This window comes from Cydia splendana, chromosome 19 (assembly GCF_910591565.1).
Source record: "Cydia splendana chromosome 19, ilCydSple1.2, whole genome shotgun sequence".
Taxonomy (NCBI): Eukaryota; Metazoa; Arthropoda; class Insecta; order Lepidoptera; family Tortricidae; genus Cydia; species Cydia splendana.
Window position 1 is genome coordinate 3,595,251 of NC_085978.1, and position 128,894 is coordinate 3,724,144.

At 37.0% G+C, this 128,894-nt stretch overlaps 1 protein-coding gene and 1 long non-coding RNA gene across 4 annotated transcripts; both read left to right on the forward strand.

Moving 5' to 3' along the window:
- The first annotated feature begins 2,479 nt into the window (after positions 1-2,479).
- LOC134799753 (uncharacterized) lies at positions 2,480-5,481 on the forward strand. The gene is made up of 3 exons (XR_010145456.1): positions 2,480-2,743; positions 2,827-2,994; positions 5,037-5,481. It is a non-coding gene; the product is annotated as an uncharacterized LOC134799753 (long non-coding RNA).
- An 8,313-nt stretch (positions 5,482-13,794) lies between these two features.
- On the forward strand, positions 13,795-91,867 carry LOC134799858 (fatty acid synthase-like). 3 transcript variants are annotated; one of them, XM_063772256.1, is made up of 40 exons: positions 13,795-13,858; positions 21,040-21,192; positions 21,784-21,976; positions 37,231-37,351; positions 41,722-41,925; positions 42,414-42,530; positions 43,926-44,089; positions 53,635-53,777; positions 55,865-56,068; positions 56,414-56,603; positions 57,429-57,588; positions 58,179-58,348; positions 58,801-58,952; positions 59,047-59,230; positions 59,731-59,879; positions 62,343-62,527; positions 63,017-63,136; positions 73,263-73,372; positions 75,326-75,516; positions 75,981-76,150; positions 76,618-76,881; positions 77,142-77,553; positions 77,647-78,090; positions 78,476-78,646; positions 79,589-79,719; positions 80,237-80,387; positions 80,524-80,695; positions 81,037-81,149; positions 81,294-81,455; positions 82,046-82,174; positions 82,444-82,523; positions 82,950-83,105; positions 83,622-83,873; positions 83,999-84,152; positions 84,700-84,907; positions 85,620-85,770; positions 86,320-86,491; positions 88,248-88,427; positions 89,201-89,303; positions 90,823-91,867. In XM_063772256.1, the coding sequence occupies exons 2-40, from the start codon at positions 21,040-21,042 to the stop codon at positions 91,413-91,415; spliced, it is 7,278 nt and encodes a 2,425-aa protein (XP_063628326.1). In that variant the 5' UTR covers positions 13,795-13,858; the 3' UTR covers positions 91,416-91,867. The 3 variants fall into 3 exon arrangements, with proteins under 3 accessions (XP_063628326.1, XP_063628327.1, XP_063628328.1); XM_063772257.1 differs by lacking the exons at positions 13,795-13,858; positions 21,040-21,192; positions 21,784-21,976; ... (2 more) ...; positions 42,414-42,530; positions 43,926-44,089 and adding an exon at positions 44,097-44,246; XM_063772258.1 differs by lacking the exons at positions 13,795-13,858; positions 21,040-21,192; positions 21,784-21,976; ... (3 more) ...; positions 43,926-44,089; positions 53,635-53,777 and adding an exon at positions 53,855-53,920.
- The last annotated feature ends 37,027 nt before the right edge of the window (positions 91,868-128,894 follow it).

The window sequence follows — 128,894 nt, forward strand, 5'->3', positions numbered from 1 at the left end:
GATGGTTAAATTAGTTACCTTAGATTCCATTACATAGTTAGTTACATACAGGTCGACCTAATAAAAGCTTGTTAAAAATCTTAAAAGCTTTTAGACATTTAACAAATTTAACACATATCAGTGAAAAAATAAGGATCAAAGTCGAATGGCATTCTAAAAGTATTAATCATTTGTGTCAAAAGATGGCAGTATAGACCGACTAGAAATTGTAGAAATTGTTCAGCGGTGATGAGGTGGATAATGCTGGTTCAGTTGAGGCGAAGACAAGTAAAGCCGTTTTGTATAGTCACAATAATTGTATTCGATATAAAAACACAAGCTACATATTTAGGTACATTGTAGTAACGTGAAGTCTTAATTATCCTCGTTCCCATGGTAATATAATTCAAGTATAGAACGATACCATAAATAAATATAAAAAGGGATTACTCTTCTGTTGGACTTGCCAACAGAAATTAAAAAGTGGCAACATCGTAATGTCACCCCGTTTTCTTAGTTTGATTTGAAAGGGCGACACACTTTTTTGTTTGTTTTTTGTATCTGTATTTTTTACGTAATTCGACATTAAGAGACCATTATACAGTTAGTAGCATAACTGAGTCAATATCAGTACCTCAGTAAAATGTAAATAATATGACGACAATAAAAATTGCCTGAAAAAGCTATACGCAGAATATCTACTTCTTAAGTGCCGCTACAAAACTTTATTGCAAATGATTTTCTTCCGTCTAATAAATTTTTCTTAATTTCATAGGTACTGAAAACTGTAATTTTTCGCATTACTTAATTTTTTTCTTAGGCATTCCCAATTCAGTATTTGATTTAAAGTAAGGAATTCTATGCCCATTGTAATAGTTATTAATCATTTCAATCAGGCTTATTTTTGTATTTAGTTACTGGCGATGTATAGTCTGGTGCAAAACTGAGTCAAGGCAAATAGCCTAACAAATTTGTAATTAGTTCAATTTTGGAGTGAACTTCATTCTGGGATAACTATAAAAATACGTTAGATATAATATTAATTATATACCACATTATAAAGAGCATGCAATGTACTATTTCAACTAATTACCTTAAATGGACGGGTCAAAGAAAAATATAAATTTTAGGCAGATTTAAAAAAAGGAAGTTTAACAGTTTTTCCGTCAAAATATAGGATGAACGAAAAAATCAATATTGTGAATGCAATTAATAGGAATCAGTTTCACATATGGATAGATTGCTGACACCGAGACAAACACATATCACATAAAAGTTTTATATTTTTCTGTAGATTTATCAGACTAATCTCCATTTAACGACATCGGTGCAAAACTGATTCAGTACTAAATAGTATCTAATGGATAAAATTATTATTTTTATCTGCAATAACGTACTGGTTCAGTCAGTTTATCAGGGTTGTTAACCATTAATAATAAAATAGTAACTGAATAACTAGCCTTTTCTGAAATAATGAAAGAAGCATGTCAAAGTGATGCACATTGACTCAGTAATGCTACTAACTGTACATCTGTAATTGTAATAGTAATAATACGTTATTGTAATAGTAATTGTAATAATACGTTAGTTTGAATTGTTAGTTGTATTTTATAAAATTGTTAATGTCTTGTTATTATTTTTGCTTGTATGTAAATTCAATATTGACGTGTAAAAGCTCGGAGTAATTAACAATGGAGCCGCCATGTCTAAAATTTTCGGTACAAAATAGTCTGCCGTTTTTTGCGGGGGAGGGGCACATCAAATGTATAGGTACGTCATGTCAGATAAACGTCAGTCCATACATATGGTTGACATGTGGTTGACCATTGGCCGCCTTTTTTCGACAGAGGGGAACGCCTGTTAATGGCGGCTCCATTGTTAATTACTCCGAGTGTAAAAGTGCCTATTTGCTGAATAAAAATTGATATTTGATATTTGATATTCCTCTAGTCTAAATTCTCTTTGGTCGTATCAAAATAACATCAAAACCGTACGAGTTATTAATCTGAATCAGCCTCTACGTCGCTTTAGTTCAAAATCCCTAATCCGCATTCGGGGTGTCGTGTCACGTTTAGCGATATCAGTTTTAGTTTATAATTTATGAAAACATATAAACTATACAATCCTCCTTGCTTTGTTCTCAGTGCTGAGGGTCGTGACCTACGTGGAGAACATGATTCCGGATCGCAGATTGTGTCCTGGCATAGGTACCTAGCTGTAAACCTTTACTTGTTTAAATAAAGAATAACCCCCTTATTCATAAAACTTTACGGATCTGCGGGCTTAGCAAGGTTATATCATATTGCGCGTGGAATCTACTGTCGTCTTTTAACGATAGTCGTATTTTTATCGTTTTGATGAACATGGTTACGGGCTACGATAAGAATACCACGTCGATATCGTATAAAGTTATCCACTATAATTCGTAAGTGACCACGATTGTCTATGCCTAGAGTTTATGAAAAATCCATTTAATGCCTGGCTTTATTAAAATGTCGGACGTGTGTCGGACGATGTTTGAAAACGAATAGTTAGTTTTATTACTACACTTCCAAATTGAAAAATGTTTAAATGAGTGACAGCTTTATACAAATTGACTTACATTATAACATGCACGGATAATCGTGTTTTCTCAACTGACAATTCACTTGACATTGACAAGCATCGCGTACGCGCATGATTCAGTGAATTTAGTGAAAATACAAACCAAGTCGAAGAAAAATACTGATTTGCTGTGTAAACTAAAGGAAATGCCACCCAAAATGTAAGTTTCTCTAATTTATTTATAGAAAAATTTCGTTTCGTTTGATCATTAACTGGTTTTGTCATGAATATGTTTAATTTCAGTCGATGCTTCGGCGCACAAGAAAATGCTAGCCAAATATATAACTCAGCATCCCCTGTTCGCCTACACCTACAGGGAGATTCATGAGCCTCTCGGAACCCAGAGATACAAAATGCAATGGTGCAGCATGTGCACACAAGTTCTAAGATCTAGAAGAAAGGATTGAAGATGTAAGTACACCTTTCTTAAACTAAAATCATGAAAAGTTTCTGGTGCCTTTTAATATTATTGACACTTAATATCTATTTCTTCTCATTCTATCTATTATGTTCTACTAAGTGACAAAAGTTTGTTAAAAACCTGTTCTATCACTACTATAATTGCAGGAAGTTGATTTGGCAACAATGATGGGTTAAGAGTTACACTACAACACTACCTATGCATACATTTATTCACACTGCATAAAAAGTGCATACTTAAGGGTTCTAACAAATATTAAAATCTTTGAAACCTGTAGACCTCACTTTAAAAACTTATATAATTTTTTACTCTGTTTGTATATTCTAGAAGCTGGTTTTGTAGCAAGAATAAAAGTATATTGAAAAAGATAAAGACACACTTTATGCCATAAATCTAAGACATAAAGATAAAATATTATTAATAAGTATTTAGTTTTTATGCCCGTTCCGGATGTGAACTCACGCTCACTTAAACTGTAAGTCCTTCCTCTTCATAACCGTTTTATGTATGATTGTTTTGCCGTTCAGGCAACCTATCTATGGAATGCACTCCCTCTACCTGTAAGACAAGCCCCAAGAAAATTTGTTTTTTATCTGCTAAATGTCTCGTCTAGTGTCTATCATCCCATATACATATTAGTACATTTATTTTTATAACATATATGTATGTTTATGTTAGTATGTATATCTAAGATATACCTACTGCATTTGCTTTTTGATTGGTTTTTGCACCAACCTTTAGTGTTTATATGTGACGTCCCACGGGTAAAGGTACCTTATGGCGGTTGGCGCTTACGCTATTAACTATTAACGCCGCTCCAATATTATTGCGGCGCTATGCGACGTAAGCGCCAGCCGCCATAAGGTACCTTTTGCCGTGGAACGTCACATATTTGTTTCTATGGTTGACTAGTAGGTGATAGATAATGCCTTTTGGCATTAAGTTCGCCATTTTTACGTAATTCTGTATTTTTGTGCAATAAAGTTTATAAATTAAATAAATAAAGTAGCCATACCCACAAGTAACTTACAAATTCCCTGCAAGAGTTAGGCCGGCGTTTCGTGGGCTTGCCCACGGTTTGTATTAAAACGTGGGCCGTGGATGTAGCGTGCGCAGCAGTGGGGCGCCGGCCTTATTCAATACAAATAAATTGTATTAGTACCTATTCTACTAAGATTATAAAATAATATAATACCTACTCGTACAATATTCTTACTTATAACATGTAGGTAATATAGGAATACTAGGAACAGTTATGTTAGCACTAAAGCTGGCCATATACATTTGACAGCTAAGTTTGACCCACTTCCCGATTTCCGATTGAGCTGAAATTTTGCATACATAACAATATGTAAATCGGATGACAATTGCAATATTATGATGACATGGAGCTGATCTGATGATGGAGACATGAGGTGGCCATGGGAACACTGTGATAAAACAACGCAAACTAATTGTGCTTGGTGTTGTTAGAATGGACTCATGGAGTATTAGTTGCCTGTTGAAAGAAAAGTACAGTCAGCGATAAAAGCTTGTACCAAAAATTATATTTTTGCCAAAAACTTATTTATATTGTTAGGGCTTGGGAGTAGAAGCTGGTTTCTTTACTGCTGGCAGCTGGAATATTTTTTTTGTGTTTGGTAAAGTGGTCTATTGTACCTATACCTGACTATGGGAATGATTTTAGCAGCCTATGTATGTGTGTGGGTATGTTTGTGTCGTATATTACCCTAGCATAGAATATCTGAGATACATTTTGATAAATAAGGTGTTCGTTGGTTTGTTTTATGACGCAAGTGGTACAGAACTACACTTGATACATAATACAACTTTAATAACGGATAAATAATTACTAGAACAAAATTCAATTTATTTTCAATCGATAATTTGGACAACTGTAACAAAAAAATCCCCCTGGCTTAAAAACGAGAGCTTTCTAAAAGTGACATTAATTTCACATAATTTGCCAATGAACCGCTGTAAGTACTAGCCTGCGCCTGACCTCATCTAATATAATTTGTTTCTGTTTCAGTCATAACATATTGGAGGCTTGAAAGTGCACATACCCATAGATTGGACGTTAAGCTCAACGAGACCATGCGATGCATCTCAGGCACTATCCGATCTACAACCGCCACTGGCTGCCGGCATTGAGTCACATTGCCCCTCCTCACATCCGACGACTCAAGGCGTTGAAGAGGGAGGCTGAGAATATCACGAATAACCCCACAATGCCTGTCCACGAGGAATTCTGCCGCCCGACTGCCCGCCGACCCTGTGCTACAGCTGGGAGCCTGAGCAGCTTTAATATTTCGGATAGGTGGATAGCGGAATGGTCAGCTTCGGCAGCTCGGAGTTGCTGTATATCTGACCCAACTAAAAAACCAAAAGGGTTTGACCTTCCTCGGAAAATCTGGTGCCGCCTGAGAACCGGACATGGCCGCTGCAATTCAGCCACACAAATGGAGATAGACGGCTTTCCCACTATGCGAATGCAGAATGCAGACCACTTAGCATATCTTCCAACGCTGCCCACTCCACTCCTCCTCCACTCCTGGGCCTGTTGAGGACCTGAAGACCGTGACACCTGACTTGGTTGCTTGGCTTGGCAACCTCAAGGCTACACTCTGAATGCCCTCATCAGTTTATGATATGAAATGAAATCACTTTATTGGAGCATTCCACGAGCTGTCCCGTACAAACGCATTTTATTTCCTGTGTTGCGACTTTTTTTTTCGCCATTTAAAGCAAGCGATTAATTTTCCGTGCATGTTTGACCATTTGTCATAGAAAAGGAAACTCTTATACCTGCAAATCTCCAGAAAATCTGCATTTCTACGGGACAAACGGTAGACAATTGCATGGAATGCTCCATTGCCAAAACATGATAAGTTGATGGTAGAAAAAATATTAGGAATACAAACCATATACCTACATATAAATTCTATGTTAAGTATGTACTAAGTTATTCTAGGTTAAGTACTAACTTATTGTCTACTCTATACATAGGTAATTACATTTAGCAAGACATGTTGGCCGTGGGTACCAAGCTCAGCATGTGCTAGACTAGCGTCCAGCGCTGGTTTTCAGTTTGGCCCCTTTTTGTTGGAGGTCTGAGAGGAATGTTGATCTTTTCTGCGCCGTTAAGCATTCTATTTATATTGGAAACGAAACTTATAGATGAGCAGTTATGAAATAGCAATAATACAATAATATGGATATCAAATAAAAGCTAGTGAGAAGACCATTCCAAAAATATATATATGTGTCATACCTATCCACAAATAAAACAACAAACAACCTTTTCAGTTCATTAGTATTATCATTAAGCGTTTTACAACGTAAGTTAGGCCGTCGAATCAGACAGAATGGTAAGGGCCCCCGCTCAGTGGCGAAACTGGGGGGGGGGGGGGTTGGAGGGGGCACGTGCCCCGGGCGCCGTCCAAGGGGGGGCGCCAAAATGAGCTAAAGACTACCTCTCCGCCTTGCCAAAGGCAGCAGGGAAACTTTTGTCAGTCGTATTTACCACCACTGTGAAGTGTGAAATGCGGATGGTAATCTGGCCCACAGCGCAAAAGAGAAAGACGATCTTTTAGGAACTCTTTTTGCATCGAACTCGACCTTGAAAGACGACGGTAGCGCCCTACCGCCCACCATCCCGTAGTGTGAATACTCTATGCCAGAAACTTCTATCAAGCAGAGGGATATTCGGCGGGAGTTGCTATGCTTTCGTTTTATAAGGCGAGCGGGCCAAGTGCTTCAGAGTTGTGTCCAGTGTTAGCGCGTCTTACGTTAGGGGTCTCCTGTCGAAGTTACCATCTTATGGACTGTCCAATAGACTACCTATTATGCAAGTGGATCGCTAGCCCTTTGTCCGGCAGGCGCATATGAGCCGTAGTTGACGGAACCTGCTTCAATAGCTGCTGCTGCATATCTGTGACATGTTGTCTATCGACGACATTCATCGATATGTGGACTACTGAGGCTTCCTATACAGGATGGCTAAAAAATAACTACATTCCCGTTGCCAGGGAGGTTTTGGGATTATACTGAGTAACTTTTGCTACGGGACCAACCTCCAAATCGCGAAAAAAATAGTTTACCCTCCCATAGAAATTGGACCAGCCAAAATGTATGAAACAGCCAAATTTTTTTTCGCGACTTAGGGGTTGGTCCCATTTCGTTTCGGAGTGGGGGGGGGGGGAGGCGCAAATTTGGTGCCTGCCCCGGGCGCCATATGACGTTCCTGGTACAAAAGCTGTTCATACTTCATAGTAATCCAGCGATAAAGCTGCTGGCATGATGGGCACTTTCACACCGGGTACGGCAGCCAATGATTTGTTTGTACACCTACATTTAATGTGTAAATAAACTTTGTTTAATTAATTGGCAATAGTTGTTTTATTTACCCATTTATAATATTCTCTCTAGCACAGAGCCGAAATTGTTAACTTATCTATAGAGTTTAGTAAACAAAAAAGACTTGACAACACCACAAGTGACGAGAATTGTCATTCTTGTATCTACCTAAATGGAATTTAACATAGTTTTTAATATTCAACATTAGTTATTGGCGTATTGAGTCTGACCGCAGTTATAGTCACTAAAGTAGACTTATTAGCATAATAGAGCATTTAGGAATATTCTTATTTGACCTTTTCACCGCCAGACTCACTAGACGCGTCGTTAAGACGCGTCTTTTCATACAAACGTAGTCCACATTTTTCTCTCTGGATAATAACATTAAATATTTTGATACAATTTATTGTATATCATATCAACATCAACTACAGCCATGCCCCTACGTTTGTTCTTTTTTTTAATTTTTAATTATTATAAGAGTTAGAAGCATTTAAAAATTTGTATGTAATCTGTCTTCCGCTCCTAATTTTTACAATAATCAAAAATTCGAACGTAGGGGCATAGCTATATGGTTAATATACATTAAATTATGTAAAAATATTTTCCATAATGTCAATATCCAGAGAGGAAAATGAGGACTACGTTTGTATGGAGAAGCGGAAGCGGCCATCTCCCTTTCCTCTTAAGTAAGAACGTGCCTAAAATGTTTTTATTACCTATGCTTTCATTGTACTATACTGCATATGAGTCGGATTTTACATTTAGAAGCTATAATATCACAAATTTTGTACGCATAAGGCTAAAATGAAAAATAAGAATAAGTGACACCTACATTGAAGCATGCCCGGGAATGGTGTTCTGTGTGAAGATTATCCGTCTTGAATGTTTACTAGTCTCTACTTGTATAGAAATATAGGTAAATTAGGTAGGTATTTGTGTGATAGTAAAACATAGTAATAGGCGAAATATGTATTTATTAAGCTTATTAAGAGCCGGTTTTGTGCATGCTTGCATGCTTAGGAAGTTTTTTAGGAGCGTCTTCTCTAATTTTTCCCTTAATCCACGAGAAGTTTTCTGGAAGAAAAAGAAGGAAATAAGTAAAAGTAGGTTCATGTGGCAGCGATGGAGTAAGTATTTTCACATGAGTGCAGTCTAGTTCACTCAAGATATATACTAAACAATCGCCAGGAATAATATCCATTAAACAAGGCAGCACATTAGAACTAGGTGCCTTAGTTAAACCTAATAAGTATTGCATTCCCAGATTATATATCCCAGAGATAACTACTTATCATACATAACTATCAAACAATGGGTAGGTACATATCTCAATGCATAATACAGCCGCACTCATACTTATTCAAAAAAGGAAAAGTTACTAAGACAGTCCATGTGGAAAGTCACAGTTTTTTATGTCTAATACTTAATTCAGTGCTCAAAAGAACTTACCTTCTGTTTACAGCATCTACAAACTGCTCGAGGTTCAGGCTTACAGTAGTGTGGCCAATCCAGTCAGTAGTGCTCCAATGGACAAGCCATGATCTTGACTAGTCCCACGTTGGTAGTTAATTGCCATCAGCTAGCAGGTGTAACTGTTACACACCAGCAGCTGCTGCTGCTGCTGGTGGTGTAGGTGTGCTGCTGGTGTGGTGTATACTGTTAGAACCTAAAACAAATAAGTACCTAATTACAGTACCGGCCAATAATATATCACCTCCATGCTTTTACGGTATAACTTTTTTTTATATTTGTGAGTGACTTCCACAGCTTTAGGTAGTTTAGTAGTATTCCTTGTCCAGTGATGAGAAAAATTGGTCTATGTAATGATTTTTTCATAGAGGTTTTTTGTTTTAATGTATGGTCAACTTCATTATTTTTAAAGAGCTTTTTTAGTAATATGCTGAGTCTCTTATTGTAGTTCACAGTATTTCAGTATTCATAATATCTTATACCTTTAAACGAGCAATTCTTGTATATTTATTTATTTATATGTATATATATTTCGGGGATATCGGAAACGGCTCCAACGATTTCGATGAAATTTGCTATATGGGGGTTTTCGGGGGCGAAAAATCAATCTAGCTAGGTCTCATCTCTGGAAAAACATGCATATTTATATAAAATGACTAGTAAAATATGAAATCTACAAACTAACCTACTACAAGTTCATACAAAAACACACAAAGGTGATATGTTATTGACCGGTACTGTAAATCTAATTTTGTCAAGTAGATTTTCCCCCTGGAGGTTAGGATATGAATGTTGAAGTAAATAGTAGCTTAAGTAACCTCTGTTAGTAGGTTAGTAGCATAAGTAAGACAGTACATATAATAATGAGGCCGGTACCTAGTATTGAAGAGTTTAGTAGCATTGTCATTAAGACGTCTGTTTTACATAGAATCAATGATTTCAAATATAATAGGGTCTATGCATAGAATACATATTAACTTTATAAGAAACACTGCAATTTTATAGCTTTACCTTTGAGATGTTTTGGTAGGTAACCCATCACCGTTTTGAAGCTCGGCGTTAAATTCGGCACATAAGTAAATGCACTGCACACTCCTTACGCACTCTGTAAATATGCCGAAACTCTTCGTCCGTCATATTAAATGGGCTGCAAGTGTTTCTTAAAGCTGTTTACGATATTTTTCTTCAACAGCAGCCGCGAGTAGGAATAATAAAATTTGACTTCCCTGCGAAGAAAATATTGACAATATTATATACAGCGGAACATTGTAACTAATAACTCTCAATATAATCATAGAAAAACTGATATTTACCTGTAATTTATACCTTAAAATATGATTATTCACTACTTTTGCTTTCACGACAAGGCTTATCGTCATCTAAGAAGCACGTAGTTAAAATTAACTAAGTTGAACTGTCAAAATGGGACAATCTGTCAAATTATCCACATCTTATCCAACGACCATGTTATGCAAATTGTCTTCTATCATCTACCGCTGTCAAATGTGGATAACTCCATATATCGTCTGCAACCATAGTATGGATGATAAAACCGACGATAACGGCCGTTTTATCCACACCTATTGCGTGATAACTACCTTGTCGTACAACCTTGCTAAGCCCGCTGATTTAGTTAAATTATGTTTTATCCCTTTCTTACAAATACATCAGTCAAAATGACAGACAAAGACAAACGATTTTTAGCTAATTGAGGCTTGTAGCACACACACACACACACACACACACACACACACACACACACACACACACACACACACACACACACACACACACACACACACACACACACACACACACACACACACACACACACATACACACACACACACATATACACACACCCTAAAAGCATACACCTTATCACCCTCTCTCACACATTATTTCAACTAGGTTTAGTTACTGTTACCTACTCTTTTGTAAGCCCCAAGATACAGGCTCAGCCTAGTTTGGGGCTTACCGGACACCTTTGTGCATGTGTATTTTATTATAAATAAAATATTCTATTATATTCTATATGTAGAGTCTGTGCGGAAAGAGAATAGTCGTGGAATGTATTGGCCCCATACATTCCACGACTGTTCCGTTTCCGCACAGACTTTAACAATAAGTTTTATTTGGATGAGTGTTGTCGAGCGTGAGTGCGAGTCCATCGAACCTATGGGGGCAGTCACCATCAGCCCCGATGACGTCAGTTGTGCCAGCCCAGAACTGGAAAAGTCCTGGGCCGGATGTATTGCACAACTTCTGGCTAAAGTGGTTCCGATGCTCGCACTCCTGCTTGGCAGCACAATTTCAACAAGCCCTCGAGCTTGGTTCTCTTCCACCTTCCTTAACAACTGGTGTCACCTTCCTGCTCTATAAGTCCGGTAGTACCACGGAAGCTAAGAACTACAGACCCATCACATGCTTGCCTACACTCTACAAGCTCCTTACATCCATTTTGAGAGCAAAAATCAACGCGCACATTGTCGCAAACAATATTCTGGCTTCCGCTCAAAATGGATGTAGGGTTGGGTCCCGTGGTACTAAAGAGCTCCTCCTTATAGACATGACCATCTGCCAACAAATCCGGCGGAACAAGGGTGCCCTCTCAGCCGCTTGGATTGACTACAAGAAGGCCTATGATTCGGTGCCCCATTCATGGTTGGGGAGGGTCTTAGAGTTGTATAAAGTTGATGCAGCTTTGAGAGTCTTCGTAAGCGCGTGTATGAGGCAGTGGACCACAGTCCTTCGTCAACCAGGAGGCGGGGATGACCGCCCTGGCCCGCAGGATTTTATAAGGATTGAGCGAAGAATCTTTCAGGGCGACAGTCTGAGTCCCCTGTGGTTCTGCCTAGCTTTGAATCCCCTCAGCACCCTGCTGAAGGATTTGGGACTAGGTTGCCGGCTTCGGAGAGAGGGTGAAGTCATCTCTCACCTTCTGTACATGGATGACCTCAAATTATTTGCACCAAATAGCCAAGACTTGTTGTAACTACTGAAAATCACCGAAGTTTTCAGTAGTGCCATCAACATGGAGTTTGGTGTCGATAAATGTGCGGTTATGTATGTACAGCGGGGGAGGGTTGTACATTCAACAAATTTACAACTCTCTGAGACAATGTCTTTCAGATCTATCTCTGAATCAGAAACCTATGAATACCTTGGTATGTCACAGTCGTTGGGTATTGAGGACGAGGGTATTAGACGGTCGGTGAAGGAGCGCTTTTTCAGTCAGCTCACAAAAGTCCTTAACAGTCTTTTGTCAGGAGGCAATAAAGTGCGCGCCTTCAACGCCTGGGTAATGCCCCTACTCACATACTCCTTTGGCATACTAAGGTGGACTCAGACCGAGCTGGACGCCCTGGATCGGAGGGTCCGGTCACTGCTCACCGCACATCGCATGCTACACCCACGCTCGTCAGTTATGAGATTGTACATCCCACGGAAGTGTGGAGGCCGAGGCTTCCTAAACGCCAAGGATCTCCATAACCGCGAGGTGTACAATCTCAGCAATTATTTCCTTAACAACGAGTGGGGGATGCATCGTGATGTAGTGGCAGTAGACAGGAACCTCACGCCGCTCTCCTTGGCAAACGAGAACTGGCGCAAACCTGTGGTACTAAGTACTGCGGATCGCAAGGCGGCATGGGAGAGTAAGGTGCTACACGGGCGGTTCTACAAGGCCCTCACGGGACCCGATGTGGACCTGCTCGCGTCGGTGAACTGGTTACGATTCGGGGACCTCTTCGGAGAAACCGAGGGTTTTGCCTGTGCAATTGCGGACGAAGTGATTATGACGAACAACTATCGGAAATATATCCTGAAGGACGGTACGGTCGACATTTGTCGGGCATGCCGCCGTCCCGGAGAGTCACTCAGGCAAATCATTTCCGGGTGTTCTCATCTTGCTAACGGCGAGTACTTGCACAGACATAATCTCGCAGCCAGGATTATTCACTAGCAACTTGCTCTTCTATATGGCCTTGTGGACCGCGAAGTACCGTACTACAAGTACTTACCTGCGCCTATTCTCGAGAATGGTCGTTCCACGCTCTATTGGGATCGATCTATCATCACTGACAGGACTATTGTAGCCAATAAGCCTGACATAGTGATAATAGATCGATCGCAACGTCGGGCTGTGCTCGTTGACATCACCATCCCCCATGATGAGAATCTCGTGAAGGCCGAGAAGGACAAGTCCAGTAAGTACCTAGACTTGGCTCACGAGATAACCGCCATGTGGGATGTTGATTTGACGATCATTGTCCCGATAGTCGTTTCAGTGAACGGTCTAATAGCGAAGAGTCTCGACCAACATCTTGAGAGACTCTCGCTAGCTGGTTGGATCAAGGGTCAGATGCAGAAGGCGGTGATCTTGGACACGGCGCGGATAGTCCGCCGGTTCCTCTCTCTGCGGCCCTGACCACCGGTAGCTTGGGCCTTGCCCCGCTTTAGGTTAGGTTCGTTAGGTAGCTTCAGATGCCCGAAGGGCAAACCGCGCAGAAATAGGAGCCCCGCGAAGCGGGGCTCCGTTTAGCTAAGTAGTGAACTAAATTTTTAAAAAAGAAAATGGGGTGGGGTAATCGATTTTTTGATTATAGAATAAACGCCGTAAGAAATATTTGTGAGTGGCTAAATTGTCTAATGGGAAAATATGCGAATGGAAAAATCATGTTAGGAATTAATGCGTCTGGTGTAAATTAAGAATAGGAAAAAATGCGAATAGAAATTATTCTACAGGTAAATTATAATTTTGGGAAAATGATCTAACCAGTCAAAAATAAAAAATCGTCTCAAAAAGCGATCGTTCCCCGACTACCAACAGCCAATGAACTATGTGACTATTCCATCGGCATTGTTTACAAATCACCCTGTATGCAAATCTTTTTTAATTGTCCGTTTTATAAACATCGTCGTGCGGTGCCAACGGTCAGACTAGTAGTGGGTGCCTGCCGGTGTCCACGTCCAAGGTTCAGTTCCTGTTCAGTTCTGTGAAAGTTTTTGTGATTTTATAAGGTTGGTTCTATATTTAGCTTTAAGGAGTGCTGGTCTCTAAAAGCCGGGTAGTCGTTAGAAATTCAATCCCATTTTCATCCCTTAAGGGTTGATTTCAAGATCCTACCGTCAATTGTTTAGATAGACTGTACAATTGATGTACATAGTATAGTATAATACTGACAGTATTATACCCATCATACAAAAAAATGCCAGCTGGCTTTGAAATCAATAGTGTGGGAAATATGGTTGAATTCCTTTTGGTTTTTTTCGTTGATATTCTTTTGAACTAAAAGAAAAACAACTCTGTTCCAATTGAAAATGGTTCAAATTGTAGATATATTACTTCAGTAATTAGTATTACGGGTAGGACAGGGCCCTATGAAGATACAGGGACTTGCCCTGCTAAGCCAATTAGCGGTATCTCAAACAAAAATTGGATGGAAACATATCTGGTAAACGTACTAGTGCTCGACATGCTAATGCCCAATAGATGACATCTTGCTGTCACCTGTATTGACAATGACTTAAGTTTCAAGATGACATGTACTGGGACCGCGTCGAGCACCACTACGTTTACCTTACCTTACATTCTTTATCTGAAAATTCCATTTTCAACATTATTTGTTTTTGAGATACCGCTATTGGGCTTAGGAGGGCAATTTTAGTCAAGAATGGATTAGTCCCTAAGGGAGTGAAAACAGGGTTGAAAGTTGTAACGATTTCTCTTTCGGAGGCCTCTTATGGAGTATTTAAATAATTACTTTTACCCACTAATAGGCCAGACGACCGGTCTGGCCTAGTGGGTAGTGACCCTGCCTATGAAGCCGATGGTCCCGGGTTCGAATCCTGGTAAGGGCATTTATTTGTGTGATGATACAGATATTTGTTCCTGAGTCATGGTTGTTTTCTATGTATTAAAGTATTTATATATTATGTATATCGTTGTCTGAGTACCCACAACACAAGCTTTCTTGAGCTTACCGTGGGGCTTAGTCAATTTGTGTAAATATGTCCTTAATATAAAAAAAATAAAATTGGACCATAGTTTTAATACTGGCAGAGTCTAGTAAATAAATAAAGGGCTGACAGCCCCTATATCATCGCCCACACTGTTAACTGACAGTTCGTAAACCTTATTACAAAAGGCATAAAGTCCACCGATGGACAGTTAACAGTGTTGCTGATTGTACAACGCCACTGACTCGTAAATATCTTCCATGTTTTACATTATTAACTAGAATACAACTACCTACTTACTACAACTAACAACACAAGACATTTTTTTCGCTATGTGGACATATATGGCACTCTAGATATTTCGATTAGTTGAAATTATCCCGCAGTCGAAATTGTCCCCCTGCACCTTAGATTAAATATGTGACGTCCCACGGTCAAAGGTACCTTATGGCGGGTATGGAGTTATGCATACCCCAGTAATCTACAATAAATAAGCTATCGATAACACAAAAGATCAACCTTCTAGGTTGCGTAGTTACAGAGATATGATTTTTTGAAAATAATGTTGTGAAATTAGCAACTTTACGATAGAGAAGTTTTAAGTTTAGCCGCCTAAAAAACTATGTTCCTGAAGTAAGTTACATAGTTGACTACAAATAATAATACCTTATATATGTGAGATTAAAAAAATATTGCGACTTGTTCTGTAATGCAAATAGAAACTTTTGATATCGACTGATTTATGTGTATACTAGCCAATCTCTTGAAAATAAAGTTTTATTTCATTTTCACGATTGATTGCAATGAGCTCTCAAGATTTAAATTCTATCTATTAGAAAACGACACTGACAGACAGTTTAAGCAAAAAACAATACCGATTTAGAGGTGAAAATGTATTTTCTGACTTTTTCATATAAAATCACAAAATTGAATATTTTTACTTTTAATGTGACACACAATCAATTTTTCTGAGCACATATGAAAGAAATTCTGTCATTCAAATGAAATAAATCCTAAAACCCCAACTAAATACTATATTTAACCCCTTATGCCACTTTAAACTTACATAACAATAACAGTATTTGCTCCATACATTTACGAAAAGGTACCTTATGGAAATAAATCTAATAATACATCACTACAAAATATCAATCATATTACAGTTTATCTTTTATGAATAGAAAATATTAATTTACATTAAACTGCCCCAAATTTAATTAGTTCTTCGTCATAATAATCTTAAAAAAGACCAATTATTTGTATGTAATGAAAAGGTACCTTGTGATTAAGTTACATGATGAGGCATGATGATGATGGAACAGTTAGGATAAACTAATAATATTTTGGGGTTAAGATGGTATAAATCGTCTATTTCTTATCAATAATATATTTCGGTTGCTATTGAAGATAAGCGGCATTGAGGTTCAATGACCTCAGATATTCCATAAGGTAATGCGTCGGGTATTGGCATTTTTCAGCAAACCAATGGCTGATTTACTGCATGCGACCAAACCAAATGAAGATTATTCTAGTTAAGAAAGACTTGACGAGAGTAACTTTGGTATAATAGCAGGCTACTTGGATTTGTGATGTCGGTCTATGTACGGTTATAATATTTGCGAGGCGCCCCAACCAGAACTGAAATTATCAAATTAGTTTTGCAGAATGCTAATACAGTTCTCTACCAAACTTCTTTTCCCGTATTGACTAGTTTTTTTGGGAATTTTCAATCTTTTTTCCATAAGGTACCTTTTCTACTAAACTCTGAGACGACATTACTAGGCTTATAACTAACTTATAACAAAAATAAAAACAGGTAAACAAACGTTACGCATTAAGGTTTCAGATCACACAATAAAAAAAAATTGAGCATTTTTTCACCTCTTTACAAAACATTTCATATCTCCGAAACTAGAAACCCTCATAAGGTACCTTTTCCCGTGGAACGTCACATATTATTTTTACATTTTAGTTATTTGCGCATGAAATGAATACAGCTAGAAATAAAAATAAATTTACACCATGACACCATGAAGCATTTAGAGCCCTAAGCAAATGTTAATAATCTTAAAACTAGATGGCGTTATTAAAAACGAATATTTTAATTGTACTTTTATGCAATATGACATCGGCCAGGAACGTTGGATTTTACGTTTAGTGCCGATACAGATGGACTGCAACCCGACTGCAATTTGTATGGGAACTGCACGCCGATTGCACGCCACTACAACCTACAAGTTCCAGTCGGGTTGTAGTCCGTCTGTACCGGCCCGTAAAAATCATAAAATCAGTAGATATGGGACAGATTTATAAGTATAAAGCTAAAATGAAAAACGCTGTGTTGTATACAGGTTTTACACATGCCTATAGATGCTTTTGGGTGAATCAACTTTTAAATGTCCACATGATGAAATTATGGATTTTTATTTTTATTTGTGTTTATGATTATGTATAAAGCAGAGCTGTTTCTTTAAGAATTTAGTGAATATGACGAAGAAAATACACCAGCCCAAATCTGCCCTGTCCCCTGGACCACTATCCAAAAGCATTTTTAAACATACTAGACATCAATTATTGTTTAAACAATTATTTTAATCACATTAATTAAACAATGCTGTATAATTTTTTAACTTTCTATATGGCATATACTCACGAAATTTCACAATATATCCCTAAAAATGGACAACTCTTATTTCACATAATCGGAATTTTTTAATTAAAACGCGAAATAGTTATAGTAATGTAAGAACATTGCTCCTGCTACTCTGTTTTATATTGTGTTATTGTATCGTTAAAAAAATATGAACTGCTCTTTAATATACAAAGAAAAAAAATAAAGATATCTGTTTTTCAATTTAGGGACAACTTAGTTGTCCCATAGACATATCTGGTTGTCCAATGGAAATATTAATAATAAATGTTAAAGAGGGTACTAAATGAAACAAATTTAATAAAATATCAGAAAGCACCAACATATATATGTATGTTAGTGCTTTCTGATACTTTATTGAATTTGTTTCAGACCCTATAAAAAATCTTATCACATCGTTTTTATCCCAGAGACAACCAAAATGTCCTACGGACCACCACTTCCGTTGTCCAAGTGACTAGTTGTCAGAGGGACTTATCTAAAACTTTGAGCCGTATAATAAATACTAAAGATTTTTTGTGTTTATTTCACCCTTACGGTAAAATATATGTGAAATAGTATCTGGTACAATACAATTTATTGTAATATGTTAAGTATTTATGTATTTATGCCAGTGGTCCGATGGACATATAATTAAGCCACCCACACTCTCCAACAGTACTCGACCGACTGACGCCGCGAGTTTCGTGTAATCAAAATGGCGAGTAGGCCTATCTGCTTACCAGAAACTTGAACTTGTCGTCCAGTATCTTGCTACGTTATATATATTTAGATCTCATAACTAATTTATGGTTGTCCAGTTGACATGCATGACGTGGATAATTCAAGGGACAAAATTTAAACGCAAGAAATTGATATACCGTTACATGCAAACATAACAAATCGGTATATTTTATTGATGATACTTATTCATAACAATGATTAAAATATCAATTCCACAACAGTATTTTTTTCATAATACACAGTTTTATGGTGCACTGTTGCAAGGGGACAATCTGTCATACTATGGAAAACCAACTTTAGGACAGCCAATAAAGAACGGGTAAATTGTAAACAAAATGAAATGTTTTGTAATAAAATGTTAGAAAATATTAATAAGAACATAACGGAATACTAAAAAAACTCATACTTTTATATACATTTGTATTATCGATCAGGGACTCTGTACGTGTGACGTTGAACACTTAAAAGTTGATTCACCCTTTTTCATAACACTTACAACGGCGGTATTAAATTAAAAACCACTTTATGAATGAATTCATAATGTGTAATGCAATTTTGCAGGTAGCTGATGGTCTATGAGATCATTAAAATGAATATAGCTGAGGTACTTTCAGGGCACTTTTGTGCACCTTAGTCTGAAAATGCCTTTGTCCCGTGCTCGTAATCTAAAAGTGCCTTCCAGCCTTTGAATACAAACGTTCTTGCCGTTTCTTCTTTTCGTAGGTAGCCTGAAAGCCTTTATTTTCGAGACACTTTGCACCTCTTTGTAAAAAAAAAAGAATGGCATAAAACACATTCGTAGTTTATTCGATTGTATCACTTATGAAAGAGACTTTAGAGTTGATATTTGTTTAAAAATGTTGATATAGTTGTGCTATTTTTCTGCAATAATTCGTTAGGTAAGTAGCTTTTCGCTTATGGAAAGCTTTTGCGTAGATTGTCCATATCAAAAATTAGCTTTCGTTGTTTTCGAAATAATAACTATAAAATCAAGTATTTCAAATACAGTTGTAATGGCAGGCTTTAAAGTACAATATTTAAAGTAACAGTAACTATTTTAAACGGTTGGATGTCACCAACACATCATTTTGCAGATTTATATGAATAATTTACATGAAAATAGAATGGAAGTTTTTATAAAAAGGCACACCGTCATACATCTGAAATAGCATTGGGTAAATAAATTAATAATTTATGGGTCTAGCGATTGTTTTTATACGATTTAAATAAAACCAAGGAATTTAATTATTTAAATGGATTTGACGTCGGAGGTCATTGACGTGTACCTTAATGATTGTTCGTGGTTATCGATCAAAATAAAAACACTTATTATAATGATTGGACGTCGATCAAAACATCAAAGCAAAGTTTACACAAACTCCTGAAAAAACTGAAATTCTGTATTACACACTAGCTTGAGGAAAATAAACATATAAAACAGACTAATAGGGGAAAAAAACAGTCAGTCTTGTCAATATAAAGCTAATCAACCAGGCAACCTTTGATTAGTGTTAACCAGTACAATATAGATAAATTAAACACATAAATACAAATAAGAATATAAGAAAACAGAATAGTCTTAAGGACAATAAAATAGAATAGAAAACCTATAGGTACATATACATATGAGTTGATATTCTTATAAAAATCTTGATATACATATGTATACATATACATATTAATTATATTATGTATAAAAAATACCCCATTACAACCAAATATTAAATCGCTTCCTATAAAATAAATGATTACGCTTACCTAACGTAATAAGTAATTTAATTAATTGATTGTTTTTTGTTATTTAAGTATCCTATACCTACACCTACAGTGAAAAATGCGATCAATAGATGAATACATTTTTAACAATTTCCTGCCAATTATATGCAATGATTATGGTGATCTGTATATTAAATAAATAATTTTATGTGGCCTTAATTAAAGTGGCTTAAAGTACTCGTTTTAATTTTCATAGCACTAAAACACACATTTTCAAAATTATAAAATGTACCGGATTGGGAAAGATTTTATTTATTTTATTTTTTTAAGCAAAACAATATTAACAAACATTAAAATTAAAACTAAACTCTAATAACTGTAATATACTTATTTACAAGTAAATATTTATTGTTATTTGGAGATCCAACAGCTGTAAATATTTCTGTAGGTTTTATACATGTGATTTTGAATGTTACTTGTAAAAGTAAGTTCATAGGTTTTTAAATGAATTCAAATTCTATGTCCGTATTTTACTGCTACAAGCAAATGAATCCAATAAAATTTGTACTTTAATTGATTGCAGTAAGGACTAAAATACAACTTTGTTCCTAGCAATTAAACTTACGCTATATACGACCTCGGGGTTAAAAAACGCAAACATATATTAATTATTCGATTACATCTACATTGATTACTGGTGTGCATATTCCATTGTGTAATTACGTTTTTTATTGATTAAATTTTTGTTGGGAACAACAATATTACAAGCAGAGGGAGTACAGTTTGAGGTATTTTGAGTTGATTTGTGAGGGAAGTAACTCAAGTAACATTGTGCACAGAGGCGTGCACATCTTTTCGGGCCAATTCGAGTTGTATTTCTTCAACCAAAAACGTCATTTTTCACACTGACAGATCAGTATCGTATCGGAATCAGATCGCATAACTAAAACTCGAATGGGCCAGTTTATTTCTTATATTTTATAGCCGCTAGACGGGCATCACAGTCGCGCTTACAGATACTATATTTATATATTTTCAATCATACTTTACACACGATTTTTTCGGCGCATCGTCTAACTACACATTTAATTTAATTTTATTGAGATTATTTCAATAATGTGCTTTACCAATACTTTCTAATTTTACTCCACAGATGGCGCCGACCACCAAAGTCGAAGATCGCCTTGAGTCCGGACATCGGCTGTCGCACCCTCCCCCCGGCGATGAGGTCCTTATTACAGGAGTGTCCGGATATTTTCCGGACTCAGATTCCGTTGTGGAACTTCAGGAGAATTTGTTTAACAAGGTATGTGGCTAACGTCAGCACTCATTATTGGGTTGTCTAGATATTTTCCGGATTCAGACTCCGTTGTGGACCTGCAGAAGAACTTATTCAGGGGTCCACAAAAAGGTCTACTTTGTCCGTGACGTGACGCGTATGGCAGCTACCTTAACAACCTGCAGAAATCTGTATTATACAGTATGTAAATTAACGAAAAACATTTACTCAAGCCCGTTAATGAATCGGTCACATTGAGCAACTTTTCTTCTATGGCACCAACCCCGAAATCGCGAAAAAAAAAATTGACTCTCCCATAGAATATTTCAATGCTAGACCATCAAAATGTATGAAACAGCCAAATTTTTTTCGCGATTTCGGTGTCGATGCCATAGTAAAAGTTGCCCAGTGTGACCTACACATTAACGGGTTTGAGTAAATGTTTTTCGTTAGTTTACATACTGTATACCGTTGAATTTAAAGCTAAGTTATCAAGCCAAATACATATCGGATTCTTAGCTTAATCAGAAGTGTTATAAAAATAGCGTCACTTACCCGACACTTTTCTGGAAAGCTCTCCACAATATACTCATTCCATTGCTTCTTTTTCACCCCCAGGTGGATCTGATCTCAGGCGACCCCCGCCGTTGGAAGCTAGCCCACCCGGAAATCCCGCAGCGCACAGGCAAGATCAACCACGTGAACAAGTTCGATGCCTCGTTCTTCGGGGTCCACTATAAGCAGGCCCACACCATGGACCCCATGTGCAGGATCTTGCTGGAGAAGGCGTATGAAGCTGTTATTGATGCTGGTGAGTTTTTTTTTACTGTTTCAAACTTTATAAAATGACGTATAAGATGGCGCTCCAAGACTCGAATAATAGACGTAGCTCGGAAAGCGGCTAAGTTAAATGGGACTGGGCTGGTCATGTCTGCCGAATGCCGGGCGACTTGTGGGCCAAGTTAACCACAGAGGGGGACCCACGAGTCTAAGCGGGGAGCCGCCAGGCCTTGTCGGCGATGGCGGGATAACTTGGACTCCTTCTTGAGAGGCTGGCCAAATATAGCACTAAACAGTCACGACAGGAAGAAGAGAGGGAGTCCTTTTGGGTGGGACACAGTGGGCTCTGAATAATAATAAGATGGCGACCCGTTTATTCTTAAAGTTTTTTAGGATCAATTATATGTTCTTATTTAAATCATATTTAAATATTTGTCATTTAAACGACGTATTAGTAAAGGTATGTAAGGGTAACAAAGATGAATTAACCTATTTAGACCTTATAAACTATCTTTAGAAAGAAAATATCTGGTTTCAGACCAAAAGGTATTTAACCAAGGCCATAAAACACTTTCAAAAGCTGCCGCTATTCATCTTCTAAATCTAACCACAAAAAAAAACTATAATTATTACACAACTGCTTCTTGCCACAAGTTTGCTCGTGTAATTGGGTTATTTTTTTTCCATAATTATCTGTTTTATTTTTGCAAGGTTGGGTAACAAAAATCCATACATTCCATGTTCACATTTATACTATGTCTAACTTATTTATAATATCTCTGACAGAACAGATACTATTAAATATATTAAGAACGGGTTACTCACGTATTTTAAGTCGAACATGCCACTGAGCGTTTTTCGACTTAAAATAGGTGAGTGACCCGTTCTTTTTTATGTCTATGTCTATTTAATATGTCTGTGTCTCACGGAAGTTTTGTAGTATAGATACTTTTGATGCTGACTGTACAGGCTTCCTGTTTACCAGTAAATGTTCAAGTGTATCCGGATTTGTACGGATCTATTGGATTTCTTGTTAGCTTCCGCTCCAATTTCCTCTGTATTGTCATCTCAATAGGTACTTTGCACTATACCGAAAAAGTTGATATTAGGTTTCAGGACATTTTATTTCCTATATTACTTACATAAGAATATTCGTATAACTAACTAATTTAATTTCTACTTTATTATTTACTAGCGACCCGCCCCGGCTTCGCACGGGTTAACAAGTTATACTGTACACCTAAACCTTCCTCAATAATCGCTCTACTGATAGGTGAAAACCGAATGAAAATCTGTTCAGTAGTTTTTGAGTTTATCGCGAACAAACACACAAACAGACAGAGGCGGCGGGGGACTTAGTTTTATAAGGTGTAGTGATTATCCATACTACTTTTGTAAATGCGAAAGTAACGCTTAAACTGCTGAACCGATTAAGATGAAATTTGGTATGGAGATAGGTTGAGGCCTGAGGAAGGACACGGGATAGTTTTTATCCGTCAATACCATCATCATCATCATCCCGCGCAGACAAAGGCTAGTTCGTAATACTCTGTATTCACTACGAGCACAAATGATATATTTAATTAATTAACTAGTAATCAGCTTTAGTGGTTAAAATACCAGCCACGCTTCATTTCATCTGCACTGCTCAAGCATCACTTAAATTGCAAAAACAATCTTGCATCTACCACATTAGGTTTATATTTCAATACAAAGCTAAGAAGTCCAGAATTTAAATAATTCTGCCCTGTTTATTCAAAATAGCGCATGTTGATATGTAAAAAGGTAGAAATACGTCATTTTTGAATGAAGTGAATATGTTCAACTTACTGTGTGAGCTTAATGGTAACATTCCATTTCTAACCGCAGCTGCACTACCGGTACTGAACGCGTCGCTGTCATTGTCAATTTCCATAGTAAAATTGACAGTAATGCAGCTGTCGTTGGAAATGGACTGTCACCTTAACACTGATTTAAACTTTCACGATTATTAAACATTATCAAACTGCACTCGGGACTAAATCGCGTATTTAAGTTATAAAAAATTTCCCTCCGACGTTTCGAGGACGGCGTTGTCCCGATGGTCTCGGAGAAGACTGGCTCAAGCATGGTATAATAATATACTCCGCCTGGTACTCCATTCCCGTCTTTTCTAGGTCACCTAACTGACACGGGCCTACGTCATCATGCGACAGCGCTATATGATAATATGCGATAGCGCTATATATAGCGGCCATGTTGTTGTGACGTAGGCCCGTGTCACTCTGGGAATGGAAGACCATGTTTTATTAGACTATGGGCTCAAGTTGACATCAACATCTTCTAGCCGCGCGAGTTTTTCGAACTACCCGCACTTGGTCTTGTTTATCAGTTTGAACGTTTTGCGCACTAGGGATGTTACTCCCTACTAGTCATAGAAGGTAGGATCCTATAGAAGTGGTATACGCGTGCCTCCAAGAGGGACAAAACATACGCAAATGCGTCATTATGATTGGTCGAATTTCTTTGTTGCCCACCATTATCCATACTAAAAAAAAGGTGGGGAACAAAAATATGTGAGACTGTGACAAGGACAAACAATAATAGCGCTTTCTCTGCTCCTCCTACTGAAAGATACGTAAGACTATCCCGTTCTGTCAGTTATCCCCACCACTCATGCCCAATCCAGTTTAATACTAGATTCATGAGACCTCCCTCCCCCACCCTACTGGTAGCATAGTCTAAGAAAACATGGTCTTCCATTCCCAGAGTGACACGGGCCTACGTCACAACAACATGGCCGCTATATATAGCGCTATCGCATATTATCATATAGCGCTGTCGCATGATGACGTAGGCGCGTGTCAGTTAGGTGACCTAGAAAAGACGGGAATGGAGTACCAGGCGGAGTATATTATTATACCATGACTGGTAGTAGTAGTTAGGGATGTAGGGGTGTCAGTTTTCTCCGAGACCACGGGGACAACGCCGTCCTCGAAACGTCGGAGGTAAAAATTTTATAACTGAAATACGCGATTAAGTCCCGAGTGCAGTTTGATAATGTGCGAGGTTAATCAGAGTAAGCCCCGAATTAATATGATTGGAAGCCATGTTGAATCAACTTTTATAATTGAATTGTACGAGTGTTTAAAAGTTTGTGATGTGCGGTCAGTTCAGCCGTGCAAGGAATTAAAAGGTACAATTGCTATAATGTTTTTCAAACTCGACGGGTAGGATGATTGCAATACAATTTTGCGAGATTTGTCGTTTTTAGGTTATAAATTATATGGAGATGACAGGTGTCATCCTACCCTTCGACTTTGAAAAATATTGTAGGTAAGCAGTTTTACTAATTTAGTGAATGAATGCATACGCTAAATGGCACTGATTCCGACGATGACGATGTCCTTAATTAAATTAAGCTTTGAGTATTGTAAAAAAAAACATAAAATAAAACTTTATAAATACCTTTCACGAAAATGATTTCAAAAATGATCGGTTGAGCCATTGAGGAGAACAGAATCCTCCATTATGCGTTGTACGAGTACAGCATCGACTGGGGTCGGGGCCGGTTTATTAAAGGCTACAAATATAATGACCACCAAAAAATACTTTGGTACCCTAAATAAAAAAATCATGCTTACCAAAAAAAATTACTGAACACCAAAAAAATAAGGCCTAAAAATACAAAAGTACCACCACTTTAATTACGACTGCACTTCAAATTGTATTCAAATACCAAATATATTGAATGATCACCAAAAATCATTAATGATCACCAAATCTTGAAGACCAAATTAATGCGATATTTTCACCTAAATAAACCACTATGATTACCAAAAAATTTATACATATTACCAAATAAAGTAAACTGATGCCAAAATTACTAGCCCCTCCCGCTCAACCCCCCGTAGCCCGCACCGCATACCTACCTAACCTAATCTACTTTTCTAGTAGCATTTCGTTATGCTACTAGAAAAGTAAGTTAAACTGCTATCAGTTAAGTGGGTTAGGTTAGGTTAGCACTGCGACCCTTACAGAAACGAAATGGTACTAGAAAAGTAGGTTAGGTTAAGTTTCAACTGCTACCCATACAGATACGAAACGCTACTAGAAAAGTGGGTTAGGTTAGGTTTGAACTGCGACCCTTACAGAAAAGAAATGCTACTAGAAAAGTGGGTTAGGTTAGGTTTGAACTGCGACCCATACAGAAACGAAATGCTACTAGAAAAGTGGGTTAGGTTAGGTTTGAACTGCGACCCTTGCATAAAAGAAATGCTACTAGAAAAGTGGGTTAGGTTAGGTTTGAACTGCGACCCTTACAGAAACAAAATGCTACTAGAAAAGTGGGTTAGGTTAGGTTAGAACTGCGACTGTTACAGAAATAAAATGCTACTAGAAAAAAGTGACGAAGTGGATTAATTAATTTAATAGGATAACGATATATTAAATGATTGCACATTTTTAATTAAAATGTGGTTACAATTTTGTGATCATTTACTATTTTTGCGTTTACAATGATTATTTTGGAGCCATTTGCTTTAATAGGATAGCAAGATTTAAAAATTTGGTTATCATTTTACATTAAAATGGAGTTCTAATTTTGGTGGTCATTTACTATTTTTGGGTTTACAATGATTATTTTGGTGTCATTTTCTTTAATAGGATAGCAAGATGTAAAAATTTGGTTATCATTTCACATTAAAATGGGGATTGAAATTTGGTAATCATTGACTATTTTTGGGTTAATAATGATTATTTTGGTGTCATTTCCTTTAAAAGGATAGTAAAATGTAATAAAATTGGTAATCATTTCACATTAAAATGGTGTTATAATTTTGGTGATCATTCATGATTTTAGGGTGGTAAAATAGATTTTTTTGGTATTAAATTTTATTAAATCTGGTGATCAGTTAAATAGCAGCCTTTATTAAATTTGAATGTATACTTGGTCAAGCAGATCTTGTCAGTAAAAAAAGGCGGCAAATTTTAAAAATGTAGGCGCGAAGGGAAATCGTTTCAAAGAGAATTTGAATTTCGCGCCTTTTTCTACTGACAAGATTTGCTTGACCATAATGACCATCTATATTTATTATGACATGTTATTATTCGGTTCACATACAAACAAAAGCTAACTCAGTTATTTCAAATAATATAGCGACCCTCACGTGTCGAGCCCGTTGTAAAATTTCATCGCCCACCCATTACGGTTTTTTATGAAATCCTAAAAAATCCCGACATTTCATCCTTGTATTTTCGTACGCAAATTATTTTACGGGTAACGTGGCCTTTTTGTAGGCTTTCCAAAAATATAGAAAAATGTCAAGTAAAGTCCTGTGAGTTTCCGTTTAAAATATTTACATAGAAGCTGCAAAGTGATACAAAGACAACGAGTGAAATTGTTTTATATATAGTCGGAGTTCTAGGTATGAACTCATTTTTAGCAGTTATTTTTTTTTTTTTTTTTTTGAAATTTAATTCAGGCAACAAGGCCCATATTACAAATACCTTACAGACTAACATACATATGTATTTTATAAACTTAAAACTAAACACTATTTAGTTATAAATTGACGCTTATAAATGTCCTCTAGCCGCTAGCCGCTAGTGTCTAGCGGCTAGCGGCTAGTGTCTAGCGGCCCATACAATAAACATTGGTAGTTAAATAAGTTAAATTTTAATCAATGGTATTAGAAAATATAATTGAATTTATTTTGAACTAAACTTAACAATAAATTAAATTGTAATTGATTTATTAATTTTAAATTTATATCCGATTACTATACAATAATTTAATTGCTTATGTATTCTTTTACATTCGCTATGAACATTGTATTAAGAGATAGTTAAGCTAAACTAGACTGGTTCCTTGAAAGCACTATTAATAGAATTACCTCTATCCGCAAACAGATATAAAGGCAAAAGCAGAAATGCAGGGTTCAGCGTTCCGTAAGAAGGGTTCCGTAACTTATGTACGGAACCCTGAACTGGCCCAATTAAAGTGTCGTTTGCGGTCTAATTTAGTGCTCCCTGAACGAATGGAACGAACGGGTGAATGGATTCGAGAATGGTTTCGTTATTGTCTTGCGAAGCAATTGAAAGTATTTCAATTTACGTCCTTTTGTAAGGTTTTACTTTGATTTAAGTGGGTGTTTTGGGCAGTTTAAAGGTGAAAATGACTGTAACAGGCATAATTAACTTAGGTTTGAGAAAGTAATATATATTTTTATATTTTTCTTGGTCAAAGTTGGACACCAACGATGAAGTTAGGGCTCCCTACGGTGCACTGATTTTCAATGAATTACAAGATTGATAACGGGGTTTGGTGGTGAGTTATACTCTGTATTTTTAGGTATTTAAATAAAAGTAAACAAACAATTTGTACATTTTCGGGTATTTATAACATTTATTGGTTAACCAACCAAATAAAAAAGCGCCTGGATCTGTCACTGACCGACCTGACTTTAACCTACATTATTTGATCATGTAATGTTTTCATCTACCCTCAACTGGCTTAAGGAGCCATTTGAGGGTAGATTTTGTTTACTTTTATTTAAATACCTAAAGATACATAGGTACTACTGGGAGTTAAAGGGTTATTTTGAATATATTTTCGTAACATTTGTTTTCATTATGCCTCGCTGAAATACAATAACAGTAGTGTATATATTTAAAATGAATAAATATTTGTCGTATTTTTGTAACAACACATCTGTGTGACATAAAAAGGCACTGTGAATCCACTTACCGAATGAAAAAGTTTTATAAGTTTCTGAGGTTTTCCAGACAGACTCCATTTGCCACACAAGTCCCCAGGTATCATTATATTCTGAAGTGCATTAAAGTCTCTAGTGTAGGATTTTATATATAAGTTTCACAAAGAAAAACAAAGAAACGCTTTTATCACTTAAACTTCTTACTATCAACCGGCAAACTGCAAAGTATCTACTTGGTATTTATTACTACATGATATGAATATATTAAAACGTTTCACTCACGTATTTAAAGTTGAAGATTGCTCGAATTATTTCGCTCCATATCGAGGAGCTTCAAAGGGCCACGCGTTGGCGGAGCGACACAAACTGCTGATGTCTGAGTCGGTTATTAAAATAAAATCTAAAGAAACAAAATGAAAAATATTTTCATTTTTCATGAAACTAATTGGAAAGAACACGTTCAGTGGAATCGCACCGCGAATCGGTCCGTTTTGCCGTTTCGCCGGCTAGTGCTTATCAAGTACCATTAATATTGGCTTTGCTTCCTTGAAGACCGCATTTTCACTGTAGTGTAATAGATTGGACCACGAGAGTACATTTTATCTACTCATATAAAAATAAAATAATAATTAAGCCTATACACCGTGTTTTTATTGAATTCCGTTAACTTCGGGGTATGGTTAAGTACGTTTAAGAAAACTAAATGGCATAGTTAATTTTGAAAAAAAATATATTTTTTTTGCTTTTTTTTTCAGAAAAATTAATATTAAAAAGTAATTAAATGTAGCATATAGCGTTGTTGTAACACGGGCATTACATTTAACTAAACCAAACAATTGAAATCTGTGACATATCAATGTCAATTCGAACGTCCCACTGCTGCGCACAGGCCTCCTCTCACTCGCTACTCATATAGTAGGTATATAACTCATTCTAATTACCTACCCACAGTTGTACAGTGTACACTACCTACTCTTTTTTCCGGTTTGAGAATTGTTATGTTGTTTCTACTTCGAATCACGAGCTCTACCGATCATATTAGGAAAAAAAAATGTCCTAGAATTTTCACACATCTATCTTTCCATCCATTTTGTTACCATCGTGCAAGTTCCTATGAAAAATGGTAACAGAAAAGAAATAATCCAGACACACTTTATTAGAATCGAAAGAGCTTGTGATTCTGAGTAGAAACAACACAAAAAATTCCAAACTTAACTTGCTTACTTTGGCTACTTTGCTCTAAAATTTACTCCAAATACATATATGTCAATGTTCGGTGTGATAGACGGCTCATTTAGAAGATTACAGAACGAATGATGTACTCGAGGGAAGCGGACTTTTCCAATAATTAAGATCGGACGTGGGGCCACTATTGTCTTGAAATACTGTTATAGTTATTAGTGTTATTACAGCTTGCCTTCTCTAATCATTACTCATTAGCTATACATAGGTACTCACTTAATCATAGTAGGTTTCTTTGCGTATAATTTAATAAATGAATGAATGACTCAATGAATGAATGTTTCCTTATTTAGGCAATAGACCAATTACATAATTTTAAAATATACTTGGTCAAGCAAATCTTGTCAGTAGAAAAAGGAAATTCTTATTTTCTATGGGACGATAACCCTTCGCGCCTAAAATTTTTAAATTTGCCGCCTTTTTCTACTGACAAGATTTGCTTGACCAAGTTTAAAAATACAATAAACTTAAAAATAAAAAGGAAAGAAACGTGAAAATAAATAACCACAAAGAAAAAACTAAAATACTACTTACGGTTCGGTTGCTGATGCGCGGACAACCAATGCAGGAAAAACACATTTTGGTAAATTATGTTATCATTTATGGTCGTAATTAGCCTATTATTAGAAATGCGTACCCTGTTCCAGAATGACGCTATTAGATTTCTAATAATGGCAAAGAAGTCAGGTACCCTGGTTTCAACAAACATCGCTGACGCACTGCAAAACCGTGGTTGTTTGAATTCGCAAAGTGTCATTGTACTGTACTCTAAGCTTGTTGTAGGCTTTTTGTGTAGTTTCATGAGACCAAGAAAAGTCTGCAGAGATTTTGATAGCACACTTAGTGCCAGTGTTATTTATACGTCATAATTTCATAGAAGGTTGTCGTTTAAAATAAGTAATAACACTTGCACTGTGCGTGCTATCAAAATCACTGCAAACTTTTCTTGGTAACTCTAGCTCCACATGACATTAACTTTTCATAAAAGTAGAGGGGTATTTGACGGCTAATCTTGTAGATCTGTGGAACCTGCGTAGAATCTCTCATGCCGTCTACATTTTCGTATGTAACGCCTCACCTGCTCCACACACCGAATCACTTATTGAAACCTCCATCCATAATGAGGGCAATCTGTTTGATCCTTGGATTGAATTCTCGGTCGTTGGGCGGCAATTCCTTTCCAGCCTTAAGTCCTTTCACATTAACCCCCCATTGGGAGTAGCGAGTGGTTTCTGTATTTAGAAATGGCGACGAATACGAATTGACATTTCACAAATGTAATTGGGTAATTTACTGGGTATTTCAATATTTCTCTTTTGGCGTTTCTTTTCTATTCGACGTATTTAGGAGTGTGATTTTTAGGAAATGGCTTACGCGTATTTCTTTTATTTTTAGGGAACCAGTCAGTAACAGGGGGCATAGTCAAGGTGAAAATCGTACATCGACAAACGGGTCAAACACAAAACTGTGTTCGCGTCTTTCCTGTAGACATACACAAAAGTTAAGGGCTATTAAGGTTATATTAAATATATTAAGAACGGGTCACTCACGTATTATAAGTCGAAAAACGCTCGACATGTTTCACTCCGTACCGAGGAGTGTCCAACACATAAAACACATTCGACTTAAAATACAAGAAAACATCATCATGTATTTTAAGTGTTTCGACTTAAAATACATGAGTGACCCGTTCTTAATATATTTAATATGTCTGTGTCTCACGGAAGTTTTGCTATTAAAGTTAATTTTCTTATTTAACCCTTATCCACATGGGTCACATAAGAAAATTAACCTTAATAGCCCTTAACTTTTCTGTATGTCTACAGGAAAGACGAGAACATAGTTTTGTGTTTGTCCCTACGCTAAATGAAAAGAAAAAATTGTAAAGGGATGACAGATGTTACGAAAAGTCACGTGACCGTTTCCATGGATTATTTAAGTTTCAATTGGCGTTTTCTATCATTAATTCATTTATTCACATAAACACTGACATCGGTACATATATACAATAAGTGCGCCAAACTGGAGTAACCAGTTTGTTGGCGCGCCGCACTCAACTCTTACTTAATATCAACGATTGTGGTCTTGGCTAGGCCCCCTGAGAATCACCAAATAACTTTTTAAAACTAAACATAAACCCATCGTAAATACCCATCCAATAGAATCTTTACTGTCAAACCTACAAGCGTCACTAAATGGAGCGCACTCTAAAAATAAAACCTCATCACTGACACAAACTCCAAAGTAAAATTTGCATACCCGATTTTTCCATAAAACCCCAAAGGTATCCGCAGCCCTATCTCCGAATCCATTAGAGATATAACTGGTGATATAACTTTGTATAACTGGTGATTATAACTCAATATTGCCGACCACTCGGCTTACCATTCAAATTTCTTCATTTTATATTCGGCTGGGGTGCGATTTCCTTAAGCTTTGTTTAATAAAGTCCTTTAACCGACTTTGCAGAATGGGACTTGACACAACGAAATTGAAGTAGTTTTAAATATTTTGAATTCTATATAGTATTCCTGCTTACACGCAATATTTCCTAAAAAGTGAATCTATTTTTTCTTTGCAAATGTTAGTTTCAGAAGTTACCCCAATAACGTGTTGTTGCACCTATACAAAAAAAATTGAATTAGTTATTTAATATAATTATACTTAAAAAAGTGTAGGTACGGTTTATTATTTCAAGTAACTGATTCATCAGAATTATTTTCGTTGTCCTATTTCTTACTGTGTCACGCTTGTATTGGTGTCTTCTATCAATTTAAATAAATAACGTCGAGTGCTATTACAATGTCTTTATTGCTGTAGATTGTATATATTATATTACTTGAGGAAAATTAAAAACTAAAAATCATCCCATACAAAAAAAATACACTTCGTCACATTTTTTGGGGACAAATAACAAGACAACGGAAATAATTTTGACCCAACTACTAAATATGTAGGTATATAAAAAGTCACAGACATTTGACGAATTTTGAATACACTATCCAATTACTAATTAATATCACGTGACATATTATTCCTATTTAATACACTGTTGAAACGCGACTGCCTTTATTCACAGCATTGTAATGCCCCTCCGGCACTACGCATAATAATTTCCATTTATTCATTATATTATTAATATTTTACATTGACATTTAATTTTTTTATATTTTGATTGATTTTGCTTTATGACATTGATGAAATTAGGATCTTAAATTGCAATTTGACAACTTTTTACCATTAGCCTATTATTACAACCTACACAATAAGAAACGACATCAATGAATTACAATACTTGCCATTAATAATAAATTGACAAATTATATCAAATAACCATTTATCAATATACAGTGTGTGTCTTTCATAACGACATTGGTTTTAAGTAACGATAGTTTAAAGTGCTGTTAACAGTTTTATCAAAAGAATATAACGATTACCTTTTATTATTAAGAGTAATTAATTTTTAAAAAAAATTCGAGCAGCAATGTAATGCAAACATTTATCATTTATTTGACGTTTCAGAAAGGAAGAGCTAGTTTCGTTTCCATTTAAATTCGATCAAAACATTAAAGTAACTCGGAACTGTTGCCGACGTTAACTTATTTCCTGAATTATTTACTAGAAAACACTGCAATTTAAAACATACGCGATTTTGACCACACTAGCACAACAAATTTACATCAACAAATCTTTCTGTGTCTTAGCCACCACATTTATGAATCGCAATATTCACTGAACTAGACTGATATCAAAAATCACTGCACTTACATTTATTATCACTTCTTAGAAATCACATTACCTAGTTCAAACATGCTTATTAAATTTATTAGGAATGTCTGTGTTGATCAACAAACTCGATGTTATCTTGACACTTCAACCCAATCAATGTGAAGTTGTCAATCGGTACTTAAACGAAACGATTATCTGATTCCGCCTTCTTAGTTAACACAAAGTTACCTACTTACATCAATCTTTGACTGCACTGGCTGGTATGACAGGATGCATTTTTTCATGAAATTGTCATGTCATAATTTTGTCTTTGACCAAGAAACACTTGCGAAGTTTCTCCTCAAGCAACTTTTGTGAGTGAGAAAGAGAGGAGAAACTTCGTAAAGTGTTTCGCGATAGCAGGGCGGTTAAGTCCTTATCTTACGAACAAGGTCACTTGTCATGATTTTTGACGGTCTTGTCAATCAAAAGTGTCACCGACATGTACGATGTAGGTAATTGTAATAGGTGTCAGGATGTCACTAAGAGCGAAATTTCAATGAAATCACATGTCAATTGTTAAGTTTAATAAAATTTATTACTGATACATTGCGTGCCCAATAAATTTGTATGAAAATTTTTATTTTTTAACTAAATATGCTAATTTCAGTTCATTAGGACTTATACTTTCAGCCCTTAAAATTAGTGTCGTTATCAAAGACACACTGTATTGTTGACGTTATATACTTAGACTTAGTTTTAAGCTTTGACGTCATTTATTTTTAATTCAATTTATTACTAATAAGTAAATGTTATTAATGTTATTATGTTGCCTTATAGACTAGCCTAGAATAGAATAGAATAGTAATACTATTGTGTGCCCTAACAGGGTGTCATGATCTGACTACTTATATATAATGTAACATCTAATGTACATGACAATACAATATGAAATAAATGAAATGAAACGCGTTTTTGAGAAATTCAACCCCAAAAAGGGTTAAAAAGGGGATGAAAGTTTGTATGGCGTTCAAGTTTTATTTTAAGCTAGGAATTTGAAACTTCGTAAAAAGATATGTTATTAAAATACAAGTTAACGCTATTATATTTTATGTTATCGAAGCCATAATATCAACCCTACTGTGCAAGACTGCACAACCTTTTTTATAATTTTATCTTTTTTTTTTAATATTTTGTTTATGGTTTTTGCTACTACATATTTTTGTCTACTTATTACCGTCAGATTACATTTTGTTTTCTCCGAAAACCAGTGTTTTTAATTACAGTCGTTTATACCTACTTTATTATGACTATTCTCATTAGCCAACTTATTTGCTTTGGGTGCGACTAGAATCCAAATTTAATTGCCCCAGAATCAAGCATTCCTTCAGCTAGGGACGCGATAAGTCGAGATTCGATTTGGAAGCTGCGAGAACGTCTTCGTAACTTCGTTAAGTTTTTAGCTGTTTTATTCTAATCCTTTATTTGAAACTTTGTAGCTCGTTAATCAATGTTAATTAAGTTTATTACGTTGTACAGTAGGTTTGTAGAGTTTCGTACCGAAATTTGGAAAAATCAATTATTTTCCAGATCATATAAAACTCACAAGAACCTAGCCGTGACAATACCGAGGGTTTTCAGAAAAATGGTACCATTTACTTTTTTTTTTAAAACCACCAACTTTTGGGTTATTTAGACTCGAAATCACGAGTACTATTGAATGAGACAAAGAATAAAAGTGTCCACAGTTTTTCATACTGGGTGGGTGTCAGTTTTGTAACGGTCCATACGAAATGTATGTGAAAATGCGTTACAAAACTGACATTTTTTGGGACACATTTGTTTTCTATATAGATCGATAGTCCTCGTGATTCTGAGTAGAAAGAACCCAAAAGTTGATGGATTAAAAAAAAGTAAATTGTACACTTAAGTGAAAATGCCCAACCATCAAATGTTACGCTCTCATTTTGAAACGACATACTTATTACATGAAACTTGGCATAAACATTTACATAACATATCTAATGTCTATATCTGGTATGTACCTACACGTACAGTCAAGTATAAAAATATGGGTGCATACATCTTACTAAAAAGATGTCCCATAAGTTCTTCGCTGACATAACAGGTATGAGATATATTTTTGAGTATGATGTGTGCACCCATATTTTTACACTTTACTGTACTAGTTTTCATTGCTAAAAGTAGTAATACAAGAAAATAGAGCGAGTAGAAGTTTTGCGTCTAATTTTTACGTCAAAATAGGTCCAGAAATTTTCGACTTAAAAAACGCAAACGATTAATTATATAATATTTAATAAAATGTCCCAACCCTACACAATCATGAAAGCGCTCTAATATTGCTGGCTGTGTTGGCAGATTATCATTTCGCTGGAATAATTTGGGCGCCGCCAGCGAAATGATAATCTGATGTAACGTGTCAGCTAATGGAATACTGAAACGGAAGAAACGAACATCATCTGTCAGAAAGTTAAACGAAATTTCGATATTCTACAGAATTAATATCGCATTCCGGGTAGATTAGAAATTTAATAAAATAATGTTAGCAGGCTTGTTTATTTTCGGAGGGAAATATACGTAATTGATATTTTATATTGTTTTGATAAGGTCGTTTCCTGGGTGAGGTGCAATGGGTAAATTGATTTAAGCGTTCTTTTTTGGATCAAATTTCAATTAAATGTTGATTATTTCTCGTTTAGGTTTAGGTACCGTAAACCCCAGCATATTTGAACTTACCTACATTATTTACCTACATTAAAAAAATGTTTCCATAACAGTAATAAAGTTGTTACCATTTACACAAAAAGTGGGATTTGCGAACTGTGTGCTACCTGTTACAAGATTTGTTCTAAGATATTGAGCAAAATTTATTTCGTTATTATTTTTTGAATTACTATTAAAACATTACACTCATTTTTTTTCAGTGCATCTGAATTGTATTCCTATCTGATTATTGGATAAAAAATACAGACATATTAAATATATTAAGAACGGGTCACTCACGTATTTTAAGTCCAAAAACCCTCCTCCTCCTCGGTACGGAGTGAAACATCTCGGGCGTTTTTCGACTTAAAATATGTGAGTGACCCGTTCTTAATATATTAAATATGCCCGTGTCTCACGGAAGTTTTGTTCTTAAAAAATACAGACAGTTATTTATTTATCGTATGGCAATAAGTAGGTACACACACTTATTAAATTTACACTTGACCACAGAATAAATAATAGTACTCGTACTAGCGTACTAGGTACAGAAGACTCACTCTCTAACAAAACGCGTTTGTTACGATCAGGACAGATATGGCCGCTAGGTGGCGACAGCGCCGCGGCTTATGGCTAGCCACCAAAATTGGTGTGGAACGGATGTACCTGTAGCAAAGCGACGAAATCGCGGAGTGAGCCACGCCTGACTTGACATCAAAATTTACAATTTCGCAGATACAAACTCGCGTTTATTGTCAGGTTTTTAAAGTCCTGAACTGGGCCATTATGCCCATTATATCTAGTAACAGGGCACTGAAATACCATGTGATGTATGGTCTGTTCCGGGTCATTAAAAACCATACATAGTTGACCGTATCGTTCACTCAGTCATTAATGTGTGTTGTTTTGTCCTCAGGTGTGAACCCCAAAGAGCTAAAGAACCAGAAAGTTGGCGTGTTCGTGGGAGCCTGCTTCTCCGAATCGGAAAAAACATGGTTCTACGAGAAGATGCAGGTCAACGGATTCGGTATCACTGGGTAAGTATTCAAATAGTTATGCCTACGACTTTGCCCACAATAAAGTCGAAAAATGAACCCTCAACCTCCAACTTCTATGTAAAGTTTCAACTCCAAGTTACCAACCTATTAAAAACTATTTTTTATCCATTAAAAATGTATACAATAACCTTAAAAACGGTATGTAACTGTAAGTAGGTACATGTAATTTTGGTACATAATAATTACTTAAATAATTTATAGCATTGCCGTAAAATCCCAAACGCATGCAAGTAAAGAAATAAATCATTATTTATTAAAATAAATCTAAATCTATAAACTTACTGACGTAGGTAGAGGTACCCGTGTATGTAAGCCCCGGTGCCCATCACACTCGCTGCTTTGCTGTTTTGAATCGCAATGGGCAGCCAATTACTTATTCTTCATCTTATTCCAGAGTAGGTATAAATTATCTGACTCCAAATTTACTAGGACACCTCCCATTAAACGGATTAACTATGTCTAAGTACGCCGAGTCTCCAGCAATTATATTTTTCCAAGATTGAACTCTGCTCGCCAACTTTTCCGGCCCGCTTGACATTATTGGAAGCTACGGGCGTTCCGGCTTCGATTCAAGTTGAAAACTTTTTTGTGTGATATAAGAGTACTTACCTATATTGAGTTCTTAGCAAAAGGTATTTTGTCAATTGTAAAAATCTGGGAGACCGAGCTTTGCTCGGAAAACACAAAAACTCTTAAATACGAGTTTTCTTAGAGATAAGACCTACTAGATCGATTTATCGCCCCCAAAAACCCCAATATAACAAATTTAATCGATATCGTTAGAACCGTTTCCAAGATCCCCGAAATCTATATATAAATAAACAAGAATTGCTCGTTTAAAGGTATCTATTAGGTAGATAGATAGATAATTTTTTTCAAAAGATTTTCTGATTTTATTAAGTATTAGTTAAATGATGGGTAATACAGCGTGACCATTTTACGAGTAGGCTCGTTGGATATTTTTAGAGACTAAAATAATCAGTCATAATCACACATTGCATTTTTTCAGGGTTCCGTACCGCAAAAGGAATAAAACCGAACACTTATAGGATCACTTTTTTGTCGCCCGTCCGTCTGTCTGTCTGTCAAGTTTAATTGCAGTGTAGCATTGATCTGTAGGTATACCGAATCACGTCAACTCCAGTGATTGTTACTCGAAAATCCTTTCATTCAACCATGGTCTAATAAAACATGGTCTTCCATTCCCAGAGTGACACGCGATTACGTCACAATAACATTGCCACTTTATTTCAACATAACATGTTACATGGGTACATTATACCTATGGTTAATAAGTTAAAATATTTCTTTATAATTTTATAATTTTCATTTATATGTATTTTGGCTTAAATTTTACAATAACACGTCTTTTTTAATTACTCGTTAGCAATATCTTCCGATTCACGAAAGAAATTTCAGACTTTCGGGTAATTCTGTTTATACTACTGGCAACACAGGATAGCTCTGTGGACATTTGACAATTCGGATCTAGATAACTTCATGCCCTGACCGTCATCCTTGTCGAACGCGTGTTAATTGTTATTTCCTTCTCGCTCAGTGTCAGCAGTCGCAGTGTTTTCCAAACTTTTCACGTCGTAAGCTTGGTAATTAATGTGTAACTGTGAATTAGTTTTTTAAACGTTTGTCTTGTATAGATAAATAAAGTTTAATTTAATACATTAGATTTGTTTTATTTTACTATGTTTCTACATGAATAACTTAAAATTAATGCCGTTAAAATAATTTTCACCGTTGGTTAAAATTCTCCCACATTTCAAAGTTTGAGAACCTGTAAACAGCATGATGACGTAGGCGCGTGTCAGTTAGGTCATACGCGAATCTCGGAATGGAGTACCAGGCGGAGTATATTATTATACCATACATTCAACTACGTTTCATCGAAATTGATTTACAATTCCTGCACTGCTTAACTAAAAAATGACCATTGGCCTCATATGGTTGCGCTTCAATCCAACATGAGGCCGCCATTTTGTAACAAGTTGTAATTAGACGATAAAAGTGCGACCATCACATGGGTAGCAATTCTTGTTTATTTATATATTTCGTGGATCTCGGAAACGGCTCTAACGATTTCGATGAAAATTGCTATATGAGGGTTTTCGGCGAAAAATCGATCTAGCTGGGTCTTATCTCTGGGAAAGCGTGCATTTTTGAGTTTTTATATGTTTTCCGAGCAAAGTTCGGCCTCCCATATTTTTTTTATATGCCTAATCATCGTTATTTCTATTCTCGCGATTGCCCTGTATTAAATTAGATTAATTAACTAAACCGACTACACATCACATTTACAATGTAAGTACTAATGCATTTGCACTGAAATCGACCTAACACCTAAAACACACCTTTTTTCCATCACACCCAAATATCAACTTTATCTCATTAAACTAAGATCCATTTTCCAAACACGAAGTATAAGTTAGAAGTTTGAATTGAATTGCCTGAGCCTTTGCCTTCAGAGTTGCAGATTAGTTAAAATGCTTTTATAACTCGATATGAAACGCTACAATAGAACAGAGAAACTATGAATCGAAAAGTTATATGAAAAGCATTTAGCTTTCGCTGTAGTAATATAAAAGTTACTAATGTGTTGTTTGAAGTTAATCGTAATAAGTTAGTTACTAAGGGTTGGTAAATTTAAACGTTCTGAATATTGTAACATTATTTGCCGTTAACATGATGGATAAAAACGTTCTGAATTTTGTAACATTATTTGCCGTTAACATGATGGATTAATTACATAAAGGGATCTACGGGTTTTTACCTTAAATTCCGACGTTTCGTCTAAATTTCACCCGTTGTGATTGTGTTCCAAATTGTTGTTGTTGTGTGTCCAAATTAAATATGTGTACAAAACGCGAGAGTTTAAAGTGTTGTGATGGAATTACGATGGTTTTCGGAATCACCCGACATTCTAAAGTACCGTAAAACGGGGTGAAAAGACACGATTTTCAACTTCAAGGGCGATTTTCGCCAATAATCCAAATGATAAAAGGAAAAATTTTGATATCATTTTTTGAGTCTTGGTTAGTTCTTCAATTTTGCATTTGTGAAATAAATTTTTGTCTACCCAATTCAGAGAAAATCAAAGAAAACTACCTGTTTTCTCCATATCCTCAAAACGGGGTCGATAGACAAAAGAAAGGGGCGAATATAAATATTAAGTTTTATTTGTCATAGGCATCGAATTTGATCATTATTATGCTGATACTGTATTGGCAAATGGTATATATATCTGTTAAACAGCTATTTCACACAAAATTATTTCTTCGTGTCTTTTAACCCCCAAGGCGTGTCTTTACACCCCTTTGTTGTATCTAATCACCCCCTATGGCGTAACTATTTAATCACCCCACATGCGTGTCCACTGACCCCTTTATCACGTAAAATTGCATGTTATTAGTTTTTTGCAAAAAAAATGCTTCTTTATAGAGAAAATTAGTGATATTATTTATTATTTAGGTACTACAGATACTATATTATCAGGTTAGCTAACTTTTACTTAGTTAATGTCAAAACATTTACCGCTAGAACAAAGTTCAGACAGGCTTCATTTCTTACCTCGGCGAGACCTTACTTTAGAATCAAAAAAATCTAAGTTTTAGGCAGTTTGATTAAGTTCTTTTGGTATCAATGTAGAAAATAAATAGTCTATATACTATATGTATACGCATTCCAAAAAATCTTATTTAAGAGATGTACGTTTTTAAATATAACAACTTGAAAGAAAAAGTTCAAAATTTCTCTATTCACCCCGCGATTTCTATTGACCCCGTTTTACGGTAGTCAGAATTACCCGAATACACCTTACTTTTAGATTGAAAGAAAAATAATATTTACAACTTAACATTTTTATTACTTATAAGTTACTTTAATTTAAAGGTACCTAAGTATGAAACTGTATTTAGGTAGGAATTTGTACCTATCTAAAATTTTTGTAAACACAGTTTCTTTGCCGAAAAAAAAGAACGAATGACCAGAAAAGAGCCAGAAAAGTTATAGGTAGTTGGGTCGTAATTCTTTTCGTTGTCCTATTTTTTGTCCCCAAAAAATGTGACGGTGTGGAGCTTTTTGTATGGGTTGCTAGTTTTTAATTTTTCTCAAGAGAATTATAATATACAGCTAGAAAGAAATGCAATAGCGCTCAACTTTTTTTATTTATCTGATAAAATACTAGAATAGAAGCGTGACATATTGGACAGAAACAAGACAGAAAGAGAAAAATACATTGCTGGAGTGCGCATAAAAACTTTTCCACGCTGTCAAAATGAATGGTATGGAAATGGTACTGCTATCTTACCCGTAAAATTAAAAGTCACCTTACTCCACAGTTGCTCCCGCGCTATGCTGGCCAACCGCATATCCTACTGGCTCGGCGTCACCGGTCCATCTTACACTGTGGACTCCGCTTGCTCAAGCTCCCTCTACGCCTTGGAACACGCCTTCAGGGCTATCAGAGATGGCCACTGTGACTCCGCCATCGTCGGTGGCTCCAATCTCTGCCTTCACCCTTACGTCTCACTTCAGTTCTCAAGGTAATTTGTTTTGAAATGTCATAATTAAAAGGTGTTTACCTATATGATTCTACTAGTTTAAATTATTTTTGTTGACTCGTAGCAAAAGTATTGTATGAGTTTGTTCGGAAAGAGAAGAGTCGTGGAATGTATTGGGCCCCATACATTCCACGACTCTTCTATTTCCGCACAGACTCTATAATCAAGCTTTTCAATCTCTTACCTAATAAGGCCACTCAGCAAGTTTCGTGGCCTAACACGGTACTCGACGGAAAAGCTCTCTATTATATCACGATTGTATAAAATGCTATTTATTTTTCATTGAATCCCTTTCACTGCCAAAGATGTATTCAGTACCTACCTATTCAGTATTCATTAAGTGACGCGCGCGACTTCAACAAAATATCAACCTTCGTGCATTCTGACAAGGTTCATGAAGACGCGCCGCTCACGATGGGCGTGGCGTTCAAAGGGTTAAGAGTGTTAAATTCTGTGTTTTTATTTCATAGATTGGGAGTATTATCACCCGACGGCCGTTGCAAGAGTTTCGACAACAGTGCCAACGGTTACGCGCGATCAGAAGCCATTGTCGTCGTCTTCCTACAAAAGGCCAAAGATTCTAGAAGGTAAGACCATTTAGATGTAGCTAAAAATAAAAACCTTTGAGGTAAGAAATTGTTCATGTACCTACCTACCTAGGTACATATGAAATACCCTGGATTGAATTTCATTAACTTTCCTTAGTCTTTGAGAAATGTTAAGATTATAAAACATAAACTTTTATGTACAACCAACGACCGCTTTTAAGGATCTGTCGTTTATATTTTTAACTATAATAATTATGGATCTTTCTTTAAATGTAGGTACATACATACATATTTTGAGGAAGTTCCAATAGGCTTTCGATCGAATGATTTGATAAAATACAATAATTTTATTGATATTATCATCCTTATTTTATTAGCACCGCTCAAAGATTTTTCACTAACTTAGATATAATTGGATGTTTATAAATAATTAGGCATTTCTACTACTGATAAATTCGTTTAACATTATTAAAAGAACGCGGAGATTTGAGCTAAACTAGCACTACAATTGCTAATTCATTTATTGCAATGTATTTAAGCACACAATAACATAACGCTGACAAACGTATAATTTTTAAGTTTCTGTAGGCACACTGCGCTACATTTCTTAACACCAGTTTAAAATGAAAACGTTGCAACTAATTCTTTATGAACTTCAATTTTGATCCTTATTGAAACAATATTAAGGTTGATATTCCTCGTTATTTTACGTATCAATTGTGACGTTTTCTGACTAGATGTGTAACTTCAACACCCGTCCCACCTGTCATCTTGAATTCAACTATTCTCGTGGAAATGTCTCATCTTAAGAATGAGAACAACATTGCTCTAAGGAAAATGTAGGCTATATAAGAAGCTTATCTACTCGTATTGTAGTCGGTATTTTCTTTAGTTTTATTTTCTTTACGTAGGCTTGAACTTTCTTGGGTAGTATACCATAAAACTGAATGCAATATATATTCCCAGAAAATAATGACTGGTTTATTTGATAAGCCTTCAAAATTTGTCTTATGATTTGCCTTTTTAATGTAGGTAGTTAATTTTTATTGTTTCCCTAAGTAAGTAAGTAGGTACTAACTACACTATGAGTTTGATGTTGAGAAATTTACTCGATTTAAATTTCTAAGAGTGTCTGCCCGATTCGAACTTTATTAGATACGTCAATTAATAGACCTAGAAACGATATGGATTAGATGTGTCAGTGTCAAAAGTGACGTTTTTGTTTGAAGAAACATCTCATTTGACACTGACATATCTAATCCATATCATTTCTAGATCTATTAATTGACGTATCTTAAAGTTCAAATCGGGCCGTGTGTCTTTAAAGTATAGGTAAGACTCTTAACAAATAAAAAATGTAGTGCTAGGGCCTAGTGTGTAACTGCCCTTAAAATGTCTGCCCAAGTACCTAATGCACTTTCTATTTTTAAACAGAGTATACGCCCAGCTGCTGCACGCCAAGACAAACTGTGACGGCTACAAAGAGCAGGGTATCACGTACCCCGCCGGGCATATCCAGAAGATGTTGCTGCGAGAGTTCTACGAAGAGTGCTCCGTGCCTCCGCAGAGCATGGAGTTTGTTGAAGCCCATGGAACTGGTAAGACTCTTATATTCTGTGAACTGTGACTGCTACAAGGAACAGGGTATCACGTACCCCGCCGGGCATATCCAGAAGATGTTGCTTCTTAGGGAGTTCTATGAAGAGTGCTCAGTGCCTCCTCAGAGCATAGAGTTTGTTGAGGCCCATGGAACTGGTAATCTAGACTCTTATATTCTGTTAAGTGTAAACTATAATGGCTACAAATAACAGGGCATCACATCTCCGGGCATATACAGAAGATGTATTAAGAGTTTTACAAAGAATGCTCGTTGCTCACTGACCCCTTAAAATAAAGGAAATTCGACAGCCTGTTGATGTTTAGTATGCATACAATTAGAAATAACACGACTTGGTGAACAAATGGTCTCGTTTTTATCACGTTACGAATGTTAGTGCATGAGTGATCCGTGACGAGACATGAAAGTTCTCATGATAGCAAATTTAATTAAAAAAAAATTCAAATAGTTACCTAAGCCTCATCGTATTGTATCTCGCTTTTTACGTCAATAGACTATTTGAAACGTTACCATAAGGAATTCAATAATAAAATAAGTAAGTAAATACTTAAAGAAAAGTAGGTACCTATCATATAAATATACTGCGTAAATTGATATTACCATGAAAGTATTCCTTTGAAATGAAACACAAAATATCACCTAATCGCTTTTGTAAAATCTTCTCGGAGATACTACTTTAGATCCAATGCATTAATATTTATGACCGCAAAAGCAATATCTCAGAACCCCGGATATATCATGAAATGAACATTCGCAAATCCATCTCGAATCTAGGTTACCCATGCAGACGCTCGTATTAATTAAGGTGCAAATATAGCAGATACACAGTTCGAATTCAGACTATGGGCCCGATTCGGATTTTGAAATAGACATTAGACATCACTAAGATACGATAACGATATGATTAAGATCTAACCTATCAAATTTGACATTTGCGCGATTCTGGAGATACTGTTGATCGATTTCCACGGGATATGACTTAGAGATCCAATTCACATTTAATAGATATCTTACTCTATCTAACGTAAAAGTGACATTGGTTGCCCGAATTGCGCTGCAAAAGAGAACTAGTTGATATCTAAACTATAACGTATCTAGAATGGATCTAGTACGTGTCGTCTCTTGTTAATATCTTGAAGTTCGAATACGGCAGTATACCAGACCGACCGCATTACTGCCCCAAATGTCAAAATCGTTGATGCTGGCCGGATTTTTGACGTTTACGGCTGCAATGCACTGGGCAATGAAGTCGCGCTGCAATACAGTAATTCTGTCGTCTATACATTACTGCAGGACACTTCAAATTAAATATAAATCTCTTGGTAAAACTACCTTTTAGGAAACATAGAATTTTTATCTTGCTCAGCGGCGGTATCATATGGTCTTATTTTTATCACTTTTCATGTCATGCGTCACTTTCGCACTTACATATTTGTTAGAACGTGACATGAATGGTGACAAACGATAAAAATGCGACCGTCTACCGCCGCAGCGGCGGTATAATGGTCTTATTTTTATCACTCGTCATGTCATGCGTCACTTTCGCACTTACATACTTGTTAGAACGTGACAGGCATGATGACAGATGATAATAAACTGACCATCTTAGCCCTACAGGTGTACAGATGTAATGCATAATTATTTTCCATCGTATTTTCACGGAAACGTACGAACGTGTCTTGCTATTTCAGTTAGTCTCGGTGCAAAAAGTACTGACGTTGACTGAAGTAGCATGACAAATACGAACGTATCCGAGAAAATACGATCGAAAACAATGACGTACTACTCTATATCAATATTATCACGAAGAGTTAAGCAATAACTTTACCCCCTTCTAAAACAAAAGTGGTCGATACTATGTGTAAAGACTGTAAAGTGATTTCTTTTTAAATTGTTGAAAATTGGGACCCAAAATTGAATTTGCCTCACCCAGTCAACCTAGATAAATAATTAAAAGCAACAAAGCTGCAACGCTAAACCCAGTTTGTCAGCCATTGTTTATTCACGTCGAAAACAGCAATACGCTACTCGAAGTGACAAAAGGCTTTCTTCAATCTACAAATTGGACTTTCTTGACTCTAATGGCTCTTCGACTCGATGGCCCAGCGCTGGACCAGCGAGTTGGTCATGGCCATGCGATGGTTGAGAGCACGCACTATAGAATGGGCCACAGGTAGATGCGTACGCACCATCGGTGGCCCACTACCTTTGATGTGCAGACGAAAAACGGACACCGTGGCCATCCCATCACCCTCCCACCGCGCCATAAGCCATCTGACACCACTACCCTCTCTACACGGCGGCCCATCTTAGTGGGCCAGTATGATGGCCCATCGTGTATAGGAGCCATAAGACCTAACGGTGACGAATAGACGAAGCTCTGCATTTTTGACTTCAAAAAACGGTCCCCATGACTAACACTTAAGTACCTGACACGTATCACTGACAGTTACCCGTTTTCATTCATCAATAACATCCGACGCGCACACGATATATGCGTCTACTTTTTAGAGAACCTTAAGAGAAGCCATTATGAAGGTGTAAGTAATCTCGGGTTTTTCACCTTATTATCTCTCATTCCGAGGTGAAACCCTTAATTTTTCTGCATCATAGTTATTCTAGTTAGTTGCTACCTTAGACCGTAGAAAGGATACGCTGTTTGGTTTTTGTATAGCACAATCTACTTATGCAATAAGACTAAGCACAGATTGCGAATAAATGAAAACCGCAGCACCAAAATTCTAAGATCCGATTCGCAAATACAAGTGAAATAGAACCTTGTGCGTTTTGTGAGAGAGTCGAAAGTCAATTGGCTTTCGGCCGTATTTGTAAGGCTGCTAAATGCCACTGCTATACCACAGTACAAGAACAGTAGGGAATCTTCATAGAAATGTGCCGCTGCCGGCTTGAATGTGTGCGTGCGCGCCGGGCGCCGTGTACGCACGCGCTGCCACGCACACATTAGCATAATATACGGGGGAATACGGTGGCGGCAGTGTGGGCCGTACCGCAACTGTGATCGCGCGCATTCGAGTACGCTGCACGCCCGCTCGCATTTTTTTTATCATAATGAAAATATGTATGTTGATTACCATAAACACTGTGAATTTTGAAAAGTTTACGTCGATGTTAATCAACGTTCTTGCAATTTATAGGTGCAGAAACTAGGTACATTAATTACAGGAATTATGGCACAGATCGAAATTTCCTCAGTATTCATTTATTTCTTGCTTCCATGGTACATTTTTGGGTGGTATATACATTTCTTATGGTATCACATGGACCCTGAATAGGGTGTAGCAAACACACGTACCACCCACCCACCCGATAAAGGATGGATGGAGCAGGTGTATCGCAAAGCGTTTGAAAAGGACCACATCAACATTAAAATCGGAACGTCAATTTACGAAAAATTAAAAGACAGAATTTACGATGCCCTGCCCATGCTTCCCTAAAACCTTTTTACTAAAGTTATACGTAAGGATGAGAATTTACTTTACTTTAACCGCTAACAATAAAGCGTTCCGAACATGCAGAAACCGGAGGATTTTTTTTTCTGTATCAAATTTATATTTTTTTAATAAATGCCATTTCCTAATGTAAATATTTAAAAAGAGTTTTATTTATACCTCATTTAGGGATTGATAGAATATTTCATTATATTATATAAATAGAAACATAGTGCTACTCATAATACGCAAATAATATTTAACTAAAAATAAAAGTGACAACCCTAAGCGCCAACGCAAGAGTAGGCAAATAACTTGCCGAGCGGCCTTAGATTCACTACTGTTCTTAGTGTACTGTGGCTATACCTAGTTCCCTAGCCAGGTTGTTCGGGGTTTTCGGCATTGCAAATTCATTTTCTTTGGTGGCATGGTAGTATACAACAGGGATGTTGCGGATGCAGATTTTTTGACATCCGCAGATGCGGATGCGGATATTTAAAGCCTCACATCCGCGGATGCGGATGTCAAGATTTGGTACTTAAAAAACGTCAAATATTACATTTTTAGTAATTTTTATTTAAAGAAACGAAACATTTAGTATTTGAGCAAGAATATAGGTGCGTTTTATTTAATAAACAGTAACTTGGCCGTCTTTTTGGGATCTAGACAATGTCGTTATATATAATGACGAAATTACCTAGCACTTACGCCGCCGCTAAGACGTTCCTGTTACCGACTCGGTCGACATCCGCATCCGCATGAGCTCCGCATCGATTTAATGTGGATGTGGATGCAGATGCGGATGTTTAAAATAATGCGGATGTTCCGCGGATGCGGTTGCGGATGCGAATATTCGCAACATCCCTGGTATACAACTAGGTAACAAACAGTGTCATGTACAAACAGCAACTCTTAACTATCCATCGATGGACCTTTATGCCTTTTGTAATAAGGTTTACCGATGGACAGGTTAACAGTGTGGGCGATGGTTATGTTACTTTTTGTAAGAATTGGCTACTTTCCTACCAGTCAAATCAGCTTCTTTTTTAGAACTGCCAAAACGATTTGCTAATATGGAATTTATACGAAAACGTGTGTAGTGACGTCACAGTCAACTCCCCCCTACTTTACTTTTTATACTTCCATCCGATTTATTAAATAGAAATTGTGTTTAAAAATAACTGCTATCTATGTTTTTCTAATAATGATCGGGGGCCGATTGCATAACAAACTACAACTAATATTACAAGCGGAACTCCTTTTCTAATTTCACTTATTAAATAAGGAGTTCCGCTTGTAATATTAGTTGTAGTTTGTTATGCAATCGGCCCCTGGTGGAAATTTCGTGCACGGTGTGAAATAATTTATTTTAAGAAGAGGAAAGTACCCAATTGTGAATTGTTAAAGTTTTAAACTGCAACTTCAAGTTTGAGACCGGCAACAGTTTTATTCCCCACCAATAAGTATTAATGAAAAACAATACAGATGTAGTGCATAATTATGTTCCATCGTATTTTCATCACGGAAACATACGAACGTGTCTTGCTACTTCAGTCAGTCTTGGTACAAAAAGTACTGAGGTCGACTGAAGTAGCATGACAAATACGAACGTTTCCGAGAAAATACGATGGAAAACAACTATGTATATCTGTAATACAGTTGATGTCCACTTTGCAAGCGAACTGGAAATCATAAAATATCGTTAGAAATTAAATATTGGTTAGAAAAACTCCATAACGACGTTAAGAATTTCTAAAGAGGAATCGGAAAGTGAAGTCTCTCAACTCTTCCTACGGCGCTAAGTATACCCGCCGTATATACAATTGAAAATCCATTCAATTATGTAACTTAGAGCTGTCCGATAAGTTCTACAATTGAATGACTTTTCAAATGTAGATAAAGCAGTTAATACTTAAAAAGATGAGCTGCACTATCGATACTCGAAGCGTTCAAAATCCAAAGACTTTTAACAACTCTAAAAGGTTTCTAAAGCATTTCTGACCCTTAAAAATGTGAATTTCTACGCGATGACATAGAGAAAAAAATACATAGATAGAGTGTTCACTCCATACATCAGTTATACTCGTAGTACCAAAACGACTATTATTTTCAAAGTCGACATCTAGCATCGAGTAGCGGAATTATCAGTACTGCTACTTGACAATAGATGTTCCGACAACCGAAAAGTCTAATGCTCAACAATTTTCAGCTAATATTATAATTGGATTAAATGTAACTCTATTTTCAACTCCTTCTGCTTTTAATATTAGTTGTAAATTGTTGTTCAATACAATTTTCGTGAGTCGCGATACTAGAGAATTCTAGTATCAAGTAGCGGTACTGATAATTCCGCTACTTGATGCTAGATGTCGACTGCGAAAATAATAGTCGTTTTGGTATCAAAACTGATGTATGGAGTGAGCACTCTATTCTTACTATATTTCTCTATGGCGAGGAGTAGTTCCCGTCATATTTCCCGTTAAAATATGCTTGGAGCCCTATTCTGATTTTACAATTTGGTACATGTTTGATATTATTTTGATACGACAATGACGCTGATTGGCGCATGCGAAATGAAGTGAGAGTCAAGATGCGTGCCAATAACCAAGATGATCATCAAGGTCCTATCACAATCAGATAAAAATCATAACAAATGCTTAAATAAATCATAACAAATGGTTAAACAAATCATAACAAATGGTCAAAAAAAAGCATAACAAAATTAACAAATGGTTAAACAAATCATAACAGATGGTTATACAAATCATAAAATGGTTAAACAAATCATAACAATTGGTTTAACAAATCAAAACAAACGGCTAAACAAATCATAGCAAATGGTCAAAAAAGCATAACAAAATTAACAAATGGTTAAACAAATCATAACAGATGGTTAAACAAATCATAAAATGGTTAAACAAATCATAACAAATGGTTAAACTAGAATTTACCTCCTGACCATTAAAAATGTGAATTTCCATGCGATAGTTTCCAGGAAATTTCCCGTTAAAATGTACGGCTCCATTTAAACAGGGCAGCTAAACATAAACTAATTGTGCGGGCTTTGTGCTAAAGGGAAAATGGGAGGCAAAATGGGAACGCGTAGCTGGGTGTTTTTATTGTCTATGCATAAACGAGAATAGCGAAAATAGAGATATGGCACAATTTCACTCGGGAAAGTGATATGTGATTTAGCCATATGCAGACAGTAATTGCTATTCTTGTTATAACTCTATTGATTTCTGAATATCAGGGTATAAAATAATAACTAGGTAAAACTTAAAACTGTATTTAAAATGTATGTGATTTAAAATGCTAGTATATATTTGTAGTATATAATGTAGTGTATATTTTCCATCATATTTTCACGGAAACGTACGAACGTCTCTTGCTATTTCAGTCAGTCTCGGTACAAGAAATACTGAGGTTGACTGAAGTGGCACGACAAATACGAACGTTTCCGAGAAAATACGATGGAAAACAATTATGCACTACATCTGTATGAGCCAAGGTGACAATGGTACAGTCACCTGCAATAATATGTTACTCTTCGAAGGCCGCAAAAATATGTGACACGCTCTTATGGCTCTATAAATAAGATTGTGTCAGATATTTTTGCAGCCTTCGTTGTGTAACATATTATTGCAGGTGACTGTACATCGACAAACGCCAAATGAAATGAAAATCGAAATAACTATGACTATCGTAGAATAGTAAAGTTGACAGAAAAACTAGGCTACTCTAAACATCGTTAGCGCTAAAAACTCTAAGCATGATGTTAAAAAGCCTTTGTGAAAACTACGCTTAATGCAAGAAGAAAATAACTAGAAGATGCAAACTTTAAAGAGCAAAGTGTGGCCAATTTGGCTCGTTTGTGATGAAACTACAACATTGTTATACAAAGTATAATATATAAACATAGACTACTAAGTGTAGACTCCGTATTTGGAAGGGAAAACGCACGCATGGCCTTGCACTTGTAAAAATTACGTAGCGAGCTGCTTGATTCGTCTTGCATCTTACTAGAGACAGGAGCATCAGCTCAATATTATAGGTACTACAACATTTTTAAGACTAAATTTTGTCTTAAAATTTTTGTTGATATTTGTAACTTACAGGGGTCCATATTTTGAAAACTTCTAACTTGCAATATTAGCGATATTTTTAACTAGTTTAAAAAAAGTTACAATGCGTTGTAAAATGGGCCCAGGTTCTAAACTTGGACTCGAATAAAAAGAGGAGCAGCGTGCAATACTACTAGGCTGACTTTCCACTGAGGCAGATATCTGGAGACGTTGAGCGAATCAACCAATAGCATTGATGGTAATCTAGATCTAGAGGAGCGGAGTAGAGATGTGGACACCACATCTCTTACGTTTTATCTTCAATCATCTCCGCCTCAGTGGAAAGACAGTCTAAATTAGTGTGGAAGCCCCAATGAGTCGTGATCACGAGCCATCTCTAGCTATACGAGTATAATGATTTGATGCTACATCTAGTAAGTTAGTCATCTGTGTGTCGAACGCTAACCTAATAATGCTCACACGGTAAGAAGCGAGGCATGCAGAGTATTTTGTGGTTTTTAGGGTTCCGTACCCAAAGGGTAAAACGGGACCCTATTACTAAGACTTCGCTGTCCGTCCGTCCGTCCGTCTGTCCGTCCGTCCGTCCGTCCGTCTGTCACCAGGCTGTATCTCACGAACCGTGATAGCTAGACAGTTGAAATTTTCACAGATGATGTATTTCTGTTGCCGCTATAACAACAAATACTAAAAACAGAATAAAATAATGATTTAAATGGGGCTCCCATACAACAAACGTAATTTTTGACCAAAGTTAAGTAACGTCGGGAGTGGTCAGTACTTGGATGGGTGACCGTTTTTTTTTTTTGCTTTTTTTTTTTTTTTTGCATTATGGTACGGAACCCTTCGTGCGCGAGTCCGACTCGCACTTGCCCGGTTTTTAAATAGACTGGTGCAGAAAATACAGCTAGTTTAGGCATGACTATAATATGTACTATTCACACAAGATGCGATAGAAATATTAATTTACTTTCAGAGTTTACAAAAGTTTGGGTGCTGGAGACCAAATAATTATTATTTATTTTGTTGATCATTTCATTAAAGAGAAACAGTCAAAATAATATTAACTTTCAATTTACGCAGGATCAAGTTGATAAATTACTTTATAAACTAGCCTCAGTTTCATGAAAAGATGTACCTAATTACCTATGTACCTACTTACTATTTTTTTAGGGTTCCGTACCCAAAGGGTAAAACGGGACCCTATTACTAAGACTTCGCTGTCCGTCCGTCCGTCCGTCCGTCCGTCCGTCCGTCCGTCCGTCCGTCCGTCCGTCTGTCACCAGGCTGTATCTCACGAACCGTGATAGCTAGACAGTTGAAATTTTCACAGATGATGTATTTCTGTTGCCGCTATAACAACAAATACTAAAAACAGAATAAAATAAAGATTTAAATGGGGCTCCCATACAACAAACGTGATTTTTGACCAAAGTTAAGCAACGTCGGGAGTGGTCAGTACTTGGATGGGTGACCGTTTTTTTTTTGCTTTTTTTTTCGTTTTTTTTTTTGCATTATGGTACGGAACCCTTCGTGCGCGAGTCCGACTCGCACTTGCCCGGTTTTTTCTTATACTAAATAGGATGAGCAGCATTTAAATAGCATTAGGAAAGCATTTTGCTGTCGTCATATCGTCGCTGTAGCAAAAGCATTTTTATCGCTTGTCACCATGACTGTCACGTCGTAACAAGTATGTAAGTGCGAAAGTGACGGGCATAGTGTTAGGGGCTAAAAATAGAACCACGCTGCGCCCGCAGGACACTTTAGGGAACCTGTAGGGCTAAGATGGTCGGTTTTTTATCATTTGTCATCACATTCTAACAAGTATGTAAGTGCGAAAGTGACAAGTCATAAAAGTGCGACCATGATAACGCCGCTGGAATCCACTTAGCAATCTCAAGAACTTGCCAGTTCTTACAGACTTTGCAGTGTTCTAACTAGGTATATACTTAAACTAAATTAAACCTTTACTAACCAGATTATTTCCCACACAGGTACCAAAGTCGGTGATCCTGAGGAGCTGGTCGCGATAGACGAGATCTTCTGCACTGGTCGAGACAAGCCACTCCTCATCGGCTCCATCAAGTCCAATCTTGGACACAGCGAGCCGGCTTCCGGTCTCTGCTCCGTAGCCAAGGTAACCACATGAAGAGACAAATAAAATGGTCGCTATAGACGAGAACGGATCACTGGTCCTAACAAGCCACTCTCCTGATCGGCTCCATCAAGTCCAATCTTGGATACAGCGAGCCCGCTTTCGGTGTGTGCTCCGTAGCCAAAGTAAAGTTTAAATTAAAAAGGGGGCATTCCACACAACACAAAGGATTCTTTGTCAAGGAAATCACAAGTAGCTATCTTAATGACCTGCAGAAATCTGTATTGTATACTGTTGAATTGAATCTAAGGCTAAGTTTTCAAATGTTATAATTTCAAATATTGGCTTCTTAGCTTTACCAGAAGTGTTATAAATAAAATAAATAAATAAATAAATATTAGGGGACATCTTACACAGATCAAACCTAGCCCCAAACTAAGCAAAGCTTGTACTATGGGTACTAGGCGACGATATACATACTTGTATAGATAAATACATACTTATATACATAGAAAACAACCATGACTCAGGAACAAATATTAGTGTTCATCACACAAATAAATGCCCTTACTGGGATTCGAACCCAGGACCATCGGCTTAGCAGACAGGGTCACTATCCACTAGACCAGACCGGTCGTCAAGTCAATGTCGTCAATGTCACGAAGTCAACTTTTCCGGATTACCCTGAAGTTAAAAATATTCGCAATTTATGAGGTAGAAATAATGCTCTGGAAGTTTTGTATCCAGTGACATGTAACGAAGCCATACGATAAATAAATGCGCTGGACACGACCGTCTTTGGTCGAATATTATTCAGCTACTATTCCAACCTCGGGTTTACTGACAGAGCTCGTAGCCTCTGCGCTGTTACCAAGGTGATTGGTCGCGATAGACAATTTTTTTTGCACCAGTCGACAAAAACAACTATTTTTTGGGTCAATCTAGTCCAAACTCAGGATGAACGAAGCTGCTTGAAAGCCGCTGCTCTTTTCCGATTTCAAGATAGACGAGATAATATGCACTAGTTGTGGCATGCTGGAGGCTCATTTCTCCATTTTTCTTGGTTTTGTATTGATTTTAAACCTTTCAAATTAGGTATCAATCTTTTTCAATATATATATATTTTTTTTTTACCCACAAAATTTCCTCATTTAAATGGGAAACTGATAATAAATTGACAATACAAATAATTTACATTCAGTCCGAGCAAGTTTTATTAAATAAAATCAGTTGAGTTTTACATTTGGCTCCGCCACTTTTCCATTATTTGCTCCAGCGAATAAAGCTTATAGAGCGCCCCAAACAGAACTGCAGCGAATTTCACAGTAATATATTAAGGACTTAAAGCTTTGTAGAAGCTGGCCATTGTACGTCTTCACAGAATAATTTAATACGTTTTCGGACCAAAACGCTGTATAAAAGTGGTAAAAAAGTGCACTTAGTTTTTTATTTCACGGATGGAGGATACAGTTAGTGAGCCAAAAAGAAATAGATAAATAAAATCTTAATGCATTGCACTAGGATTTGCTGAAAATTGTGCACACTCAAAGAAAATACTTAAGCTCTGACTCTGGCATGCTTTTTAGGGTTTCTTACCCAAAGGGTAAAAATGGGACCCTATTACTAAGACTCCGCTGTCTGTCACCAGGCTGTATCTCATGAACTGTGATAGACAGTTGAAATTTTTACAGATGATGTATTTATGTTGCCGCTATAACAACAAATTCTAAAAAGTACGGAACCCTCGGTGGGAGTCTGACTCGCACTTGTCTGGTTTTTATTCTTGCTATCTTGAATTATATTTTGCACCGCAAAGCTCTGAATCTGCATAAGTGTAGAAAAAAAGAATAATAACTCCAGCATTTTTTAAATCTTTAAGTCTCCTTTTTAACCGACACAATTAGGTAGTAAAGCTTTATTGCGAAAGTAAACTGCAACTCAGCTTTACATTATTTTTCATATTATTTTTGTTTAATGTCTGTAACATAACAGAGCAAATTTTATTACATGGCTACGTTAATAAGCCTTTCCACCTAGAGCAAAATGTTACGGCCCATGATATGGAATATTTACAAAAGTGGCAAATTTATGTTCACATACGTTTCTTCTAACTTATTTCTGTCTCCCAGATGTGCATCGCCTACACCACCGGCTTCATCCCCCCCAACCTAAACTACCACACCCCCCGAGAGGGCGTGGAGGCCCTTGTCAACGGACACCTCCAGGTGGTCACGGATAAGCACCCGTGGAACAAGGGGATGTGCTCCATCAACAGCTTCGGTTTTGGTGGTGCCAACGCTCACGTGCTGCTAAAGAATGTGGCAAGGCCCAAGGTAAGAGTAGACTAGATTAATTTTCCCCTCGATAAAAGAAAATCAAAACTAAAATCTTTCTTTTTTCTATTGCATGGTTTGCAGTGCTTAATCTTTTTTTCATGAGGTATTTAGCTGTTGGTGTTTTGCGAAACAAGAGAATGCCATTTTACTTCACCGACACAACCTACCATGCACAAGTTTAAGCCAAATTATCAGCCCAAAAATATTAGTTATATGTGGGATTCACTAGTATCACCGTAAGACAGCTTTAAATACGAACCAAAACAGCCGCATCATGGCATTTGTCACGAAGTTTCTCTGAACCCTTTATTCAGTCAGAACTTAAGAGTATTCTCCCATCAGATCAACAACGGCATACCAGAAGACGACCTTCCCCGCCTAGTCTGCGTGTCCGGTCGCACTGAGTCCGCTGTAGCCAAGATCCTGGATGACTTGGAGTCCCGGACGGTGGACGCTGAGCAAGTGAGGCTGTGGCACGCCATCCATGATGAGGATATTGGTGGACATGTAGTTAGGGGATACACGTTGCTGCGTAAGTATTTGCTAATGTTTGGAATTACCTAAATATTTATGCAGTATTATTATTTTCACATTCGATAGTGTTCGTACTGCTAATGCCAACAGGTTAGGTACCAAAAATCGATGACAGCGAGTCCACTTTGCTCTCATGCTCTTGCCAGTGGCATGGATACCGTAAAATGGGGTGAGTAGGGTTCGCGGGGAGAGTTGGGTTATGAATGGGGAGAGAAGGGATTTTAAGGCTACTGCTACAAAAATAATGTATTCCAATTTAAAATGAATAATACTCATAATAAAAAAAAAACGATCCAACAATCTTCCAAAACCACCTTTGTATGAAAACCCAACTCACCCCAAATACGAGGGACTACGGGGTGAGGTGGGATTTCCTGTTTATCGTCAAAGTTATATGAAATGGATAGTTCCATCCCAAAATAAAATAAAAACTAAAATACAAACGTCCGGAACACTTATTATATACACCATTCAGTTTGCATATGTAAAAAATAAAATGTTATCGAGGTTTGAATGTCTTGCACCTATTCACCCCATTTTACGGTACCGCTTTTACTAAATCTTAACAGGGTTCATGCCAAAAGACTTTAGATAGTAGCATGAGTATATTGACAAGATGTCCCCAGCTCTGACGACGCTATGGAAACTAATAGTTATCACAGCTAAGATGCGCCCTCTATCATTATGTTTCTTGTAACTCGGTACCTCGAACATTTTCTTCTCTATCATGTTTAGCAATGGTCTGGATACCAACCATCTATACGTTATGTCAGATTTGATAAACCTAACCATATGGTTGCCATTAACAAACGTATGTATGCAGGCTCAACCCCTACAAAGAGCCAGTCCATGACCCGCAGCATGGAATACTTCTCCGGCTTGAAGCGGCCGGTCTGGTTCGTGTACTCTGGCATGGGATCGCAGTGGGCCGGCATGGCCACGCAGCTCATGAGGATCCCCATCTTCGCTGCTGCTATCCACAAGTAAGTAGAAACACCATATTTTACTAATTTCTTATAGATCTACCTCTTTTAAAGCAACAATGTTAACTCTCCTGCGTGATTACAATAGGATATTGCAGTTCTTAATTTTCGTCATCGTTCGATATGGCTGTTGATTTGTGGCAGCGTACAACCAGTTATTTTGGATAATTCTAAAGAAGTCTTTGTCTTACACATAAAGATGGTTTAATATCAGATAAATAAATAAATATTATAGGACATTTTTACACAAATTGACTAAGCCCCACGGTAAGCTCAAGAAGGCTTGTTTTGTGGGTGCTCGGACAACGAAACATATTATAATATATTAATACTTAAATACATAGAAAACAACCATGACGCAGGAACAAATATCTGTATCATCATACAAATAAATGCCCTTACCAGGATTCGAACCCGGGACCATCGGCTTCATAGGCAGTGTCACTACCCACTAGGCCAGACCGGTCGTCAAAGATGATTTATTTTATATACGAAGTTAGAAACTAAAGATATTCGCTACAATGATACTGTTCTCGCGTCGTTTTAATTTAGCCGTCCTTCCCACTAACAATTCTCCTATTTCTTGTCAGATGCCACAAAGCCCTCGAGCCCAAAGGTATCAACCTGACCAGAATCATCACGGAACCCGACCCAAAGATCTACGACAACATTCTCCACTCATTCATCGGCATCGCTGCTGTTCAGATCGGTCTCACTGATGTGCTGAAGGCTCTTGGCATTGAGCCTGATCATATCATTGGTAAGCAAGCAGTTTATGAATGTAGATTCATGTAAACAGTAAACACGTCATTCTGTGATGATAGACATTCTAAAAACCGAACAGATTTAATCATTAATTCGATGACGAGTACTTAAATAATATAAATAAGCAATAATTTAGAAAGTGCCATAAGTTCTGACTACTTTCAAGACTGATTCACAAAATCAGTTTTTAAATAATTTATGCTGATATTATTCACCAATTTTCTAATAATTCTTGTGGCGTATTAGTGTCACACTCTGGTTCCAGATCCAGATAGAAGTTCAAAATTTCAAATCCAGAAGAATGGCTTTATTCGTTTGTTCTGTGTCCTTTTTCCTTTAACATTTTCTGACATCTCCGTGAATAATTTGAGAGTATGTTTTGAGTCCGTGGGGTCCGCACTCTTTGCTCTTTCTTCTACAAGTCTACACCAAGTTATGTCTTCTCAGGTCACAGCGTAGGCGAGCTCGGTTGCGCATACGCAGACGGCTGCTTCACGGCAGAACAGATGATTCTTGCCTCGTACTACCGCGGCAAGGCCTCTGTTGACACTCCCTTCATCAAAGGATCTATGGCTGCTGTCGGTCTTGGATACAAACAGGTTAGATAAAAAAAGTACATCAATTAATTCGATTAATTCCCCTAACGCTCCTCAGTGTAAAGTCATCACAACTAATATCAACTATCCTTACCAGATGAAGACCATGTGCCCCCACGAGATCGAAGTAGCCTGCCGCAACGGCCCCGAGTCCAGCACCATCTCCGGCCCAGCTGATGCCATGAAGGAGTTCATCGGCAAACTGACTGCCAAGGGCATCTTCGCCAAGGAAGTGCCTTGCTCCAACATTGCTTATCACTCCAGATATATTTCTGAAGCTGGTAAGTCATCATCATTCGCTTGCCCTTTTCCCATTCACTTGGGGTTGGCGCAGCATGTCTTTTTCTTCCATAGGTACCTCTCTGTATGGTAGCGAAAGTTGGGTATGGCAAGAGAGACATCAGAGCCAAGTGAATACAGTGGAAATGAGAGCGTTGAGAAGTGTGTGTGGTGTGAGATTGCAAGATAGAATTAGGAACAGTGTGATAAGGGAAAAGTGTGGACTGAATGTAGATGTAGCGACAAAAATTAAGACAGGTATGTTGTGCCTTGTGCCGTGCCTTTTGTGCCTTGTGATGTACGATATAAATAGGTAAAGCTATCTTATGTAGTCTATATATCCTTAAAATCATGCACAATCAACTCTTTCTTCTAAACGGCACTTAGTAATCATAAATCTAGATCGATGGGTATGAGTAAATTTAGATATTGCTCCATTCTCTACTTCTTATTCTTCTCTTCTATTTAGTATATGTTCTTCAATTTTGTAATTTTCAACCAGGTCCTACCCTCCTGAAGTATCTCAAAGAGGTGATCCCTAACCCCAAACCTCGTTCGGAGAAGTGGGTGTCCACGTCAGTGCCCCAACAGTTCTGGAACGACAAGAAGGCAGAGTTCTCCTCTGCTGAGTACCACACCAACAATCTTCTGGTAAGTTAATTATCATCAATATTTTCTGCTGTTATTATAGAATGTCAATAATTAGGAATTTCTTCCATTTAAATATGTAAATTGACGTAACTTAACAAAACGATAGAAATACCTACCTACTTGATTTCTGAATCTGAACCATGGTTAAGTGTGAATTGCTAGCGCACCGGCTGCAGATTGGGTTGCATAATGCATGCGATCCTTTTGCAAATATAAAAATAAAAAATAAATAAATAAATTGATTTTATTTCAGGCAAGCACCCATATAAAACAAATATTACCTATAAATTTTAAAATGACAAAAGTGTAAAAAAGAAGTTAAAAGTTAAAAGTACAAAATCTGTTAAAACCAAAAATTAAAATTTTTTAAATTACAATTTAAAATAAAATAAAACTATTTCCGGTTCGCATCTTGATGCAAAGACAGCCAAAACCTACATATTGGACTGTTCAGATCTTCACTAATTATGGCAAGGATACAGTTCTCAGAGCTGCGCAGCCTACTCCAAAAGGACGCTACTCTGGACCGAATTACGGCAAAGAAATCGGGGACACGAGCCTCCGCAAACATACTCGACGCACTACACCACCTTGGCAACTTCATCAGGATTCTGAAGGCGTCGTTATATTGAACCCTTAAGGTGTTAATTGCTTTCCTGGTGAAGTTGGTCCAAAGTTGCCCCGTGTAAAAGCTTTGACAGTATGCTCTAAAGAGCGTCACTTTGACCTCGTCGGAGCATCTGCCAAACCTGCGCGCGAGCATGTTGCACCTCACTGATAAGGCTCTTCTCTCTCGCTCGATGTCCTTGTCGTCCTTCAGGTTTTCGGTTAGGATATGTCCGAGGTATTTAAACTGCTGCACCCTTCGAACAGGTAATCCGTTTAAAAATACGTCAAGTATCCTCCCCGGACCCTTTCCTGCCTTAAATACAAGGTATTCAGTTTTAATACTGTTATACTTCATTCCGTGAGAAATCGCATATTTCTCACAGTAATGAAGCAACCTCCTGAGGCCCTCAGCCGAGGGGCTGAGGAGCACCATGTCATCCGCATAGCTTAAACTATTAACGCAGACGCCACCTATATGACATCCGACTCTGGTGCTCCTCAGCCCCACAATCAGGTCATTCACGTAAAGGTTGAAAAGGTCCGGAGAGGTTATTCCCCCCTGGCGAACACCGCATTCTAACCTATACTCGTTAGAAGTCGCTTCGCCCCATTTTACGTAGTTCGTTTGGTTTTCGTACCAGTATCTCAACAGATTGGTGACCTCTGTAGGAACTGTAGTGTTCCTAAGCTTACTCCACAGTAAGTTATAATTTACCAAATCAAAAGCCTTACTAAGGTCGAGAAAACATGCGTACACTGATGTTTCTCGTGTAGTGTAGTAGTTGACCGTGTGCTTAAGGCTCATGATGGCTGAATCCGTTGAGAGACCAGGACGAAAACCAAACTGAGCGTCATCTATAATACACCCCTCCTGGATCAAAGGTTGCAGCAGCCGCTCAAGCACTTTACCGACCACAGTACCTAGAGATATTGGACGATAATTGCTGGCAGATCCGAGATTCCCAGTTTTGTTCTTTACAATAGGCACTACAACCGTCCTCATAAGTGCATCCGGTAAGAAATTATACCGAATACACATATTAAACAGGTTGCATAGCCTAGTATTAATCCACGGTCCTGCATGGAGAATGTGCTCAATACTTAGACCGTCGTATCCTGGTGACTTGCCCTTGGTCATCGCTTTTAAGACGCTAATAATATCATTAGTATTGAATTGCTTTACATCAGTCTTTTTAAATGTCTTATCTTTAATACTAAGGCTAAGCACATTCTCCACGGTCAAGGGACTAACCTTGAATCTGCCAGCAAACATGTCCGCTATTTCCTTACCGCCCTGTAAGCCCTCCACTGAAACCGGTGACTTCTTGGTGGTATTCATTTTTTTAACCGATTTCCAGAAATTAACAAAGTTTTTCCCTCTTTGGTGGGTGGCCAGTATACTAAGTTTAATTTTATCTTCGTTATTTTGGCACCATTTTAGTTTATTTTTGAATTTTTTTCTATCTAACCTCATTTTCTCATATACCGGTCCAGTAGAGGGCTTACCGGCCTCCGCCCAACACTGAAAACTGACCCTCGCCCGTTGATGGCTGTCTTGGACATGGTAATTCCAACCGACTACCTTTTTTGCCTGACCTCTGCTACCAAAATGCGACCGTGCACTCAGCTCGGCACCTATCTGTAAAATATTTATTATATTAGTATAATAGTCATTTATAAATGTATAGTGATCTTTCAAATTACACGTTTCATTTATACATCCCTCACATTCATAATGCATCGCGACGCTTACGCCAGATCTGGTCACATCTTAAGAGATTTAACGTTGCTATTTATTTTCTCATAGGGATTATATCTTCTTCAATTCATTATTACTAGACCTAACCTTCACAGAGCCCAGTTCTCTTCGAAGAAGCCTCCCGCCTGATCCATCACAACGCCATCACCATCGAGATCGCGCCCCACGGTCTGCTGCAGGCCATTCTGAGGCGCTCCCTGAAGAAGGACGTTGTCAATGTACCGCTGACGCAGAAGGGACATGAGGACAATGTCCAGGTCTTCCTTACTGCTTTAGGAAAGTGAGTATTTATTCTTTATTGTACCTACCTACGTATTAATTTGATCAATCGAAGTTCGGCTAAAGAAAACTAAATGGATTTATACAAAAAGCTAAAGCAGGTTTTAAGTTTCAACACTCCAACTTGCTCTTTAACGAATGGTTATTCGATTTTATACTTTGACAGTTTCTATTAAAATACGAATAAATGTATACGTATAGGTACAGTCAAGTGTAAAAATATCGGTGCACAAATCATCTCAAACATATGTCCCATAACTCTTATGTCAGTGAATTAAGAACTATGGGACATATTTTTAAATAAGTTGTAGGTATGCACCCATATTTTTACACTTGACTGTACTTAAACATCACTTTGATCAAATTTTGTAGATTATTATGGTCACGAAAGCTAATAAAACGGCATTTATAATTAGTGGTTCTTGTAGCAGAATTTTATAATTAGTGCATAATATTTTGTGCATTATTTTCAAATTAAACATTCTTTCAGATTGTACGAGGCCGGTTTGAACCCGCACCTGGCTGCAATTTACCCGCACATCCAATTCCCAGTGTCTTTGGGAACCCCGATGATTTCTCACTTGGTGGAGTGGGAGCACAGCGAAGACTGGTAAGAAAATTAATTAGGAACTAAACCCAGCGAAGGCCGAAGGCCAAACACCGAAGGGCCTAAGGCCCAGTACGTCCTTTCGCCCAAGAACGCGATGCCGAAGGACGAGCTGCGGGAGTGCAGTGCTAAGCAAAAGTACAACTGCATCCCCCTTTTACTTTGGAGAACAAATATTCTTTATACATTGATTTAGGTAAGATGTGTAAAATCTACTTAAGACAAACAAGCTTCGAATCACGCCGATTACAGGGTCGAGTGGAGAAAACGAGGGAGGCCTTTGCCCCAAAGGGACAGATGATGGCGCTGTACAGCTCCATACATTTTGCGGTCAATAAATGTGGCCACAAATAACCAACGCGATTTCGAAATAACTTGTTATCGAAGTAAAATATTTACTTGCTGTTTTGTTTTTATTTTGCTACGAGTGCCTAAAATAAACTCTCTTATTTATTTAGCTAAAAGCTACAAAGCGTTTGTAGGTTTACTATCAAAGTGCTGTAAATTAATGTTGAAATTGTTGAATGTTGATACAATCAAAAGTAATCCAGGCCAAAGATAACAAATTTTACCACTAAAATAACAAGCCATTTTCACAGCGGCATTAGTTAAAAGCAGGGAGTTATTAATAGTAAGAGGTATAAAATATAGGTAATGCTCGTATATAACGTCAGCTGAAATGGATGTCGCTATGACGCACCTTAAATTTTGATTTTGACTATTTGGTTACCTGCCAAAAAACATACCTAATATGACACCGTCCAGTCAACCCATTTTATTCCTAGGCCACTGTAGTACCGTGTCATAATAAATCAATTTATTTATCTTCTACGACAGTGCTTAATGAGTAATTTAAGTATGTCACATATCTAGTAGTTCTATAGTGGTCTATGAATCAAGCTGGTTGACTGTACCTAAAGCCTTATCAGTTAAACTCGATAGCACAATTTTATAAATACAAATAGAAATCATTTATTGAAAAAAGTACCTATTGTAAAATGGTTTGAATTGTTATTAGAGAAAAGTGCTTTACAAATGCCTGAACTAGACTTTCCTGTGTTTCAGGCAGTTAAGGACAATATTAATTAATTTTTACAAGCGTTTATTTGCTTTCACCTGTCCCGTTGTCTGTCTGTCGGTCTGTAATCAAATCTTGCAAGTTAAATTTGATCCACTTCCCGGTTTCCGATTGAGCTGAAATTTTGCATGCATGCACATAGTAGGTCGAAAATCACGATTTAGGTCGCCAAAAATATTTTATTGCATTTTTGCGCTTTATATACGATTTCGAACTAAGAAAACATATTTTTAGATAATTACAATTATTATTTTTAATTTTGGGCCCTTTTTCCAAAAAAATGTTGATTTTGCTCCTCCTCGCTTGATTATTTTATATATTAATGATATATATTATAGTAAATAAATATGTATTTTCTTCCATTGAATATATAAATAATAAAATACACATATATTTATACATATATATTATATTTAGGTATAGGAGTAACATAAGTATTACAGAAACTAATAGAAATATACAAAGGTTGTTATCTAATATCATTACGACTGATAAATTTACTCAAAAAGATTAACATAAATAAATAAATCACACGCCACATTTAATCATCATCATATCTTAAAGAAAAATCCTCCTCATCGCTTGGGTAGCATTGATCATTCTCCGCTCTCGCCTTATGTGGCTCAGCAGAAATCAATAGCTGCATAGTTGGTGACAAATTATTTAACTCGAGGTTTCGTTATCTTTCTCGTACTGCTGATAAGCGGATCGGAGGTCAGAAGCAACCTATGGTAAATGTCCAGATTGCAGTATTCTCTAGAAAACTTTCGGGCATAGTTTAAACGAGATGACCGAAAGTGTTTGTTTCGGGCTTCTGCAGCTTCCTCCGAAAGTTGTCCAAAGGGAACTATTAAGTTTTCAATAATATGTAATTCTGCCATGGATCAGTATTTTGTGCATTGTCGGTGTCATCGGATGCCACTCATACAAATTTATATAAAGCTTTGCCGTTTCCAGAGCGTATGAGCGGAGCGGCGGAGCTTCCTTCCAACCAAGATTCATTAGATATCAGAAAATTATCCACAATGCGACGTGATCTAATCCATCTCTTTTTAAATTCTGATTTAAAATGTGAAAATTTACGCTTCATGTTCTTTTTTTCTTCATCTCCGTCACCTGAGCGCATAAGGAGATAATTTTCCAAAAAGTCAAATTTTTCAGTTATTGACTGAAAATTTTGTTCATTTAACTTATCAGACAGGTATTTTCGAGTCACAACTTTTAAACCAGAGGCTTTTGGTGAACCTAGAATAACAGAAAAGACATTTTAACGCTAATGAAAAAAAAACGTAATAATTTCCCATTTCCGATTTTTTTTTGTGAAACTCGATATTTTACAAAGTGCCCAAAAGTGCCCCCCAATTTTTTCATAAAATGTAAAGATATAGTTGATTTATAGAATGACATAAAAAATATCACTGGGACGGGCCCGGAAGCATAGTATTTTTACAATTGAATATGAAAAAATAACAAAATTTTCATCAAGAAAAGGGTCATGTTTAGTGGGTTATATCATAAAATAAATATTTCTAATTCAAAATAATGAAAAATAATAGAAACTTACCTGAATTTTCGATATCCATCACTTTCACTGACAAATAAACTCCACAAAAATAAATATTGGCTTAGAAATGTTTGCTTCGGATAACTGTGGTAAGAACCGCGTGTGCAACGTATGTGATGACTGAGTTTTGAGAACCTAGTAGATTACCTACGTAACTGATAAGGGTGGTGGTGGGGTGGGATTAATTCCGTGATAGTGTGGTGTTTTTCGAGAACTAATTAGTTTTGCGATAAGCCGACTTTTAGAAAGTTGACTTTTGGCGGCCTAAATCGCGATTTCCGACCTATGTGGCATGTATAAATCGGATGACAATGCAATATTATTATGACATAGAGCTGATCTGATGATGGAGCTGGAAGGTGGCCATAGGAACTCTGTGATAAAACAACGCAACCTAACTGTGTTTGGGGTTTTTAGAATTGTTTCGATGAGTATTAGTTGCCTGTGGAAATAAAAGTACAGTCAGCGACAAAAGCTTGTACCAAAAATGAAATTTTTGCCAAAAACTTATTAATTATTCACTTATTTTATTTAGACTTAATACGTCTTGTAAAATCAAAGAATCTTTAGTAAAAAGGCTTTCAACGGAAATCTTTCTTTAATCCAATCCTTAATGTACAAAAAATTTGCCTCAAGCGAAGCTGCAACAAGAATCTTTAATTAATCCTTTTGCTAATTTTCTTTTCAATGTTTTAAATATATCTTGGAATACTTATTCATTTTCTCTTTTACCCATTTCGATTAAGAACCTTAATGAGGAATTAGCATTTATGCTGCTGATTATGATTAATTTATACTTTTAAACACGTTGTATTTGTTAATTGTTGTTTTTTGGAAGTCACAAATGTACCCCGAGCTTTGTCTATATACCTATGCTAGCGAACCGCCCCGGCTTCGCACGGGTTACACAAAATCTTAACTAATTATACACTTAAACCTTCCTTAAGCTGAAAACCGCATGAAAATCTATTCAGTAGTTTTCGAGTTTATCGCGAACATACATACAGACGCGGCGGGTGACTTTGTTTTAGTGATTCCGTCGCTGGTCTTAAATAAACGATGTCATTATTAATTCCTCCAACAACGCCAAAAACTGGAATATCAGGGATCCTATTGAAAGGGCCGTCCTTTGTATGACAAGGGCCCTCACGCCCTAGGCACTAGAATTAGAGGGCACAAGAATTAATCAGAATTAAGATGTCAATTCGATAATAAAATGAAAAGCTTTAGGCTGTCAGCGACAAATAAACATAATTAATTTCTGTCTTGGCCAGATGCGATAATAGAGATACCTAAGATTTTAGGTAACTAGTTTCTGCCCGATACTTCGTCTGCGTAAAAGTTTACCCTTAAATGCAGTGTGGGATGCAGCCTACACAATATAAACATCAAATTTTATGCATAAATAAACAAATCCTATCTTTTCCTGTTACTTCAATCATCATCATTGAGAGCCTGTTGTGTCCCACTGCTGGGCAAATGCCTCCTCCCGTTTTTCCATTCTTCCCGGTTTTGAGCAGTCTTCGGCCATTCTTTTAAAAAGAAGTCTAGCTCGTCTCGCCATCGCCGACGGGATTAATTCAATAGTAAATCTAATCCATTTTTCAAATTATTAATAAATAGGTACATATTCGTATTGTACATACATACATACATACATACATCACTGGCTCAGGGACCCAAAGAGGATCTTGGCTTCTGACACAAGTGTTACTTCATAAATTTAAGTAAACATTTGGCTGTTTCATACATTTTGGCTGGTCCATTTTCTATGTGAGAGTAAATATTTTTTTCGCGATTACGGGGTTGTTCCCATAGTAAAAGTTGCTCAGTATAATCCCAAAACCTCCCTGGCAACAGGAATGCACTTATTTTTTGGCCACCCTGTATTCAACATAACCCTGCTTTGCTCTACCATGAATTAGACTTAAGTTATATGTGCGTCTATCACAAAAATGTTCTAACAGTGATGGTGTATCTCTCGCTATCTTAGTGGCTATTTTGGCCATAAACTGAGCACATTTTAAGTCACACCCCAGTTCCATTGGCAACTCACCAAATAGCACGCATTGTCTTTATGAGCTCTGAGTGTTGTTTAGTGAGGAGGAATATTTTTGTTTTTCTAGGAATATTTAATTGACTAGGGAAAATAAATACGACGCAAATGTATTAGCTTATAAAATGTTGTTGCCACTATTGGTGATCTTTCATAATAAAATAAAATAAACTGATTTTAACAAGTTGGAAATAATAACTGTTGGACACGAAAAAATCATGCATGATATGGTGAATCTTTTAAATGAATGAGGCTTTTCAATTAGCACTTTTTTATTGATTTATGGATATCAAACTACATAATACAATCATAATTTAACGTTAAGTTGTTTGTGAGTTCAGCATTATATATTCCACCATACCTATGTTTTGTTGAACAGCGTTTTCGGACAGTATTTAAATTGCTTATGGTTATATTATTTATACTCCTTCTCGACGGGAATTGGACTCCATCTTGAATTGGGAGAGATCTTTTCCCAGCAGTGGCACACGGAAGGCTCCAAATAATCGGAACAAAATAATTGAAACGAAATAGGACTACTTAAATTGCGAGGAAAAATAAGAAAAAATGTCGCGTTAAAAAAGTCAGAAAATATTTCTGACTTTTTTAACGCGACAGCGCGCGTGATCTTAAAGTTCATAAATGTTGAAGACATTGACATACACATGTACCCAGACTGTCTATAAGAGTACAGAGTAGGATAACTTATAAAACTAATTATATGTATAAATTAAGAATCTGTGATTCTCAAATAATGCAAACTTTTCCGATTTTCATAAAAACGTCCAAGTTATTTATCATCTTGTGAATTAAGGTCGTTGACGTATAGTTCATTGTAATTTCCCACTAATCGTTTGAATTTTTCCCAACAATAAAACATCACTAGTGGTATCACAACGTAAATACGGCCACTATAATATTGCCCACTTTACTAACGAGTCTAAAGTATAGTTCCAGAAACTGAGATATATTACAATATTAGGTACCCAAACTTACTAAACTACTGTTAGCTCATGCAGTACTGTTTACCACTATATATGAAACAACTTCGTATTTAATTGTATTTTATGCCGTAGTATCATAATGAAGAAATAGATACGGTTAGAATATTAAAAAAAATAACGGGTTGCACTGCCGGGAGTGCCGGCAGAAGTGAAAACTCAATGACGCACTATGTACAATTGAGGTTAACGCCATCTAGCGTTATTTCGCCGCATTACTTGAAACCCCTAAGCACATCATTGTTAGTACTCGTGTTATATTAGTACCAGTTAGAGGGAAACTCACTAGATGGCATTTAAATCAATAAAGAAAATATCTCATTGTAACAGTTTTTCGATCAGGTCACGTGTCCGTCTTACGTCTTACGGTCACGTGACACCTGTTACGAGTTTAACATTTTTTCCCCATCACAAAAAGATCACAGCGCCGGTAAAGATGTTTTCACTTCAAAAAACCAACTGTGTATTATTGAAGCATGCTACGAGTAGATAAAAATAGCTAAATATATATCGTTTTTGACCTTTCATCGGATAATTTAATATATTATTAACTTATTTTTTTTTGTTACTTGGTTGGAATTAGTAATTAGTAAATATATAGTGAGCAACATGTTTTGTTATACCATTCCAGGGTCCATTATGTAACCTCTGTAACATACTGGTATGCAAATAAAGATCTTATCTTATCTAATAAGATAACCTAAGAAACCATAATAAAAGTTTTAAGCACCTGTAAAAGTGATATACTTTTTCATTTGTGTAAATTGTTATGAGATAGTATTACAGATGGGCCCCTTGGTTTTACGGCGTAAATACGCAATTTTTAGGCGATTGAATTAGTAATTATCTGCATAATAGGTACCTACTTTCATTGTGAATAACAAGACAAATAAGTACTATTTTCACTAGACATTTTTCACTCAAATTATCAGCTGCAATTTTTCCTAAAATGTATTGGAATTTTAAGATTGTTCAGTTCCTTATTGCCAAACTACAGCCAAAGTAAGTTAATAGTGTCTGTCTTGGAAACCGAACTAATCTGTCAGTTTCTTTTAATTAAAACTATGTAGCAAGTCGGGAGTTCACCCTTACGGCCGGGTCTTTACCGACCCCACCGCTTGGCCCTATAGCCCTTGCTACACGGTCGCCAACAAGCCTTCTAACCGTCTGACCTTGGTCTGTCCTTGGTCAGTTTTGGTCAAATTTTGTTGGAAACAACTGTCTACACGGTCCGGGACGGACCAAGGCCACGCGGTTTGGGGGCTTGTCGGCGACCGTGTAGCTTGGGCTTATGTTATGATGTCAAAATTCGTAGAACACACACAGTTATGTTAGTTATCCATACTTATGGATACATCTAACATACTTAATGATGTAATTTAATGGGCTCTCCTTCGTATATCATTTCGTTTATTTGCAGAATTATTCTGGGCCTGGCCAAGAGGACAATGGTTTGCACAAAACGCAACGAAACACTACAATTTTCATACTTTATTTACGTTGATCTTAGCGTTTCTTTTCGTTTTCTGCAAACAATTGTTATCTTGGCTAGACCCCTGGTAGTTCACACAAAGTCACTGTTAGGTAATTACTCTCTAGCATACGCATTGCATCAGTCACATCCTTTAATACTGTTGCAATTTTTTACTCTATGTGACATCGCAAGCCTTATCAAATGTACACCTTTATATGCTCTTCTAAATTATTTTATAATCCGCATAAGATTTTACAGTGTACATGTACACATAGAGTTAGACCAAGAAAAGTCTGCAGTGATTTTTGCCCACGCAGTGCAAGTGCTATTTATACGTCATAATTTCATAGAAGTTTGACGTTTAAAATAACACTTGCACTGCGTGGGCTATAAAATCCGCTGCAGATTTTTCTTGGTCCGACTCTATCAAGTAAACAAATGTAATGATTTGTGACATGAGTGTGGTAGGTGTGTCCGCGACTAATAACGAGCGGCTAATATTAATCGCAGCGCATCCGTCAGTGGCCGCAAACAAATCGCTGCCGTTGATCCGTCGCGCACTCACACATTGACAGTGACACACGCACATTACCGGTTGTATGGAACCAAATATTGACGGTTTTTAGGCGGCTTTGAGGTAAATACTTAATACCTATACAGTCAGCAATTCCTTGACTTCGAACAACGGTCCATATGAAATACTTACTATAACTGAAAGTTAATCCCTTCTTAAAAAACATACTCCGCCCGTAGCTTTGGTTAGCAAAAAGAATAGATAGTATAGAGGGGTCCTGTCATTGTAAATTTTATAGTCACTGTAAATTTACTGCCATCTATCAACACACGACTAAAACTCAAAATGAAAACGTATAAAGTTATCAAAAAAAGTATATATATGGATAAATGATTTTATAATTTTTATATCATTTTGATCCATGTTCATTCACTGATATCTATATGTTAAAATTGTTAAATATGAAACGGTGTCGTCACGCCATCTAGCCGAGGATAGGCTAAAGGTGTGTGCGCCACCTATTCGAGAATGACTTTTACTTGAATTCCGAGGCACGTTTTTTCCTTAGACTTTATTCGTCGTGTATTAGGAAGCAATACACTATTTTCCGCTATTAAAAAATTATGATTGATCATTAAAAGTTTAGATTGGCTGAAACAAAATCATATATTAGGTACCTATATTTGTCAAAACTCTCTCGCGGCATGGATATTACAATATTTTACGTTGTAATATTATATACCTAAGCTGTGCGTAGTACAGAATAGATAGTTGATCGCGGCACAATTATTTTACACGTTTTTGAGCTCTAATCAGACTTCTATAAGTAGTTATTATACCGGGTGTGGCCTGTAATATGAGCAAAAAATTAAACTGTAGGCTGTACTCCTCATACTGACCAACATTTGTTCAGAGACTTTTAAAAATAACTTGTGGTTTAATTTTTAATACACTTCAAAGTTTATTCTAAGACGCAATGTATTGCGAATTTTGTTATGTTTAAGGCGTGACAAGCAACGTCAATCACAATGATATATGGCGTGGCGATGGCGTCCATTGAAGATAATATTTATTTTATATGAAAAATAAGGTGTCTAAATACTTCATAATTTTTAAAAGTTGTTGAACAAAAGTGTCACCGTTTGAGGAGTACGATCTATGTTTTAAGTATTTGCTCGTATTACAGGCCACACCCGGTATACATAGTTCGCAGTGGCATGCGAGGCGCACTTAGGGGGGCCTCGCAAAGCCAACCTTTTTATTACCTTGGGAAACACATTAAAAAAGGGCCTCGCAGATGTGGTTTTCGCCCACGACTAGATTGGTTCACGCTACGCCACTGAGAAATCATAGTGAGATATGGAGACCTAGCGTGACCACTCTGTCCTCAGTTACAATATTTAACATTACACATGTACCTATACTAAGTTACAAAACGAGTCAATTTACTATCTAAATGCAAATTAGACTAAATGAGTTCTCTCCAAAGCATGGCACCAAAATGCTAGCGGCATTTCCATGTTAAATCGCAACAGTGACGCCATATGCGACTATGCGTTTCGGAGCAGATTGCCGAATTAGAACCAAGATTGAATTTAGCCACGTTTTGTCTAAATAGTGTTTCTGTTTGATTTCATAATGTATTTTTTCTACTCGTCGACTGTAATTGTTGCATTAAAATTTCGTATACCAAACTGCAATTGGGTACTTTTAATGTATGGAGGTATACTTTTGGTTTGCTTACCTATATGATTTTACTAGTTTAAAGTATTATTTTTGTTGACTCGTAGAAAAAGTATTGTATACAAGAGTGATATAATCAAGCTTTTTAATCTCGTACCTCACTTAGGCAACTCAGCAAGCTTCGTTGCCTAAACACGGTAATCGACTGAAAAGCTCTCTATTATACCACAATTGTATAAAATAGGTACTATTATGTTCTAAAAGCAAGCAGCAAGCATTTCATAATCAATACTGTCTGTATTTTCGTGCTCTCTTTCGACTAAATGTTTCTCAGTGTTGACTTTTTTTAAGACTGCCTTGTGGCATTAACTCCTACCCATGTAATTGTATTAAGTTTACTGAATAAGTTTTAAATAAATGGAAACTTGACTTATGCTACCAGACCACCCATAACATCGGTAACAACCATCGCGTGCTGGTTTGACCACATTCTCGTAACTAATCACGCCCTGGTACTGTTTGCTCCTTGCTAAATTCAATTTTTAGACAATTTTTTTACGATTTTGGCGAGTTGTGATTGGTCAATTTCATTATAGTTGACTAAACCGTTTCGAAATGAATATTAGAGTTGAGTTGGGAGCCCATACATGAAAAGTGGAGCGTGGATGGTATCCTGTTATTTAATAGCTACTGGGAGAAGAACATAACTTTTGCCATAAAATAGGAAATAATTAAACTAAAATGCTAATTCTATTACAGGTACGTAACATCATACAAGGCTCAAGAGAAGATGAAGTCTGGAGAGCGTACGGTGAGGATGTCTATCGTGGATGAAGACAGCGAATACATGGCTGGACACGTTGTGGACGGTAAGATTGTTACAACATGACATGACATGACATGACATGACATGAGGCAGCAGCTTTAACCGAAGGCGTTACACAAAACCTTAACAAATTATACACCTAAACCTATATTTAATTACACAAACGGGTCTACCGCGATATAATTTCATTGACACACAAACATACAAACATTTGAACATTTTTATAAACTAATTTCGGGTAGTTTAGTGTTGTTTTATTAATATCTCCGTTGACATTTGTTGGAACGTCAGTCTTTCCGTGACCACAGCTGAACGTAAACGTAACCACGAAGCGTAAAGGTAAAAACAATGAAATTATATCGCGGTAGACCCGTTTGTGTAATTAAATATGTGTACAAAACGCGCGAGTTTAAAGTGTTACACCTAAACCTTCCTCAAGAATCACTCTATTGATAGGTGAAAACCGCATGGAAATCCGTTCAGTAGTTTTCGAGTTTATCGCGAAAATACATATGTACAAACAAACGGCAAAAGGTTAGAATGTGTTTAGCTTTTGTTTTTTCTTCATCAGCAACTTCTATGTTCTTGTCGACTTCTGGTTTCAATACAATGTAACGGCCCCCCCAACACAAGAAAAAATCCGCAGTAAAACTCCACTCCCCATAGTTATCGCGCCCTTTAATTTCGGAACATTCACTAGGTAATTCACGGAACCCATTACCGACTAGTGTAGCAGCTTTGATAATACACTGGCACTACACTTATTTATTTCCGATTCATATCACAAAATCCCAATCTTTATAATATCTAATTTATACCAAGGAAACGCACGGATCTTGAATCAACACTAATTTCTTTTATTCAAAATAGTTGCCTACTACAACATATAAGCTCAATAACAAATTAATGGAATTACAGATGTAGTGCATAATTGTTTTTCATCGTATTTTTTCGGAAACGTTCGTATTTGTCATGCTACTTCAGTCGAGGTCAGTACTTTTTGTTCCGAGACTGACTGAAATAGCAAGACACACTCGTACGTGAAAATACGATGAAAAATAATTATGCACTAGATCTGTATCTGATAATATGTGTCGCGTGAAGTTTTGGAGATTCTAGGATTATATATCTATAAAGGAATTTCTATGATTGTCACGAAGGAATGTAAACATCTTGAAATTGACAAAAATATATGTATAGCTGTGGAATTTTATCACATTGCAAATCAAACACTTTTTGTTGAAAGGCGTCTTTCGTTGAAAATATATTTTTTGGTAGGTTTCTTTATAGAGTTAGACCAAAAAAATCTGCAGCGATTTTGATAGCCCACGCAGTGTAGTGTTATTTTAAACGTCAAACTTCTATGCAATTATGACGTATAAATAACACTTGCACTGCGTGGGCTATCAAAATCGCTGCAGACGTTTCTTGATCTAACTCTAAGTAGCTTTTCATTTCATAAGTTCAATCAATAAATTGTTATTCACATAATTTACACATACCTAATTTAAGTTATAATTAGATATATTGAACATGTCATACACGAAATACAATTAACGAATTCAAATTGAATTTAGGTTTCAATATGGCTACGTCGCAGCCATTTCAATTCCGAGCCAGATTAGTTGCGGTCCCGCTCAATTAATACGGGCCGAGTTTCATTTGAACTTTGAGCACTTCATCTAGTCGTTATTTCTGTTCTATTTTCGGTGTCCGCTCCATTTAATAAAGCGTAGGCATTTCTATTTAAAGTTGTACCCCCAACTTGCATTTTAGATTTTGGAATTTTTATATTATTTCCACTCATAATCACGAGCTCTTTCGATTCTAATACGAGAAAAAGTCACTATCACACTAATATGGAAGAGCAATAGAGAGACACAAAGCGATTCGATGGCGAAGGGCAAGTGATTATCACCTTGGCTAGGCGGCCTGATACTAACTATACTCCCTTGATAAAATCTGGACATCCCAGTAAATTCATCCCTTCTTCCAGGACGCAACCTGTACCCCGCTACCGGCTACCTGGTGCTGGTCTGGGAGACCCTCGGTATGATGATGGGAGAACTCTTCACTGAAGTATCCGTGGTCTTCGAGAATGTGAGGTTCCAGCGAGCCACCAACATCCCGAAGGACGGGAACCTGGAGTTTATCATCATGATTCAGAAGGGCAGCGGTAACTTTGAGGTTAGTTAACTTTTGATGTAGTGATGAAGTAATTTTTTTTCGTAGGTCTACTTCTTGAAGAAGTGCTATTTCGTAGGCCAAATTCCTCTATAAGCTACTGTTGGTTATAATAACACGATTACAGTAATTAATTGCATTATTACAGTACCCATCTTTAAAACTATCTTCTTTGTTAGCCCACTGAAAATCAGCGCCATGGCTTGCCGTTGCAATCCTGTTTAAGATTTGTTTGTGTTGTGTGTGTTATTTTATAGTATTGTCAAATGTTTGTGCTCATTATGATGTTTATAAATGTATTTTCTTTCCTTCCTTTCAAAAGTTTTGTTATTTTTATTGGCCCGGATGCGCAGGAGCGGGGCGAAACTAGCATCTAATTCTAACATCACGTGAAATCCTTAAAGGTAATCAGGAAAAGGGTGTTAAACAAGGACAATATGAAAATCAAGTTTATTCTTTGTTTGTAGATCGTCGAAAGTGGAGCGTCCATCGTGACAGGCCGCATTTACGCTCAGAAGGACGTAGGGCAGAACTACAGAGTGTTGCCAGCATTACCAGAGCTCAGTGGACCTAACATCAAACATATGCTCACCAAGGACTTTTACAAGGAACTCAGGCTTAGAGGATACCAATACAGGTAAGAAGCTTGATGGATCTCATCAGAAAAGTCAATATAGTGTCCATCTATCTACTTCTGAATATTATTTTATGAAAATTAAATAAAATGAAATGAAAATATTTATTTTCAGGCAACTATACCTAGGTCCATAGATAACTACCTTAAAACTAGCGCATACACATTATTATAAAATATAATATATCTTAAAACTAAAAACACACAATTATGGCTGTGATGCAGTTCGCAACTCCGCAGTGTCAGGGAGCCGGCCGCGGAACATCCGGAACTTGACACTCGGCCAAAACTCCTCCTTGGTGCTTGGTTACACCATGATTCCTTCCTTAATCTAAATGATTTTAACGTACCTTACTCTGAACATACTTTTTCCTCTTGATCATGAAGTCTTCATCACTATAGCTACATTGTATGTTAAATACATTCATAATGGCCACAACAGTAGACACAACATGTAATTTTTTCTCCAGCGGTCTCTTCCGAGGCGTCATCGGGTGCAACATCGAGGGTACCCGCGGCCGTCTGGCCTGGGTCAACAACTGGGTGACATTCATGGACTGCATGCTCCAACTGAAGATCATCGGACACGACACGCGCGGTCTCTTCGTCCCCACCAGGATTGAGAGGCTGTCTATCGACGCTTCCATGCATTATAACGCTATTTCCAAAATGAACCCTGAGTCGACTAGGCAATCGTTTGAGGTTCGAGCCTATCCTGACGTAGGAGTGATCAGGTTAGTTCAAAATTAAAATATTTTTTTACGTGTAAGAGTTATAATGAGATTTTCTTGTCTGTTACTTTATCATGTATGCCATATCCATATAGGTAATCTTAAAAAAATCCATAAAAGAATACTTAGATAAAGCTCCAAATTCTAAATCTTTAGCTTCTAATTCTTTAGCTAGTCCAGAATGCAAGTAGAGGGGGCAGGACCGGAACGTATGTTCCGATAGACCGAAACTTAATAATTAATTTGTATTTTCTCATATTTAGATCTGGTGGCGTAGAAATCCGTGGTCTCCATGCCACTCCAATTTCAAAGAGAGTTCCACTTGGAGTGCCTGTGCTAGAAAAATATGAATTCGTCCCGAACTACGGTAAGAACAAGATGAAGACTGAAGATATCTTAAGAGCCAACATCCAAATCATCCTTGAAAATATTCAGACCTTCAAAGTAAAGAGCATAGAGCTGGTTGATGAAGAATACAAGAACAACAGCTTGGAGCCCCTGATCACCCAAGTTGCTGACATACTTGGTGACATGCCGCTGATGCAAGCTGAACTGCTGGTTATATCTGAAGAAACTTTGGAGATGCCAAGTAACGTTACTGTAGAGAACAAGAAGATTTCAGGAGAAACGAACACGGTGCTGTTTGTGGGAGCTAACCTTTTGTCAAGGCCTGATGTAAGTAAACTTAGCCTTGTATGTAAAGGTAGTGATATAAATTGGATTTTTCACATAGCAAGTACCTCCTAACGTTTCATATTTATTTCACAGACCCTACAGCAAGCCGCTTCAACTCTAAGAGACAAATGCTTCATCATTAGCCGCGAAAAGGAACGTCCCAACCCCAAGGAATACGCCGAGAAATACGACATTATCACCATCCACGACACAGGCTGCGAATACCTTGTCCTTTTCAGAAAGAGAGTTGGTGCCAAACCAGCAAAGTTCATCAAGATCGTTGCTGCTGATGACACATATTCTTGGATCGAGCATGTCAAAGAGGAACTCAAAGAAGGCCAGAAAGTGGTACTTTACGGACAAAATGAGCATATTAATGGTCTTCTTGGGTTGGTTAATTGTTTAAGAAGAGAGCCCGGTGGTGAAATTGTTTATGGCTTCTTGATTTCTGATCCGTCTGCGCCTGAGTTCAATTCGGATTTGGAGCTATATGAGGAACAGTTGGATAAGGATTTGGCTATTAACATTTTCCAAGATGTAAGTGTTTAACATACATGTTTTCTTTATTAATTTTGGCAGGAAAATTAATCCTTTGTTTAATAAAATACAACATGTTCACTGCCTATTGAATTTTAAAGAAAAGGGCAAGGCAAAAAAATATCACTGTATAAAATTTGGCTAGTTACCATACTCTTGTCACCTACAGTCGGGACCCTTTATTTCCTCGTTATCTACTACTTAATTACTCATCGACACTATACTAATAAGCCAAAAATCAATTGCGTTTGCATCCGTTTTACGTTTTCGTTGTGTTATTGCAGCTTTAATATCATTATCTTCTTTTACATATATGTATGTACATTAACATTATCAACTAGACTACACCGGCTATAAATGTAGGTTTCATTTATTTTTTCTCAAGGGCCAATGGGGCACATACCGCCACTTGCTTCTGGGAGATTTGGAAACCACACGAGCTGAACATGCTTTCGTGAACACCCTCACCATCGGAGACTTGTCCACGCTGCGATGGCTCGAAGGGCCACTGAAGCATGACAGTGTGTTTAAGGATAATGAGAGAGTTTTACTTCACGTGAGTACCTAAATACATGAATTAGACATAAACTTAGGTGTCCTCTCTCACTTAAAATAACTAACATTGCTTAGTTTTGTGTCCGTTTTCCTTGTTTATCTAGTTATGAGTTTATAACTAGACATTAGAAGCAGAGTTAGGTTTTACGGGCTCTAGTATTTGGAAAGTGTAAATAGTTACTAGAATCCGTCAAAGCTATTTCTGCACCGATTTTGCAGCGATAAAAATAATTTGACATTTATGGCAGTACTTCCACAGTTTGTGGCTTGCTATGTCTGTGCAAAGTTGTTCAAAGTAACTGTTAATGAACTTTACTTGTCTTTATAAAATTAATTTTAAGAAAGACTAACTAATTTCTACTTAATAAATAAAATATTCTACCATAAAGAAAATTGCCCCAAATCTACTACTAAGCATACTTAAGTCTAAAAATTGAAAAATACTTCCGAGTCCTGATTGATCCTTTAAAAAAAATTGTACCAACTTATAAAATGTTAATAGCCTTTATCGTCGGATGAGAATACGTTTGTGACATATCCATTTTTGAGAAAATCGTTTTTAATGATTCCTAAAATAACAAAAAATATGCTATAATTGACACTAATCGGTTTTTGAAAAAAAAAAATTTTGAAAAATGTTGTGCCATATCCGCAATTTACTATAGGATAATTATATACACTCTGTCAACAGAAAATTATCAGAAAGGTGTGACATATCCACAACTTTCGTGTCATGTCATACATTATACGTTTAACATTTACTCATCAAAAATGGATATGGCAAAAATATAAATGCTTTTATTTCATGATTACCACTGTATTCACAATATTTATTTGGTACTATAAATAGTAAACATATATGTCTAAATGATAGCAGGGGCTGCCGCCGAAAAAAAAGCCTAATCCTATTCAATGACCGTTGAAAGATGTTGTCTTTATTTAGGTATACTGCTCAGCGTTGAATTTCCGTGACGTCATGACGGCGACGGGTCGCGTGACAGTAGACGCTGTCGCCCGAGGCAGGCTTGCGCAGGAGTGCGTACAAGGATTCGAGATCGTCGGAAAGACTAGCAAGTAAGAATATTCCCATTTCATCACTTGGCAACGATGATGTACACTGTATTGGTTGGGTGGAGTTGAAGACGATCAAGCTTTCGAGAGCGTGAAATCAATTTTTATAAAATCGTTCGTGACAGATCAGTCGTCAAAAATTGACGACTGATGACTTATGGTCGAGTGATCATCGAGACATTGTAATCTGCTACCATTTTAGTGGGATAATTAAATTGAAATTCAGCTACAGCACGCTGGCGAAGAATAATCAACGCACATTTACAAATGCTAAAATAGTAACAGATTACAGTCTCGATGCTTTCACATGATATGATACGTTTGGATTTTAGTTAAATACCGCATTCCGATACGGCCATCCTGCGTGGCACACGTCCTAGTGTGTTATTTTAGAACCTAACACACAAGACTATATATCTCATCACTCTTTCCTGACCAAACGCATGGCTTGACACCTACCAAATTATGCTACAATATGCTTATTGAAAGTACTGGATTTATATACCCTGATGTTTTACAGTGGTTCCCGTGTCATGGCTATGGTAAAGAACAGCGGTATGGCGAACTTGGTGGAAGGCGACAGGGCGTTGATGTGGAGCATCCCTGACGACTGGACCTTTGAGGAGGCGGCCACAGTTCCGGTCGCTTACGGCACTGTGTATTATGCTATGGTGAGTCTAATTTCCTGATCCTAAATACCACAAATTATGTAGTTTTGCCGTTTAATCTAGCTGAAATTACTATAATAACAAACACGGTCTTCTCCACATTGGCCTTAAAATAAATCTACACAATCTATTGTTCTAGGTCATGGTTGGTCAGATTCATGCCGGTGAGTCCATTCTCATCCACGCCGGTTCTGGAGGCGTAGGTCAAGCTGCCATCAGCGTAGCGCTTCATAATGGATGCGAAGTGTTTACCACTGTCGGCACAGCTGAGAAGCGGGCGTTTATTAAGAAGCTGTTCCCACAACTTAAAGGTACGGTGTCTGTTTTGTAGTCAGATCCATCCACACGAGTCAATCCTTCTTACTTTTCCCACAACTTAAAAGTAGGGTGACAAAAGTCATTGTCAAACAGATGCAAAAAGTCCATCATCATCCGCTCTGCATCTACCGACATGCTACGCATGTTGCTACATTATTATATTTATTATAATCGTCCTCTTTTCACTTCTTTCATCTAATCAATAGTATTGGACGAGATCAGAATAAGTTTGCCTTAGGTTTTACCGTTTTGCTTTCTTCGTCACGCAATTTTTAGAAACAAATAGACAGTGCACAATATAATTGACTTAAAACATTTTTTTCTTGTAATACAGACAGCCATATTGGAAACTCCCGTGACACATCGTTCGAAGACATGATCCGCAGAGAGACCAACGGCAAGGGTGTCGATATGGTTCTCAACTCTTTGGCTGATGAAAAACTGCAGGTAAGACTCGATAGAAATTTTATTTCTGTATTATATTAATTTGCAGTGAAAAACCTGTTTGAAAATGTCACGTTTCTCTTAACAAAGATAATTTTCCTTGATTTCGTGAAGGACACCTATACTTACACATATTTTTTCCTATAGGCCTCAGTACGCTGCCTCGGCTACCGCGGACGCTTCCTCGAGATCGGCAAATTCGACATCAGCCAAAACACGCCCATCGGCATGTACTTCTTCTTGAAGGAGACTTCCTTCCACGGCATCATGTTGGATTACATCTTCGACCAGAGCTTTGAGTTCAGAAGGGTTAGTTTTTTCTGCTGTGGCTTTATCTTTATCATTTACCGCAACAATAAGTTTTTTCTCTTAAGCAAAGCCTTAAAATTGTTCCAAATTGAAACACTTAGGGCCGCTTGCACCATTCCACTAACCCGGGGTTAAGCGGTTAAACCGTTAACCTAGTGTCAAATTCTACTGGTAACCATGGTAACACCTGGTTTAACCGGTTAACCCCGGGTTAGTGAAATGGTGAAAGTGGCCCTTATCAATTTAAAATAATAAATTTGAGTTGTATCTACACTACAGGTAAAACAGTAAATTATAAGATATTTCAACTAAAATGCAAGCAAATTCAAAGTTTAAGTGTATGATTTTTAGAACAGATGAGACCATGTCCGATCTTTTAAAGTGTATCATGGCGAAGTTACAAAGGTGGTTTGTTCACATAACTTCTGTTGGTTTATTTTTCTCATCGGATCCCCTTCCATTTCTGTTTATCTACATTTTTGGGTTAAATATTTTTATTGTCATGAGCTCATGAGTTCCTACTTCGACAAAGGCAAATAATGACCAAGCGTTTCAAGAGATTTAGAACTAAATCTAATATTTATTTACAGAAACTGCAAGACCTTCTAATCGCTGGTATTGAGAGCGGAGCTGTACGCCCGTTGACATACTGCACGTTCGAGAAACACGAAATCGAGACAGCTTTCCGTTACATGGCGGCCGGAAAACATATTGGCAAGGTACGATAAGCTCTTACTGGCAATTTTATTTTTTGTGTTGGTTCTACTTATCATCTTCACCTATTGATCCTACTATTATCGTAATGTTGTCATTGTGATTCAATGTCTCTATCGTACAGTTTTATGTTTTAGTCTATCTAAGTTACGTTGTTAAAAACTTCAAACACAACTCTTGCTTTTTCTCTCTTTCTTAATCTTTATCCGGTGGTCAAATGAAAATTGGTTTTATCAGTTCTAAATATAAATACCTAACTATATTTGTTGGACAGGTGATAGTGAAGGTTCGTGAAGATGAGCGCAGCCACAGGACCGTGAAACCAGCGGCCATGCACGTTGACGCTATTCCAAGGTAAGAAGCAGGGTGCCTAAAGTATCAAGCAAAAATTCTCGAGAATTTTGGGTTAGTACTATATTGAAGGGTACTGGACACTAATTCAAATAATATTTGACAACGTTAAGCAAATGTTCCCAATTCCCATCATTCGATTTATGATCAATGAGACCGTAGAGTTCAGTACATTTACCTGTTCGGATTAAAATTGCTGACATCCTCAGCAAAAAATATTTTAGGAAAGTGATATCGAGGAAGGATATTTAGAGGAACAAAATATTTGACTGTGGATCATCTGTGAATCGTCATTATTTAACAAAAATCTTCACTGATATGTTCACTTTACTTTATTACCTACTGTGATTTAAAAATTCCCTGAAATTCGCCCCACGCCAGTTGGAATTAAAAAAAAAACAATATTCCTAAGCTGAGCTTTGTTTTCAGATATATGTGCGATGCAGAGAAATCATACGTGATTATTGGAGGTCTTGGAGGCTTTGGTTTGGAACTAGCTGATTGGCTTATCATGCGTGGAGCCAGGAAAGTGCTGCTCACCTCACGCCGTGGCATCACCAATGGCTACCAGTCTTCGAGACTTCGGTGAGTCATTATGTCACTATCCCAATCTTGTCAGTCCAAAGACGTCTGATTAGACATGTATAAAGTAAAGAAGATACTGACATTGAATAATTTTACGGTTTAGACTCACTTGTTTTTAGTCACTCGCGCGACATGTTTCGGAGAGCCTAGGTCTCCTTTCTCAAAGAAGATACATTGCGAAACTTTACCATTTTATCTCAACCATCAGCCTTTGATATTTCATCCAGAAGATGTCTGTTGCTACAGTTGTACAATAATCAAACCAGGAGTAGACTTATTCCTACAAATGTTCTTGTTTGGCAATCAATATTATCAATTAAAGAAATTCGAAATACATTGGGCTTATAGACTTTTGTCCGGTGGACATTAGATAACATCTTTTCTAAAACTACAATAGTTATTTACAACTATACAATTACCGTAATTTTAGGCTTTTAGAATTGTTATGGTTCTACAATATCAAACGTCCTTCCTTGTTTTTGTACAATTGACAACGTTACTTATTTTCCCTAACAGCGCATGGGCAGGATACGGAGCCGACATACAAATCTCCATCCACGACGTCACAACCGAAGCGGGTTGCGAAGAAATGCTAAAGAAGGCGCTGAAAATGGGTCCCGTGCAAGCAGTTTTCAACCTTGCCGTCGTTCTCAAAGATTCCATTTTCCAAAATCAGACCCCGGAGACTTTCAAGACTTCGTTCGCGCCTAAAGCTTTGGCGACTATGCATTTGGATAAATTGACTAAGAAACTTTGCCCTGGATTGAAGTAAGTTTGATTTCCCTCTTCTAATTAGAAGCCTATCCCTTGTCTGTGTTTTCAATCGTCTTCACTAGGCATCATCAAAGGTCACGTCAAGTTCTGTCAGAATTAAACCCCACCTTATTTCACAGGGACTTCGTGGTATTCTCATCTGTATCCTGTGGTCGAGGGAACGCCGGTCAGACCAACTACGGTCTTTCCAACTCTGTGATGGAGCGTATCTGCGAGTGGAGACGGAAGCTCGGATTTCCCGCTCTCGCTGTTCAGTGGGGAGCCGTTGGGGATGTGAGTATCTTATAGTCTAAACATTCTTTTGAGTAAATTCGACTGTAGGGTTGGGCGCGAAAACATTGAGATTGAGAAAGAACAAACAGCGACGAGATTTTCTCAAAGTAGTGACGATATTTCTAATCCAACTTGAATCTGCTGTTCCGATATTCCATATCTAACTCCAATATCATTTGATATCTACCACTAGCTTTTCGGTGAAAGAAAACATCGTGAGGAAACCTGCATACATCTGCGAAGAAATTCAAAGGTGAAGCCCCCAATCCGTATTGGACTAGCGTGGGGACTATAGCCCAAGCCCTCTCCCGCTTCAGAGGCCTGTGCTCAGCAGTGGGGCGTATATAGGCTGAATTATTATTATTATGTGTCTCCGTTTTGAAACTCTCGGGTCTTTCGAGCCCGGTCATTTATAAGGCGTGCATGGGGATATAGATCCAACACGTAGAGGCCGTTTGGAGAGATTTGATGTCATGTGGAATGCCTGCTGGAACCCATTCACGGGTACATCAATAGATACCATTATTAACTCCAATAATCCATCCAGGTGGGCCTAGTGGCAGACATGCAAGACGAAGACATGCAGCTTGAGATCGGAGGCACCCTGCAGCAGAGGATCTCCTCCTGTCTCCTGGCGCTGGACAAGTTCCTCAAGCAGGACCAGGCGGCCATCGTGTCGTCCATCGTGGTCGCCGAGAAGAAGGCTGGAGGGTCTGGGTGCGGCAACCTGGTTGACGCTATTGCGCAGATCATGGGTAAATATACTCTTTATTGGACTAGAGGCTCTGTGTGCTGTAGACCTCGTGAACCCTAATAGCTACGCCAGTTTTAAAAAAATTCCGAAAACTAAATCGACAAAAAAAAATCTTGAACCTGACCACAAAATTTCACTAGAATCGGTTGAGAAATACGAGAACATCCGGACGGAAGAAAACATTTTTGACAAAGGTGCAACGGAGACCTTTGCTAACACTCGGCCAATTATAGGAATGCATTTGAATGTAAATATAGGTTACATTTTAATCAAAACTAATAGCTACTGCATTACTTGTGTGCTGAAACGTCAATTTCGCTGAAATTTCCTTAAATTCAGGTTTTTACAGCGATGAAGAAGTAGTAACAGTTAGGAACGTACCTAAATTTTACTCGCATTCTCTATAACTTTGCATAGTAACTAACCTGCATTGACTTATATAACTTCGTAAAGACGGGCATTACAAGCACTGGGGCCAGTAAATTACTGTCAAATCTCGTTGTGCGACGAATGCGAGCCAATCATGGTAGTGACTCATCTCATCACACACATCATCTCGTCACAACTCATCAACCAAACAACCAATTGCGTTGTGTCATCCGTGCCCACATTGCGATTTAACACCAAACGAAAATGTTCGATCGGAATTATATGAACAGGCCTAGTATCTTATCTTTACTTTTGAAATCTTGCTAACCTGATGTTTTTCACAGGCATCAAAGACCTGAAGACAGTATCTCAGCAAGTGTCCCTGGCCGAGCTTGGTATGGACAGTATGATGGCGGTGGAAATCAAGCAGACCTTGGAGAGAGAGTTCGAGATCTTCCTTACTGCGCAGGACATTAGGACACTCACATTCGCTAAGTAAGTATACTCTCCAAACCAGCAAAAATCATTATATTGTGCATTCGGGTTCTTCCTAATTAATGTCGATTGTCATGTAATTTCGAAAATGAACATTATAATCATGGTATTAAGAGTGATTTTGTGTATTATGCGATGATCGAGAATGATTCAGAGTAACCTAAATACACCCAAATATATCCAAATATATATATGAAAATATTAGAGAATAATCAGGAGATAAGAAGATACTTTAAGGTTGTCGTAAGACTAATCAGAATCATTACTTAACTCTTTAAGGCCGGTACAGACGGACTGCAACCCGACTACAACTTGTATGGGAAGCGGGAAGAAACTGCAATTCGCTTGCAGTCGGCGTGCAGTTCCCATACAAATCTCAGTCGGGCTGCAATCCGTCTGTATCGGCCCTTAGGCTAAGCAAAGAGAAAACTGAGAACCAGAAATATAGGTTGGCAGTAAACCGAATGACATATTGTAAAGAGGTAATTTTTAGGTGAGCCTGAATAAGAAACATTAATTAAATTTCCATAATTACCCTTACTTCCATAGGCTGGTAGAACTCACAGCACAACGCGAAGCAGAATCCTCAACTACGGCCGCTCGTCCCAACACGGCTGAAGGTGCTGCTGGACTCAGGGTCCTCATGAGGAACTTTGGCGATGAGCGATTGGTCTCTGAGCCTTTCATCTACATGCCGACTATGGTCACTGATGGCACTGAGGTGAGAATCTTTGACAACTTGTCCCAAAAGGGCTGTAGGCGAAGCTGATGTCAGGGTCCTCATGAGGAACTTTGGTGAAGAGAGGATGGTCTCTGAACACTTCATCTATATGCCGACCATGGTCACTGATGGCACTGAGGTGAGAATCTTTGACAACTTGTCCCAACAGGGCTGAAGGTGCAGCTGGTCTCAGGGTCCTCATGACGAAGTTTGGCGAAGAACGATTGGTCTCTGAGCCATTCATCTACATACCGGCCATGATCACTGATGGCACTGAGGTGAGAATCTTTGACAACTTGTCCCAACTCATGAGGAACTTTGGTGAAGAACGATTGGTGTCTGAGCCATTCATCTACATACCGACCATGGTCAGATAGGTCACTGATGGCACTGAAGTGAGAATCTTTGACAACTTGTATTCGTATTAATTCTACTAAGAGCCATACTCTTAAACCTCATCGGTTGTGAAGTTCCGTATGAATTTTAATGACTATTATTACCACCAGTAATCCCCTTTCTGAATGATAATTTGCATAGTTCAGAGTAAAAGGCACTCAAGTATGCGGTCTCACGAATATGCTAAATTTTTCCCAAAATAGCTTATCCTTATTTCTGTAATTTACTCCAAGAAAATATTTTTAAGCAATGCAATATAGGTACTATAAACATAGTCTTAATAATTTATTCGTCTCAATGTTTAGCTATGTATATAATTTAGGTATTTAGTTAATTTTGAATTACGTTTTTTTACTTAAAAGCAACGCCTTTTCGTAAACTGCACACCACTACATGCAAAAGGGGTTTCAGCTAAGTTTTTGACTTATAGTGACGTAATAGTTACCTACCTAACTAAAGTTCAGTTCTGCGTTAGGAAGTGAATCATATGCCTCGATTAACTCTATGTTTCGCGGTATAAATGGGTCTTAGCATCAGACTAACTGAGTAACTTAGAGCCGAAACTTTGTGTCATAAGCAGGAGGATTCGGTCAACCGTAATAGACATGCCTAAAACGTGCATTTGCTCTAATTGTAATTACGAAATTGCACTAGAATTAGTATGAACTCCAGACTTTTGAGTCAAAAAGTTCCGCTTAATAGAGTTTTGAGTCGTGGAAAGCATGAGTCATATAAATCGGGGGAAAATAGAATACTTGCTTTTGGTAGCTCTAGTTACTAGCGGTCAGGCGGTCACCCGTGTTATAGTTGAAATTTTTAAGCTGACAGCTTAGGACTATGAGAGCCTCTCATACCTACCTACCTACCTACCTAGCTACATACCTACCTAGGGATTAGAGTTCATTGCAAAATATGAAGCATGGGGGTCGTTAAGCCACACATTGACGTTATCTGAATAAAAAAGTTAAGATTTAGTTATACGTAGTGCCATTTTTTGAACATTGAAGTATTTGGGAATTCCCCTGCCTATGTTGGCTTAGAAAACACACCTAAAATTCATACCTTATGGTTTCTGAGTAGGTAAAGTTGCTGTAATATACGGAGAGACGAACATGACAAAACTACATAAGGTTAGATGGGATAAGATAAACATTGGGGCAAGAGACCACTTGTAGGGAATCATCATACTGTTTTTCTTGCCCCGAGAAAAATAAACTATTTATGCTTGCCTTGCCCCAAATGACTTTACTGGCTTTTGGGTACTGTAGTTACCATTCGTCACCCGCCGCCCTATGTTAGAAGTCATATGGGTATATGAATTCTACCAATGACAGATTACTAAACTCTACACATGTTTCAGGGTCACGAAGCCATCCATGACACAGAAAACCCGCCCATGTTCATCCTGCCTGGCCTGGAAGGCGCCGCGTCCGTCATGGAGCCGCTCTGCAAAAGGCTGAAGTGCAAGGTCTGCGTGCTGCAGCTGGGCGTAGAGAACTCAAATGAGGATATTGAGGCTATGGTCAACCGGCTGTACTTGGTAAGTTTCAGTGTCAAAAACCTTTCTTTGTCACAGAGCACCCGCCAATGTTCTTCTTCTTGGTAAGTGTGTTGTTTAAAAATGCCAATCGAAAAAGGTGGTGGTACTAGTGCTCGACATGCTAATGCCCAATAGATGACACCCTGCTGTCACCGCTAATGACAATGACTTAAGTTTCAAGATGACATCTACTGGGACCGTGTCGAGCACCAGTACCACCACCTACGTAACTTTTCGTTTAGGTAATGCGTCATCGTCCGAACACATTTGTTAGTTATCGATTGGCTTTTGTCGATAAATGATTGTGATCAACCGCTGCTGTCAATTTATTTTAGGTAGAGACTTCGGCATCTGTTTTAGTATTAAGTGTCGGTTAAGTTTTAAAGATTCGAGGCCCAAAGCTATAGCAATCCTTCTATAGTAGTAAGAGAGTTACGCCGCCGAGGCCTCAACATCAAATTCGCAAATTACGGAGTAAATCCCGCTACTACTTTCATATCACAGTTGTTTAAGTAATTGTGGTAAAAAAGGGAAGTCATAAGTTGGACAGTTGACCGTGAAAGTCATAAAAGGATTTAATTTCTGTAAATTAACCTGTAAAGAATTTGAAGGTTGCGGGCGTGTATTTAATACAATAAGTAGCTAATTAGTGCGTTATAGTATGACCCCATTTTTATGATTTATCCTGCGGGTTTCTTCCCTCTTAGTAAATTTCACTCATAACAGCAGGACTAGGTAAGTTAGACTTTACTTAACTAACTTGTATATTTCAGACGGTGCGGACTCGCCTGGCCCCTGGAGGATCCTTCACGCTGCTCGGCTACAGTTTCGGCTGCCAGTTGATGCTGGAGTTGGCTGCTAAGCTCGAGGCCGAAGGTCAGTAACCCATCATTCATTAGCACTTTACAGATGTAGCGCATAATTGTTTTCCATCGTACTTTCTCGGAAACGTTCGTAATTGTCATACTACTTCAGTCAACCTCAGTACTTTTTGTACCGAGACTAATTGAAACAGCAAGACACGTTCGTACTTTTCCGTGAAACTACGATGGAAACTAATTTTATTATGCACTACAACTGTAGGTAATTAGTTTATTAACGACGACTAGTTTTGGGAACAGAAAATTTGCTGATGCGTCGAGTTTTATCTTTTCGTCAGAATGTGATAAAGTATAATGGATATTATAGAGTTCCCAATTTTACTGTATGGCATACAAACAATTCCTTTGAGTTCTTCCACGAAAACGTAAGTACCATGGTATTTTTGTAACTCAGGAAATTACATATATTTTTTGTCCTCTTTTTGTCTTCAAATTTAACAAATTTTATCAAAATTTGACGAGAAAAAACTACAATACTTACAAAATAAAAATCGGTTTTGATACTGAGAGGTATGGATACAGTAAATGTTCGGCCCACGCTGTAGGTATTCGCCTTAGTACAATAAAACTCGCGCACCAAAGGTTCCGTACCATTACGCAAAAAATGGCAAAAAATTGTTGTATGGGAGCCCCACTTAAATATTTATTTTATTCTGTTTTTAGTTATTATTGTTACAGCGGCAACAGAAGTATTTCTGTTGCCGTATCATCTGTGAAAATTACAACGGTCTAGCTGTCACGGTTCATGATATACAGCCTGGTGACAAACAGACGGACAGACAGACAGACAAACAGACGGACGCGGAGGCTTAGTAATAGGGTCCCGTTTTTACCCATTGGGTACGGAACCCTAACAATAAGGTATTTCTAGCATAAATAAGTAGGAATGTCGGACAATACTTTCAAAAAACTGTACTTATTTATTTAACATGTTTTTAGTAATTATAAAATCTCCTTCTGGATTCCCCCAGCGAAGATAAGATGATATTTATCTATTTGTATTTGAAACCAAACGTACTTAAAATAGCGTAACTCTAAATAAACTTGCCAACAATAAATCTAATTAGATATTGAGCTGTCTCGACTTCACTCTGTCTACGAAACGTCAGTGATAGTGAAAGTTAGTTAGTTAGTTAACTAATAATGAACGGACTAAAGTTTAACGCCATTGTTCACGAAACATCCCGTAATTGTAAAGGATAGTCGCAGTTTTATTTTCAGTAAGATTCTACATTGTTATACTTTTAATTAGCGAGACTAGCGTTTGTTTATTACGAAATCAGTATAATTTTTAGTTATTATCTGAAAAAATTTCAATTGTTAAAATTTAAGAAGCGCCCCTCAATACCAATGAAACGGGAACTATGTTCGAAATGTCATTTGATATTCGCCACTTGCATTGCATACCTATCCTACATCTACGCAAATGCAAAAATCAAACGTCGCAAAACGTGTAAGTGTAATCCTAAAGATTGTTTAAGTATCACTAATACCTTTCCAATTATTTCCAACAGGTCACAAGAACGGTCTAGTGTTCTGCGTTGACGGAGCCCCAGACTTCCTCCAAGCCATCCTCACCACCGTCATCTGTTTCAAGAGCGATGCCCAGCTCCAGAACGCCCTCATCTGCCACACCATGGACATCGTCGCCCCCAACAACGAAATCTCCACCACCCTCATTGAAAAACTCAGCCAAATCGAAAAATTCGAAGAAAAAGTCAAAACTGCCATCGAAATGTCCCCAGTACAATCCAGATACACACCTAAATTCATCGCGTCTGTCGCTGCAGTCACTTATGATAGAGTTAAGGTTGTTCTCAATTACAACTCCAAAGATGTCAAGAAAATCCAGGCGCCTATAGTTCTTCTACGTCCTAAAGAAAACCTTCCTAACTTAGTCTGTGATGAGAACTATGGTCTCGATAAGTTCACGCATAGCAACGTCACTGTGCACTATTTGGAAGGCACTCACGTAACTATTATTGAGAATAAGGATTGTGCAAATATTATTAATAAGGTTTTGATCGAGAGGGACGGACAGACGGGCAAGCAGATGCAGAGTGTTACTACTATGATCCAAAGTCACAGGCAATTTATTTGCAGTTAGGTTTAACCAGATTCCTATTGACTGTATAATTTTTCCTTTCTATATGACTTTATGTGTACTTTTACTTGAATATTTTAAAGAAAGTTGTGTTTGTGTTGATCGTTTTACGTAATTTATTGCGTTTGGTATTTTTAATCACGAAATTCCTGTAGTAATTAGTTCTATAATTAATTATTTATTGTTTTTGAGGGTAAATTAATATACTACCTACTATTACAAGTGGCCGTACGTTTTTTAATTAGATTATAAGAAAATTATTTAAGTGATTTCGTTCCTTTAGGTCTTTAGGTTAGCATTGTCCAGAGAGACGCCAGTACCAAAAAAATATTCACTAATTAAGATTTAATCTTTAATAACATATTATTTTAAATATTGGAATAGGTGAATTTTAGGTGCAATAATCAATAGCAATTATCCGGTGTTAAATAAGGGACTATAAAATTAAATATTATAATAAATTACAGATTTTCTTTTACCTTCCTTTCCTTTTGTAGCTTCGCTAAACTTTATTAAAAAAAAGTATACTTGTGTTATTAAAAAAAAAAGAATACAGAATATACCTGAAATATTACATAAATAGACAAAAATGAAACTGTTTAGCTTTCCAGACAAAAAAGTAGGTACAAATCAGCATTACTTTGTTATATTTTTCTAAGTAAATTCTCTAAATCGTGCATAGAACTAAAAAGATAAGTAGGTTTGAAAGTAACTTATTTTTTATTACTTTCCTTATTCTAGTAGCCTACTAAAATTAATGTACAAATATGATTAAATATTTATATATTAATAATATGGTAACTAGAACAAGGCGCTAAAATATTCAGTCACTTCTGTGTTTGAAATACACAATTAACATACACACACTCATTTATTCAGGAAATTTGCATGTGAATAGGTAGGATGATAATGATTTGATGTATCAATTAAATTAAAATACAATAAGCAAATGATTTCTCAGTGACAATGCAGAACATTTTATAAACACAATACAGGAACATCATCATTAATTAATTAGGACAAATGATATGCTAGATTATGATTGAAGTTAAATTAAAATACCTATATTTTTGATCCGCACACGCGTCACTTGCACCATCCCACTAACCAGGGGTTAACCGGTTACACAGTTAACCCAAAGTGTCAAATTGTACTGGTAACCATGGTTCCCATAGATTCCCACTGACAGAAAATGCGTAACCTAAATGATTTAACTTCTTAGTTAAATCGTTTAGGTTACGCAAGTTTTGAATGTCAAGTTCTTACTTGACATTCAAAACTTTAAACCCAAGAGAAACGAAAATAATGTACTTAATGTTTTTGATTTGTTCAACAGATTGACATATAGAGTGAGTAAATTAAATTTTAGCATCCGCGCGTTAAATTAATTGTTACGTTATAATAAAAAAAAATAAGGACAAAATACGAAAAAAATGTCATCCCAAAATATTTATCCAAATTGTCATCTTATCCTAAAATTCCGAATATCCGCCCGTAACATAATAAGATAATAACATAGTTTCGTTTGTTTTAACATGACAGCATTCCGACACACCCCCGCATTGTGCAAGAAACAAAACCTTATGAAATTCCACTGAAATCAACGTTTCGGAGACTCGTCCCTCGGCTCGATTCGGGAAATGAATTAGAGATTCACTAGATATGAAATAGTAAAGATATGTGACGTTCCACGGCAAAAGGTACCTTATGGCGGCCGGCGCCGCGATTCGGGAAATGAATTAGAGATTCACTAGATATGGAATAGTAAAGTTATGTGACGTTCCACGCCAAAAGGTACCTTATGGCGGCTAGCGCTTACGTCGCATACCGCCGCAATAATATTGGAGCGACGTTAATAATAGCGGAACCAGGCAGGACACGGAACCAGGCAGGACACGGAACCAGGCAGGGATAGACATTCTGAATTTTGCTAGTAAATACAATTTTAAAATAATTAATACCTTGTTTAAGAAAAAAGAGGAACACCTAATAACGTACAAATCTGGAAACTCATCAACCCAAATAGATTTCATAGTTACCGAGGACCGAGTAAGGCGCTGTACGTATCGCGCCTGCATTACACCGCCACGGCTGCTGAAGTGGTGGAGTATGTACACCAGAAGACCGGCTACACGCTGAGGGTGTTCCAGCTTCGATCGCGCCACTACGTGCACTTCAACTCTTTTGTGGTGCGCGTGCCGCGACCGCTGCAGGGAACCATCGAGTGCGTCGACTTCTGGCCGAAAGGTGTCGTGTTTCGGAGGTTCCGGGGCAAACTTCCGAATCCGACACAAGAGCAGCCGATGCAACGGAGCCACGCCGTTTTGTCGACTAAATAGTGTTTAGTTTTAAGTTTATAAAATACATATGTATGTTAGTCTGTAAGGTATTTGTAATATGGGCCTTGTTGCCTGAATTAAATTTCTAAATAAATAAATAAATAAAATTAATAGTTGCATCCCAATCATTGAGTAAAAGGTATAGGGACTGTAAAGTTATACCCGGGGAGGCACTAACCGCACAACATAGGCTGTTAGTGGCGGTCCTGGACCTGCCGAGACCCATTTGGACTCCTATCGATAAAACCGAGCGCATAAAATGGAGAGAGATGCACAGTCGCAAAGGTAGTCAATTCATCGAGAAAGTCAGAACATACCTAGAACAGGACATCACCAGAGATAAGCCAGCTGATCAAATGTGGGCAGACTTTGAATTATTCTGCCAAGATAGCGCTAAGGAGACTTTAGGGATATCTAAAGGATACAGGAGCATCACTAAAGATACGACATGGTGGAATAGTGATATAAAAGAAATTCTAAGAACCAAACGAGAGGCATTCAAACTATGGCAAAGAACTGGTCTCGAAGAGGACTGGGAGAACTATAAGTCACTAAAAATCAGCAGTAGCACAGTCAAGAGCGGTATCAAGAAAAGATTTCTATGAAAGACTGGAAAATGCCCCTGATGAAAACGCCATATACAAAATAGCTAAAGAGCGACATAGATCCACATTAGATACTAAGTATAACAAATACATTAAGGATGACCAAGGTAGGCTGATGACAGACAACAAAAACATAAATAACAGATGGAAACAATACTATGAAGTACTCCTGAACGAGGAAAATCCAAGTGAACCACTACCTACGATGCCTCACTGTGAAGGTCCAATTGATTGTATTACGCCATCAGAAATAGGATCTGCCCTACGTCAAATGAAGTACCATAAATCTCTCGGCCCGGATAATGTACCTGCTGATATATGGAAACTATTAGGCGTAGAGGCACTACCTTGGCTCACAGACCTAATGAACAAAATACTAATACAGCGACAGATACCACCCTCCTGGAGAAGAAGCTACCTATGCCCTATATTCAAAAATAAAGGTGACATCGCAGACTGTAATAACTACAGAGGGATAAAACTAATGTCGCACACCCTCAAGCTGTGGGAGAGAGTCATTGGTGCAAGGTTAGCAGTCATAACGGAAACAACTGAGAACCAGTTCGGCTTTAAAGCAGGGAGGTCTACAATGGAGGCCATACAGACTATTAGGATTCTTATGGAAAAATATAGAATAAATAAGGAGAATCTGTTTATGGTCTTCATTGACCTGGAAAAGGCGTTCGATAGGGTCCCAAGAAACCTAGTGTGGCAATCACTGCGAGCGCAAAAGGTACCTGAGGTCTATGTCAGTCTGATACAAGATATGTACCGTGACATCAGCACACAAATCCGTAGCCCCGCAGGTGTAAGCGATCCATTCCGGGTCAAAGTTGGAGTACACCAGGGATCGGCTCTAAGCCCTATGTTGTTTAATCTAACAATGGACTATATAACCCAGGAAGTCCAAAAGGAGATACCATGGAACATGTTGTATGCTGATGACATCGTGCTAATAGAGAAAAGTGCCTCAGAACTTCAGAAAAGTTTCGACCAGTGGATGTCAGAGATTGAAAGACACGGCCTACGAATCAGTCGCACGAAAACAGAATTTATGGAATGCGACTTCGGAGGTTCTGAACCAATCGGCTGCGACATAACTATCGACGACAACAACTTACATAAAGTGTCCCGTTTTAAGTACCTTGGCTCTGTGTTAACGGCCGATGCACGCATAGATGAAGACGTGAGTCACAGAGTTAACACGGGATGGTTAAAATGGAGATCGCTGACTGGGGTACTTTGTGACGCTAAAATGCCTATTAAAACCAAAGGCAAAGTATTTAAGACTGTCGTCAGACCAGCTATGCTGTATGGCTCTGAATGCTGGGCCGCCTTGAAGAAACATGAGCAACAACTTCATACAGCGGAGATGAAAATGCTTCGCTGGGCAGGTGGCGTAACGCGCTTAGACAGAGTGCGGAACGAATATGTACGAGGATCCTTCAAGGTGGCACCTGTAATTGAAAAACTCAGAGAAGGGAGACTCCGATGGTATGGCCACGTAATGAGACGGGACGACAACTATTCCGTGAAAACCGTGCTCAATATCGCCACCAAGCAAAGTACAAGGGGCAGACCTCCGGCCTCTTGGTGGTCCACTATCAAAAGAGACCTGAAGACGCAAAATATCCCACCACTGACAACACGGGACAGATTGTCCTGGCGCAGACGCACAAGAAGGCCTGACCCCAAATGAAGTTGGGAATAGGGCAGGATGATGATGTTAATAATAGCGTAAGCGCCAACCGCCATAAGGTACCTTTAATCGTGGGACGTCACATATCTTTACTATATCGTATCTAGTTAATGTCTAATTCATTTCCCGAATCGCGCCGCCTGACTCTATCCGACATGTGCTTAAAGCTATATGATGTTTGTTTCGTTTCAACATAGAGTAATATAAGTAAAGAAAGAATGGTAACTCCATACATCAGTTTTCTTACCAAAATGCGAGTTATTTCGTAGTCGACATCTAGCGTCAAGTAGTGGAACTATCAGTACCGCTACGGCGGCGGCTAGTATCGCCGGGGTTGCTGTTACCGCCCATACATACATACATACATACATGCAACAATCACGCCTATTTCCCGGAGGGGTAGGCAGAGACCACGGATTTCCACTTGCTACGATCCTGACACACCTCTTTCGCTACCTTCCCTTTCATAACATTCCTCATACATGCTCTCAGGTTTAGGGTGCTCTTGACCTGGCCTTTCGTGCCGCCCTTATATCTGCCAATTTCCTTGATAAAATGAGTGATGTTCACCGCCGCATTAATGCCTTGATTATGATGTTCATTCCGTCACTCATTTTATCAAGGAAATTAGCAGATAACAGCTGCAGTTGACACCCGAACGTCACCTTACACTTAACACACACGCACACACACACACACACACACACACACACACACACACACACACACACACACACACACACACACGCGCGCGCGCACACACACACACACACACACGCACGCAAACACACGCGCGCGCGCACACACAACACAGCATTGGATGATGACAGTAGCAGTGTTACTGTTGCGGCATTACCGCTACGGCTGACGGGTGCTCAGTCAACAACGCAGCAGTAATACGGCAATAGTAATACGGCTACAATTGTCATCCGACTGTCACGTTACTCTTTTCTTTCTTAATTCACTCGTAGTCAATATTTGTATAGGTATAGCGCGTGTCCACATCGTGTCATTCACCAAAGAGAATAGATAGTATAGAGGGGTCCTGTCATAGTAAATTTTGCAGTCACAGTAAATTTACTGCCATCTATCGACACCCGAATAAAACTCAAAATGAAAACGTATAAAATTATCAAAAATAATTATATATAAATGATTTTATTATTTATATATTATTTTGACCTATGTTCATTCACTGATATCTTTGTGTTAAAATTGTTAAATATGAAACGGTGTCGTTACGCCATCTAGCCGAGCATAGGCCAAAGGTGTGTGCGCCATCTATCCGAGAATGACTTTTTCTTGATTTCTGAGCCACGTTTTTTCCTTAGACTTTATTCATCTTATACGAAGTTACATATGTCTTTGCATTCACGAAGACGCGTGCCTTGACTCGCATTGTCATGTTGCGTGGATTTGTCAAATCCAACCTTTAAGCCCTCGTATCCGGAGCGCGGATCCGCGTACGAGGAAAATATTAGAAAAAAATAAGCAGTTAAGCACGGCACACGAGAGGTTAAGGTTAGATTTGACAAATCCGCGCGTCATCGTGGATGACACGAACTAGTAATACCTACCTAAAAAGATTTACTTCCGTGTGTCCCTTAAAATTTTATTAACCTTTAATATGTTATTAAACTTAGTGGCCGATAATCCGATCACCACAGCTAATAATTCGCTACCGTTTCGAGACACCTGGCAAACCTATTTTATTTTATTTAAAGCCTTCTGCTGCCGTTTTTCAGCCAACAGTCGGCATTAGATTATCCGGGCCGAGTCACTAGTTTATATTCTCATTGCTTTAGCTAGCAAAAATGTTTTTCAATAAAAAGACACGTCAAGATTGTTTACTCTTTTTTAATAATAAATGACTATAGCGTCGGTGTTCTACTAGCAATTCTAACGTATAGTTGAATTATCGAGAAGATGGAATTGCATTTGTAGTGGTTGTATGCTGATAGTACAAGAAAATAGAAAATTCAAATATAGAATGCCTGTAAACATACAATACTACTACATATGCAATTCCACGCTCTCGATGATTCAACTATACAACGATTTTCACCAGAACATCACTTAGAGGGTCTTACAAGGCGGTCTTCTCTCAAGTAACATGACTGGTTTTAATTTTCATAAAATCGATTTCGTCTGGCAAATCATATAACTTTTTGGCAACCGGGTTTTTTAACTTAATTAGACCCCGCTGAATCCGAATTTCCGGATTGCTCGATCGAAATCTTGACCGGAAGTGAGAGTTGAGATTTGATATTAAAGGTCCCTTTTTTTAGTTTTTCGTAAATAACTCTTAAACGGTGGCGCATAGCAAAAAATGTTCTATAACATAAGTAATCTGCATAAAATTGTCTACAAGAAAGATTCAGTACAATTTTTCGCTAGGATCAATATTCAAAGAGATTAACGCGGGAAATTTAATTATAATCACTTCTAAGGTCCCTTTTTCTAGTTTTTCGTAAATAACTCTTAAACGGTGGCGCATAGCAAAAAAAATTTTTTAACATAAGTGATCTGCATAAAATTGCCTACAAGAAAGATTCAGTACCTTTAATGTCAAATATCTCACTTCCGGTCAAGATTTCGATCGAGCAACCGGCAAATTCGGATTCAGCGGGATCTAATTAGGTTAAAACACCCGGTTGCCAAAAAGAAATATGATTTGCCAGTCGAATCAAGAAGGAGAGAGATTTTGAATTTTTATGTCTAGTCTAGTAAGCGAATGGAATAAGAGTCGGTCGTAACGAACTACGATCAGCTACGAAGATAAATTGACTTGGCGGCCATATTGACAATTTTTAATCCATTTTCATACAGAAATTTCAAGTGTGCCTGAGTCATTTACTTTTACCAAACAGTCATATTAAAAAAGATTTAGGCATTTAGACATTTTTAACTAGGTATTGAAATTCGGGGATCTCGGAAACGGCTTTAACGATTTCGAAATTTGCTATATGGGGCTTTTCGGGGCCGGAAAATCGATCTAGCTTGGTCTTATCTTTGGGAAAACGCGCATTTTTGAGTTTTTATATGTTTTCCGATCAAAGCTCGGTCTCCCAGATATTTTTATGTTAACCGTAGTTAGTATTTTTAAACGCTCCTTACTCTAATAATTATAAAAAATCAGAGGGCCACAGCTGTTGTAGTTAATATGCATAAAATTGCGTAAAAATATTTGCTATAATGTTAACAGGTTTAATACCCAGAGAAGAATACGTTTGTATGAAGGATCACGCGACTTTTGTTCCCTTTCATCTTAATGTAAAATTCACATTAATTTTAATTCATGACATCTCAAGCATTTAGTAGCTCCATGGTGGTGTTAAGTAAAGCGGCAAATGGCCGAAGCTCTTTAAGTTCATTGAGTAATAAGGCAAATAGACCAACTACAGATCGCTCTAACTAGCAATTGGATCTGGCGCTACCATTTTTTAACCCCCGACAACGTAGTTTAAAGAGACTCTTCTTCTAAGTCGGTCCCTCACTGCCGAGGATCGTGACTCCGCTTGCTAATTTTCCCTATGGTAGCTCTCCACTTCTCCCTGTCGGTTGCTTCGTGCTTTGTTTAGTGTGATATCCATCTGGGCGGATATTTGGTCACACCATCTCGTTGGACTTGGTCCTCTAGGCCTTACACATTTCCCATCACCTCAAGTCTCTCCAAGTTGTCAGGTTCACTAGAAGGTAAGACAGATGGTGGATAGTCAAGGTTCCTTTTCCAATTTTGAAGAGTAAGATTTATTTCCGTTCGAATAAATCTCAGTATCGAAGTGAGTTGAAATGTCAAGGGGAATGTCCCAATCATTTATTTATTTTGAACAAGCCGAGGTAAAGAGATAAAAGTAATGTCACATGTTCTCCTTAGGGAACATTTTATTATCGCGGCTGAGCAATAGACCGATATTCAATCAATCAATCAATCAATCAAAACATTTATTTTCAGGCAACTAAGGCCCATACCTTACAAACTAACATAGATAAAAAAAAATTGTTAAAGTTTTGATCTTGTTGGTAAAACCTTGACAGTGCATTTTGTAACACTTCCCACCTCTCTCCTCAACTAACCCTACTTACCTCTACTTAGCTAAACCTAGACCTACCTAAAATACTAAAAATTCCAATAAGAAAATCTAAAATTTTAAATAACCTTTAAAATACCGCAAACCGTATCTACCTTGACTAATTATTATAAAATAATGTAAATAACCTAAATCAATTCTAATTAAATAAGTTAATATCTTGAATTGGATCAGTAAATTGGCCAAATGATCGTTTAGTGTTTATGTAGGACCCTTCGTCGTAACCGCTAATAGTAACCAAAATCCTTTTCGCATAATAGGAAAGAGTTATGAATAATACGCCTATAAATCCTAATAAAGTTAAATAATTATTAAACCGTGAATTATGTCAGAGTAATAAGAAATATCATTGCAGGTTATAGTAATGTTTGACTTAATCAGATTAAGTCTATAATAAGATGTAATCAATAAGTCAATAGTAAGTATGTCATAATCAAATAAGTCTGTAGAATGTCATAGTCAAATTGTCAGTAAAGTATGTCAAAGTAAGTAAAATCTGTCAAATGTAATAGTCAGTTGGTCAAAGTACAAATACTAATAAATGTCACAATATTTTGTTTTTGGGGTATAGATATCGCCCCGCCTCCGCGACACCCGTGATCATCATCCAGTTGCAGGTCAGAATCCCCGCCCCAGTTCTGAAGGAACTATATTGTGGTCCAGAAGGGACATCTTTTAATAATGACTGGCCATCACCATCATTCGACCATGTCATTATTTGTGACATTTTTCGTCATAAATGAGAGGACATCAAAGGGACAATTTAACATAACAAAATACTGGTAGTAGAGCAGCTGTATTTGATCCACTCCAATTCTCCAGAATACTGTAATTTTGTAGTATACGTATTTTAATATTCAAAGAAATGATATTATCCAAACTTTATTAGCTGTAGACATTTTGAATCACACTTTCGGACCAAAATATTCTACGATCGTGCATCTGCCTTGATCTGAGCCCGGATAAATCACTCATTGAAATAAGATTTTATGATAATATATGACCTTATATTTTTAAAGGTCAAGTGTTAAAATCACAGATAATCTGTAGAAAACAGAATGTAATCGTCATACAAACTGCTAAGGGACAGGCAAAACAAATATTTCTTTGTAAGCAAACTGATTCTACAATACTACATTATATTGTGGTTATTAACTTTAGTTTTTCCCACAATATATTTCTACCAGTAGCGTTACAAGGGACAAAATATATATATACAGTCATGTCATAAGTCAATATGTCAAGTTTGTCAATTAGTCATAAATAAATATATGTAATAAAATCCTAACAATCCCTAATCCCACACTACTTCCTAGCTAACGCTAAACTGAAGTTAACCCATTAACCCATAATAATGAACAACAAATACAATAAAATAGCCATAAATGTATCGAAAAGGAACCTAGCTACCTACTGTAAATATCTAATGGCTTTGATATATTAAAATTATAAATCTAGATCAATCCTACAAAAGCCCTAGACCTGATAAATAAAAACCCTAACCTAACAGCTAATCTATCCAACTACTCTACCGAAATATTTGCAAACTAGTATCCCGGGATACACATTTAATTTACTCGCGTAATTACTCGATGTGCAATGAGTAATTTCTATGCTATAGCTAACTAAGACGAGTGGAGACACCTCGTTTTAGACCTAAAAATCCTATTTCTCCGTGTGCTAGCCATACTTCCACACAGTGGATTGGGACAGCAGAAGTAAGGCCGGGAAGGGGTAATATAAAAGTGAATATATAAGTATATAGATACGGGATAATTGGACTAGAATCTGGCTTCTTTAAGAAGTCTAGATGACAACCCAAATCTTCCAGATCCTAGGGGGTGAACCTGTCTTAATAAAAGCAGGAACTGCCAGGTCCCCACCTGGGTTTTATCAAAAACACCGCAAGTTAGTAATTTGCGCTGTAGTTGCCACCGTTAGGTTACCTGCACAACTTACTAACCCCCCAACACTATGTTGGATCGGAACTAGTTCTCTCTAACCCATAAGTATGAACGAAACAACTCACTAAACTAAATTAAAATTAATATATAGAGTATTCCAACCAAGTTCATTTCAGTGCTTAATATCACTAAAATAAACCAGGCCAAACACTACACATATTAAACACAATTAAAACACAAACTAATTAATTTTCACTGGAAACAACTCAAGACTTTACAATCTTTAAGACTCTATTGATTTATAACTTAAACTTCACTTAGTATGTTCTCACACACTAGCGCTTGTCTGAGCACAAATCAATAAATAATTAAAATTCACTAAAAATTACAAAACCACTATGAACAATACTAACTTTACAATATTAATAAGTCTATTGATTTATAATTTAAACTTTACTAGTACAATATTAAATACTAGCACTTGTCTGAACCACAAATCAATAAACAACACAAAAAGAATTAAACCCACTAAAATTAACACAATTTAAATGTAGGTACTTCTCTAAAATTATTCAAGTAAAACCCCACAACAAATTACACTACATTATGCTCCAATCCAAACTCTACCAGCATCATGAGAAAGTAGCAAAGTCCAGGTCAGGACACAATATAGGTAACCTAGATAGACCTAGCTAGAGAACCGACGTCCGACGGTTTGCGGAAGGCAACGAAGAGTGCTCTCGTAAGGGACTCTATTGATCCCTACCATAATCCCAAAATCCCAGCTATTTCCCACTTCCTTGTACGTCATTGGTTTCCCAATAACCAATACTGAATTTCATAATTTCGTACAGTCCTGTCACTAATTACACCTTATTTCCTAATTAAAATAAGGTCCATTTTGACCTACTTTTGGGTGTGGTCTAAACTATTTCTCTACGCCTATGGAATTGACAATACAGTTTTTATTCTAACCACCGTTTGTTTTTCTATATGAGCACATATTGTAGAACTCCGCCCTTTCTTAATTCCTTATAATATGGTTCAATTTTGCATAGAATATTTTAACCAAAACAAACATTATTCATCCATTTTACGATGACGTGCGAAATACGAGTCTACGCACTTGAAACATAAGAAACCAAACTGATTTTTAACAGATTTTTAAACTATAAAGCTTTATGACATTGAAATAAAGTTCAAATTATTTTATGAATAGATATCTTAATATATTGGTTTACTATAAATTACTAGGCCCTCCAAACTTTGTTTCTAGAATTTCAGACGAAATGGCCCACTTGAGATATGAGAAGAAATATAAATACTTAAATTACCGTGGGACACAATATTGGAAATTTAACCGACTTAAAAATAGAACAATACTATGTTCACATATAATGTTAACATGGAAGGGAGCCTCTGACATGTTACAATTTCGCGCGCACCTATATATATAGGTGTGACGGTAAAGGTAGTATCATAACATAACAATATCAAAAACTCAACAAATTATTTAATGAGAATTGGTCTCCAATACGATTATTTTAGAGTCTAAATAAACTAAATTAAACAGTCAGAACACCAGTACAGTCAGCTGCAGAGATAGTTTACCTTCCTGCAAACAAATTTCTATGCAGGGGGGGTCAGTAAACTCTGCATTTATTTTTAATACAATTATAATACAGCAGCATGATAACTAAATATATCTGATAGTCAATGATACTCCATTGACCACAAATATTTAACTTCCTTAGTTAAAAATCTGCTTATATTGAGTCATAATAAAAAACTTCCTTTTAAAAAACCCGAAACATTTTTCCTTACTTTCAACAACAACATAAACTTATCTTCAAAAAGGTTGTCATTACAAAGCCTTTACACATTTTTTCATTACGTAAGAATTTTCTTAACTTTAGCAAAGTCACATTGTATACCGCAATTTAGACTTAAAATTATACCGCAAAGGTTCAATTTGAAATATACAAGGTGTCCCAATGTGTGGGTAGGAAGATTACATCCCTTGTCCGAATAATCTCGGGTAGAATTAATTCTTTTCACAGGGTGAAACGGTAGGAATGTTTTGTCCCCATTTAATTAATTCAAGGCTCAGTTGTATTTAGTTGGGACCCTCGAAATTATTTCGACCTCTACGATTTTATTACCGAAAGATAAACAGATGTTGTGGACCTTTTTAATATAAATATTTTAGAACTATTACTAATTGAACTAAATCATCATCATCTTCCTCGAGTTATCCCGGCTTTTTGCCACGGCTCATAGGAGCCTTGGATCCGCTTGCCAACTGATCCCAAGAATTAGCGTAGGCACTAGTTCTTAGGAAAGCGACTGCCACCTGACCTTCCAACCCAGAGGGGTTATGCCTTAGCTCGGTTTCTTCACGATATTTTCCTTCACCGAAAAGCGACTGGTAAATATCAAAATATCAAAATATGGTAAATATCGTACATAATTTCATAGGTTCGAGGCGGGGTTTGAACCCGCCACCTCCGGATTGAGAGTCGCAAGCTCTTACCGCTAGTGTGAAAAGAAAATAAAGAATTAAAAAAGTAGAACAAATCTTTCAGAATCGTAGATAGTTTCATGAATTGTAGCTTAAAAATATCAGAAATCAATCTTGTATCAAGGGCAACAAAACCACTGTTGACCAGTGTTATATGTGAGCGAGGCAGCGCTATGCACCATTCGCACATCGGTGTAGCATGCAAGTTCGCATCCAATGTGAAAGCCGCCCAACCACAGAATAAATAATAGTACTAGGTACAGAAGACTCACTCTCTAACAAAACGCGTCTGTTACGACCAGGACAGATATGGCCGCTAGGTGGCGACAGCGCCACGCGCGGCTTATAGCCACCAAAATTGGTGTGGAACGGATGTACTTTTAGCTTCCTGTTGCAAAGCGACGAAATCGCGGAGTGAGCCACGCCTGGCCCAACGAATGTAACCAAACTATTTTCATATAGCAATATTGATAGGGACGTACCCTAAATTCCTCAGTGAACGGATTATAGAGTATTTACTCAGTGGTTTACGTGCGTGGGGTACCTTAAATTGTTAAGTACATTAGGATTAGATACTTATAGGACTATAGGTAGGTATATAGGTTCAGGATAGACAGGTAACAAACATTTTTAGCCATACGCCAATGTAACACTTTAAGAGTTAAAGGCGTTCATAGGTTAAGGTACCCGCTCACAACTTGGTATCTTATGCTTGGTGGCCAGTGACGTGATGGTATTAAATAGAACGGTCAAAATGATGGTTTTTATTTTACGGATCTCAAACAGAAGCGACTGATTTCCTAAGCTTCTTTCCGACCTTAATTACTAAGAAATACCTAATTAACAAACAGGGAACGAACTTTCTACGTAATCTTAGCAAAGCTCTCTTAATTATTCCAAATCTCGAAAGTCATTAACTTTGAGTCTGTGATAAATCACACATGTTATATGTAAAATCTTGTTTAAACTCATTTATTAATAACAGACTTCAAAACTTTTGAAAACACTTCACTAGTTCTCAATTCTGGTGTTTCTCGATTTCTCGTAGATGGTTGGACCGTTAGGGAAAACATTTTCGACCACACCAGCTCGTAAAAGCTCTGTTTTTTCATCAACAGACATAGAAGATTTTTTGGCAAAATAAAGTGATTGACAAAATTAAATATCGACATGTCTGTTATCGATGTTACCTTAACGTTATACTTAGATATTTATTACATTTCATTTTTTTTTTTTTTTTTTTTAATTATTAAAACATTTATTTACATACAAAATATATACAGTGGTACTACTAAACGAAATTAATAACTAGCTTAAATCTAAAATAGGCCCTTGAGGCATTGTACCAAGGATGCTGGCGGCATTTCCTCGCTGTATCGCAATGCTGATACGTTGTGCGAGGTAGCCGCCAGCTCTTCGGTCACCAGTTACGTCAACCAGACGCTTCGCGATTTCTGCGAACAACTTATGCGCGCTGGGACCCCATGGACCTAGAGTTTCAACACCAAATGGTACAAAATGGTACATTTCATAAGAAGATAGCTACCGCGAACGCGCTTCTCTTTTGATATATTGGTAGTTTTCTATTCTTTTGGCACTGTGTACTACAGTTTACGTGTTAATTTTTATGTACCTATATGTACCTATACTAAATATATGTAAGTAATAAAGAAATTACTTATGTACCGCTTTGTGATTGATTTGCATTAGGTATTGAAATTTCCCAGTACCTTACCTAACAGCAAGTAGAAGTTATACATTTTTAAATATGAATGTGCCTATATATTTATAACAGATTTATCTATGTTTCGTTTTCTCAAGCACTCGTTTTTGCCACATAAACTTCTATGTCTGTTCATAGCGTAGCGATAGCGGTACAACCTGAAATTCGGGAATCACCTGCAAATGGTGTTAAAGGTATGAAAATCGGCATGATTAATCTTTAGGCCATTTGAATCAATTTGACCCGTAGCACCAAAAAAAAAACAAACGGAAAGGAGTTATGACGTCATCTTTTTTTTGGAAGAAAAAAAACAAATTTTTGTTCAGAAACCTATCGTGTGTGGTATTAAATGAAAGGGCATTTTGAGCCGGTTCTAAAAATATATCACATTATTATATTTCCGTCACTTGAATTCAATTAAAATAAAAATAATTTTCAAACCATACCAGGTTTGGGCTCCTCCGGATACGAAGCCGTTGAATTATTTTTTGTAAAATATACCTCAAGTAATACCCAATATCCTCATATCTAACCCCAAGAAATTAATTTCGAAAATAAGTCGTTTTAGTATTTTTTTTTTATTACAAATTGTGATCTATCAATCTAGCAATGAAACGGCCTCCTAGTCTAGTCGATAGTGACCCTGCCTATGAAGCAGGAGGTCCCAGGTTCGAATCCTGGTAAGGGCATTTATTTGTGTGTTCATCATCATCATCACACAAATAAATGCCCATATACACATATATACAAGATCACAATTTGTAATAATAAAAAATAAAAAAAAATACTAAAACTAAATATTTTCGAAATTAATTTCTTGGGGTGAGATATGAGGATATTGGGTATTACTTGAGGTATATTTTACAAAAAATAATTCAACGGTTTCTTATCTGGAGGAGCCCAAACTTGGTATGTTTAGAAAATTATTTTAATTTTAATTGAATGCAAGTGACGGATATATAATAATGTGATATATTTTTAGAACCGGCTTAAAATGCCCGTTCATTTAATACCACACACGATAGGTTTCTGAACAAAAATTTATTTTTCCAAACAATAAAAAGATGACGTCATAACTCCTTTCCGTTTGTTTTCTTTTTTTGGTGCTACGGGTCAAATTGATTCAAATGGCCTAAAGATTAATCGTGCCGATTTTCATACCTTTAACACCATTTGCAGCTGATTTTGGTCAACCGCTAGTACTATTCATCAATAAATAACTGATGAAAAAGTTGCACTTCATCCACAAAAGTGGTAAAGTAATTGTCAATATTATTATGTATGTCAGAACTTACAGGCGAATCCCTGTTAAATCGAAAGAAAGCACATTTTGATAACTGCAAATCAAGTGCAAATGAAGACTTAATGACATGTTAGAAACTTGAAAAGTCAATTATATAAAAAAATATATAAAGTCATATATTTTATTCATAATTTAATCGAATATATACACAATTTTTTACACACACAAGTAGATACTAAACTACGAATTAAATATAAAAAACCTCACCGAAGTCTCCTGCCTCTGGAATGGTGCCAAGGATGCTGGCGACGTTGCCCTTTTGCGTGGCCCTTTGCACCGCCAGACTTAAACGCTGAGCAAAGAAAGAGCCTGCTCTGTGGTCGCCCGAGACACCTATTAGTAGGACCGACACTTCTTTTATGTTTTTTAACCGACTTCAATTTCATAGAAGGAGGAGGTTCTGTATTCGGTTGTGGCTATTTTTTTTTTTTTTTTCTATGTACGTTCACCGATTACTCCGACATCCGTAGTCCGATTTGAGTAATTCTTTTTTTGTTTGAAAGGAGCTACCTCCGAGTTGGTCCCATTTTAATTTGGTTCTGTTCTGATGATGGGATCCATGAGGAATTGAGGGAACTCTTCAATTTTTAAAGGCACATGCATGGTGTTTTGGGCGTTTTCTTAAGCAACTCGAGCATTTTCTCCCGAAAACCACTAATTTGATGAAGTAGACCTGATGATGATGATTATTTTGATGATAATGATGATGATTTCTTTAAATGTAAGTATGTTCACCGATTACTCCGGCACCTGTGATCCGATTTGAGTAATTCTTTTTTTGTTTGGAAGAAGTTACCTCCAAGGTGTTTCCGTATTATTTTTGGTTCTGGTCTGATGATGGAATCCATAAGGAATTGAGGGAACTCCTCAATTTTTAAAGGCACGTGTTAAGTGATTTCGGGGTTTTCTAAAGTAACTCGAGCATTTGCTTCCGAAAACCACCAATTTGATGTACTGCAACTGTAGCCTTACCACGAGTTTGACATTGACATATTCTCTAACGTCTTATGCATCTAAATGTAACTTTTTATGCATCTCGCTCACACTAAGGTTAGTACGAGCGAGATGCATAGGAAGTAAGTTACACACATGCTAGCGAATATATCAATGTCAAACTCGTGGTAAGCTGGTAAGGCTACTGATCGGGGGTTAGGGTTAGGAGTTAAGGGGTCAGAGATTAACGGCTCGGGGAATGGCGGTTGAAGGGTTGCTGGTTCAGGATCGAGGGGTTCCTGGATCAGGGGTTGATGTGCTGTGAGGTTGAGTGATCGGGGCGTTGAGGGATTGGGCCAGTGGCGGGGCGGAGGATGGATTTAGTGTAGTAGTGACAGGAATTATAATTTCCCAGACGGACTCGAGAAAATTCCTGATTACATACATATTTATTAGTGTCCGACCGAAGGTTCGGTTTCGGTTTCGGTTTCGGCCAGGTTCGGCCAAAAAATCATGTTTCGGCTGTAGATTCGGTTTCGGCCAAAAAACGGCCGAACCTTTCGGCCGGGCCGAAACTTACGAAATGGTACTTCGTACTATGAAACTAAACTATGTGACAAAGACCAAAAGTTGGGGAATAAGTAGGACAACAATATTAATATGTACCTACATATACTGATTCATGTATAGGTACAGAAATGAATTGGTTTATTATAAAACACAATTCCACTAATGAGGGCGCCACTATATAGACGGTCGATGCAGTCTTAAGAGGCTGTTAATACTAGTGTCCGACCGAAACATGTTTTTTTGCCGAAACCGAAACCGAAACCGAATGTTCGGCTTGGCTCTAATTTCGGCCGAAACCGAAACCGAAACCGAACCTTTTGTATACTTGTTAAAATCGTTGAAAAAATGTCATAAAACCGCTTTTACACACATATTATGGGGCTGTCAACACCCAATGTCCTTGAAATTGATGTTACTTAAGCAGTTTTTTAAGAAAATTACTAGAGTTAGACCAAGATAATTCTGCAACGATTTTGATAACACACGCAGTGCAAGTGTTATTTTAAACGTCAAAACTTCTGTGAAATTGTGACGTATAGATAACATTTGCACTAGTTGCACTGCATATGCTATCAAAATAATTGTAGAACTTTCTTGGTCTAACTCTATTCATTCACCAGTCAAGCCAACATGTAGATACAGGGTCAACCAAAAACGCGAGCGCAGCGAGCGCGAATTTTTTGTTGACAATATCGCAAGGCCGGGTACCGATCTTCACCTGGGCCTAAACGTCCGAAGTGCCCCAGTGAGGCGAACTTTCATGCGAAGTCAAAGCCGTGCTTCAGGCTGCAGGATAAGTAGTTGAGCACAGACTCCAACCAATGTCAAATTCCGGGATTACGCGAGGAAGATGATGAGTTTTCTTATCATTCTTTTCCCCAGACCCAGTAACATACGACAGTGCTATCTCATTTACTCCGATACAATTGTATCTGAGTAGATGAGTGTCTAATTAGACAGTGTGCGCGTTATAGGTATTAACAGCCTCTTAAGACTGCATCGACCGTCTATATAGTGGCGCCCTCATTAGTGGAATTGTGTTTTATAATAAACCAATTCATTTCTGTACCTATACATGAATCAGTATATGTAGGTACATATTAATATTGTTGTCCTACTTATTCCCCAACTTTTGGTCTTTGTCACATAGTTTAGTTTCATAGTACGAAGTACCATTTCGTAAGTTTCGGCCCGGCCGAAAGGTTCGGCCGTTTTTTGGCCGAAACCGAAACTACAGCCGAAACATGATTTTTTGGCCGAACCTGGCCGAAACCGAAACCGAACCTTCGGTCGGACACTAGTTAATACCTATAACGCGCACACTGTCTAATTAGACACTCATCTACTCAGATACAATTGTATCGGAGTAAATGAGATAGCACTGTCGTATGTTACTGGGTCTGGGGAAAAGAATGATAAGAAAACTCATCATCTTCCTCGCGTAATCCCGGAATTTGACATTGGTTGGAGTCTGTGCTCAACTACTTATCCTGCAGCCTGAAGCACGGCTTTGACTTCGCATGAAAGTTCGCCTCACTGGGGCACTTCGGACGTTTAGGCCCAGGTGAAGATCGGTACCCGGCCTTGCGATATTGTCAACAAAAAATTCGCGCTCGCTGCGCTCGCGTTTTTGGTTGACCCTGTATCTACATGTTGGCTTGACTGGTGAATGAATAGAGTTAGACCAAGAAAGTTCTACAATTATTTTGATAGCATATGCAGTGCAACTAGTGCAAATGTTATCTATACGTCACAATTTCACAGAAGTTTTGACGTTTAAAATAACACTTGCACTGCGTGTGTTATCAAAATCGTTGCAGAATTATCTTGGTCTAACTCTAGTAATTTTCTTAAAAAACTGCTTAAGTAACATCAATTTCAAGGACATTGGGTGTTGACAGCCCCATAATATGTGTGTAAAAGCGGTTTTATGACATTTTTTCAACGATTTTAACAAGTATACAAAAGGTTCGGTTTCGGTTTCGGTTTCGGCCGAAATTAGAGCCAAGCCGAACATTCGGTTTCGGTTTCGGTTTCGGCAAAAAAACATGTTTCGGTCGGACACTAATATTTATTAAAGTAATAGGTACACGAATTTAGTGTTAAACATGATCTTGTTTTTCATTCATGCGTCGCGCTCTTAACAATGCGTTAAAACTAAAAATGGAAAAATAAAAACTTTTTACAAAAAAAAGCAAACCGACTTCAAAAAGGATGAAATAAAATATTATCCTTTTTGAAGTCTATGCGTTACCAACTGATATGTTTGAAGTCGGTGCCAAGCCAAGTAGTAACAATACCAGTCAAAATAATCAGCTTTATGGCTATAAATCCCATTAGAACTGCACTAATAACTATTACAAATGTGTAAGTAATTTTGTCTGCCTCTTTGTCGCCTTTTCAAGGCTAAACAACTGAACCGCTTTAGGTGAAATTTGGCAAGAAGGTAAATTTCTTAAATTGTTTTATATTTTGAAATGTAGTCCTCTGGATAAGGGACGGGAAATTACTCAGTCCCAATCTCACACTTGCGTGCTATAGACTGCTCGAGCATTAGTAAGAAATGCTCTTTAAAAAATACGACGAAAAAAAATGCATTGGATTTCCACTAATGTGCCGACAAACATGGTACAGACTGCGCCAAGAAGGTTTGATCGTGTGTTCTGAGGTGTGTTCTTAAGCCTCCTCCACACTCGTGCGCGAATCGCGGCGCAACGCCACAGCCGCGAACGCGAGTGTGGAGTCCTGAACGCAGACCTGCGAAATCGACTCCACACTCGCGTTCGCGGCTTCGCCCGCGATTCACGCGCATAGTCTGGAGGGGGCTTTAGATACAATCGACGTCAAAGATATATTTACACTTTTGCATCTTACTCCTTTGTAATAAGGCGAAAAGTGTAAACATATTTTTAACGTCGACTGTACCTACAGAAAGTACGTTCATTGTCGTCGTGTAAGGCAATCCAACGTAGGTACATCCTTATCGAATCGCACCAAAATCATGGTATGCTTCAAAATTTGGCTTGGCACCGACTTCAAACATATCAGTTGGTAACGCATAGACTTCAAAAAGGATAATATTTTATTTCATCCTTTTTGAAGTCGGTTTGCTTTTTTTTGTAAAAAGTTTTTTTTGTGTGTCAGTAGCCCATGGTTTCTATTGCAAGCGCCGCAAACTCGTACTCGTTCATTAGGAAAGCGTATTTGCGTATTAATTATATTTTGTCAACATTAAAATCATAAAGTAAAGTAAAGTAAAGTATTTATTAATTGTAAACTGTGTACATAAGATATATGTCATATACAGGAGATATCGAATCAACAGTTGCCCATTTCGAGCATACCTACAATATGATCTTAAAACTACCTCAGCTTACTGACTAACTTATACATAACAAAATGGTGATTCCAGGGAAAACTCATTTAGGTTGTAAAATACATTTTCAATTAACCAGTGTTTTAATTTTAATTTAAAACGATTTCCCTCTAACATTTTTATTTCAACTGTCAGGGCGTTAAAAATTGGAATTGCAGTATTGAATGTACTTCTATTATTGAGTTGTTGTCTCTGAGATTTCTCCTCTGCGAGGATTTTTTCCTAAAATAGGCGTCATTATTTTTTACAAAGAGGCAAAGTTCTAGAATGTATATTCCAGTAGTAGTAGACATAAGGTACTTACGTAAGGATTGTTCAGTATACATGCGGTGTATTGTACGTAAACATCGTTTTTGGAGGATAAATGTACTCTGAATGTCTACCGACATCTCTAAATAACAAACATACCTACATACAAAAAAGAAGAGAAAGTAAATAAAAACCCAGAGAAAAAGCGGCGACCACATAAATTTCTAAACGCAGACGAAAACATTTGTACAAAGGAAACGCAACCGCCGAGAAAGGTCCAAAATTTAAAAGTGGGCGTTCACCACGGACATATAACGAAAGAAATACAATGGCTGCACGGATACGATGGTCGTTCTTGTCGACGTGACAGCGTGATAAAACGGTATCCGTCACTTTTTATCCCGCGGTGTTAGAAAGTGACAGTTATCTTATCACGTGGATAAAGCCATCCATCCATACGCAGGCTGGAGGGCAGAAAATAAATGTTGACTGACTCAGACACGATATTTCAAAAGTACCTAACCAGACTATGATGACATCAACAAAAGATAAATATTACACACACACAAGTGGATGATTTAAAAACTTAACTTCGAACTAAATATAAAATACCTCACCAAAGTCTCCCACTTCTATAATGGTGCCCAGCCGGCGTATTATGTATGTTATCCACGTGATAAATTAACTGTCACTTTTTAACACCGCGGGGTAGAAAGTGACGGACACAGTTTTATCACGCTGTCACGTAGACAAGAACGACCATAATATCCGTACAGGATGCTGGCGGCGGCGTTGCCGCTTTGCACCGCCAGACTTAAATGTTGGGTAAAGAAGGAGCCCTGTGGTCGCCCGATACACTTATTAGTCGGATCAACGCTTCTTCTATATATATTTTTATGTCGGTCGACCATGGACACTCATGACGTTCGATTTGACACTTGTCACGGATAAAGCAAAGAGACCTACCCATGTTTGACGGAAGTATACCAATTTTAGAGTAGCCATGCATGTCGTAAAACTATTTTTTTTTCATCTTAAAAAAGCGTTAATACACCAATACTAGGAGGAAACAGAAGCTTATCTTCTACTCGGTAGAGTAGAATCTACTGAATGCGTATGGTTGATCCTGATCACTTCTCCTGAATCATCATATATGCGGCATCTATTCTGGTATATGTCAGCGGCCTACAAAAAGAGACACTAACAGAGAATTAAAACTGAATGTGGTTAGACTTTGAGGGTGTTTTCTTTTGTTGTGACCCACACATTCATTCATTCATTGTTAATGTGTTTTTCTTTTTCCGACGTTCAAAAGGTTTATTTGGAACTATTCAACTGAAGGGTGACAAAAAACGTAGCTATTTTTATGGGGAAACTTACGACATTTTTTCGGAATTTATTTATAAGACTTAATGACAATGAAATCCCTTCTAATATTATAAATGAGTAACTCTATCTTAGTCTGTTCGAGATCCTGAAAACGGTGAAAATTAAAGATACTACTCCTAAAAATACGTGTAATACCTCATTAGATTCGTCATGATGTCTAGATAAATGTATTCGAAGCGTGTATTAGCACACAAAAAATATCAAAATTTATAAACAAAAATAGGGAGGGAAAAGTAGTTATTTTTTATTTCCCCAATATCTCAAAATGTATTAATATTTAAGAAACTAAAATTGATATTATAAAAGAGGAGGATATTTCCAATCAAACATTCCATACTTGCAGAACTGTATCTCCATTATTTATACTTTTTATTCAACGCTGAACACAGCCCTCCACGCCTCATTTTCGAGAAACGCGCGCGGCGTGAAAAAACGGTTACGTAACATTAAACATAATTTTAAAGGTATTAAATATTCATTGAAAAATTTTAAAAAAATATGGTGTATTTAAAACATGTCAACACATGTAATACTTGTAGAAATTTATCTTAAAGTTATTTTTTCAACAAGTTAAGCAATTGTTAATACCTTTGTAATAAAAGCGCTACCATCTTATAGTAGTTGAATAATAGGGTATTTGACTACTAGTCAAATCAGTTTCTTTTTTCGAACTGTCAAAACGATTTTGCTAATATGGAATTTATATGAAACAGTAGCATGTGACGTCACAATCAAATTACTTACTCTATATAGTTTTATACGGGTTTTAAAATAGAATTTGTGTCTAAAAATAACTACTCTCTACGTTTCTCTATTAATCTTCTGGTGCTTCTTCTTCTCGTGTCGATGGTTTCTTTCATATTAAGCGGGACCAGAAGGTAGCGACGCTTAACGCCCTGTCTGTTGCGTCCCGTAGATCTTGCTCGGAACATGTGTGCGGGTTCGCTGGGCAGGACAGCATGTGTATCATCGTTTGGGGAGCCGTGCCACACACGCATAGAGTATCCGAGCCATTCAGGCCGCCCCACCTTACTAATTTATATGAAACAGTAGCATGTGACGTCACAATCAAATTACTTACTCTATATAGTTTTATACGGGTTTTAAAATAGAATTTGTGTCTAAAAATAACTACTCTCTACGTTTCTCTATTAATCTTCTGGTGCTTTATTTCATGCATTGTGTAAAATAATTTCTTTTATATATAGTCAAATCTATATATTTATAATGCCTTTAAACGAGCAATTGTTGTATATTTATTTATTTATTTATATATATATTTCGGGGATCTTGGAAACGGCTCTAAGGATTTCGATGAAATTTGGTATATGGGGGTTTTCGGGGCCGAAAAATCGATCTAGCTAGGTTTTATCTCTGGGAAAACGCGCATTTTTTTAATTTTTATATGTTTTCCGAGCAAAGCTCGGTCTCCCAGATATTACCCTATTATGATGTAAAAAGTAAAAATGTCGTCCATCTCCCATTCAATTGCCCGATATCTGTCGTCAACAAGCTATTAATCATATTTGTTTCTTTCTTTATTCGTATAAATATCCATTAATCACTTAAATTGAATGTATCTTTCGGAAACAGCGAAATGGGAAACAATGGGGGTTACCTTTTATAAAGCAATAAGTTATTGTTATTACAGATGTATTGCATAATTTATTTTCGTTCGTAATTTCACGGAAACGTACGAACGTGTCTTGCTATTTAATTCAGTCAAACTCGGTACAAAAAGTACTGACGTTGACTGAAGTAGCATGACAAATACGAATGTTTCCGAGAAAATACGGAGGAATACAATTATACACTATCTGACGACCGGTCTGGCCTAGTAGGTAGTGACTGCCTATGAAGCCGATGGTCCGAGGTTCGAATCCCGGTAAGGGCATTTATTTGTTTGATGATGATACAGATATTTGTTCCTGAGACATGGTTGTTTTCTATGTAGGTATTTTAAGTATTTTTGTATTATATATATATCGTTGTCTAAGTACCCACAACACAAGCCTTCATGAGCTTACCGTGAGGCTTAGTCTATTCGTGTAAAAATGTCTGTCTAATATTTATTTATTATTTATCTGTAGTTCTACTAGCTTTTGCCCGCGACTTCGTCAGCGTGGAATTAGTCATTTGGTTAGTTTATTTTTTATCCAATCTATTTTTTATTTATTCCCCATACAAACTTCCTTATTTGAGAGACAACTGTAACGCCTATATAAAGTGTAATGGCAATCATACAATTTGAGCATATTCTTACATCAATTATCAGGCAATGTATCAACTATCTCACTTTCATCCCCCTTTTCACCTCTCTTGATTTCCGGGTTAAAAATTATCCTGTGTTTTTAACTTTAAATTATTAATATGTCCTTCCTCGGGACTCAAACTAGTTATATCTATACCAAATTTCAATTAAATTAGTTCAGCGGTTTAAGCGTGAAGAGGTAACCAATAGACACACTTTCGCATTTATAATATTAATATGTATTTGCCACTCTTTCTAACAAATATGCTTAGAAAGAGGGTTTCAACTTTTCCCCGTGCCCTCAGTTTGTATTACTCAATTATTTTGTGGCAAAAGTTTGCTTAATGTTACAAATTTACTTTTGTGCCATAGTAATGGAAGTTGCTTATAAAATAATGGGGATTTCGTTTGTTTGTGCTTTCTATACAATGTGTATTTTTGATAATGCCTAACAGCAAACATAAGGATAATTCACGGTAGACCGGGCCGGTTCCGGCGCTTCGTTTTCTATGGAAAGCATCACGTAATCACCTGTCATCTGTCATAGAAAAGTAAGCGCCGGAAGTTCCGGCTCGGACCCGGCCCGGTCTAACGTGAGTCGCAGACGGGTTCTAGTACTATGAAACGATTCTCTAAGATTTTTTTAACTAAGAGGCCGGTATCGATTTTAGTCGCAAAAATGTAGAATTGATAGATTTAGTCGGTGAAATTGTACACCTTTTGTTACGTAAGTGATAGAAATAACAAGTACTGGTTTCTATTAGCACGTCTTCTTGAACTAGGTACCTGAGCGTAATTAACATTTGATATTTTTTCGGGAGCCTGCAATGTATTTCATACATCGGCATCGTGATCACTTGTGACAGTTTTGACGTCGTAATAGTCTTTTCTCAAACATGCAATGAAATATTGATGTTATGTTCCTTATAATAGGCTGCGAAGTATGACGTTTCAGGTGCGGCTAGGACAAAAGGTCGTTAATGGCATTTCATACACATCTTGCAGGCCTAGGCCGGCAAAGTCCTCTTTTTTAATTTTCATTTCACAGATATTTGTGACACAGCATCGTGGCATTCATCCATTAAAAAAAACTAGAGGCAGTATTTGCTTTATGGTTCGTAATGACACTCTGCCACTACGCCTATAAAAAAAAAACAAAAAACAATGTTTGCTATAATTTGCAGTTTTATTTGTATAAAATCAACATGAACTTAATAAATAATACATTCTATAATTTTAAATTATAAATTTAACCACACAAATAAAAACATTTAAAATATTTCATCTAAACGTTAGCGGTAAAAAGGTCTACTCAAACACGCGTAGTTATATTTTTTAAATTGTTATGGAGGTAAAGTTGAAAAATATTCATTCTGTTTTATTGGATTTATGGTGCGTTGTTGATTTTTTGACTTTAATATGAGTTCCGACGAAATAATGAAATTAATATTAGGTCCTTACCTATGAAATTGGCGTTTTTGTTCATAGATATAAGTCTGATCCTAGTTTTTTTTTTTTACAAAAGTACATACACAATTACAATAAAACTACAGTGCACTCAATAAACAACGATTTTACATACAATTAATTGTTATTTTTTATTGTTAAGTGTTCAGAGTTAAGCCTTGAAAATAGGTCTTTTCATGTGCTGTCGGTTCGAGTATTAAAATTACTTATATTTTTCTAATGGTACCAATTTTCAAGAAATGGAGATATTGAAAACATACCTTAAAGGTGTCAAAAATTACTGGAAAAATTTTGTTTGGTTTGAATTAGCCATCAAAAAAATATCCGCAAAATTAATTGTATGGAAATTCGTGTTTCGTTGAAATTCTCCGAACAAAACGCCAATTTCATAGGTAATGACCTAATATTAATTGTAATCGTAGGCGTTGGAATTGGCAGCGTAAGCAGAATTGATTTTCATAACTTGCTGCCTCTGCCGCCAAGTCAAAGACGAAGTATGTATATGGTTGCTTATGGCAATTTTATTATTTGAGAAACTAAGAAAAATGGCTTACAGTTTATTAGAAACAGTTTTGTGGCATATTTTAAATGAATGTAACTACAAATTCGTCAACACTGTGGAAATTATACTTATTTACTCCGTGCATAAAGCAACGATGTATGTGAAACATGATATCAACATGAAAGACTATGTAAACTTATGTGACGAAAACGACAGTCAGACGGATACAAGGCGAAAAAATCAAAGATACATGAAAATATACGGGTAGTAAAAATACACGACTCGTGTAAAACATACGCGTGATAATGATATAGGTACGTGTTGGTTATATTTTGGGTGTACTTTTAGTTTTTTCTATAAATAAAACTTGGGTTTCGTGGATTTTTTATTTTATTTATTTCATTGCATGTTTGAGAAAAGCACTATACATACCTCGGCGGGAAATGGGGTTGCCCGCGCTCAGACCTATCCGGCCTCGCTTCGCTCGGCCGTCTATATGTCTTCGGCCGGCAACCCCTTTCGTCCCGGCCTCTGTAGTAATGTACTATTATTCGTAAACACACCGACAATAGTCATACATAGAAAGAACATAGTGAAAATAAAGTGTCACGAAATATTATCGAACGAGCGAGCGAAGCGAAGCGAAGCGAAGCGAAGTTCTTACATTCGACTTGGATCACGCGGCTGGCTAGCGGCACGTCCCGGGATTTCGATGTTTTTAAGTTGAACTGTCAGAAGATAGTTTGATACTCAAGAACTTAAGTAAATTTGTTCTAATTTAAATGAAATTGGGTAAACGTGTAGTTGAGGGCATTATATTTTAGTGATTAAATTATGAGCAGGCTCGATTAAGGGATTATTGAGGTAGAAGAGCTTAGAAGGCCTAAAAGCTGTTTGTGAGAGGCCTAGCTATTCTGGTCATTTTATTTGCAAAAAACATGGTCGAATTTAGTATCAAATGAAAGTGCTCGATTTGCACTTTTATAATATCGTTTTTAAATTTACCTTTTTGAACTAATTAACAAGATAAAAATAAAATAATATAAACATAATATAGGTATTTGACATTTGACAGGAAATATTTCGGCTTAGCACAGATATAGTTTATTTTAATCTCTATGCTTTCTATGATGACTTAAATCCAGGGGAGGGACAGTCGTATATAAAGCACTTTATTCGAAAAAATAGCGACATCTATATTACTTAACGCTAAACTTTTTTTTTAATATGGCTTCACTTGATTCGTCAGAACGTCTTAAAAGTCTTGTATCTAAGGCATGGATCAAACAAAAAAACATCTGTTAGAACAGATTATTTATGGACATCGTTGCCATGGAGGCGATTGTCACAAAAAACAACTTTGTCAAATAAAACTCAAAATATTATAACACCCCATTTATTAAATATATTAATACGGGTCACTCACGGAAGTTTTGTTATTAAAACACCCCATTTATTGTCTGTACTACGACATAATTGAGATAAATAAAAATACTTTCAGTTTTACAATGTTAAAAGAAACAAAGTTTTCATACGCCATCACAGTTCCTGAGAACTTTATTACCAAAAATTTTTGAAAAATTATGGCGGGTAGATTCACAACCTGCTGCGTGTAATTGTGTTTCGAGGTCAATTGTGTGTTATTCCAGCCGTGTATGATAGGTAATTTATTTACATCAACAGTCAAGTTAAAAGTATCTAATCTGTTTTCGTGTATTAATAAATATCCTGAAGCCTTTCTTCAAAGTCAAAGTTTTTTACGTTCGCAACATACTTCAGACGCTATTTATGCCTCTCCCCCCCTGATATTGACGTTGATATTTCTGGTTAAGAATTACAGATGGCACTTCAAACTGGATGCAAAGTTCCACGAGAGGGCTCTCTTTGTCCTATATATTATACATACTACCTACTCTTTGCTTAAATCTATCAGTCAAGGGCTCCACAGACCTTGCAATAAATCCAGGCGATTTTTGATCCATTGCAGCCGACATGAAATTACATTAAATGACATTATAGTGCGACATGAAATAGTAGAAATTGAATAAAAAGGAACTCAAAAATGTCCATACTAAATTGTTGCCATGTGTAAGCATTTTACGTCAAAAATGAGACAGTTACGTAGAAAGTGGTGCTCTCATTTATTTTCTACTATTTTATGACCTACGATACGATACCTAAGTAGGTGCAACAAAGTCAATCGCTCTATAATAATTTTTGGTTAACTGCGAGTTCTCAGTTCGGGGCGAACTACTAGTTATATTATTTTATAAAATAAAAAGATACAATCGAATTGAGCTCCTCCTCATTATAAAATCTTGAAGTAGGCTAAAATTAAAAGTAGTCCATTTTTTTTAACTAAGAGAATTCATTAGGGCCTAAACTAACTACCTAGGTACCCTTAGATTTACGGCCGTTATTAAAGATACAAGGTACTTACCGTAAATAATCTCTTTTCCTAGAATGTCCCACTGTTTAGAAATCTTGACTTTCTCTTGACTTATTGTCCCCTGACATCCAACTGGGCCACAATGCCACGAGAAAAGGTAAGGCTTCGCGCTTGAGTTCGCTTCAGGCATTCACTATATGGCCTCTGCTTTTACAATGATAGTCACTATACTCTGTATCTTCAGGTACCTATTTAAATAAAAGTAAACAAAATCTACCCTCAAAAGGCTCCTTAAGCCAGTTGAGAAACCATGTAGATTAAAGTCAGGTTGTTCAGTGACAGATCCCGGCGGTTTTGTATTTGGTTGGTTAACCAATAAATGTTAGAACTACCCGAAAATTTACAAATTGTTTGTTTACTTTTATTTAAATACCTAAAGACACAGACTATAGGATCCATAGTCTAATAAAACATGGTCTTCCATTCCCAGAGTGACACGGGCCTACGTCACAACAACATGGCCGCTATATATAGCGCTATCGCATATTATCATATAGCGCTGTCGCATGATGACGTAGGCCCGTGTCAGTTAGGTGACCTAGAAAAGACGGGAATGGAGTACCAGGCGGAGTATATTATTATACCGTGATAGGATCAACATTTGATATCACTCAACTATAGTTCGTTTTTTTAGCATTAGAAAAAAGGTAAACAATCTTGACGTGTCTTTTGAATGAAAAACACTTTTGAAAAATAAGTCACGGCAAATACGTAACAATTATGAATCATATACGATTATTTACATTATTTTGCTTTCATAAGTAATAGTTACTGATTTTTTAAAAGCGTTTCTCAATTAAAAGACACGTCAAGATCGCGTACTCTTTTTCTAATGCTAAAAAAAAGAACCATAACTTTGTACCAAGGTGATTACTGAAGTTTCCAAAAATGCAGAAGTTCTAGAGGAAAAGTTTTCAGTTTATATACTCATGGACAAATTTAGAGGAACTTAAAAAAAATGAATTAGTACTGGAGCACCAACCTAAAGTAATTTCAAAATTAGTATTTTTTTTGTGTTTCTCTAATTTTGTCCATGTGTGTATTATAAGAAAGTGTCAAAACCTTAATAGGTACATAGATATTTATAAGCTTTAATAAAAAATTTTTTTGAAAAATCCCCAAAAGAATCTCTCTGATTCGAAACTTGCATTAAACTATTTAAATTCTGGTGTAAGTTTCCAAAAACTTGCGATACTTTCCTGCATTTTTAATTTTTTTTTTAACTTGCACATTGCTACAATTAAAGGATGACTCGTGCTAGACCGGGCCGGGGCCGGGCTGGAGCTTCCGGCGCTTCGTTTTCTATGGAAAGCACCAAGAGATCACCGATCGCCGTCATAGAAAATGACATGTCGGCCCGAGCCCGGCCATCCTTAACATATTTTTGCAGGATTCTTCATTTATATTTATATACCTTGAGTTTCAAAAGTACCAGAAATTCACAGAACAGCCAAAGTTCTTGTGGTCTCCAACAACTTGTATCTAAGTACTGTTGCCGGTATTTAAATCTTCTTTATCGGACAGGAGAGGGCCATTTGAATGAATTATATTGTGTTTTTGTAACTTGGCGGTCTACTCTTACCCCCTTATTCATAAAACTTTACGGGCCTGATTTAGTTGAATTATGTTTTATCCCTTTCTTACAAATACGTAAGTCAAAATGACAGATAACGACAAACGATTATTACTATTATTAGCTAGGTAATTGAGGTTTGTAGCGCGTTTATGAATAGGGCTGATTTAGACGGCGCGCGAACTCACATGCGATTTTAGTTACATTGCGGACTGTTGGTTACGTCCAATTCAACCGACCGATGAAAAACCGCAATGTAATGAAACTCGCATGCGAGTTCTCGCATCGTCTAAATAGGGCTTAGGGGGTGAGTACTTAAGATATGAAAGTACCCAAATACAGAGTGATGCATGAGACGTAAGCAAAAAAGAATGCACACAAGTGCCATTGTAATGGTTAAGTATTTGTTTTACAAGGGGGCAAAGTTGTTGTATAACCTCTCGTGCTACGAGTATATTGACACCCAAGCAACACCCAAGCAAGCGAAAGATTCCAAAATTGAATCGTGGAGTTCGAAACATGGAAACTTGAGCGTTGCGAGGGTTTCAAGCCACGAGGGTTACAAATTTTGCCACCAAGTGAATAACAACATTTTTCACCACACCAACGCAAGGAAAATACTGACTGTAAAATACCTACCAAACAAAATCAAACAAAATCAATTCAAAGTCTCTTCTTCCTCGCGTTATCCCGGTATTTTGCCACGGCTCATGCGAGCCTGGGGTCCGCTTGACAACTTATCCCATGATTTGACGTAGGCACTAGTTTTTACGAAAGCGACTGCCATCTGACCTTCCAACCCAAAGGGGAAACTAGGCCTTATTGAGATTAGTCCGGTTTCCTCACGATGTTTTCCTTCACCGAAAAGCGACTGGCAAATATAAAAATGATGTTTCGTACATAAGTTCCGAAAAACTCATTGGTACGAGCCGGGGCTTGAACCCGCGACCTCCGGATTGAAAGTCGCACGCTCTTACCGCTAGGCCACCAGCGCTTTTTTAAATCAATTCAAAATGAATGTTATTAAATATTTATCGTTCAAAATAATCATTTAACAGTCAACATTTGCATTTTATTACTTTGCCACACATGTGGATAAAATGCAACTTTCTCATCATCAGTTTATGAACAATCAAAAGAGCTTTTACCCGCTGGTGTGGTGAAAATTAATTAGTGATAATCAACATGGCCCCGCGAAAAATAAATCTCGAGTACGTGACATAAACCAAAAGTTAGGGAATCAGTAGGACAACAATAGTAATATACTGATTTATATAAAAATTAATTAGGTAGGTAGTTTATCAGAAAACACGATTCCCCCAATGAGGGCGCCACTGGACGGTCGATGCAGTCTTAACATCTAATTTAAATGTTTTAGTTTTTTTAGGTAAGTAAATTATTTATTCAATAACAAAACTTATAAACTGTTATTAAATTTAAGTATACACTAAATAAAGTAAAACTAATAAAATAAACAATTTTAGTAATTAAAACAAGCGTACAGTTTTATAATGCATTTATTATAACATTGTATTTACACAAGTTGAGGATATGTATTCACAAACTATTGTACTTATCTATATTTTTATTGTAAAAATTATTACACTAATACTAAATTATGAGTAATTATATCTAACTTTTATTTAAAATATTTAAGTAACGTATTTAAGTAGAATTATTTTTTAGCAAAGCTCCAAGCACTGTATATACTCTATACATACTTCATAGGTATTTATTAAAAAAAGACTTATAACAACTGATATAAGACTTTTTTTTTAGGTAGGTATATTTCTAAGTTTAAGAGCCGTCAAATATTATAAGGCTTTTTAAATGGGTTAAGTTTCACAAAAAATACGAAATCTATAGACGCTTTTGAAAATACGTCGAGCAACTAAACTCAACTCAACGTCAAATACATGTATTATAGATTTTTTCTTAATGCTATAAAATATGATAAGAGAGTACAGTCACCTGCAATATGAAACACAACGAAGGCCGCACAAATATATGACATGTTATTTGTAGAGTCATAGGAGCGTGACACATACACGGTGTAACATGACTAAAACCGAATAATTTTAACAGCGTATTCCTGAACATATTTAGAGACAAAAATGTCCTATAAACTTTTTTGGAATTCGCCTAGTTTCAGAGTTATTAATTAAAAAAAAAGTTTTTATTGTTACATACATGTTACATAGTGCAAAACGCCTTTTTAATGGCGATGTTGCTAATTAGGGACGTAGTCTAAATATCCTTATTGATAGATATCAAAAAGTGACGAGTAACACTTTGCAAAAACTAGGTTTTACGAAAAAAAAAAGTAAAAATCCATTTTAAGTGACAAGTTTACCAATAACATTTACTCTTTATGTAAAAATACATTAAATAAATTGAAAAAACAAAACATTTTTATTCTGAAACTGACCTAAACTCGTATTATTTTTTTCCTTATTTTGACCTCAGAAATGCTTGGTTGAAATCTTTCACATTCCTCGTGAGCACCTTGTATTTTAGCGGCCTTCGAAGTAACATAGTATTGCAGGTGACTGTACAGCGGGTCCCAGATACCGCTGGAGTGACGAAGCCCAAAAAGACCTGTCCGCCCTCGGAATACCCAACTGGCGTGAAGTGGCGCAGAATAGGGCAGAGTGGCGCTCTCTTGTGTCAGAGGCCAAGATCCTCTTTGGGTCACTGAGCCAGTGATGTATGTATGTATGTACGTATGTATGTACAGCGGTAACGGAAGTCAAACCAAAGTCTTGTTATCAGAAATACCTATTCCTCGCTCTTTTTACGATTTTTTACCAGACATTTCAGACCAAAGACATGAATTGTATAAGACTTGTCACTGCACCTTATAAATAAAACAAACTGCCGTATTCGAACTTCAAGATATTCACAAGAGACGACACGTACTAGATCCATTCTAGATACGTTATAGTTTAGATATCAACTAGTTCTCTTTTGCAGCGCAATTCGGGCAACCAATGTCGCTTTTACGTTAGATAGAGTAAGATATCTATTAGATGTGAATTGGATCTCTAAGTCATATCCTGTGAAAATCGTTCAACAGTATCTCCAGAATCGCGCAAATGTCAAATTTGACAGGTTAGATCTTAAACATATCGTTATCGTATCTTGGTGATGTCTAAAAGATGTCTAATAGATGTCTATTTCAAAATCCGAATCGAGCCCAAAGTCCCGCGTCTATCTCTGCATGCATTTTCACGATGAAATCAGAAACTACTGAACGGATTTTCATGCGGTTTTCACACTTTTCATCTATCAATAAAGTGATTCTTTAAGGGCCACTTGCACCATCCCAATAACCCGGGGTTAATCGGTTAAACCGTCAACCCAGTGTCAAATTGTACTGGTAACCATGGTAACTCCAGGTTTAACCGGTTAACCCCAAGTTAGCGGAATGGTGCAAGTGGGCCTAAGTGTATAATTTCTTAACCCGTGCGCAGCTGGGGTGGGTTGCTAGTTATTCATAAATGAAACATGAAACTATGGCTATAACTAATTCTTAAAACTAGTTACAAAACTATATAAATGCAAATTCAGTCAAACTAAATTACAGTAATCTGGTGAAATAATGTCGAACGTGTAGGTATACAGGGTGTTTTTGTTATCACTGACCAAACTCTTAGGGGTGAATATGTAGGTCATACTGAATAACTTTTACTAAGGGGTCAATCCCGAAATCGCGAAAAAAAAACAGCTGTTCTATAGAAAACAAATTGACTCCGATTCACCGAAATGTATGCGACGGCAGAATTTATTTTTCGCGATTTCGGGGTTGGTCCCATAGTAAAAGTTGTTCAGTATGATCTACATATTCACCCCTAAGAGTTTGATCAGTGATAACAAAAACACCCTGTATATTTCGTAGCATTTGCTACGCGTCTACGTACGTAGCACCGTAATAAGTAGATGTCTGTTACGATTTCAATACATACAAGTATCCAAGTTATTTTTTATTGGCATATTTATCGTGTTAATTGATTTTACTTTCTAGTTTTCTACCACAACACAAAGTCAATATTCAAACTATAGTATTGCCCAATTAAATTATACATATTAAAACAAAGTTTAAAATCAGCTTTGAAATCTACGTATAAAACAGGACTTTTAATGATGTTTAAATATAAAATATTTTTCTGTTTTCGACCCGCTGTGCCAAACGAAAGTGCCATTTTCCGGCCTCGTCAAACAGAAAAATAATATACACATCTTAGCCAGTAAATAAGAAAGCGCAGATCACATGTTTGTCGACCTCGGTTTCGCTTCGGCTGACAATTGTTACGTGTGATCTGAAATGCCCTAGGCTAGGTAATATTTCATTTACTTTGAAAATTATTTTAAATATGAGCCCATGGTGTAATAAGACTTAAGGTATAGTGCGACATAAAATAGTAAAAATTAAATAAAATGGAACTTTAAAAATTCCATCTTAAATTGTTGCCATGTGTAAGTTTACGTCAAAAATGTGACAGTTACGTAGCAAGTGGCGCCCTCAATAATTTTCTACAATTTCTTGTCGGACTATACTTTAAGTCTCTCAGTAAAACGAATACAGGCAATTTTGCTAATAACTCGAGAATTAATGGCTTAAACCAGTGACAGCAAAATTGGCTTTATACCGAGCTCTGAGTAGTTACATTATTAATGAAGGTTTGAATCCTATTCGACTGCGATTCGATTAGTTGACATTGAAGCATCGATAGTTAATCGAACTGACATTGAAAGCTTAATGGTATTGTGGTTTCATCATTGATCTATTATTACTAACGTATAGAATTATATATAACCGGCACGTGCATTTTTTGTTATTATCGTAAAGCGTCGTAAGCGCCCCGTAAAATCATGGCGGTTACGCGTTTAGGTCACGACACTTACGCTCTGCTTCTATGGTTTGTTGTCAAAACAACATCAACTCATGGCGCAAAATACTGCTATGTGCCGGTTCTATACGTTAGTAATAATAGTTCAATGGCTAAGGTAGATACTTTAGAGCATTTAATAACTGGTCAATTTGTTGTATGGTGGACATTCGACGGGTTAAGAGCTTACCCCTCTGCCGAAAAACTTGCACAATTGTGCAAACTTTTGTATGGACTGACATGGCTATTTGTACGTTGCGTACAAATCATATAGAAAGCAATACATTTGACGTCCCCTCCCCCGCAAAAATCGGCAGACTGTTTCGTACAGAAACTAACATCTCCAGTTACTAAATGCTCTAAGGTTAATTTTGATGCTAACTATACAATATGAAATGTAGTTAAATATACAATTGGTTAATCTATTATCAAACTATTCCGCTCAACTAAGTAATAGCTTTATTTAAAATTCAGTTAGTTTATTGCATGCAAAAATAAATTTAAAACTAAGCTGCCATAAACATGCACGTACAGTCAATATACTTCAATCGAACTGGCAATAAATATCGAATCCACTGAAATTTTAATGGTTATTTATTTTCTTTGTGCCCACTCGACTGCGGGCGAACGGGAACGAAGCCAACAAAATAAAAATATGATGAAAACGTATGTGCTTTATGAAATAAAACACGATTTGCGTAAAATATTGTTTTACAAGCCGATTGTGTTTGCCTTTACTGAATACAAAAGACCCATTTACACAATAGGTACCTAGGGTTTATTGTGAAACGGCTGACATACGATTGTAATTTAATAATTTTGAATGAAATTTTGATTGACAGTGTTATTTTTCGTACCCAATTATTCATAATGTAAAAAACTGACAATCACAATATAAATTCCTAAAAATTTACCATGTGTAATGTTGTTAAGGTAAATTTATTGTGAGTTAAATACCTAAATCATAACATAACATATATGTATATAAATAGCTAAGTTATGCTTGATCGGAATCCAAATACTCTAAACCCTGGAGGAATTTTATACCACATAATTGAGGCAAGAAGCTATTGTGGCTCAACGGATTTATTTGGCTACTTTGGACTGATTAATATATTTCATAAATAGAAATATTTCTATTTTCTCGTAACCTTTTTATTAGTGGCTGACTGAAGGTTTCGACATAAAAATAATGTTCCGATCGAAGATTCGGTTTCGGTCAAAGATCTGCCAAATCTTTCGGCCACGCCGAAGCTTACAAGATTGTACTTTTACTAAAATATAGGTGAAATATTGGTGAATAGTTCCAAATAATAAAAAAACATGGAACTTGAGAGTTTATATGTTCGTAGTATCGTAGGTATGTCTAGAATGAAAAACTCACTGACATTGTATTAAATTAAACGATTAAAATTAAGGTATTGCCCGTGTGAAGCCGAAACTTGACGACAATGCCTATACTTTGTATCTATAGGTACTTAAATAAAAGTAAACAAACAATTTGTACATTTTCGGGTAGTTACAACATTTATTGATTAACCATCCAAATACAAAACCACCTGGATCTGTCACTGAACGACCTGACTTTAACCTACCTACATTATTTGATCATGTAAAGTTTTCATCTACCCTCCACTGGCTTAAGAAGC

Bases quoted from the DNA above. Each gene is read 5' to 3' on its own strand.
- LOC134799858 (XM_063772256.1), top strand. From the start codon at position 21,040: ATGGCGCCGACCACCAAAGTCGAAGATCGCCTTGAGTCCGGACATCGG. The intron at 41,926-42,413 runs GTAATTTGTTTT...TTTATTTCATAG, and splicing joins GTCTCACTTCAGTTCTCAAG to ATTGGGAGTATTATCACCCG. The intron at 53,778-55,864 runs GTAACCACATGA...TCTGTCTCCCAG, and splicing joins GTCTCTGCTCCGTAGCCAAG to ATGTGCATCGCCTACACCAC.